Raw genomic sequence first — 144,179 nt, 5'->3', positions numbered from 1 at the left:
AAGGTAAAAATTAGAATATAGCACTCTTAATTAATTTCCAACAATATCAAAATTAACTTGAAGAAAAAGACGTTTTATTCGTAAACCGCTGGGATATAAGAAGCTGGGCAAAGTCATGATCGCAAATGCATGTCACATTAAAAAATTCTCTAAAAGCATTCACGATATTCCAGAATTATCTTGGCTTTAGCACTTCAGTTCACTGGAATAAAGTCTAATTCTCCAGGCCGAGATGTTTTTATTTCAATGTGGCAATTTAAGTTTTAATATTTGTAAACTGCTGTTGATAACCATATCCAAATACATTTAAACTGATGTCTTGAATGCACGCAGTTATACCGATGAAATCGAAAGTCATCTATTTTTCGAGAAATATATATATTCCCTTAGCTCCGGTTGGAGCATAGGCCATTAACCACTTCCAAAAAAAACACTTCCAACAAAAAACCACTTCCAAAAAAAAAAAAAAAAAAAAAAAAAAAAAAAAAAAAAATTAAGTGGTTAATTTTTCGAGAAATAGTCTCAAGTAAATGAAATAAAACAAATAGACAACCAAACAGCTATGAGATACTGGGAAAACAAAGAATTCATAGGTGCAGTTCCCTATAAATAACCAGGAACATGATGAGATAAGCAACTTTCACTTTCATGATCAAGCAATGGAAAGGTTGCTAATCTAAAATGAGCATATTCATTATACAACCGTTGTAAATGCCAATCTCCAAAACTCACCTAAGCAGCCATAAAACTGTGCCATATTATTCGCACATACATGAGTATGAAACCTTGGAAATCCAGTAAAACAATCTAATAAATGCATGCTTCGACTTGGTGAGATGTACTTTACATAAAGAACTGTTCTACAACTTCAGAGCTGAGATGAAAGAAGGAAACACAAGTATTCTTTAGCTGAAACTTTACTCCACTGAACTGTTGATTTCACAAGGAAACTGCCCAGCTAGTGCATTCCACCCAAGCAAGTCAGTCACGTGATAAGATAATCTTTAGCGCAAGACGGAAGTGTTCAATGTTCTAAAAATATGTCTCATTGTTACTTGTGGTAGTAAAAGTTTTGCCGAGAATTCCACAGATGGCCCTTTAAGTCATAAAAAGAAAGAGAAATATTCAGCGAAATACTGGAGTTTAAGCATTCCGTGACTCTCTGAGGACATGTTGAATATGCGTACCAAGGCACGGCCATAATAGCCAATTTCCGAATTACCCTTGGCCTCATTTTCAAAACGAGTACTGGTGCTCACAAGAATGGCAGAGCACCGGCCTCGTCCTGAAAAAGAGGCCAAGGGTAATTCGGAAATGGGCTATTGTCTAGACATAATTACCTCTAAGCTCTCTAGTTAGGAAACTAGTGTAATTTTGAACAACATTTTCCATTTCGGACAAGAGATAGAGTTTATCTCCGTCATCTGTTGCAGTATCTCAGAAAACCAATCAGACATTCCACAAAACATGCGCTAACGTCTACATCACATCAGATAAAGCACATCAAGTTGGGCGAAGTGAATGTAAGAGAACGAGAATCAGGCGATACACCCTTTTGTCTGAACATATGTCTGGTTAAAATTAAAGGGAAGCAAGAAAGAAAATACTGTAGCCCTTTGATAGTAATTTGATACAACAACAAGCCGTCTGCGATTTACTATGAAAGTTTGTTTGTTTGTTTGTTTTGTGTAGGTTCTTTTTAATTTTTTTTTCTTTTTAATACAAAAAGGAGAGGTCAACTTATTAGATAGATAGATAGTTTAGATAGTTTAGTTTATTAGAATATCGAACATGGCAGTCCGTAGACTGAATTGCGTTACAATTACTTAGAACTAGGAATAAATACAATTGAAATTATAATAAAACCACAAATGCGAAAAACTCTCTATATAAGAATATGTACAAACTAGTCTAAAACAAAATTTTATGTACACATACTTGGAATAAAAGTGTTTTTAAAAAGATTTGTATGTGTACGGGGCATGGCATAAGCCCTGAACTGTCTTAGATTATATCTGTGTTCTCTCTTAGGAGGTAAGACAGGCACGAGTTTGTGATCCGGGCATGACGTGATAGACTCGAAAAGCTTGCTACACAGAGCCACGCGTCTTGCGTGCAAGGTTACTAGGTCGAACCTGGCCAAACATTCGAAATATGACGCATAAGGACAAATGATGGAGAGCGCTCTCTTTTGCACTCGTTCAATGTCGTCACTAAGATACTGTGGGAGCGCGTGATGGAAAACTGGCGCACAGTACTCTAAAACAGATCTTATCACGGTGCAATAAAAATTTATAATGTCGCTCAGTGGAACGTTTGCGCGCTTTAGAAGAACAATAAAATAAAGGCGCTTGTTCGCTTTCTTAATGCACTCTGAAATATGTTCGTTCCATTTTAAATCTGAGCTAATAGTGACTCCGAGGACTTTTACACTGTTTGATACTGATAGTTCCTTGCCATTAATCACAATTGGTGGAAAATTGTGAGTGTTTCTTGTAAAGTCAATGTGCATCTCCTTGCATTTATCCTCGTTCAGTTTCATCCTATTTTCGATCGACCACGCCTCAACAGCGGAAACTGCGCTTTGTACATCACTGGTCAAACCTCGCGGTATCGTTTGGGCGATAGTTGTGTCGTCTACATACTTCCAAGTGACCGCGTCGACCTCAAGATCGTTGATCATTAATAAGAACAACCAGAGACCAAGCTTGGTCCCCTGTGGTACCCCGGCGGGGACTGAGCCCCACTCTGACCTGCAGTCTGATGACAACCTGACACGTTGTTTCCTGTCTGACAGAAATCCAGCACCCAGACGCGAACCCACCGTGGCATGTCCAAGGCTTTGATCTTTCTGGCCAGCAAATTGCGATCAATAAGATCAAAAGCCTTACGATAGTCGAAAAATACCACTCTAACAGCTGCCCCTGTGGCATCAGTGGCTTGTAACCAGTTATGTACCATGGAATTTATTGTTTCGCACTTTTGTACCATGGAAATTATTGTTTCGCACTTTTCAAACTTTTAGTTTGAAACAGCACAGAGTTCCTACCTCTTAAAGAAAAGCTAGTTTGGGGCTTGTAGTCAGATTTTTTTTGTTGTTGTTTACAGGTAAATGGGTCTATAACAAGGGGGAGGTTATAAGTAGGGGGGGCTTATCAGCCGCTATTTACACCCGGTAGGACATCTGCAGGATATTGATGATCACGCTCCGATTTAACGAGCAAACATTCGAGGCAATCATCCACCTTGGATTTATCAATCAATTCAAAAGAAAATTCTTTTCTCAGGTTCATTTCCATTGAAAATTTTGCTGATCTTCAACAAATGAAAATTTGGAAAAATTACTAATAACAGCAAAATGAGGTCTCAGCAATAAAACGAAAATCAATCATGCAGTTCTGCGACAAAGCAGCATCTGATCTCCCCAGCTTCGCTCTGCTTTTTCCTTCTGGAAGAATCTGAGGCCTCTTTAATAAAACGGCAAGTAAAGTGGCCGTTCTTTAATTGGGAATGTCAGTGTAGTTCTGTTCAAATGTGCGATCTTCAGTAACGATTTCGCCATTTCACCATTAATTAATTGATGAAGTACTCTTGACGTTGATATGTACACGGGTGTTATCAACATACAAAAGAAAACACCCAATCTTGATTTTTATTTTCTCCTTGTTAGTGAGGCACAGCTTTACCAAACTCTTCTGATTTAACGATGAAGTAGTGTTGACCTACCTGTGGATGACGAGTGTTATCAACATACAAAAGAAAACACCCACTTTTGAATTTTATTTTCTCCCTGTTAGAGAGGCACAGGCTTACTAATCTCTTCTGATCTAACTTGAACGTTTGTAAATCTGCTGGTTCCAACGGCAAACCTAACCAACTCATCACAAATCATCTAAACTCATGGAGATGTTCTCTTACATGTAACTCAACCAAAACCAGAGTTAAAAAGCTTTATTTCTACTTTTAGTAACTTAATTAGTAATTTGGTGTGTCTGTTTAGTTGATCTATATTTTGCAATTGACTACGCTTTAAAGTTAGTTGTATCCTATTAACAAAAACTGAACTGATTGATTGGTTCACCTTGACAACACTGAGGACTATGTAATTTACTTCATCCTTGGCGAGAAGGGTTTTGAAAATTGGTTCGCGGGATATCAAGGTCTTGACCAAATTTTAATACTTCGAGAAGCAAGCACATCAAAGCATTTCGTGAATATACAGGGAAAAAAAGCTAGAGGGTGTGGCCACCTTTTCCCTCGTCTCCTCAGACTCGCTAAACCAGCTCCTTGTTTAATCAAACAGGCTTTCAAGGAACGATGAATGGAACAAGCAGGCCACACCCAAAAAGTACCTGAAAGCATTTTACATTTCTTCCCCTGGCTTCGTAGCCATGGAGCTACCTCCGTCCACCTTTTAGAAATGAGGAATTCATGAAAACATCAACACGTACAGAAGTCAGATCAACAGTTAAGATTTCTCTGCCGAGGAGAGAAAAGTGCAAGGTTTTGTTGAAAAGGATTCCGAGCTCACTCCTAAGCACAACCTCAACGATGGGCTGAACTAGCTACTGGTCGAGGAAAAGCTTATTGTGTTAGGTCTCCATTTAACTTCATCTCTCTTGAGAGAGAGCAACACCTAACTTGTCCAAAATTCTAAGAATTTCTCAGATAGAAATAAAATGTTTTGACGACAATTTTAGAGGTATTCGCTTAATCCCTGGAATTTTCTATAAATTGGCGGCCTAACTGTTGAGTTGTCCGGCGTTCCCAATCCTGTCCCATGTTTTTCAATTTTAAATTACTTTTACACTTTTTTGTCTAAAGTACACACTTTTAATTTGACTTCAAAGTATTTCCTTAAAGGTCCTTTAACTTTAAGTTAATTTTCCATCCTTTGATGACCCACTCTATTTGCAGGTCTGGCTGACCTAGTTGGACTTTACGTAAAGGCCATTAACACCCTCCTGGAGTGATTCCCAATGTCCAGTCAGCCTATGACATAGTTATAGCTGATAACAACACACGCAGCCATGCATGTCTTGATGTTCATACGCGGATGGATGTTCACATCGGTAACATCTGTAGTGTAGCATTTGCGGCGACAACAAATCTAGATTCTCAAGTTTAAATGGGGCGTCGCTCCAAGACGCGGTCAACGAGGCGTTTGTGGACTATTTTACAGATCGAGATAACAAACCAAAGTTGGCCGTTTGTACGAGTCTTTACTCTTGAAAGGCAATCGACCACGGACCACACTCATCAATGAAAATCACAATCAATCTCACAATCAGTCAGTCTATGGATCGTAAGCTGAAACAACAATACAACGAGGTTCTGTCAATCTATGAAATTTCGTGTAATACATAATCAAAGAGTCGCGTATAGAAAGCTGTGCCCCAACGCCAATAACGAGATTCAAATGACAAAGAACAATACAAATAAAACAGTACAAAAGTTTCGAAACAAACTACAAGAATTTTGGTGGCTGGTTAACAGCCCATTGTTCTTATCTAAATTGTGGACGTTCACTTACATTTGGTACAATTTTGGCCTTTAAATCTTAAATCAATTGAGAATACGGCAATACAACGGAATATCTCTTCGTGCATTGTCACCCAACACTGAAAAAACTAGACCAGAAATGAACAAAGTTGCAAGGCTACTGATATAACGGTTCTGCTTGTGCCAAAGGTTAAGAAAACGAAAGGGCGAAAGTTTACCAAGACTGCTCAAAAACTTACGAAGAACTGATTAAAGGGACGCTAAACTCGCCTTTTTTATGCGCGTAGTGACGCTGAAAGGTCTGATTACAAAACCAATAGAGATACAGAAAAACAGATATACATCGTGTTGGGGGGTTAGCAACTCGCTTGACTTTTAACGGGAAGTACCAAGACTCTGGACTCTTCTCTTTTTATTGTTTCCTACTACAACGCTTCAGGTCTTTTCTTCTCCTACAACTACTTTTTAGCGAGGAGTTCCCACGTATTAAATACAAAAATCGCATACATGTCTGGGTTAGCTGACCGTGGGAGTTTCCATAGTGTATCCGTTGATTTGCAAAGGGGGAAATTGGGTGGCTCGCTCCGAAGTACTTGGCGAGCACCAAGGAACTAATCAAACGCCAAGGAACCAATCAAACGCCAATGATCGAGCTGCGCACGAGAATCGCGCGCACAAACAGGATCTTCGGTGTGGGTAAAACTCAGGGTCAGTTTTACCAACACAAACATGACCACCTATGAAATTAATTATTCTCAACCATAACAAGTGATTAAAATGTCTAGCACGGTAAGAAGGAAATCCGCGAACTGAGCCAAGTTCGAGCATACACTAAAAATAAAAAATCAAAACTATAAATCTAGCAAAACAACACGTAGGCGCAAAAGGCAAAGCGTAAGCAATGCATTTCGTAGACTCTAAAGCACTAAGCAGATTAGACTGTACTTGACCAAGCAATTGGTCAGTTAGAAGCTGAAACAATCGGACTATCCTCCATTACAACCGAGAGGTACCTGACCGAACCGGTTGTAAGGAGGTATTACTTAAATATGCCTCATTCAGCGCTTTAGAATAAAAAGAATTCACACGAACTTTGTCAAAATACGTCCATTGTTTTCGCAGCATCAGTTTGTGTGAATGTATGAGAGTTTCGATATTCCTAAGATAGAATTCTAACAAAACCAACTCTAATTACTCCACTGATATTTTCGTATCTTTGTGATACATTTAAAAAGCTGCTGAGTAAAAGGTCCGAAATCGAACGCGGGGAAAATTATAAGTTGTGCACAGGCATTTTCAGGCAAGAGAATAACATTGGTTATTTTTTCCTAGCGTCTCAAAACTTTCCTTAAGTTTTGCTAACGCCTGTTGTTACGCAATTTCTGATGACCAGTATATTTGAGCATATTTTGCACCAGATGGAGGCTGCAGCTTGTTCATTTCATGGAAGGACCTAACTTGGATTAGTAAGCAATGAATATATATAAATATTTGTACATAAAACCTTGAATGCCTAAAAATAACAGTTACAGCGCTTCCCAGCTTTCTATGATGGACTTAGTCAGGAAAAATCTTTAGTAATTCCAATTTTTTATGACCAAGTTAACTATAAAAACAGCCAAAACTGTTTAGTTACAGTTTGTGAACACACACGTAAAACATGGCTAGGTTAGGGTTAGGGTTAGGCTGTCTTACCTGAACTTTTTCTTGTAAATAGATGGAAATGCTGCAGAAAAAACAGGAGGAGGAAAAAAGACTCCGTGAATAGATGGAATCTGAAGCAGCGAGTCCAACGACAAGCGATGGAGAACATGGTAAAGGCGAGAATGATGCAAGCTGAAAAACAAAGACGAAATTTCATTTAAGAAAGCCAAACATGCAACTAACGACTTGCACTAATGTAGAAATCAAATAGAGGCATGGAGAAGACAGTGGAGAGATTGAGACAACAGCTGCTACTCAATCAGAGCCGACAACAGTAAGTTGAAAAGCCAGGATTCGTTGATAGAGCGCTGCACATGATACCAGTCTTGGGTGGGGTCGCTAGCACCCTATCGAAGAGTAGCGTCATGTACGTAAGGCCTCTCAAGTTATCCCTCATCAAGAATACTCATTCGATTTATCTATGGTTGCATAATATCCGTTTCCGGTTTGACGTAATTGGTGACAAATTAACCAGCTTAAAAATATGGAATCTCTTGTATGTCAATTCACATTTCGTTGATTTTAAAGATAAACTGAAAATTGTGTGTTGTTTATCATAACGATTGGACTGTAAAATAACTTGAAAGTCACCTAAAATAAAATAATTTGAAAAGACACTAATCGGGTCTTCTGATTATTTCTAGCAAGTGTACACAAATTCCCCTTTTGGGGGAATTGAGCTCGAAAACTAATAAGCCGTTGTAAACCCTATGTACGAGGGTGTGACAACTACTTTGAATATCACGCTTGCTTTAGTGGCGCTCGAGCGAAGAGAAAAGACGGACATAGGTAGAGAAGAGAGAGACTGCTTACAATCTTTTGATTTTCTCTCTCCTCTCTCTCTCTCTCTCTCTCTCTTACTCCTTTTTCTTTTCCTTTTTTTGCTTGTTTCTTCGCCTTAAAACTTGACAGACTTAGCGCCACAGCGGTAGAGAGGAATGGATGCTTATGCCAAGATTCAGTGACTCTTGGTGCCTGCTGATCGAATATTTCAGCGGAGGACAATTAAAGGGAGGACGGATGGCCTGTGGGAAGAGATACCAAAAGGTTGTTTACAGGCAAAACACAAAGCAAAAACCGAACAACAACAAAGCATCAGTAACAACATTTAAAAGTTGGGTTGGTGGAGCGCAAAAGGCGTATATATTCTACAATTCAGGCCGTCAATTTCAGCTATAAATTATAGGGAAACGAGGCAAAAGAAAACCACGAAAATTCACCGGCTTTTACTCGTACCATAGGGGTACCCGTGTCGAAGTATATTCTCTTGTATTCAAAATCCAGGTACAAATATTATTAGCGCGAAATGTGTTTAGCTGTAAAATAACGAACTCAATCAATTTGCTATCGCCGGGGCCCGAGCAACAAGGATAGACGTGGTACCTATTGTCTCTGTCAAACACTCTCACACCATCTAAACTTTCTTTAACAATTGAGACAATGTTATTTTATAAATCAATAAAAGTAAGAGTGCAATAATGAAAAAATTTATTAAAGTAGGCCGAGCTAAATTACTATTTACAAAACAAGCATTGAAGCATGTAACACCAAGTATCGACTTAAACATTTCTGATCGCGACCGATTTTCTAAAAATTTTCAGTTTCAAGCATCAACAATGTAAGGCTCAGAAACAAGCCTACTTGATTGAACATCGCTGCCTGTGAACAGATCTTAGCTCAATATATCATTCTTCCGCTCCGTCTCACAAATCCGTATTTCCTGTGAAGAGAAAATAATATTTGTCAGCTGGCGATCAAGCTTCTCCCAGGGTATCACAGTTAGTGGACACGATCGAAATAACGGAAACATGGAAAGCAGCGTGAGGTGTACACAGAATCCGTTTCACTGTCTGCCAAACTGAGTTTAAAAAATATCACTGCTCAGTATTATTTAATGGACAATTGCAAGACCAAGTCGAGACAGAGACTTACGAGATTCACTCAAGAAAAATTCATTATTTGCAATGTTGTTCTTTGATTTTTCAAAACAAAATAGTGTTTCCATTGAGACATAGGATACCAGGGGGCTCTAAGAGCAACTGACAGAATTACTCAACACGGGCAAATAATCCAAAGAAGAAAAGAATCCAACTGATAAATAAGTATAAGGAAACCATTTAAGTCCCAGTAAATTATAACACCGTGCCAATTTCGTTTAGGATGACAATCATCACACCTTCAAGTTTTGGTGAATTATTTCCTATCATCGGTACAAACCTTTAAGAGGTAAAAATATGACAATAGAATCAACGCGACTTTCACTTAAAAAAAAACCAATTCGGATTATAGAAAAGGAAAAAATCCCCTTTGTTTGCCCATTTATATTTTTTGTACGCTTCGTGATAGCAAAAGTGAATAAATGCCGGCTTGCAGCCATGTGATCCAAGAGAGTTTGAATAAAACCTACGTAAATGTACGCACGAGATGTTGGTAATTGATACTTTTTCTCTTTCCAGAGAAGACACAACATTAACAACAAAAGCGGTATTTCTGTCATCTCTTCGAGGTCCTGCTCCCAGAGCTAGTTAAGTAACCCGGCCTTTAACGTCCTCCTCATCAGCAAGAATCTTTCCTGCAAACTGTTCCTTTTGTTCCCAGCTATCGAGCCCGTTGATTTCAAACTGAGCATGACTTGACACTCTAAGCTCATCTTCTTTTACTGGTCGCGTTGTGATCATTACACAACAGTCTCTCAGCTGACTGCCTCTCCAAATCTGGTGAACTGGGGATGATTTTCCACCGCTGTACTCGTCACATCCTGGTTCTGAGGGACACATTCATACAAGTTAGACAAGTTATTGACTGACATCGACTGACATCTGATCATCAGCAGACAACAGTTCAGCGGTTTTCAACATGGTACCGAGAGGTCCGGAATATCACAAACGTCTCGCAACTTGATTAACAGTACAAGAACAAACTTTCTGAGGTTCTCCTTTTTGCCATCTGCCCAATCAACGGCCAGTTTTTGAGTGAAAGTAGACTTTCCTATTCCAGGTCTTCCATACACTAGAATTCGTCTACGGATGGGATGATGTTCGTCACTTCCAAATACTTCCCTGCAATCTTCCAGCGTTTCTTTCGTAACTCCATTATGTTTTCTGTGGTCTTGCAAAAGTGTTAACTGTATGTAAATGTCATTAATGTGTACCGTGTTTTCTGGGTCCCATGGTGTTATTTTCACCTGACACATGGTGTTGTAATACTCTCTCAGCTGATTCTGACACCATTTCAAAAAGTCCGCCGCAGAAACTGTTGGCAAAGAAAAAAAAAAAAAAAACAAAATAAAATGTGCTCATGTTTTTCTTCTTTCTTTGAAAACAACAACACCAAAAGCCTCTTCCAAGAACTGTGAATTCTCACTGATTAACCAATGGAAGGTAGTTTTTTTGCAAAAAGTTATTTTCTTTTTTAGCAAAATTGTGTCCATACAACAAGAAATTATCTTTAATCTTAATGCGTTTGGCCGCTGAACGTTCCTCCTCTGTTGGGTCCATCTCGCTTTGAAAAAAATCTGACGACAAAAGGTTACTTTAGCAAGGGGAGATAGAAAAAAAGGATCCTATAAAAGAAATTTTTTTTAACTCGTTACATGCGAGTAAGAGAGCGAGTAAGAGAGTAATAGATTGCCAGTGAGTTTGATTCAACAATCTCTGATAGCCCATGAAGTGTGACTACCTCGTTCATGACCCAGAAAATTAAACTTAGGTCAAATTAAAACAAACCAAAAATCAAACCAAAATTGAAGAACATAAAACAAACCAAAAAGTAGAAAATTAATTAATATTAAGCAAACTATACTGCAACTTCATGGCAGCTTTAACTAAAAGGGCACTCTAAGCCGCTTTCAAAGATCCAAGCCATATCAATAATTGTAACCTTATCATTAACTCTAAGTAGCTTTCTCCTAAAAGTGAAAATAAAATTATATTGTAACATTGTTTGAAAGACACAGCCAAAGTTGTTACATACATAAACAAAGACAAAAACACGCACCTCCATAGTGAGGCCAGTCTCCAAACACAAGGGAGTTACTCAACATGTTGGATACCACAGAAGTCGCCATAACACAGGCAAAAGTCTTCCATGAATTGTTTGTAGATCCACTGCCAGGAGCAAAATCACAGACTCCTTTTAAAACGAGCCACTCCATTTTCATCTCATGGGCTGCTGCCAACAGACCTGAGGAAGAAAATGAGATTAGAGACTGAATAAATGCAATGAGTAAGTAATTATCATGTAACGAGGTCCTACTCAGGAGGTAAGTGAGATATAAAAGCTGCTCTGTGTTTCACTAAAACAGCCCGACTGTCTTTCCTGTGTCATCAATGGGAGATTATTAAGGATATAGAGTTTTACTGTTTGGTAGAAATACAAAAGTGGTAGCAGTTTTCCGGAAGGATATAATCAAAGGGCTGCATGCCTTTTCGGTACAACGTGGTAAATAAAAGGGAAGAGTTTGGATCTTCTTTGTACAAACAAATTATTAAGTGCATGTACTTCCCCTTCCCTCAGAGCCAGTGGCTAAATAGTCCACCAGTCACAGGAGTCTCCCGCAGTTCAGTGGTAAAAGCATAAAAAAGAACATTAACTTGGCAGCACGAAAGCCAAATGGTTGCCCTTGAGGTTCATCAAAACAAATCCCATAAAAGTTGGGTTGTCGAGCAACCAGCCCAGCGAAAATCTCAAATTGACCGCCATTTCAACGCCGTTAGAATGCGCGTCCATCACAACTGTGCAGTCAAAAGTTCGTTACGACGCGGTCAGCCTGGACACTAGCAAAATTAGGCCCAACGGGTAGCCCCACGATATGAATGATTCAGTCAGAAATAAATACCAACCCACACGTGGAGTGAATATTTTGCTAAACGACTATTTTCAACCATTTTAGTTTTTCTCACCAGAAATTCATTCTGAGTGACTAAGACATTTGATGATTTTTGCGCAAAGGGGGAACCAGGGTAAAAGCCATTATATTCTTCATCATGACTCCCTTATGGCTGTTTGACCTAAACTTTTTCCTGTTTGGTAAAGAGATGAAAATACTGCGGGAGGAAACAAAGAGACTCCGTGAACAGATAGAAGCTGAAGCAGCGGTCCAACGAAAACAGATGGTGAACATGGTAAAGGCGAGAATGGTGTAAGTTGAAAAACTAAGACAAAATTTCATGCGAGAGCATCAAACCCTCAACCAACGACTTGCACAAATGCAGAAATCAAAGAAGACCGTGGAGAGCTTGAGACAATAGCTGCTACTCAATCAGAGCCGACAACAGCAAATTGAAAAGCCGAGATTCTTTGACAGAGCGCTGCAAATGACACCAGTCTCGGGCCTCAGTGTAAGGCCTCTGGAGTTGTTCCTTATCAAGAACATTGGTTCGATTTTTAGTGGTTGCATAATATCCGTGTCTAGATTAACGTAATTTGCAAAGAATTAACCACCTTAATGTTATATAATCCGTTTTATGTCAATGGACATGTTCTTGATTCCGTAGATAAACTGAAAACTGTGTGTTGTCCATAATACCAATTTGAAAAAAGACCTTAGTCGTTTCTCCTAATTATTAACTAGTACGCGCACATAAAATTCCCTTCCGGAGAAATTTAGCCCGAAACCTAACAGGCTATTTTAGACTCTGTGTACAAGGGATGTAATAAATGTTTGGGATATTCTTTAGTGGCGCAGGAGCGAAAAAAAAAGGGGTACAAAGGTCGAAAGGTTTTATTTTATTTATTAGCTTCGCCGACCGGCAAGGACACCGCAACAGCCTGCGCCAATTACTGTGGGCCCTATAGACCAACCATCCCACCCCAGGGGAGGGCATTCATCACACAGTAACCTCGTGTGTGGGAAATTAGCGTCTCCTACCCCCAACCCTGCAGGAGACGGGACCTCCATTTATTCGTCCCTATCCGAGAGACTTTTCAAAATCTTTTGACTGTCTCTTTCTTATTTGCCTTTTTTGTTTGTTTCCTCGCCTCAAAATTTGATAGAATTAAAAGCACAGCAGTAAAGAGGAAAAGATGCTAAGGTGACTCTTGATGCCTACTCATCGAAAAGTTCAGCGGAGGACAATTAAAGGGTGGATGGGCGGTTAGTGGAATGAAATGCCAAAAGGTTATTTAAAGGCAAAACACAAAGCAAATATCAAACAACAGCAAAACATCAAAAAGAACATTACAAAGGTCGGTCAGTTGGTCGAACGCAAAAGACGTATATATTCCACAGTTCAGACTGTCAGATTCTGCTGTAAATCAAAGGAAAATGATGCAAATATAAAGCCACGAAAATTAACCAGTCTTTCCTCACATCCTAAAGGTACCCATGTCGAGCAATAGTCTCTTGATTCAAAATCTGGGCACAAATATTCCTCAGCGCGCGATGCATTCAGCTGTATAAAAATTTCAAGAAATAGTTTTAATAAATGTGATTTAGGGTCCGAGCAATAAGGATAAAGGTCGTATCCATTGTCTTTGTCAAACACTCTCATATCAGCTGAACCTTCTTTGGCAATTAAGGCAATGTTTTTTAATAAATCAACAAAGTAAGAGTACACTGGTGAAAACATTTATCAAAATAAGCCAAGCTAAATTGCTACTTGCTAAAACAAGCATTTAAGCCTGTAAGACTGTGTAACGACTTTCACTCTTCTGATCACGAACGATTTTGCAACAATTTTCAGTTTCAAGCATCAACGACGTAAGGAATAAAAGGAAGCCTACTTGACTGCACAACGCTGCCTGTGAACTGATCTAAGCTCAAAAAAAATAATTCTCCCGCACTTTTCTCTTAAAGTCTGCTTTTCTTGTGAAGAAAATTTTTTTTTGTCAGCTGGCGATAAAGCTTGTGTCAGGGTATCAGTTATTGAGGAAGATCGAAATATTGGAAGAATGAAAATGGAGTCTGAGAAGGAGGTAGCTCTCTCTCCAATGTTTCAGCTCTCCCCATTTAGCCTGTCTACAAAAAGGGAGAGTCTAGTACCGACTACTCTACGCGATTTTCTTTCTTGGATCAATGCTCCGTTTTTCAAACTAATGACCTAAGAGATTCCTTTTGCGTTCTGATTGACCTGAAAAAACTCACAGTTAAGTTGAACAGTTAAAAAGCCAATCAGAAAGAAGAGTGACCAAATTATATTATATTGATTTGCTTGTCTCTCAGATTAAATCTTTGTTAGCTCGCTGCCACGACACACGACTTAAGAACAGCCACGTTATTCTAAATTACTACTCTGCTCATTACTCGCCAAATCAGTTGCCATGGAAACCTTTCTTTCCAAGTGCTCACTCAACATGATCATCATCACCATCGTCGTCATCATTATCTTCCTCCTCCTGTTCATCATCATCATCATCATCATCATCATAGTTCTTGTCATAGTCATCATCATCATCACCATCGTTATCCTCCTCCTTCTGCTCATTACCGTCAACGTCATCATTATCCTCGTCATCCTCATCCTCCTCATCATCATCATCATCTGGCTCGTTTCTGAATCTTTTTCCTTTTCTTTTCAGCTCAGCTTTTGTACTAAGTCGGTAGATGTACCTTTCCCCTGTATGTTCCAACTCCTATCACAAGAATAAAGGGCAACAATATCAACCACAGTACCAATAATGTGTAACACTCAACTTGCATTTTCATGCAAAATAAATTTTCAAAACACCTTGCTTTCCCCGCGTATATCGGAATGTGACCTTTCCGTCGCTGTGGTAAAAAACACCTGTTTCATCAACTATGTGTAACACTCAACTTACTTTTTCACACACAAGCTAATTATTCGACGCATTCAAATATATTTTTCCAAAAAGGGAGCAGTGAAAGAGAATATTCACTTTTGAATTCAAATAGCTACAAGCGACTAAAACTTTATTTCACAACAGGGGAAATGTTCTCAGATATAAATAACAAACAACATTGGTCCATGGCGATTAAAATAAGGCGATACTCAACAGACAAACAGACGATTAAATTAAATAATATATTTTCAAATGGAAAGAAAACTGTCTAACATCTTCTCAAATTGATATAAATCCGCATACAAAGTATTGGCTATCATTCCTTACCCGAGGAAAAATAAAAAAAAGAAAAATTTTTTAACCTTGCACGCTTACACGCGACGGGTTTTACTCCACATCATTTCTCCACTAGCAAAACTGTTTGTTTTGCACGAGATTATTTTAATCCCTGTCTAGTTACGTAACGTCCCTAGGTGCATATATCTATAAAATTAAACACGCGCTTCGAAACTTCAGAGGGGACGCTATTTCGTTCATAGTCCCTAGGTACGAACAGAGCAAGAATCGTAACACGAATACAAGGTTTACTTCGGGAAAGGAATACAGAATTGTAAGTACAATTAAAAGATATTTGCTGTTTGAATTAGTTCAGGGACATTACGGCAGAGTGCCTACAAACGATTGTAATTTGTCTGTTTCAGTTTGACTCTATATCCTTCTAGAGAGAAGGAGTGCAGAACTAAATTCTACATATTTCCCAAGCTGATGAGGTCTATTACAAGTTCAATACACTGTTACACGACTGAAACTTAGACAACTCTAGATATGCCTTTTTGATAATCCGGGGTTGTCTTTGTAATGTTTTTCTCAGCTTTACTAGAAGCATAGAGTTTTCCTTTCCCTTAAACCGTACTATTCTGACAAAACTCCATGTTTGAAGCAAATGCGAGACACCTAGTAAATAATAATGATAAAAAACAAAACGAATCAAAAACAACTTCAAGGTTCACACTTGTGCTCCGCTCAACTAACGCCTCCTAACCTATCATTTCATGTCACACCAGTTAATTGTCTGTTTTTTTTTTTGATATAAGAAGGATAATGCAGCATTTCCGTATTCCTCGAAGCAAACAAAAAACGCCCACACTCCACAGGAAAGGCTAGACGAGCAGCGAATAAGGTAGGCAGATGTTTTATTCTAGTGATCGTAATAAGAGTTTCACATCAAAAAGTTGTTTACGTTCAGCGATGTCACAGAAACATGGGAAGCAGCGTAAAGTGTACACAGAATCAACTCCACGTTGTGTGGTAAATTGAAGTTTAAAACTTATTTTGTTATGATTTACGGGAGACCAAGCAGAAACAAACATACGATAGCAAGTTTAACAACTTCATTATCAACAATGTTGTTCTTTAATTTTTCTTCAAAAGTGAGCTTATACGACGCGAGAGAGACCGATAGGCCCCGATTTCTGACCGAGTTACACAACACGAGCAGAGTAGCCAAAAGAGAAAAGAATCCAACTGATAAATAAGAATGAGGAAACCATTCAAGAGCTAGTAAATAATAACACAGTGCCGAGTTTGACTAATGGTCGCGTGTCGCGGGTCGCGCCTTTTAAAATGATTTGTTTTGCTTTTTAGTTGTTTATTGGCGGGGTTCTCAAATAAAAACCCAAATAAACACATCCCACAAAAACAACACAAGCCTAAAAACTTCAAAAATTAAACTCCGGATTACCCAAAGAAATTTTGTCAGTGAAAAATTCTCACAATTCCTTTTTCCTTGTTTCCCTATGTAAGGCGTAACTACAGAAGATTTCTCATTTAATATTACCTCAAAAAGAAAGGCCGATCAAATGAACTCACAAAGTTTATCAGAAAAAATTTCACCAAGCCTCGTTCCATTAGGAGAACTTCATGTACTATACTGGACACTACCAACGGAAAACATGTAGTATTCAAGTCTTGAAAGCTAAATTTGTTTCTTTCTTCATTCAATTTTCAAAATATTTTTCCACAAAACATATCCAAACAAGCAACGATGTAACGGAAACATGGAAAGCAGCGTGAGGTGTACACAGAATCCGTTTTACTGTCTGCCAAACTGAGGTTAAAAAATATCATTGCTCAGGATTATTTAATGGACGATTGCAAGACCAAGTTGAGACAGAGACTTACGAGATTCACTCAAGAAAAATTCATTATTTGCAATGTTTGTCTTTGATTTTTCAAAACAAAATAGTGTTATCATGGAGACCTAGGAGACCTGGAGGCTCTACCAGCAACTGACAGAATTACTCAACACGAGCAAATAATCCAAAGAAGAAAAGAATCCAACTGATAAATAAGTATAAGGAAACCATTCAAGTCCCAGTAAACTATAACACCGTACCAGTTTCGTTAAAGAAGACAATCATTACACCTTCAACTTTTGTAGAATTATTTCCTATCATCTGCACAAACCTTTAAGACGTGAAGATATGACAATAGAATCAACGCGACTTTCACTTAAAAAAACCAATTCGGATTTTAAAAAAGGAAAAAATCCCTTTTCTTTGCTCATTTATATTTTTTGGGGTTCACGCTCCCTGATAGCTAAAGCGAATAAATGCCCGCATAGAATGTAGGGAACAACTTCATCGAATTCAAAGCACGAATGGGTTGAACAATCCTTTCTCGTTGAATAATCAAACCCAAATAAAAGCATCCCACAATAATAACAGAAGCCAAACAATTTCAAAATTCAAAATTGATCCGAGGAGTTTGGTCAGACAAATATTCTCACAACTCGTCTATTTTTTTCTCTCTCAAGTAAGGCGTAACTACACAAGCAAAGCAAAGGTTAATCGAATGAACTCCCAAAGTTTTCAATTATTGTGTAATCAGGAAATATCAAGTCATTTGGAAGTCCCTAAATTTAATCTTCGTAATCTTTTTCTTCAAATCATCTTTGAACAAGCTACGCATGAGCCATAAAAGTAGTTAACGTGGGTTTGTTACGGTCTCCATCTACAACATCGGCTCCTAACGTCGCAAAATAGAAAAAGAAAATTCTGAAAACAGTGACTGTTCCTGAAGACTGTATTCTTTCTCACTAAAAATAATCTGATTAATTGAGTTCAAAGCAAGTTATTGGAAACATTATCAAGTGCTCTGCTGAAGAGCATCTAAACAAAAATTAGATGCATAACAACTGAGTGAAACAACAAAAAGGCACTTACATCGTAATCGGTCTTTATCCCAGTGTTTCTCTCATTTACTGCTGTATACAACTCTTCACATTCTGTCCTTGTCATCCGAACACCTTCCAGGTTCAGGAACGCCAGCTCAGGAACAATGCTGAGATGTTGGACCAGATCCCTGACCCCGCGGCCAAGTGGATTGGAATCTAGATCAAGAAATTCTAGCACTGGTACATACTTTAGAGCATGGGCCAGTGCTGATGCTTCATCTTCACCCATATTTGTATTCCTCAGGTACAGCTTAGTCAGATTGGGTACATTGTTCAGGCTCTTGGCCAGTTCAATAATCCCGTGACCCAGGGCATTGTTGCGTATATCCAGTTCTTCTAACTTGTTTAAGTACTTTAATGAGGCAGCCAGTGCCGCACATTCCTTTTCTCCCAGTTGTACATCCCACAATACTAATCTCGTCAACTGTGGCACGTGATGAAGATTCTCAGCCAAATGAGTCACACCGCTGTGTAAAGGGATGCAGGACAGGTCGAGCTCACGCAAATTTGGAGAATGCTGCAGAGAGTCAGAGGTAAAAGCTTGATTTTTTGCTGCTATATTGATGTTCATAAGTATTAAACTGTGGAGATTGTCAGTAAAATTAATTCCGTTAATCGCGCTCTCAATCAATTGATCAATGGCTTCCTCCTCCTCCTCCTCCTCCTCCGACTGCGATCGTCTGCTAATTTCAATTTTTCGAGGAGCTGGTAATAAAGGCAACAAGTTCTTCAACAGAACAGCATCCTCAACTGTGTGAACCCAAATGCGAACCCTTCTCACCAGCGACAAACAGTGGTTCTCAGTCAAAGCTACATCAATGTTGTTGTTTTCGTTATTTACTAAATTATTCAGAGGTGGCTGAGAAGAGCAAACCGGCGCTGATATCAGTTCAGGAAACAATTCAGAATGAAAAACATGTGTTATGTCAATTAGATAGACAAAGTTTCTCACTCCGGATTTTTTGAGGAAAAAGTTCCCAACGAATAAATCCGCGTACTTTTGTACATCTTTACTTTCTCCAGAAGACGTTAAAACGACCGCGTTTAAGTCTAACATTATTGGTAGAACATCATCAGGAAAAAGTTCAAACGACCGCCTCCCTAAAAAAAAATAGTTTGGGAAACTGCTGACAGATTTGAAGAAGTGTTCTACAGTAGCAGTAGACGTGTTTTTTTCCTTAAGTATCACAACATGGTTAACACATGAGAGAAATGCAGAATACACGGCTGTTCTGTCTGAGGCTGGACACAAAAACAAACAATCGACACAGAGTAGAATAAACTGTTGTTGTTCGTCAGACAAATCATCTTTAGAAGGCGTCTTAGTGAACTGGTAATTTGTGAGACCTTCTTTCTCTCCAACGTCATGTAGATGATCAAAAAGAATCCCGGCAGCTTTTAATGACAACTCACATGCGAATTTTAGCACTTCAGCCATCGTCCTTGATTTCTTAAACGTATCCATTCTTGACAGGCAGGTGACAGTTCCATTCTTCTTCACGGTCAGTTCTTCGACAACGAACCAGGCGGCGAGAAACTCCTGGACAGACTTATGAAGAAAATAAACGATCTTCTCACGGTTCAAAGCGGAACGTTTGGAAACTTGGAAAAAACCCACATGTATTAGCTTCTCGAAGAGATCACCATGCGCACATTTGCTGAAGTCAAAATGAAGACGGTCCTCCAAAACAGCATCATATGCAAGTTTTCCTATTTTGTAAAGTTCCTCTTGATATTCATCTGTGCTTTTACCTGTTGCGACGTCGTCTGCATCTTTTGTAGCCATGTGATCCAAGAGAGTCTGAATAAATTGTACGTAAATGTGCGCGCGAGATGTGGGTAACTGATGCTTTTTCTCTTTCCAGAGAAGACACAACATCAACAACAAAAGTGGTATTTCTGCCATCTCTTCGAGGTTCTGCTTCTCCAGGTAGTTAAGTAACCCTTCAACGTCCCCCTCATTAGGAAGAATCTTTCTTGCAAACTGTTTCTTTTGTTCCCTGCTATCGAACCCGTTTTTTACATGCGGTAGAATATTGTCGTCTGCTGGACAAAGCCTATATTGATTTGAATTTTCATTGTTTCTCTAGGAAAAATAGATACGAAGGTTTACAACAAGAAAATCGCAAGCGTCATAAGGAAGTAAGACATTTTGATCCGGTGTCAGTATCTGACAAACTTCACGGCTCAGCTCTCTTCGTTTCATTCCAATGTAATTATGTGACCTGCCAAAATAAATTCACCATTCCCTAATTTCTATGTTATGAGAATGTTACCTCATAAAAACCTTATCACTTACAATTACCTTAAAATGTATATTTAGTTAATTCATACAAGCAAGAACAGATCCTATTTTAGTTTTTTTTAACAGAAATTCATTCTGAGCGACTGAGACATTTGATAATGTTTGCACAAAGTGGGAACCAGAGTAAAAGCTTTTATGTTCTTCATCATGACTCTCTTATGGCTGTCTGACCTGTTTTTCCTGTTTGGTAAATGGATGGAAATGCTGCAAGCCAAACAGGAGGAGGAAACAAAGAGACTCCGTGGACAGATGGAATCTGAAGCAACGGTGGAGAATAGATGGAGAACGTGGTAAAGGCGAGAATGATACAAGCTGAAAAACAAAGACGAAATTTCATGCAAGAGAACCAAACACTCAACCAACGACTCGCACAAATGCAGAAATCTAATGAAGGCATGGAGAAGACAGTGGAGAGCTTGAGACAACAGGAATTATAACATAACCAAAGTAAAGCGCGCGCTCTGATTGGTCAATTTAGCCCCATTTGCCCATGGGTGCACGCTGCTGACGTGAGCAAATGCAAAGACTATTTTTCCGCGCGCGCTTGTTTTTTCTGGTCACGTAAGATTTGTTAAATAAAAGGGAACTCTTTAGCTACAATGTGTTAATATTATGTTATAAAACAAATGGTAAACACCACAGCGTACACTATTGAGTTATGGATGCACTTGGGAGGTTTGCTAAGCACTCAAGAAGCTAGAGTCGCTCTCGGCTATCGCCTCGAGCGACTCTTACGCTTCTTTCGTGCTTAGCAACCTCCCGCGTGCTCCCATAACTCAATAGTGTACGCTGTGGTGTTTACCATTTGTTAAGTTGAAAAGGCGGGATTCTTTGATAGAGCGCTGCAAATGTTACCAGTCTTGGGCGGGTTCGCTAGCACCCTCTCAGAGTGTAGTGTGATGTAAGGCTTCTAAGGATATTCCTTATCAAGAACATTGGTTCGATTTTCAAGTAGTTGCGTCATATCCGTTTTTATATTAATGTAAACTGCAAAGAATTAATCACCTTAGCTTAGTTAGTATATAATTTTTTTTTTTTTTTTATGTCAATGGACATGTTCTTGATTCCAAAGATAAACTGAAAATTGCCGTTGTGTTGTCCATAATACCAATTTGAAAAAAGACCCGAGTTGTTTCTTTGAATTATTAACTAGTTCACGCAAACAAAATTCCCATCCGGAGAAATTTAGCCCGAAACCCAACAGGTTATTGTAGACTCTGTGTTCAAGGGATGTGATAAATATTTGGGATATTCTTTAGTGGGGCAAGAGCGAAAAAAAAGGGGGAAAAAGGTCGAGAGGTGAGAGACTACGTACAATCTTTTGACTGTCTCTCTCTTTTTTTGGCTTTTTGTTTGTTTCTTCGCTTCAAAGCTTGATAAAATTAATACCACAGCAGTAAAGAGGAGAGGATGCTAAGGTGATCATGACTCTTAGTGCCACCTAATCGAATTGTTCAGCGTAGGAAAATTAAGGGGAGGACGGGATGCTTGTGGAATGAAATAACACAGAGTTGTTTACGGGCAAAAAACAAAGCAATAAACAAATAACAAAACATCAAAAGCAACATTAAAAAGGTCGGTCAGTTGGTCGAACGCAAAAGACGTATATATCCCACAGTTCAGGCCATCAGATTCTGCTAGAAATTAAAGGGAAATGATGCAAATATAAAACCACGAAAATTAACCAGCTTTTCCTCACACCATAAGGGTACCCATGTCGAGCAATAGTCTCTTGAGTTCAAAATCCGGACACTAATATTATTCAGCGCGAAATGCATTCAGCTGCAAAATAATCTCAATAAATAACTTCAATAAATGTGCTTTCGGGTCGGAGAAACAAGGGTAGAGGTCGTATCCATTGTCTTTATCAAACACTCTCATATCAGGTGAACCTTCTTCAGCAATTAAGACAAAGTTCTTTGATAAATCAACAAAAGTAAGAGTGCAATAGCGAAAACATTTATTAAAACAAGCCAAGCTAAATTGCTATTTACAAAAACAAGTATTTAAGCCTGTAACACTGTGTATCGACTTCAACTTTTCTGATCACGAACGATTTTTCAACAGTTTTCAGTTTCAAGCATCAACAATGTAAGGAATAAAAAGAAGCCTACTTGACTGTACAACGTTGCCTGTGAACTGATCTAAGCAACAACAAAAAATATTCTTCAGCTCCTGTCTCTCAAAGTCTGCCGCTTATCTTGTGAAGAAAAAATCATTTTTGTCAGTTGGCGATAAAGCTTGTGTCAGGGTATCAGTTATTAAAGTAGATCGAAATATTGGGAGAGTGAAAAATGGGGTCTGGGTAAGAAGGGGCAGCTCCCTTCAATGTTTCAGCTCTCCCCGTTTAGACCATCTCCAAAAAGGGAGAGTCTAGTACAGACTACTCAACTTTCTCTACTCGACTTTCTTTCTTTGCGCCAAAAGGTCATATGTAGGATCAATGCCGATCATTTTTCAAACTATTGACCTTCGAGATTCTTTTTGTGTTCTGATTGGCAAGAACACTAAATAAACTCGTAGCTAAGTTGAACAGTTAAAAAGCCAATCCGACCGAAGAGTGATCAAATTACATTACATTGACAGTCTCAATAGAGAGCATTGTATACACTGTATTCTGATTTGCTTCTCACGAAGATTTCAGATTAATTCTTTGTTACCTCGCTGCCACAACACACAACTTAAGAACAGGCAAGTTATTCTAAATTACTACTCTGCTCCTTACTCGCTAAATAAGTTGCCATAGAAACCTCTTATCCCGAGCGCTCATTCAACATGATTAACATCACCATCATCGCAATCATTATCCTCCTCCTCCTGCTCATCATCATCACCACCATAGTTATCGTCATATTCATCATCCTCATCGTCGTCATCCTCCTCCTTTTCCATCATCTTCAAAGTCATCGTCATCATCATGATCGTCATGATCATGATCATCACCATCTGGCTCTTTTCTGAATCTTATTCCTTCTTTTCTCAGCTCAGCTGTTGTAAGAAGTCGTATGGTGAAACTCTCCCCCGAATTTTCCACCTCCTATCACAAGAAAAAAATGTAATAATATCAACGACGGCACTGATTATGTGTAACAGTCAACTTGCATTTCACACAAGTTGATATATTTAAAGCGCCTTGCTTTCCGCCACGTTTATTGGAGTATCACGTTTCCTTTGCTATGGCTAGAAGAATCTGTTTCATTAACTATGTGTAACATTCAACTTACATTTTTGCACACAAGCTCATTATTTGACGCATTTAAATATATTCGTCCAAAATGCAAGCAGTAAATATTCACTTTTGAATTCAAATCGCTACAAGTGACCAAAACTATATCTAACAACAGGGGAAATGTTCTCAGATAATCCTTGGCGATTTAAAAAGGGGTGATGGTTTACAAATAAACACAAGAATAAAGTAAAACACTGTATATTTTTTAAAGGAAAGAAAACTGTCTGATATCTTCTGAATTGTTTCATTTCCGCATATAAAGTATTGGCTAATTTATTCCCTACCCGAGGGTAAATCAGTAATTGTATACTATTCCAACCTTTGACGCCTACACGTAATGGGTTTTACTCCAGATCATTTCTCCACAAACAAGTCTGCTACATAACTGAAAGTAAGACAGTTCTAAATATTTCTTTCTTATGATCCGGTGTTCTCGCTGTAACGTTTTTTTTAACTTACCCAGAAGCGAATAGTTTTCCTTTCGATGTACCCGTACTATTCTGACAAAACTGCATGTTTGAATAAAATGCGAGACACTCAAATAATAATGATAGAAAAAAACCAATTAAAAACAACTTAAAGGTTCACACTTGTGCTTAATTCGCTTAACCGACGCCTCCTAACCTATCCTCCTATTATTTCATACTACAGAAGTTTCTGGTTTTCTTAGTTTTGTGATTAGAAGAATAAAAAAGGCCTACACTTTACAGGAAAGACAAAACAGCAACGAATGAAGGTAGGTAGATCTTATTTCGGTGATGGCAATACGACTTACCCATCAAAAAGTTGTTTATGCTCAGCGATGGCACAGAAACATGGGAAGCTGCGTAAAATGTACACAGAACCAACTCCAAATGAAGTTAAAATATATATATATATATTATATTTTAGGATTTATGCCAGACCAAGCAGAGACAAATACATACGGTAGTAAGTTAAACAACTTCATTATCAACAACGTTGTTCTTTAGTTTTTCTTCCAAAATGAGCTTTCGTGACGCGGGAAACCGATGGCATTGCGATCACCTGACACTGTTACAAAACATGAGCAGTGAAAGAAAAAAGAAAAAAGAATCCAAGTGATAGATGAGAATGTTAAGGCTATTCCTCAACACGGGCGGTTTTTGTTGTAATCCGTTCCGTTCAGTTCCTCATTTTTTTGTATGCCATGTAGACCATAATCCTTCAGTAGTAATTTACCCGCTATCCTTTTTCGTACGTGGAGAAGCGATGTTAGGTACGTAAAACTTTTCCTTTTCTCTTGTTTACCGCCCTTCATCATGTGGTTTTTACGGCTCCCTGAGTCTCGTAATCTTTGATGAAAGGGCGACCGGATCGTTCTCTAAATATTGGTATTCTTCGCCGTCATTAATTCGTTGGTCGAAGCGTTATTCTGTTATTTTTCGACATCTTCGCCGCTTTATTTCTGCGACCCGGACAGATTTTAAGGAAACCATCCAACAGCGAGTAAATGATAATTTAGTCGTACAGTGCCAAGTTTGACTAGTGGTCGCGTGTGGCGTCTTTTTAAATGATTTGTTTTGCTTTTTGTTTGTTTTCAGTGGGGCAATCACAGTGCTTGACGCACAGCAAAGCTTCGATAATACTATAGAACTTTTAGCTAAAAAAGATGTTAATGTATAGTAGACCTCCAAAATGCTTTTTATCCTTGAATAGTTTGATAAATTTATACGCTGAGAGATACTGTGAAGGCGCTTTATTTTGTTTACGACGTGACAATTTTTCTATAATTTTGTATATCAGGATGGAAACAACAAGCCAAAGCGTTTGTCAGAGGTGACCCATCTGAAACGCTTTTTCTCAATATTTTTCCTCCTTTTTTCCACCTTCCCTTTTTGCAATACGAGTTAAAAGTTGCTTCTCTTCCCCCTTTTAAAAAAAGAAACTGAGAAAATATTACCCGTCGAATTTCGTGCACGCCTGTCTTCTTTCCTCCCGTAACATGTTGTTCCTTATTCTGTGCATGTGAGGGTTTACCCTTATATTTTGGTTTAAGACACTTTAAAGGTTTTGGAGCATGAGTTTTAGATTTTAGTTTTTCCTATAATCCCTACAAACCTTAAAGAAGTCAAGATATGACGATAGAATCAACATGACTTTCGCTTTTTAAAGATGCACTTGAATTTTAAAAAGGAAAAAGTCCATTTTGTTTTTTTACTTATATTTTTAATGGGTTAATGTTTCCTGAAAGCAAAAGCGAATAAATGCCAGCACAGATTATAGGGAACAACTTCATAAAATTCAAAGCATGTACGAGTTGAACAATTCTTTCTTGCAAATGATCAAACCCAAATAAAAGCATCCCACAATAACAACAGAAGCCGAACACTTTCAAAAATTCAAATTGAGCAGAGGAGTTTGGTCAGAGAAGAATTCTCACAATTCGTCTTTTTTTTCTCTCTCTTATGTAAGGCGTAACTACACAAGCAAAGCAAGGACCAATCGAATGAACTCCCAAAGTTTTTTTAAGTCATTGTGTATTCGAGAAATATCACGTAATTTCGAAATCACTTATTTTAATCTTCACCATTCTTTTTCTTCAAATCATCCTTAAACAAGCAACGTATGAGCCATAAAAGTACTTAACACGGGCTGGTTATGGTCTCCATCCACAATACTGGCTCCTGACGTCACAAAATAGAAAACAAGAAAATTCTGAAAATAGTGACTGTTCCTAAACACTTCGTTCTTTCCCATGAAAAATAATCTGATTAATTGAGTCCAAAGGAACTTACTGGAAACAGTATCGACTGCTGTGCTAAAGAGCATCTAAATGCAAATCAAATACAACTGCGTGAAACAACAAAAAGACACTTACATGGTAATCGGTGAACACCTTAATGTTTCTCTCATTTCCTGTTGTACACAACTCTTCACACTCTGTCCTTGTCATCTGAACACCTTTATCTAGGTTCAGGTAACTCAGCATTGGAACACTGCTGAGATATTGGACCAGATCTCTGACCCCTCGGCCAAGTGGATTGGACTTTAGAACAAGATACTCCAGCTCTGGTACATACTCTAGTGCGCGAGCCAGTGCTGATGCTTCATCTTCACCCATATTTGTATTCGACAGGTTCAGCTTAGTCAGATTGGGCACATTGTTCAGGCTCTTGGCCAGTTCAATAATCCCGTGACCCAGTGCATTGTGTCCTATATTCAGCTCTTCTAAATTGTTCAAGTACTCTGGTACATAATTAAGTGCATGAGTCAGTTCTGATGCTTCATCTTCACCCAAATCTGTATTCGACAGCACCAACTTAGTCAGATTGGGTACATAGTTCAGGTTCTTGATTAGTTCAATAATCCCGTGACCTAGTGCGTTGTCTGCTATATCCAGTGTTTGTAACTTAGTTAAGTACTGTAATGAGCCAGCTAATGCCACACATTCCTTTTCTCCCATTTGTACATCATTTAAACGTAATATAGTCAACTGTGGCACGTGATGAAGATTCTCAGCCAAATGACTCACACCACTGTGTAAAGGGTTGTTTGTCAAGTCGAGCTCACACAAATTTGGAGAATGGTACAGTGACTCGGCAATAAAAGAAGCACACTTTGCGGTTACATCGATTCGGAAAAGTATTAAGCGGTAGAGATTGTCAGTAAAATTAATTCTGTTAATTGTGCTCTCAATCAATTGACCTTCAAAGACAGTTTTCTCCTCATAACTGGCTATTGCGATTTCTCGAGGAAGTGTTAGTGAACGCAAAACGTTCCTACACAGAAGAACATCCTCAACTGTTTTAACCGAAATGTCAACCTTTCCCGCCAGTGACAAACAATGGTTCTCAGTCAAAGGCAGTGCAATGTTGTTGTTTTCATTATTTACCAAATTAACCACAGGTGGCCTAGAAGAGCAAACCGGCGCTGACAACAGTTCAGGAAGCAATCTGGAACAAAAAACCGTAGTTATTATTTCAGTCAGAAAGAAATAGTTTCTTCCCTCGGACTTTTTGAGGAAAAAGTCCGCCTCGATTAAATCCACGTACTTTTCTACAAATTTATTTTCTCCAGAGGACGTTAAAACGACCGCGTTCGAGTCAGAAATTATGGACAGAAGATCATGGGGAAAATCATCAAAGCGCCACCAGTCCAAAAAAAATAAGTAGTTTGGAAAACTGCTGATGGATTTGAAGAAGTGTTCTGCAGCAGCAGCAGAATAGTGTCTTTCCTCAAGTATCACAACATGGTTAACACATGAGAGAAATGCAGAATACACGGCTGTTCTGTCTGAGGCTGGACACAAAAAGAAACAATCGACACAGAGTAGAATAAAGTCGTATTGTTCTTCAGACAAATCATCGACAGAAGGCGTCTTAGTGAACTTGTAATTTGCGAGACCTTCTTTCTCACCGACATAATGTAGATGATCAAAAACAAGCCCGGCAGCTCCTGATGACAACTCACATACGAATTTTAGAACCTCAGCCATCTTCCTTGATTTCTCAAACGTATCCATTCTTGACAAGGAGGTGACAGTTTTATTCTTCTTCCCCGTCAGTTCTTCAACGATGAAACGGGCGGCGAGAAACTCCTGGACGGACTTATGAAGAAAATAGACGACCCTCTCACGGTTCAAAGCGGAAAATTTGCAAACTTGAAAAAAACCGACAGCAATTAGCTTCTCGAACAGATCACCATGCGCAAATTTGCTGAAGTTAAAATGAAGACGGTCCTCCAAAAGAGCATCATATGCAAGTTTTTCTATTTTGGAAAGTTCCTCTCGATATTCATCTATGCTTTTACCTGTTGCGACGATGACTGACTCTTTTGTAGCCATGTGATCCAAGAGAGTCTGAATAAATTCTACGTAAATGTACGCACGAGATGTGGGTAGCTGATGCTTTTTCTCTCTCCAGAGCAGACATAACATCAACAACAGAAGCGGTATTTCTGCCATCTTTTCGAGGTTCTGCTTCTCCAGGTAGTTAAGTAACCCTTCCACGTCCTCCTCATCATCAAGAATCTTTCTTGCAAACTGTTGCTTTTGTTCCCTGCTATTGAGCCCGTTGATTTCAAATTGAGCATGACTTGGCATTCTTAGCTCATCTTCATTCACTGGTCGCGTTGTGATCATTACACAACAGTCTCTCAGTTGACTGCCTCTCCAAATCTGGTGAACTGGGGATGACTTTCCACCGCTGTACTCGTCATATCCATCCAATATGAGCAGCACTTTCTCCTGGTTTTGACGGACATATTCATACAAGTTATTGAATGCTTTTGGGTCATCAGCAGACAACAGTTCAGCGGTTTTCAAGATAGTACAGAGGTCCGGAATATCACAAACGTCTCGCAACTTGATTAACAGTAGAAGAGAAAACTTTCTGAGGATTTTCTTTTTGCCATTTACCCAATCCATAGCGAGTTTTTGAGTGAAGGTAGACTTTCCTATTCCAGGTCTTCCATACACAAGAATTCGTCTACGGTTGGGATGATCTTCGTCACCTTCAAATACTTGGCTGCAATCTTCAAGCCTTGTTTTCGTAATCCTGTGAGGTTGTCTGTTGTCTTGTAAGAGTGTTAACTGTACGTAGATTTTGTTAATGTGTACCGTGTTGTCAGGGTCCCACGGAGTTATTTTTACCTGACACATGGTGCTGCTGTAAAACTCTCGCAGCTGATTCTGGCACCATTCCAGAAATTGCGTTACAGTAGAATCTGTGGACAGGAAGAAAACCCTGCTCAAACATTGCTATCTCTCACATTGAAGGAAACATAATCATTACAGGATTAGGGTCTTAGAATCTGTAGGCAAGAAAAATAGAAACAGCTTCCTAAATTTTTGGTAACTCTCAAATTGAAGAGAACATAATCATTCGTAGGCTGGGGTTTTTTCATCAGTTTTGGGGCTGCTTTTTTCCCGACTCTTAAGCAAAGCTACTCTTCAAATCCGTGATTAAATTGAATTATTCCTATTGTCATTAATCATATCATTCTATATTCCCCTTCATCTCAACTCCCCCCCCCCCCACCCCATTGATCTGGGCACTACCTTTTTATTTTTAGGTTCAACTTTCCACCTCCTCCCCCCCCCCCCCCCCCCCCTATCTGGTGTGGTCTTTCGATCCTCTCGTGAAAATGAGGAGCGAGGGCTCATTTCAAGAACAGCGGTGAATAATGCCCTATGGTGAGCCTACTGTTCCGGTACACGAGACTGAATAAATGCAAAATCTGATAAGGAAATTAACACTGTTTACATCTGTGGCAAGTGATATGATTTACTGTACAGCTTTATTTTTTTAGATAATTTAGGGAAAGCTTTGGATCTTATGGAAACTGTGCAATCCGTTGAGGCCTCCAGTCTGAAACTATAAATTATAAAAATTATAAACTAAAGTCCTTGCCATAAATACCTTCCAGCTTTGTACGCTTTTTGTCCTGGTCCAGTGAATCGCTTGATGACTTCCTCTTTCCACCTTATAAAAACAAGTAAAGTAATTAAACATGAGATACAGTTCAAATTAAATGTACAGTAATGTAGAAGGAAGCATGATCTTCATCAATTGTTGTCACCAATCTGCCAACAGAAAGTCAGCGAGTAACACGCCAACTTGAAAGCAGACATCATCAATGACAGCCTAAGAGTCAAAACTATTCTGTTTGGTGTGCATATAGTTTTCTAACCTCATATCTCAAGGGTCTTCTTTAGTATTCATGATAATTATGATTATAGTTTTCTAACCTCATATCTTAAGGGTCTTCTTTAGTATTCATGATATGATTATAGTTTTCTAACCTCATACCTTAAGGGTCTTCTTTAGTATTCATGATATGATTTTAGGTGTGTATGGCAATCACAAAATCACAATCACCTTTATGAGGCCATCCCCGAAACACAACAGCATCGCTTAAAATATTTGCAACAACTGAAGCAGCCATCACACTTGCAAAAGGTCTCCAGTTCTCTGATGTGCAGTCTCTGCTATCAGCAAAATCTGCAATTCCCTTTACTACCAGCCATTCAATCTGCTCATCAAATGCAGCAGCAAAAATACCTGAATTTATAAATGTAAAAGACATTGGTTAAACTCAAGAACAATTGCGTATATTATAAATGGTCTAACTCAACTGCACACTGCCCTGAGTATTCGTCTCTGAAAGATTATGGTTCACTTGGTGAATCAGTCAGGAGACACTCACTCTTCATTTATTGCTTTCTATATTCTGTCTTTATTCAACAATAAATTGCCTAGGAACCTGTATAATCAACTTACTTGATTACAAAACTTTAGCAAAACTCAGTAGTCATACGGTTGGCTGCCTGTAATAGCAGTAATTTTGGTAGATTAGTACTTTTTGCATTAGCACTAGAAAAAGCCAAGGGGAATTGTAGGATTTTAGCCTGTGACAAATTGAGCCATTTCAAAAGCATAATAAAGAAAGCTTGCCGTCTTCTTCATTGAATCACATAATCAGATGATTGAAGGTATAACAAGCAGGTTTAGAGAATCAAGTTTAATTGAATGACCAATTGCATCTTGTAACTTAAATATATTGCTTCAGCCTCAACTGTCCGCCATAAAAATGATGACTTTCTCTACTTTTGATTAAGATGTTATAGTGTTAGCCTTTTACTTATTTAGCTAGTCTTCTCATTTTAATAATGTGTAAACTAAATACACGACCCCTCAAGCTGTTAGCTTTAATTATTATCGTGTTTAAATAAAGGTCTTATCTATAAATATAGACGGTAAAACATTGCACATGGCTACTGGTATTACAGCAAAAACAGTTTTGCAGAATATTAATTTTATCTGACATGTAAAACAGAAAACCTGCCCCATCCCAAATATTTACGAGTACCCTGTTTCACAAGTAAAAAATTGATTCAACTTTGCTATAGTGACGATTCAAAGCTCGCACAAAACCAACAGCTATGAATCCAAAGAATCTCTGTGCAGCTGAAGCAAGACTAAACATGAGCTCACCTTCACCCTCCATTTCAATTGCAGTTGCCAGTGGATAGGACTTAGCCAGTTCGTCCCGTCGCCATTCAGCACTGATCAGCTCTGGACCACTCAAAAACTCTCCATCACAATGTACGTTGATGTCTAGAGCTTCTGGGTTTTTTAAAGGTGCCTTCCATCCATGGTCTGCACATTTGATCAGGTCAAGAAAATTTCTACTCACATAACTTCTCATGCCTGTTGATTGCTCTCCACAGCTTGTTACTATCTTGGATGCATAAGTTGTTAGTTTCGCAGAGACAACCACATCTCCTAACTTAGTCTTCTCAGGGTTTAAGCCACTGAAGGTACCAGCAGAAATGACAGCCTTGGGCCCTAGTACAGAGACAGCATTTTTCATGGTAATCAGGGAGCTTCCAGGACCAATGGAACCTCTGTGGCATCTCAATAAAGCAACTTTCAATTTCTGTCCACCACCATCACCTATCTCTCCAAAGTAAACATACCCCACACCATCAAACCAACATCTGAATGGATTTTTCAACAGCATGTAACAAGCTATGAACTCACAGTTCTTGGCTGTTAGTAACAAAATGTCCACAGGCAGATTCACATCCTTTGGATCCTTTAGCTCTACATGAATTTCCTTTAGTGATGGAAGATTGACTCTAACTTCAGGTGGAATATCTCCTTCATCACTAGATTCATCTCCAGCTTTGTGTGCAGCCTTTGCTATTTTCTGTGGTCTACTACCCCGCTCTTCTGCAAGGGTTTTGCTTAGTCTTCCTTTTGTTTTCTGTGTTGCCTTTGGCATTTCTGTCAGCTGATTTTCCCTCAATATAATTATTTCTCCTACAGCATAGAAAAATATGATTTCAATTTCTACAACACCCACATTCAAGGAAGTTAGAAAAAACATTATTGGACAATGAAAAGCTGCCAAAGTGAGATCATTAGGAATTCAAAACAAAATGAATTCTCAAGCTTAACTAATCAAAAAGTACAGTTACAGCCGTACCCCTAGTAATCGCCTACGAGATTTTGGTAGTCAATGGATCTGGCTCCCTGTTCACGAACTGTCAGAAAAATCCACTTTTGAAAACTGCTTTTCAAAAGTGTACAAAAGCAGTGAAGAATAACTGAGTAACAGGATAAAAGAAAAATACACAATGGTTTGGTTCCCTGTGTAGATTTTTGAAATTGAGATCTATTCTATGCTGTTACACAAGTTGTTGTGAACACAAGTCTATTCAGCGCAGTAGTAGAAATACGAAACTGCTCCCAAAGCCTGCTAATAACAAAGCAGAGCCTGCAACTAGTAATGATTTTGCCACACTAAATCTGCCCAGAAAATATGAGAAACTCAAGGAAAGTGATAGGTAATAAATGCTTAGAACCTGGCAACAGAAAGGTTAGTCCAATTCATAGAATTTGTAATACCAGTATATAAATCAAACTCTAATAACATAAGTTTATCAAGTTAAGAGCAACTTTTTTTCTAGACTGCATGAGAGGTGGCTCATCAATTGAAAAATTACTTTTTTGGAGTTCAGCCTGGTTTTTCCATGCAGAAATGAAAAGCCCAAGACTAATTATTATATCCTCAAAAACAACACTATTTCCACTCATCAGAAGTTTAACCTGAACCAATTCTGAGTTATACTGCATGGGGAAAATGATAATTGAAAATTTGCTAGGAAATGCAATAGATTATTTGGATTTTGAAATATTGGTGATTTTGAAAAGGGTTTCATGAGCTCAAAATTAAATAAAATGGTCCAGTTTTAGACTTAAGCCACACCTCAATCCCTCCTATACAAATTTATCAATTAATATGAGCTTGCTTTCTTTTGTGCTTTACATGAGCAAAGTTCATTTGCCTCTACTTCAGGCACTGATTTCCGCCATTTCACGGAGCCCTACTGACACCTGTTTCAGTATTCATGAATTTTCTAAGATAAGGAAGCAAGTTTGGGGAAAAAATCTTACCGACAACGTTTCTGAGTTCACCGTTAGGTATCTGTGGGTAAAATATAAAGCTTTTCAATTTTCCGCCCATGTCCCACATTTTTCAATTTTCACTCCGTCTTTTCAACCATTCGCTCTTATCTGGTTTTGTTATTATTCTCAAAATTGTCTATTGTACCTTTAGTTTACTCTAGCACAATGTCCCACTATTAACATTATTAACCTCTGTCAAACTAATACTGATTAACAATAGTGATACTGTCTATTGTTAATCAGTGTTAGTTTGACAGAGGATAATAATGTTAATAATTTACTTGTTCATTGATGTCAATACCTGTAAGATAACCACTCACTTTTCAAGTTGCTTCTCCTCGGAGATGATAACAGCAGTTGTATTAAACTCTCAGGTATTTGTTTTTGCTGAATTGAATCAATAATAACATCCACCAGATAAACCACTACTTACTTGATGTGTGGCTGATAATGTTCAAACCAATCTACTTGGCATGACTAATCTGGTAGACAGCATGAAATTTAGCCAGCTACTAGGAAAACAACTGTTCTATCCAAAAGAAACCTGTTCTTATTGTTAAGTCAGGTATCAAAACACCTGCAGCTAATGGAATGGAACTCAACTGGAATTCAGAATATTCTGGAACTCAGCTGAAAGGAAGCAAAACACATATGAATTAATTATGCTTTCATTCTGATTGGTTCTTACTTATGATGTGTTTTAGAACAAACACATTGATGATGTCATCAATAACCCTTGAATGCCTAAGAATGATCAGCAGCTATTTACTCCTTACAATAACACCCCTGGGTCACACATTAAGGTCAGGAGAATAAAGGAAATGATCACCAACTAGAAAAAGCTCTAAATTGTTCAACAAACTCTCCTTGTCACATTTTAAAAAATGTACACAGAACATTACGGAGTTAGGGTGTCAAGGGTTAACAGATTTTTGCTTTGTGATCATAAAAACCAAATAGATTCCATGTTGCCTTTGGTCTGTACAGTAATAGATCACAGAAGATGACAAAACACAGGAAGTATGTCAGTGACACATTCAGCTGCACCACTAACTTTTGTTCTCTTTGCATTTTGATGTCACCTGCAATCTATTACCAAACACACACAAGTCAACACAAAATTTATTTATTAACCCTTTACCAGTAGGCAAAAAACCTTATAATTTGGCCATACAAACCTTAAGCTCGCCTTGTTTATCGTTACATGAAGTATCCCTTACAATATTTGCGGTTTTGAGACACCATGGGTTCAGACTTTGGGGTCACGTGACCTAGATTATCCACTCGTGTTTGGATGCATTCAAATTGATTCATTTTCTCGCATTTATAAGTGTTTTTCGAGCCATTTTCCCTCCACAGAAGCCCTCAGGACAGCATCATTAAGCTGGAATGTGGGTAGAGGCAAGCCTCTGAAAGAAAACAGAGGTGAGAGCCTCTGAAAGAAAACAGAGGTGAGAGGTGGTTTCATGTAGACTGGACCGCCAAATTGCTTTCATGCAAGCTTGAAGAGTTCACTAGTGAAGTCGTGTCTCTGGCCCATCTGTGGATGGCTTCCAGGACCTACCAAGGCTTTTTGGGCCAGTTTTGAGTGGCAAAAGTCTCAATTGATGTGATATTTTGCCGGTAGGACTGGGTGGCCCGAAACAATTCTAATAATTTGTTAAAATAGAAATGTGAGGTGTTGCCTTCTCGAGTTGTGGTGAAATTTCCCTGAATTCTTTTCCGTCATAAACGAGGCAAAGGTTGTGTTTGCGACACTAACTTTTGTCAAAAGGAAGAACAAGGGCTAGCAAATAAAGTGAGAAGGCATTTTCCAGCTAAACAGCAAGATCTGGCCCTGAGGTGTGTTTTGATTGCAAACTTTTGATTTCTTGAGCAAGTTTTGATCTTAAAAGATTGACACTTTTTCAGTGTTGCTCTTGGAGCAGAATGCTGGAGTTTTGGGATTTGTTGTTATATGAACGGTTCACTGCAATGGAAATCGGGAATCATTGTGGGTGTTTTAGGCTGCAATAGGTGTCACATCAAACAGCCTTGCAATGTACACACATACATAATGTCGTCTCTTAATTTCAACAAGAAACAAATAACAATAGTAATAGTCGTAATTTCTACCATGTTTGCGTGGCTTGCTGGTAAAGGGTTAAGTAGATTAACCATTTATTTTACAGTTAACATGCGTGCACCATAAAAAAACTACAAGTGAGTTGTTCAGATATTAAGTTTAAATTGTAACTTTTTGTTTATTTGCTCCGCTCCTGAACACATGGATTTGCAGTTAAAACAGGCCCTCACTTCTGAGTCATTTGTCAAAAAATAAAAAGCTCCACTAGTGCCAATAAAGAAAATAACAGGTACTGTACATGATGAAAAAAGTTACAAACAAACTAACAATCCATTCAAATATAAAAATTTTGCAAACACAATTCCAACAGAAAAACAATTGGATGAATACAATTCATGGAGACAAGGAGCAAAATTGCAACTTGAGCTGGCTGACAATACCACTGAAAATTGAATGTTTGGAACTATAATGTTAGGGTTAGTAATGCTGGTAGGCAATCTACATGTATTTAACATTTTGGCAGTGTTCTTTATTACACTGTAGACCTTGATGGCTGTCCTTTGCAAAAAGACAATTCTCAACATGCTATTTTAAGCATATAACCACCATAAACTATATATCAGTGGAAAGGTAACCAAAATTAATGCACTATTTGTCTTTGCTTGATTAAATTGTAAACCACCTGGGGTGCAACAATACAAAATGGACAACCTTTCTTCAAGCAAATTAATCACAAATCAAATCCCACTGCACAAGTAAAACTTCTGCACAATTTGAATCCTGAGGGGTTGGTCTTCAAAACTTTCAAAATTCTTTCTGGTTGCGTTGCAAATTATCTGTCAAGTTTGCTGATCAAAATTTTACTGATACACATTATGCGACAGAGCCCATTGTGGGAGATCCATTTTGAAAAACAGAATTCCCCCACACCATCTTGTTGGTGGTTATTTTGGTTGGTATAGTTTACAGCAAAGTGTCCAGGTCTTTAAAACTTTTTTGTATTGCAAGTAAAGAGAACAAGTTTTTAATCACTGAGATTTAAAGGCAACCAAATTATTGCTTCATATGGCAACCGAATCACAATTCTTTAATTGACAGTTGGCACCTATATAAAAATGAATTCTACAACCTAGCTGAGTTAACAAGGAAATAAAAACAGAACCAGGAGAGCATTTCAAAGGAGGTCAAGTTAGTAACACGGAAGAAGCTTATAGGGATTGGAAAAGACAATGTTCTTTACAATACTCTGATGTCCACTAGTAAAATCTGAATTTTGTAGAAGTGGTAAAATGAAATAGAACAAATATTTCACAGGGGTTAGACGATGACAGAAGTGATTCAATTAAAAATTAATGCTCCCTTGCATTTGATGTAGAGTGAACTGAACAGGAGAAATTTTAACAAATATTGGGCAAAGCAAAGCTGTTTGCAGTGAAGCCATTGCCCAGCTCAGGGTTAAAGAGCAAATTGTAACTCCATGTAGAAGTCCTGGGGCAGTTCCAGGATTTAGTCGAGGGGGTTTCAGAGAATTGTTCCCCTTCTGAGCGGCCCAAGATTTTGAAAATTAGGTCTTCGGAAACATCATTTCCAGCGTTCTGAGGGAAAATTCGACCGAACAAGCCGAACCACCGCAGGATCCGCCCCAGAAGTCTCTCACCACTTTAAGATTCAAACCGAGTGCTCTACAGTGTCAAAGCAACTCTATTTAAAAATGCAACTACAGCAGTAAAAGGTAAAAATTAGAATAAAGCACTTTTAATTAATTGCCAACAATATCAAAATTAACTTGAAGAAAAAGACGATTCATTCGTAAACCGCTAGTGTAGGAAGCTAGGCAAAGTCTTGATCGCAAATGCATGTCACATTAAAAAATACTCTACAGCATTCACGATATTCCAGAATTGTCTTGGCTTTAGCCCCTCAGTTTACTGGAATAAAGACTAAATCTCCCGGCCGATATGGTTTTCAATGTAGTAATTCAAGTTTTCAATTTGCAAACTGTTGTTGACAACCATATCCAATACATTTACATTGATGTCTTGAATGCACGCAGTTATACCGATAAAATCGAAAGTCATCTATGTTTCAAGAAATAGTCTTAAGTAAATGAAATAAAACAAATAGACAACAAAACAATAATGAGATACTGGGAAAACAAAGAATTCATAGGTGCAGTTCCCTATAAACAACCAGGAACATGATGAGATAGGCGACTTTCACTTTCATAATCAAGCAACGCAAAGGTTGCTAATCTAAATTGAACATATTTATCATACAACTGTTGTAAATGCCAATCTCCAAAACTCACCTAAGCAGCCATAAAACTGTGCCACATTACTCAAGCATACATGAGTATGAAACCTTGGACATCCAGTAAAATAATCTAATAAATGCATGCTCGCTTAGGTTAGCAGACAACAACCTTACCTCCGTTTCCTCTCTACTCGACGACTGCAAATGTTGGTGTTTAATGAAACTGAGCTACAGCTGCTGTACAACTTCGACTTGGTGAGATGTACTTTACATAAAGAACTGTTTTACAAGTTCACAGCCGAGCTGAAAGGAGGAAACACAAGGATTCTTCAGCTGAAACTTCGCTCCATCGGCCTGTTGATTCACAAGGAAACTGCCTAGGTAAGGACATTCCACTCAGGCATGTCACTCACGTGATAAGATAATCTTTACCCCAAGACGGAAGTTGTGAATGTTCTAAAAATGTCTCACTGTTACTTGTGGCAGTAACAGTTCTGCCAAAAATTCCACAGATGACCCTTCAAGTCATAAAAAGAAAGAAAAACAGTCAACGAAACACTGGAGTTTACGCATTCCGTGACTCTCTGAGGACATGTTTTCAAAACGAGTTCCGGTACTCAACCTTTCATATGATTACAAGTTTTCATTCACATGCAAATAGATCCGTCATCTGTTGCAGTATCTCAGAAAAACAATCAGTCTGGACCACTGACGAGTCGACAACTTTAGAAGTTTACGGAAACGACCGTATATCGGATAATCAACGGTTTATTGATATAACTATTCGATCTGAAATCAACAAATTTCACAAGAGTTATTTGTGGTATTCACCTACGTTGAGATCCCTAACAAATAAATAAAGAATTACCGTAGAAAACTCAAACCAAACCTACTTCTGTGGCGGGTTTCCATAAACTATGAACTACTGAACTGAAACTGCGGCTTGAATTACCGAACTTGGTGAACTTAAACTCCTGTATCTGGTAAGCGGCTGATTCACATTTTTTCTAAACGTGCTATACCTAGACAGGAAACTAAAACCAATCAAAGTGTAAATTGTTCCTAAGTGTCAAGCAAAGTTTGCCTATTGTCCGTTAATAATTAATTCCGTTGAGGGAACACAGTCATTCCACAAAACATGCGCTAACGTCTATCACATTGGATAAAACACATCAAGTTGGGCGAACTGAAAGCAAGAGAACAGGAATCAAGCGATGCACCCTGTTGTCTGTACCTATGTATGGTTAAAATTAAACGGAAGCAAGAAAGAAAATACTGTCGCCCTTTGATAGTAATTTAATATAACAAGAAGCCGTGTGCGACTTATTATGAAATTTTGTTTGTTTTGTATAGGTTCTTTTTCATTTTTTTCCTTTTAATACAAAATGAAGAGGTCAACTTATTGTTTCGCACTTTTCAAACTTTTAGTTTGAAACAGCACAGAGTTCCTACCTCTTAAAGAAAAGCTAGTTTGGGGCTTGTAGTCAGATTTTTTTTGTTGTTATTTACAGGTAAATGGGTCCATAACAAGGGGGAGGTTATAAGTAGGGGGGGGCTTATCAGCCGCTATTCACACGCGGTAGGACATCTGCAGGATATTGATGATCACGCTCCGATTTAAAGAGCTCCCTTGTGCTCATTGTTATGCTGATGACACCCAGTTATATCTGAGTTTTAAACCTAATACTACATCTCAAGACCAAGCCTTGCAAGCAATGGAGAACTGTATTGGAAAGATCAGGAAGTGGATGATTCATGATAGACTGTTAATCAATGATAGCAAGACTGAACTGATTTTATTAGGCTCAAAACAACAATTATCTAAACTACAGCCAATCAGTATCTCCGTTGGCAACTCGGTAATTAATAATAGCTCCGAGGTAAAAAATCTAGGCTGTTGGTTGGATGCTAACCCAAGCATGTCTAAGCATATTACAAATATTTGCAAATCTGCATTCTTTTATCTTCATAACATTAGAAGCATTAAGAAATATTTACACGAAGACAGTCTCCATACTTTAGTTCATGCGTTTATAACGAATAGATTAGATTATTGTAACAGTCTTTTGTATGGTGCCTCAAAGGAACTGATAGCTAAAGTACAACGTGTACAGAATGCAGCCGCAAGATTGCTATTGAACGTTGGAAGGTACTCGCATATTACTCCTATTCTATATGAGTTACACTGGCTTCCAATCCAGGCTCGCATTAAATTTAAAATTCTTCTACTTACTTTTAAAGCGCTTCATAATTTACTTCCGTCATATATTAACAGCCTCATATCTATTAAATCAAAATCTTCTTATTGTCTTCGATCTAATGACGGTCTTTACTTAGAGCCCCCTAAGGGTAAGATGCTGAAGACATTTGGTGATCGATCTTTTCAGGCAGCAGCACCATACTTATGGAACAGACTTCCTCATGAAATTAAAATGATTAAGTGTTTGGATAAATTTAAAAAAGCTATTAAAACATTCTGTTTAATGAAGCTTTTTGTAATCATTAACTTACATATATTACATTAAAATAATCTATTCTTATGTATTTTTAGCTACCATCACTATTGTAAATTTTTATTTAGATATATAAGGTTTTTAATTTTTATTCAGTGTAAAGCACTATTGATCTGTACATGTAAATAGGGCTATACAACTAATTAAAATTTATTTATTTTATTTATTTATTTATTAAGAGCAAACATACGAGGCAATCATCCACCTTGGAGTTATTAATCAATTCAAAAGAAAATTCTTGTCTCAGGTTCATTTCCATTGAAAATTTTGCTAATCTTTAACCAATAAAAATTTGGAAAAATTACTAATAACAGCAAAATAAGGTCACAGCAATAAAACGAAAATCAATCATGCATTTCTGCGACAAAGCGGCATCTGATCTCCCCAGCTTCGCTCTGCTTTTTCCTTCTGGAAGAATCTGAGGCCTCTTTAATAAAACGGCAAGTCAAAGTGGCCGTTCTTTAATTGGGAATGTTAGTGTAGTTCTGTTTGCATGTGCGATCTTCAGTAACGATTTCGCCATTTCACCATTAATTAATTGATGAAGTAGTCTTGACCTTGACATGTACACGGGTGTTATCAACATACAAAAGAAAACATCCACTCTTGATTTTTATTTTCTCCTTGTTAGTGGGGCACAGGTTTACCAAACTCTTCTGATTTAACGATGAAGTAGTGTTGACCTACCTGTGGATGATTTTTCCGGTCACACGGGTGTTATCAACATACAAAGAAAACACCCACTCTTCAATTTTATTTTCTCCCTGTTAGTGAGGCACAGGTTTACCAAACTCTTCTGATCTAAAAATGGAGTAGTGTTCACCTAACTGTGGATGATGAGTGTTATCAACATACAAATGAAAACACCCACTTTTGAATTTTATTTTCTCCCTGTTAGTGAGGCACAGGTTTACCAAACTCTTCTGATCTAACAATGGAGTAGTGTTCACCTAACTGTGGATGATGAGTGTTATCAACATACAAATGAAAACACCTACTCTTGATTTTTATTTTCTCCTTGTTAGTGAGGCACAGGTTTACCAAACTCTTCTGATCTAACAATGGAGTAGTGTTGACCTAACTGTGGATGATGAGTGTTATCAACATACAAATGAAAACACCTACTCTTGATTTTTATTTTCTCCTTGTTAGTGAGGCACAGGTTTACCAAACTCTTCTGATCTAACAATGGAGTAGTGTTGACCTAACTGTGGATGACGAGTGTTATCAACATACAAATGAAAACACCCACTTTTTAATTTTATTTTCTCCCTGTTAGAGAGGCACAGACTTACTAAACTCTTCTGATCTAACTTGAACGTTGTAAATCTGCTGGTTCCAATGGCAAACCTAACCAACTCATCACAAATCGTCTAAACTCATGGAGATGTTCTCTTACATGTAACTCAACCAAAACCAGAGTAAAAAGCTTCATTTCCACTTTTAGTAATTTAATTAGTAACTTGGTATGTCTGTTTAGTTCATCTATATTTTGACTACGCTTTAAAGTTAGTTGTATCCTATTAACAAAAACTGAACTGATTGACTGGTTCACCTTGACAACACTGAGGACTTTGTAATTTGCTTCATCCTTGGCGAAAAGTGTTTTGAAAATTGGCTCGCGGGATATCAAGGTCTTGACTAAATTTTAATACTTCGAGAAGCAAGCACATCAAAGCATTTCGTGAATATACAGGAAAAAAAAAGCTAGAGGGTGCGGCCACCTTTTCCCTCGTCTCCTCAGACTCGCTGACTTATGATCTCTAAACCAGCTCCTTGTTTAATCAAACAGGCTTTCAAGGAACGATGAATGGAAAATGCAGGCCACACCCAAAAAGTAGCAGCATTTTGCGTTTCTTCCCCTAGCTTCGTAGCCATGAAACTACCTCCGTCCACCTTTTAGAAATGAGGAATTCATGAAAACATCAACACGTACAGAAGTCAGATCAACAGTTAAGGTTTCTCTGCCGAGGAGAGAAAAAGTGCAAGGTCTTGCTGAAAAGGATCCCGAGCTCACTCCTAAGCACAACCTCAACGATGGGTTGAACTAGTTACTGGTGGAGGAAAAGCTTATTGTGTAAGGTCTTTATTTAACTTCATCTCTCTTGAGAGGGCAACACCTAACTTGTCCAAAATTCTAAGAACTTTTCAGATAGAAAAAAAATGTTTTGACGAAAATTTTAGAGGTATTAGCTTAATCTCTGGAATTTTCTATAAAGTGGCGGCCTAACTCTTGAGTTGTCCGGCGTTCCCAATCCTGTCCCATGTTTTTCAATTTTAAATTACTTTTACACTTTTTTGTCTAAAGTACACACTTTCAATTTGACTTCAAAGTATTTCCTCAAAGGTCCTTTAACTTCATGTTAATTTTCCATCCTTTGATGACCCACTCTATTTGCAGGTCTGGCTGACCTAGTTGGACTTTACGTGAAGGCCATTAACACCCTCCTGGATCGAGTGATTCCCAATGTCCAGTCAGCCTATGACATAGTTATAGCTGATAACAACACACGCAGCCATGCATGTCTTGATGTTCATACGCGGATGGATCTTCACATCGGTAACATCTGTAGTGTAGCATTTGCGGCGACCACAAATCTAGATTCTCAAGTTTAAATGGGGCGTCGCTCCAAGACGCGGTCAACGAGGCGTTTGTTGACTATTTTACAGATCGAGATAACAAACCAAAGTTGACCGTTTGTACGAGTCTTTACTCTTGAAAGGCAATCGACCACGGACCACAATCATCGATGAAAATCACAATCAATCTCACAATCAATCAACCTATGGATCGTAAGCTGAAACAACAACACAACGAAGTTCTGTCAATCTATGAAATTTCGTTGAATACATAATCAAAGAATCGCGTATAAAAAGCTGTGTCCCAACGCCAATAACGAGATTCAAATGACAAAGAACAACACAAATAAAACAGTACAAAAGTTTCGAAACAAAATACAAGAATTTTGGTGGCTGGTTAACAGCCCATTGTTCTTATCTAAATTGTGGACGTTCACTTGCACTTGGTACAATTTTGGCCTTTAAATCTTAAATCAATTGAGAATACGGCAATACAACGGAATATCTCTTCGTGCATTGTCGCCCGACACTGAAAAAAACTAGACCAGAATTAAACAAAGTTTCCTGAGGTACTGATATAACGATTCTGCTTGTGCCAAAGGTTAAGAAAACGAAAGGGCGAAAGTTTACCAAGACTGCTCAAAAACTTACGAAGAACTGATTAAAGGGACGCTAACTGGCCTTTTTTATGCGCGTAGTGACGCTGAAAGGTCTGATTACAAAACTAATAGAGATACAGAAAAACAGATATACATCATGTTGGGGGGTTAGCAACTCGCTTGACTTTTAACGGGAAGTACCAAGACTCTGGACTCTTCTCTTTTTATTGTTTCCTACTACAACGCTTCAGGTCTTTTCTTCTCCTACAACTACTTTTTAGCGAGGAGTGCCCACATATTAAATACAAAAATCGTAGACATGTCTGGGTTAGCTGACCGTGGGAGTTTCCATAGTGTATGCGTTGTTTTGCAAAGGGGGAAATTGGGCGGCTCGCTCCGAAGTACTTGGCGAGCACCAAGGAACCGATCAAACGCCAATGATCGAGCTGCGCAGGAGAATCGCGCGCACAAACAGGAAATTCGGTGTGGGTAAAACTCAGGGTCAGTTTTACCAACCCAAACATCACCACGTATGAAACTAACTATTCTCAACCATAACAAGTGATTAAAATGTCTAGCACGGTAAGAAGGAAATCCGCGAACTGAGCCAAGTTCGAGCATACACTAAAAATAAGGGATCAAAACTATAAATCTAGCAAAACAACACGTAGGCGCAAAAAGCAAGGCGTAACAAAACAAAAGGCTAGAAAATTCTCAAAATAGCAACTTCCAATTTTATGTCACAACAATTCTAATAAGTAAGTATCTAAGATCATGCTGAGATTAGTGAACTAATCAAACAATCAATTTAAAAATGAGCCTTCAGGCTTGTGTCCCTAACATGTAGCAAGGCATTTCGTAGACTCTAAAGCACTAAGCAGATCAGAAACTGTACTTGACCAAGCAATTGGTCAGTTAGAGGCTGAAACAATCGGAATATCCTCCATTACAACCGACAGGTACCTGAACGAACCGGTTGTAAGGAGGTATTACTTAAATATGCCTCATTCAGCGCTTTAGAATAAAAAGAATTCAGACGAACTTTGTCAAAATACGTCCATTGTTTTCCCAGCATCAGTTTGTGTGAATGTATGAGAGTTTCGATATTCCTGAGATAGAATTCTAACAAAACCAACTCTAATTACTCCACTGATATTTTCGTATCTTTGTGATACATTTAAAAAGCTGCTGAGTAAAAGGTCCGAAATCGAACGCGATGAAAATTATAAGTTGTGCAAAGGCATTTTCAGGCAAGAGAATAACGTTGGTTATTTTTTCCTAGCGTCTCAAAACTTTCCCTAAGTTTTGCTAACGCCTGTTGTTACACAATTTCTGATGACCAATATATTTGAGCATATTTTACTCCAGATGGAGGCTGCAGCTTGTTCATTTCATGGAAGGACCTAATTCCGATTAGTAAGCGATAAATATATATAAATATTGGTACATAAAACCTTGAATGCCTACAAATAACAGTTACAGCGCTTCCCAGCTTTCTTTGATGCACTTAGTCAGGAAAAATCTTTAATAATTCCAATTTTTTAGGACCAAGTTAACTATAGAAACAGCTAAAACTGTTCAGTTACAGTTTGTGAACACACACGTAAAACATGGCTAGGTTAGGGTTAGGCTGTCTGACCTGACCTTTTTCTTGTAAATAGATGGAAATGCTGCGGGAAAAACAGGAGGAAGAAAAAAAAAAGACTCCGTGAATAGATGGAATCTGAAGCAGCGAGTCCAACAACAACAGATGCAAAACATGGTAAAGGCGAGAATGATGCAAGCTGAAAAACAAAGACGAAATTTCATTCAAGAAAACCAAGCATGTAACTAACGACTTGCACTGATGTAGAAATCAAATAGAGGCATGGAGAAGACAGTGGAGAGCTTGAGACAACAACTGGTACTCAATCAGAGCCAACAACAGTAAGTTGACAAGCCAGGATTCGTTGATAGAGCGCTGCACATGATACCAGTCTTGGGTGGGGTCGCTAGCACCCTATCGAAGAGTAGCATCATGAAAGGCCTCTAAAGTTATCCCTTATCAAGAATACTCATTCGATTTATCTATGGTTGCATAATATCCTTTTCCGGTTTGACGTAATTGGTGACAAATTAACCAGCTTAAAAATATGGAATCTCTTGTATGTCAATTAACATTTCGTTGATTTTAAAGATAAACTGAAAATCGTGTGTTGTTCATGATAACGATTGGACTGTAAAATTGCTTGAAAGTGACCTAAAATAAAATAATTTGAAAAGACACTAATCGGGTCTTCTGATTATTTCTAGCAAGTGTAAACAAACTCCCCTTTTGGGGGGAATTGAGCCCGAAAACTAATAAGCCATTGTAAACCCTATGTACGAGGGTGTGACAACTACTTTGAATATCACGCTTGCTTTAGTGGCGCTTGAGCGAAGAGAAAAGGGGGATAAAGGAAAACAAGACAGAGACTGCTTACAATCTTTTGATTTTCTCTCTCCTCTCTATCTCTCCTTTTTCTTTTCCTTTTTTTGCTTGTTTCTTCGCCTCAAAACTTGACAGACTTAGCGCCATAGCGGTACAGAGGAATGGATGCTAATGCCAAGAGTCAGTGACTCATGCTGCCTGCTGATCGAATATTTCAGCGTAGGACAATTAAAGGGAGGACGGGCGGCTTGTGGGAAGAGATACCAAAAGGTTGTTTACAGGCAAAACACAAAGCAAAAAACCACCAACAACAAAGCATCAGTAACAACATTTAAAAGGTGGGTTTGTGGAGCGCAAAAGGCGTATATATTCTACAATTCAGGCCGTCAAACTCAGCTATAAATTATAGGGAAACGAGGCAAAATAAAACCACGAGAATTCACCGGCTTTTACTCGTACCATAGGGGTACCCGTGTCGAAGTATATTCTCTTGAATTCAAAATCCAGCTACAAATATTATTCAGCGCGAAATGTGTTTAGCTGTAAAATAACTAATTCGATAAATTTGCTATCGCTGGGGCCTGAGCAACAAGGATAGACGTGGTACCTATTGTCTCTGTCAAACACTCTCACACCATCTAAACTTTCTTTAGCAATTGAGACAATGTTATTTAATAAATCAATAAAAGTAAGAGTACAATAATGAAAACATTTATTAAAGTAGGCCGAGGTAAATTACTATTTACAAAACAAGCATTGAAGCATGTAACACCGAGTATCGACTTGTACATTTCTGATCGCGACCGGTTTTCTAAAAATTTTCAGTTTCAAGCATCAACAATGTAAGGCTCTAAAACAAGCCTACTTGGTTGAACATCGCTGCCTGTGAACAGATCTAAGCTCAATATATCATTCTTCCGCTCCGTCTCACAAGTCCGTATTTCCTGTGAAGAGAAAATAATACTTGTCAGCTGGCGATCAAGCTTCTGCCAGAGTATCACAGTTAGTGGAGACGATCGAGATATTGGGTAAGTGATAAATGGAGTCTGGGAAGGAAGAGTAGCTCCCTCCAATGTTTCAGCTCTCCTGCTTTAGACCGTCTCCAAAGAAGGAGAGTCTGGTACAGACTACTCAACGCGACTTTCTTTCTTTGCGCCAAAAGGTCATAGTGTCGGAAAAGTGACGTCAGCCTTGTAACCTCGCAACGCGAAATCAAGGGTGGTCTTTAGGATATTGTGGGTTTGTAAAAGAGTAGGCTAAGATCGACGCGATACGAAGCGTGTGACGACTAGAATAAAGATAGGACAAGAAAACTACGCGAGTGACTAGTGTTGCTATACTGGGATTTCCAACAATAGGTAGGATGAATGCCAACCGTTTTTCAAACTAATGACCTGAGAGATTCGTTTAGCGTTCTGATTTGCCAGAACACTAGATAAAGTCACAGCTAAGTTGAACACTTAAAAAAGCCAGTCAGAAAGAAGAGTGACCAAATTACATTATCATGACAATCTCAATAGAGAATATTGTATACACTGCATTCTGATTTGCTTGTCATGCAGATTTCAGATTAAATCTTCGTTAGGTCGCTGCCACAACACACGACTTGAGAACAGCCAAATTATTCTAAATAATAATTACTACTCTGCTCGTATTCGATATATCAGTTCCCATAAAAACCTTTCTCCAAGCGCTCACTCAACACCATTATCATCATCGTCGTCGTCGTCATCATCATCCTCCTTCTCCTGCTCATCATCATCATCATCACCATAGTTATCGTCATCATCCTCATCGTCCTCCTCCTCATCATCGTCATCACCAGAGTTACCGTCAAAGTCATCGTCAAATTCATCATCATCATCATCATCATCACCTGGCTCTTTTCTGAACCTTATTCCTTTTTCTTTCAGCTCAACTGTTGTAAGACGTCGTGGGATGAACTTCCTCAATCCTGAAGATTCCCACACCTCTCACAAGAAAAAAAGGGAAAAAGGCAACAATATCAACCACAGCACCAATTATGTTTGTAACACTCAACTTGCATTTTCAAGCAAGACAAATAGTTGAAGTGCACTCAAACCCGAAAATTTTTTTTCGCTTAACGCAGTAAGCGTATTTTTTTAGAGTATTTCTGTGCAAAATTTTTTTTATTTCCTCAAATCTTCATTTTTCTGCGCCCGGTCAAAATACGGAAAATCGGCCGCCATCTTACCCCACGACCGAGTTTAAAAGGGAATGGCTCTAACGGGTAATGTGACGTCAGATCGATAACACGAAAGTCTGCATTTCACACGTTTTCGCTTGTTTGGGAAGGTTGTAGTCGATATTGTCCGAAAATATGCCGACTAAGTGTGTTGTAGAAGGATGTAGCAACGTGCGAAATTTGCAAGAGAGTATCGCGCTTCATACATTCCTCATACAACACACCTAGTCGGCATATTTCAACTCTAGATGTTCCTTTTTGATGATCCGGGATTCTCGTTGTGATGTTTTTCTCAGCTTTACTAAAAGCATAGAGTTTTCCTTTCAACGTAACCGTACTATTCTGACAAAACTCCGTGTTTGAAGTAACTGCGAGACACCTAGTAAATAATAATGATAAAAAACAAAACAAAACAAATCAAAACCAACTTCAGGTATCACACTTGTGCTCCGCTCAACTAACGCCTCCTAACTTATCATTTCATGCCACACAAGTTAATTGTCTGCTTTTTTCTTTTTTTTTTTAGATGAGAAGGATAATGCAGCATTTCAGTATTCCTCGAAGAAAATTAAAAATGCCCACTTTCCACAGAAAAGACAAGACGAGCAGCGAATAATTATAAGGTAGGCAGATCTTTTATTCTAGCGATGGTAGTAAGAGTTTCGCATCAAAAAGTTGTTTACGTTCAGCGATGTCATAGAAACATGGGAAGCAGCGTAAACCGTACACAGAATAAACTCCACGGTGTGTGGTAAATTGAAGTTTAACACTTAATATTTTGTTAGGATTTACGGGAGACCAAGCAGAAACAAACAAACGATAGTAAGTTTAACAACTTCATTATCAACAACGTTGTTCTTTAATTTTTCTTCAAAAATGAGCTTATTCGATGCAGGAGACCGATGGGCCCTGATTTCTGACAGAGTTACGAAACACGAGCAGAGTAGCCAAAAGAGAAAAGAATCCAACTGACAAATAAGAATAAGGAAACCATTCAAGAGCGAGTAAATAATAACACAGTGCCGAGTTTGACTGATGGCCGCGTGTCGCGGGTCGCGCCTTTTAAAATGATTTGTTTTGCTTTTTAGTTGTTTATTGGCGGGGTTCTCAAAAAAAAACCCAAATAAACACATCCCACAAAAACAACACAAGCCTACAAATTTCAAAAATTAAACTCCTGATTACCCAAAGAAATTTTGTCAGAGAAAAATTCTCAAAATTCATCTTTTCTTGTCTCCCTCATGTAAGGCGTAACTACAGAAGATTTCTCTTTCAATATTACGTTAAAAACAAAGGCCAATCAAATCAACTCACACAGTTTATCAAAAAATATCGCCAAGCCTCGTTCCATTAGGACAACTTCATGTACTATACTGGACACTACTGACAGAAAATATGTAGTATTCAAGTCTTGAAAGCTAAATTTGTTTCTTTCTTCATTCAACTTCTAAAATATTTTTCCGCAAACCATATCCAAACAAGCAACGATGTAACGGTAACATGGAAAGCAGCGTGAGGTGCACAAAGAATCCGTTTTACTGTCTGCCAAACTGAGGTTAAAAAATATCATTGCTCAGGATTATTTAATGGACGATTGCAAGACCAAGTTGAGACAGAGACTTACGAGATTCACTCAAGAAAAATTCACTATTTGCAATGTTGTTCTTTGATTTTTCATAACAGAATAGTGTTATCATGGAGACATAGGAGACCAGGAGGCTCTACGGGCAACTGACAGAATTACTCAACACCGGCAAATAACCCAAAGAAAAGAATCCAACTGATAAATAAGTATAAGGAAACCACTTAAGTCCCAGTAAATTATAACACCGTGCCAGTTTCGTTTAGGATGACAATCACTACACCTTCAACGTTTGGTGAATTATTTCCTATCATCGGTACAAACCTTTAAGACGTGAAGATATGACAATAGAATCAACGTGACTTTCACTTTAAAAAAAACGAATTCGGATTTTAAAAAAGGAAAAATCCCTTTTGTTTGTTCATTTATATTTTTTGAGGTTCACGCTCCTTGATAGCAAAAGTGAATATATGCCGGAACAGAATGTAGGGAACAACTTCATCGAATTCAAAGCATGTCTGGGTTGAACAATCCTTTCTCGTTAAATATAAACAAATAAAAACATCCCACAATAACAACAGAAGCTGAACAATTTCAAAATTCAAAACTGAGCAGAGGAGTTTGGTCAGAGAAAAATTCTCACAACTCGTCTTTTTTTCTCTCTCTCAAGTAAGGCGTAACTACACAGGCAAAGCAAAGGTCAATCGAATGAACTCCCAAAGTTTTCAATTATTGTGTAATCAGGAAATATCAAGTCATTTGGAAGTCACTAAATTTAATCTTCGTCATTTTTTTTTCTTGAAATCATCTTTGAACAAGCTACGCATTTCTCACAAAAAAGAATCTGATTAATTGAGTTCAAAGCAAATTATTGGAAACATAATCAAGTGGTCTGCTGAAGAGCATCTAAACGAAAATTAGATACATAACAACTGAGTGAAACAACAAAGTGGCACTTACATGGTAATCGGTGTCTAAATAAACGTTTCTCTCATTTACTGCTGTAGACAACTCTTCAAATTCTGTCTTTGTCATCTGAACACCTTTCAGGTACAGAATCGGCAGCTCAGGAACACTGCTGAGATGTTGGACCAGATCCCTGACCCCGCGGCCAAGTGGATTGTATGTTAGATTGAGATATCTCAGCAGTGGCACATACTTTAGTGCATGGGCCAGTGCTGATGCTTCATCTTCACCCATATTTGTATTCCTCAGGTCCAGCTCAGTCAGATTGGGTACATTGTTCAGGCTCTTGGCCAGTTCAATAACCCCGTGACCCAGGGCATTGTCGCGTATATCCAGTTCTTCTAACTTGTTTAGGTACTTTAATGAGGCAGCCAGTGCCGCACATTCCTTTTCTCCCATTTGTACACTCCCCAACACTAATTTCGTCAACTGTGGCACGTGATGAAGATTCTCAGCCAAATGACTCACACCTCTATGTAAAGGGATGAAGCACAGGTCGAGCTTACGCAAATTTGGAGAATGCTGCAGTGAGTCAGAGATAAAAGCTTTACACTTTGCTGCTGTATTGATGTCGAAAAATTGTAACTTGTGGAGATTGTCAGTAAAATTAATTCCGTTAATCGCGCTCTCAATCAATTGATCAAATGCTTCCTCCTCCTCCTCCCATAGAGTCCTTATTCTAATTTTTCGAGGAGCTGTTACTAAAGGCAACACGTTCTTCAACAGAACAGCATCCTCAACTGTTTCAATATCAAATTTAATCTTTGGCACCAGTGACAAACAGTGGTTCTCAGTCAAAGGCACATCAATGTTGTTGTTTTCGTTATTTACTAAATTATTCAGAGGTGGCTGAGAAGAGCAAACCAGCGCTAATATCAGTTCAGGAAGCAATTCAGAATGAAAATCCTCATCTGTTATGTCAATTAGATCGACAAAGTTTCTCCCTCCGGATTTTTTGAGGAAAGAGTTCCCAACGAGTAAATCCGCGTACTTTTGTACATCTTTACTTTCTCCAGAAGACGTTAAAACGACCGCGTTCAAGTCTAACATTATTGATAGAACATCATCGGGAAGATGTTGAATCAGCCGCCTCTGTAAAAAAAATAAATAGTTTGGGAAACTGCTGACAGATTTGAAGAAGTGTTCTACAGCAGCCGTAGACGTGTTTTTTCCCGTAAGTATCACAACATGGTTAACACATGAGAGAAATGCAGAATACACGGCTGTTCTGTCTGAGGCTGGACACAAAAACAAACAATCGACACAGAGTATAATAAACCGTTGTTGTTCTAAAGACAAATCATAATTAGAAGGTGCCTTAGTGAACTGGTAACTTGTGAGACCTTCTTTCTCTCCAACGTCGTGTAGATGATCAAAAAGAATCCCGGCAGCTTTTAATGACAACTCACATGCGAATTTTAGCACTTCAGCCATCTTCCTTGATTTCTCAAACGTATCCATTCTTGACAGGCAGGTGACAGTTTCATTCTTCTTCATCGTCAGTTCTTCAACAATGAATTGGGCGGCGAGAAACTCCTGGACAGACTTATGAAGAAAATAAACGATCTTCTCACGGTTCAAAGCGGAACTTTTGGAAACTTGGAAAAAACCCACATGTATTAGCTTCTCAAAGAGATCACCATGCGCACATTTGCTGAAGTTAAAATGAAGACGGTCCTCCAAAAGAGCATCATATGCAAGTTTTCCTATTTTGTAAAGTTCCTCTTGATATTCATCTATGCTTTTACCTGTTGCGACGTTGTCTGCATCTTTTGTAGTCATGTGATCCAAGAGAGTCTGAATAAATCCTACGTAAATGTGCGCACGAGATGTAGGTAACTGATGCTTTTTCTCTTTCCAGAGAAGACACAACATCAACAACAAAAGCGGTATTTCTGCCATCTCTTCGAGGTCCTGCTCTTCCAGGTAGTCAAGTAGCCCTTCAACGTCCTCCTCATCAGCAAGAATCTTTCTTGGAAACTGTTTCTTTTGTTCCCTGCTATCGAGCCCGTTCAGTTCAAACTGAGGATGACTTGGCATTCTAAGCTCATCCTCTTTCACTGGTCGCGTTGTGATCATTACCCAACAGTCTCTCAGTTGACCGCCTCTCCAAATCTGGTGAACTGGAGATGACTTTCCACGCTGTACTCGTCATATCCGTCCAAAATAAGCAGCACTTTCTCCTGGTTCTGACGAACATATTCATACAAGTTATTGACTGCCATCGGGTCATCAGCAGACAACAGTTCAGCGGTTTTCAACACGGCACAGAGGTCCGGAATATCACAAACATCTCGCAACTTGATTAACAGTAAAAGAGAAAACTTCCTGAGAATCTCCTTTCTGCCATCTGCCCAATCCACAGCTAGCTGCTGAGTGAAAGTAGACTTTCCTATTCCAGGTCTTCCATACACTAGAATTCGTCTCCGGATGGGATGATGTTCGTCACCTTCAAATACTTCACTGATGTCTCCCACCCTTTTTTTCGTCGCCCCGTCAGGTTTTCTGTGATCTTGTAATAACGTCAACTGTATGTAAATATCATTAATGTGTACCGTGTTGTCTGGGTCCCATGGTGTTATTTTCACTTGACACATTGTGCTGTAAAACTTTCGCAGCTGATTCTGGCACCATTCCAAAAATTGCATCGCAGAGGAATCTGTAGACAAAAAAAACAGCTTCCTAAATTTTTGGTAACTCTCAAATTGAAGAGAACATAATCATTTCTAGACTAGAGTTTTTCATCAGTTTAGAGGCTGCATTTTTATCAACTCTAATTTGTAACTTCAGTAAAACTTACTCTTGAAATCCGGGAGTAAGTAGAATGAATCATATTGTCCTCAGTCATATAATTCTATATTTCCCTTTATCTGGGCATTACGGTCCCCCCCTTTATCTGAGCATTTCCACCTTGTAAAAATAAGTACAGTAACTAAACATGTTGTCCATCAGTTAAAACATCTTTAAGAAAACAAAACCAAATAGAAAGAGTTTACATAGCCACACAGCGTTTGGGACCGACGGAACATGCCATCACAAGTGGTTTAAACTACCGATATTTGAACACTGAGTCCTAACCTTGACTGGAAAGCTCTATTATTAAATCAGTGTCGCTGTAGAGGTTATACAAATGCAGAACTGAGATGAATTTAACACGTGTGTGATTCTCCTTACCTCTGCCCGAAAAAATTCAACATTTTTAAATGCTGAATTTTAACTGCAGTCTGTTAAAACTTATAAAACTGCAGCCTATGCTATAATTGGGCTAAAAGACTCTTCATTTAAATATATACCTGCTATTTTGTCAGACGAGGCCTGTGACTGATGGGAAGACTGGGTACTAGAAGAGGATGGCTGTACCGGAGCGTCTTTGCTCGGTGCTGAAAGTTGTATGTCAGTTGAATTATCTTCAAGAAGAGAAAACCAAACAGACAGCAGTTAGACAGCCTCATGAGGTTAGAAAAAGAACATGGCACTACATTTAGTTCAAACCACCATGATTCTAAAACTGTGTCCTAACCTTGCTTGCTAAGCTATTTGCTCAGCGGCCCGAGAATATTGCCAACAAGCTCTTTTCTAATGTTCTTGCACCAAATCACAAGCTGCATAAGCTCCTGCTGCCCAGGAATGTATCTAGGATGGACTTAAGGAAAAAGTGCGCTTTTAATTTACCTGTGGTCCATATGAACTGGTGTCATGATAGTTTTATCTTTCATCATTTACGCACGCACGCTGACTCTATCTATGTTACCTAATTTTTAATATTTTAAAAGTATGTTACCATTTTTATATATTTCTTAAATTTGTAAATGAATACGTAATTCAACCTTCGGTTGCAATGTTTTTCAAATAAACTATCTATCTATCTATCTATCTATCTATCTATCTATCTATCTATCCAATGATATGATAGTGAGGACAAGCTGCTGTTGCCTCTCTTCTGCTGGATTACAGTTGTTAATCTCAACCAACTTCAAGCTAGGTGAAAGGAAGCCAATTGTGCATGCATGATCAAAAGAGAAATTAACAAGTCATATAAAATCAAGGCAGATGAGGATGAGTGCTGAAGAAATCAGGAGCACATTTGCAAAACAACAGAACTGCAAATGCCTCAGGAGAGTGATTTTAGAGTCCATGTTGAAGATCCCCATGAAACCAGCAAAGCAGTTGAATAGCAGCTAGCTGAAGCCCACCAGTAATAAAGCAGAGCCTTAGCTAGTGAAGAATGTGGCAAAGTCAACAGAACAGGAACAAAATCTGACACAAAGAAAGTGATGGGCAATAACTTCTACAAAGTTGGCAACAAAAATGCCTGCCAACTCCTAGATACATCACTTTGTGATGTCTAAATAGAACTTTCGATATCATTTTTTTTTAGTAATTAATTTTGGATTTGTTTTTAAATGTAAATTAAATTGTCTTTGCACCAAGTTGTGTCATTGTTTACCTTATTATACATGTACTAGTCATGTGAATACTTATTTCCAGAACTGTAGCATGTAATCATATGGAATGTTCTACACTCATCTGTTACCTGTCAGACAGGTGTGCGTGTATATTACTCCTACATATACTGCCTAAGAGGAGCTCAAATCAAGTAGTTGTGTTATCACTTGATAAGGTGCCAATAAAGCTGTGTTTTGGGCTGTGAGCAATGTACTACTACATATTGTTAATGATTACATGTTAAAACATTTTGGGAATGAGTTACAGGCAGAGTTGATTGGGTCCACTCCTTCAATACATGTACAAGTCATGCAGATTGATGTCGATAGATTAACACTCACCTTTCAAGTTGCTTGTCCTGTGAGATGATAACAGCAGTTGTAATTAACTCCCAGGTACTTGTTTTTTCTGAATTGAATCGATAAAACCATCCACCAGATAAACCACTACCCACTAGATTGTGTGGCTGATTGTGTTCACACCAATCTACTGGGTGGTGATTAATCTGGTGGACAGCAATGAAATTCAACCAGCTGTGGGAAAAGTAACTGTTTCGTCTGTACACCTAGGTGTCATAAAGCCTGTATCTGTTGGATTATGGTACTCAAATGGAACTCAGAATATTCTGGAACTTAGCTGTAAGGAGGCAAAACACATACATGTATGGATCAACATATCAACCTGAAGTGACTACAGTACACTGATAACTGCATGCACACAATTGAAAAAAAAAAAAAATGGTTTCAAGCCCTTCATCTGACAGGAGTGTTAAGTGTACTTGAATTTTAGATGCAAAATCAAAAAATAGGCTTTATGTCACAAACTAGAAATAGTGAGCAAGACAAGAACTCCACAACCAATAGAAAACATAACTTTAAAAAATTAGCATGGTGATGAGGATGCTCAAAACTTACTTAGTATTCGCAGCAATGTCTATACAGGATTGTCTCACAGTCTGGGTGTTTTTCAATGGATCTCTGTTTATAAAAGTTAATTACAACAAAAAATGATTGCCATTAGATGTGTATACAATTCAAATCCACCCACCTACGTACACTGTATAACTATGAAATATAAATAAATGAAATAATTCTATAAAGATAAAATGGACAAATACAGTATAAAGGAACAGGTTCAAGTATGCAACCAACAGAGTCACAGTGTGACTAATAATTTTTGTTTTAAACAACAACAAACATATGAAACATATGTGTGAACTGCGGTTATGAGACGTATATGAGCACGATCCTTCGCAGTAAAGCACTATTTGAACAATAGTGAAAATCAGACCTGAAAAAAATTTCAGGCCTGTACGGGATTCGAACCACTGACCTCTGCGATACTAGTGCAGCGCTCTACCAATTGAGCTAACAAGCCAACTGGGAGCAGGCCATCAAATTAATTCGACATAAACCCGTAGATGATAAATCAAACAACAACAAACATATGAAACATATGTGTGAACTGCAGTTATGAGACGTATATGAGCACGATCCTTACGTATATGACGTATATGAGCACGATCCAGGATCGTGCTCATATACGTCTCATAACCGTAGTTCACACATATGTTTCATATGTTTGTTGTTGTTTGATTTATCATCTACGGGTTTATGTCGAATTAATTTGATGGCCTGCTCCCAGTTGGCTTGTTAGCTCAATTGGTAGAGCGCTGCACTAGTATCGCAGAGGTCAGTGGTTCGAATCCCGTACAGGCCTGAAATTTTTTTCAGGTCTGATTTTCACTATTGCTCAAATAGTGCTTTACTGCGAAGGATCGTGCTCATATACATAAATTTTTGTTTTGTTTTCATAATTACCATCTTCCTCAATCATGTTTACAATAACAATATTTAATTAACTATCTAACTGTTAATGACTAGGTCTTGACTAAATAATGGTTAGTTCACAAAGCTTTAGATTAATTACAAGAAGTAAAATATTTTTCAACAATCACATGTTTACCTGCCTAATTACTAAAATATAATTACAATAAACAACAAATTGTGGGAGATCCATTTTTAAAACAGAGTTCCCGGCCTACATCATTTTGTTGGCTGGTATAACATCATGCTGGTTTACAGCAAAGTGTCAAGGTCTTAAAAACTTTTTTGCATTGCAAGTAAAGAGAACACTTTTTTAATCACTGAGATATACAAGCAACCAAATTATTGCTTCATATGGCAACTCAATCACAATTGTTTAACTGACACTTGGCAACTGTAAGTAAAAATGAATTCTACACCCTAGCTGAGTTAACAATGAAATAAAAACAGAACTAGGTGAGCATTTCAAAGTAGCTCAGATTAGTAACAAGAAGCTTGTAGGGATTGGAAAAGACACTGTTCTTTACTATAGTCTCAAGTCCACAAGTAAAATTTAAATTTATCCCACTGGGGCAAGTTAAAATAGAACAAACATCTCACAGGGGTTAGAGGGTGACAGAAATTAAATGATTCAATTAAAAATTAATGCTCTCTTCCATTTGATGTAGAGTAAAGCGAATAGGAGAAATTTTGACAAATATTGGGCAAAGCAAAGCTGTTTGTAGTGAAGCCATTGCTCAGCTCAGGGTTAAAGAGTAAACTGGAACTACAATATGTAGAAGACTCAATGACCATTTTAAGATTCAACCGAGTGCTCTACAGTGTCAGAGCAACTCTATTTAAAAAAGCACCTACAGCAGTGAAAGGTAAAAATTAGAATATAGCACTTTTAATTAATTACCAACAATATCAAAATTAACCTGAAGAAAAAGACGATTTATTCGTAAACCGCTGGGATATAAGAAGCTGGGCAAAGTCATGATCGCAAATGCATGTAACATTAAAAAATCCTCTAAACGCATTCACGATATTCCAGAATTATCTTGGCTTTAGCCCTTCAGTTCACTGGAATAAAGTCTAATTCTCCAGGCCGAGATGTTTTTCAATGTGGTAATTTAAGTTTTAATATTTGCAAACTGTTGTTGATAACCATATCCAATACATTTATTTAAATTGATGTCTTGAATGCACGCAGTAATATACCGATGAAATCGAAAGTCATCTATTTTTCAAGAAATAGTCTCAAGTAAATGAAATAAAACAAATAGACAACCAAACAACAATGAGATACTGTGAAAACAAAGAATTCATAGGTGCAGTTCCCTTTAGGCAACTTTCACATTCATGAAAAAGCAATGCAAAGATTGCTAATCTAAAATGAGCATATTTATGATACAGCCGTTGTAAATGCCAATCTCCAAAACTCACCTAAGCAGCCATAAAACTGTGCCATATTATTCGCACATACATGAGTATGAAACCTTGGACATCCAGTTAAACAATCTAACAAATGCATGCTCGCTTAGGTTAGCAGACAACAACCTTACCTCCGTTTCCTCTCTACTCGACGACTGCAAATGTTGGTGTTTAATGAAACTGAGCTACAGCTGCTGTACAACTTCGACTTGGTGAGATGTACTTTACATAAAGAACTGTTTTACAACTTCAGAGCTGAGATAAAAGAAGGAAACACAAGGATTCTTTAGCTGAAACTTCACTCCACCGGACTGTTGATTTCTCATGGAAACTGCCTAGCTTCCACTCAAGCAAGTCAGTCACGTGATAAGATAATCTTTACCGCAAGCCGGAAGTGTTAATGTTCTAAAAATATGTCTCATTGTTACTTGTGGTAGTAATTGTTTTGCTATAAATTCCGATGGCCCTTTAAGTCATAAAAAGAAAGAGAAATATTCAGTGAAATACTGATGTTTTAGCATTCCGTGACTCTCTGAGTACATGTTGAACATTGCGTGACAAATTATATGTACAGTACCTAGGCACGGCAAGACATAAAATTACTTCTAAGCTCTTCAGTTAGGAAACTAGTGCAATTTTGAACAACATTTTCCATTTCGGACCAGAGATAGAGTTCATCTCCGTCACCTGTTGCAGTATCTCAGAATACCAATCAGTTATTCCACAAAACATGCGCTAACGTCTACATCACATCGGATAAAACACATCAAGTTGGGCGAACTGAAAGCAAGAAGACGGGAATCAGGCGATACACCGTTTTGTCTGAACATAGGTCCGGTTAAAGTTCAAGCAATAAAGAAAATACTGTATCCCTTTGATAATAAGTTAAGACAACAAGAAGCCGTGTGCGATTTAGTATAAAAGTTTGTTTGTTTCTTTTTATAAACGCTTCCAACGTAAATGAGAGAAGAGCTCCAAAGAAGGAAGAATATTTCTCATTATTCATTCACAATTCAGTTGTATCTTACAAGAAATCAATCAATTACTTTTCATAAAAACCTCAGCTGGCCGCTCTGGCAGTCAGATACTCAATATCCTAGAAAAAATTTCTACAAACACTTCAAAAGTTGCCGCCACGACGCGCTACGGCTACAAGTGATTTGCACTTGTGGGACCTTGCAGTCGTGCAGCCTTAAAGGGGAAAGCCCTATATTTACAATGAAGCCCATCTTACTCACCAAAGCACAGCTTATCCCACGCTCGATATGCGAATACATGCAACCCGCAATCTCGTAACACAACAGGACTCGTATGAGATTGCATTAAGTGAATGAATGAATGAAAAACTTTATTTTAAGTGTCTATGTTTTTAGCTATAAGCTAATGGGGGACACTAAAAAATTTAAAAGTCACTTACATTTACATATGTAGATGATAGTTATTTACAGTAGATAATTAAAAAGATTATAAAGGTATTTAGTTAAGTTTTAAATTTCAACGAGAGTTGAAAGGTCGACTTTTCTTATGTTCTTCTTGAACGAATTTAGAGTTTCTATCGTTCTTAGGTGTCTTGGTAACTTCGACCAGATGAGAGGTCCCATATATTTAATAGAATTCCTACCAAATCTTACAGTTTCGAATCTTGGCAGTTCAAAGTCACTGTTCCGTTAATTATACTGAGTGTTCTTTATATTAAATAAGTCAGAAATATTTTCAGGTACGAGACTGTGCTTAACTTTAAACATCAAAGTGGCAATGTCATGTAGGCGCCGATTGTTCAACGTCGGTAGTTTGGCGCGACTTAGCAGGTCTTGATAGGACGCTGATCTAGTTTTGTACGCCGCCCTAAGTGCTCGCTCCTGAATCCGCTCAAGCTTTCTCCGATCCGATGCATTACAAAAGTGCCATACTAAATGACAGTAGGTTAGATGGGGAAGAATTGAGGACCTGTAAAGTAATAGTTTAGCATTACAGGGTATCAAGTTGCGTAGCCGCACTAGGACCCCTACTTTTTGACTGGCCCTAGAGCATAGATCACTGATATGACTAGTAAAACTCAATTTTTCATCTATTTGAACTCCTAAAAGCCGTATTTTCCCCACTCTCTTAATCGTATGACCATCAACAGAAAAATTTTGATTATCGTTGTCTTTGTCAATATTTCTCGGGTTGATCGTTAATAGCTGGAACTTTTCTGGGTTGGTTGAGAGATAGTTGTTCTTGTACCAGGATAGAGCTTTCTCTCCATGTATCTTGATACTTAGCGCGACAACGTCATGCTTCTTCCCCGTGACATACATCAGATGGTCGTCGGCATACATGCTCAAATTAGCATTATTTATATGAAATGACATATCATTTTGGAACAAATTCCACAGAAGGGGGCCAAAGGACGAGCCTTGCGGGCAGCCAAGCACCATTCTTTTCCAGTCACTTGTCACTCCTTTTATTTTCACTCTATTGAGCCTATTGTGAAAGTATGATCTAAGAAGGTTGAGAGAATTTTGTCCCATGCCATTGGCCTCGAGTTTCTTTACGATTAGAGAATGGCTAAGTTTCAACAACAATTTATCTTGCCTCGTTCTTACGCGCATGCATGTGGGTGTGTCTTTCTTTCCAGCATTGTAATGGCCACTTGCCAACCTGCAATCTCATAACACACCAGGACTCGCATGAAATTGCACTGGGATATGAAGTTTCGAAAATAACTTATCTTGCTTAGTTCGCGTGCGCATATGCGTGTCCTTTTGTTTTTTCTGACCTTGTTATGGCCATTTAAGCCGTTTTTATTCTCTTTTTTTTTTTCCTTTACGTATATTATAAATGAGGGAATTAATAACCAACCAAAAAATTTGGTAAAAAGACGACTGAAGAGAGGAACGGTACATGCATTTCTTTATTTACCTCCTGAAATATTCTGCTTTTAAATGAACCAATTTACCAACAGAAATCTTACATTTCTAATGGTTGCCAGCCTCAGTACCGGTAGTAGTCGTGTATCGAATTTGGCCCTGGGCTACCTGTGATTCCTGCTGGTAAATTCCTATGTATGCCGATATGATAACTTGATGTGACTGTTTAGTCGAAATTTCAAGGAATAATTCATAATTACTAGAGTTCATTGTTAACTAAAAAATATGTTTTATTTCATCTCGTGCGTGTAGGTCCCGCTTGTATCGATTGCAGGTCCATACAGGAAAGGAAAGTCGATATTCTGATTAAAACTTTTGATCAACCTGAGGTGTTCCCTCTCGGGCGTCATTTTGATCCGGAAACCGTTGGAATCTGGATGTGGATAGCACCACGAAAAATGCGGGTGAGTACGCATTAATCTGGTGACTGAAAAAGTTCATCCGTAGGTCGCAGTTTCATTACTGGCAAGTAACCTCAATCGCTCGATGTTCTCTGACAGCTGCGACTGTCTTTTGCTCATTTATTGACACGATTGCTAAATCCCAATTGGTAAAAGCATAGCAGGTTTTGAAAGCATTCAGAATTAGGGATCCAGGACAAATGTTTTGGTGAGTATTCTAGGTTTCTGTGGCAGTAGAGTGTTTGTGAATGTCTGAATTTGTGACTTATTAATGTCGAATAAAGAATTGAAAGTTCCCTGTAAAAAAGGCTGGGGCGGGGACAGTGAGGTATATTTTTCCCCGCTAGTGTATCCAAGAATTAAGCGCTATAAGAGGAAACTAAATGAAAGAAGCATTAATGTAACAAACATTTCTTCCATAAAATTTCGCATGGCTTGTCTTATAGAGACAATGCAGCAATATCAACGTCGTGCATGCTAAGAAAGTTTTGAAATCAGCGTTTTCTCCGCTTCTGACCACAATCAAGCTGCCCTGCTTTAAAAGTCATTCTAATAGTAGCGAGTAATTACTGCCATCGACAGCAGTTACAAGGATTCTATATTCAATTTAAATATATTTTGACTATTTTTGGCTTGACTAAAACAATGATAATCTCCATATTCACGTTACACACACCAAAGCTCACACAATTTGAAACTTTCTATTTGGGTCTCCAGGACTCTACTGGCAAAGAATGTATCGTGATCTTGTTAGTCTCTGAGGGAATTGATGCAGTGATGAGAGGAGGTGTGGATGACAATCAGATATTTACTCTCACTGTTTTGCTGGCCTCTGTGTTGATCTACAACTCAGCAGGGGTTCCCACTCAGACATGATCTCCATGGATTGGAGTATCCTTTAACAAGTACATCTATGGATGGGGAAATAAGCGGGGTGGGGTGGGGTGCAGCGAGCTCATGAGCTGGGAATACATCTACGTGTACTCCGGAGTTTGGTGAAACCCAGGGGCGATATTTAAACAGCTTTAGTGAACGTGGGGCGTTTTCAAAATTTCTTTTAGTTAGATGTTGAAGCCTATTCGTGAAAACTAGCTCCGATATATGCACTCCACAACCTCGACAAGAACGATCCGAGTTTTGAACACAAACCTTCTACTGAGCGCTTAATGGGAAGGAGTCCGCCTTATTTCTCGAGCACAGAATGGTAGCCGAGCTTACACCGGCAAAATTTTCCTGTTAAAACAAATCCTTGTATAGCTTCTTTAATAAGCAAAAGTGAAACAAGAACCTTAAAGGATTTTTTGCCCAAAAAAGATACTAAGCTGAACAAAGAAGAAAAAGAAAGCTACCGTGCGCGATAGATGAAACGAGAAAATTTCTTAACATTTCGCAGTTTTATCATGAAGTTGTCCCGACGAATAAGACTTCGCTCCGACGACGGCAGTGTGAGTGCGAGTGGTCCTCAAGACGACACAGAATTCTTCCACGAGACTTTTCCATTCTTTATCTGGCTGCTCAGGGATGTTACTCAGTCCATTCCACCCCACTGCAGAGACATTAAGGAGTACTTCCTTTCAAGGGTAAGGCAACTCATTTTGAAACATTGGACAGAAATGACAAAAGGATTATTCAAACGCTTCCCAAAAATATCTTCTACTACAAACTGAAAACAATGGAGTACTCTTTTTTAATGATTAAAGTTTGTTATATCAATGATATAACCGAGTCTTCGAGTAAATGGCTTTGTTTCTTGGATGTAAGGGTCATTTTTTAACTTTTTGGAGGTGTGATGGTTTCGGAATGGAATAGGCCGTTTGGATAAACTACTCTCATTATTTTATGAGCTTTTTGATTGTTGTAACTATGTATATATCTAATTACAAGTCGTCTAAACTCAAATATATTCTTGACTCAACCAAAACAAGAGACGAAAGCTTTCTTTATCCTCCATGGTAATTAATAAGTCTGCTAAGTTTCGTATATGAGAACGATCCTTCGCAGTAAAGCACTATTTGAGCAATAGTGAAAATCAGACCTGAAAAAAATTTCAGGCCTGTACGGGATTCGAACCACTGACCTCTGCGATACTAGTGCAGCGCTCTACCAATTGAGCTAACAAGCCAACTGGGAGCAGGCCATCAAATTAATTCGACATAAACCCGTAGATGATAAATCAAACAACAACAAACATATGAAACATATGTGTGAACTGCGGTTATGAGACGTATATGAGAACGATCCTTCGCAGTAAAGCACTATTTGAGCAATAGTGAAAATCGAGAAATAGTGAAAAATTTTCACTATTGCTCAAATAGTGCTTTACTGCGAAGGATCGTTCTCATATACGCCTCATAACCGCAGTTCACACATATGTTTCATATGTTTGTTGTTGTCTGCTAAGTTTATTTACAGTTTGACAACGCTCGAACCGCAGTCGTGTCCAATAAACGAACGAGACTGATTGAGTGGGTCACCTTGATCACACTGCTCCATCCCCGGCGAGGCGTATATAAAATTGGTTCGTAAACAGTTATAAATTTTTCGAGCAGCAAGCACATTTCAACTCTGCACACATACAGGAGAAATAAAAGAAGGCGTGGTAGCCTTTTTCCTTGTCCCCTTAGATTCGCAAAGTTTCCGTGACACAATACCAGACAATGAGGGACCGGTCCTTGTTTATCCCTTGGGGAGGGGAGGTGGGGAGGGGGGCAAAGGATTTTGGTTGTGTCGAACTAAAATTTACCTGATCCTCCCTAAGGCTGTTTAATATTCTACAGTCCCTCTTTTATACACTGATGATAAACATGATTCCCCACTCTGTTCCTCCCTTAAAACTGTCTTCCCTCAAAAATCCTTCCCTCCCACCCCAGGAGATATTGACTGGTTCCTTGTTACAACTGCTTTTAAATCCAACAAGGTTTTCAAGGATCAAAAAACTGGAACAGGCAGACCACACCGAACAAGTCGCTGAAAGCATTTTGCGTTTCTGCCCTGGCTTCAAAGCCTTCAAACTATCTCCACCATCTGTAGATGAAGAGGCCATGAAAAACATCAACAGAAACAGAAGTCAGATTAACAGTGAGTTCTTCTCTGAGAAAAAAAAGCTGCAGGTCTTGCTGAAGAGTACTTTAACTCCTAAGCGCAGCTTTAACGATGGAGAACTGGTGACTGGTCAAGATAAAGCTTATCGTTGGATCTTCTGTCAACTTCCATCTCCTGTTAGAGAGCAACACGTAACTTCTCATAGATTTATGTGTATTTTTCAAAAATTAACGGTTTTGAAGAAAATATTAGAGGGATAAACAAAATCTCTGGAATCTTAGGTTACGGCCTACTTCTTGAAATATCGTTCCCAATCCTAAGTTATGTTTTCATTTTTAGATTACTTTTTAAACCTTTTGTCTACAGTACACCGACAATTTTCCATCCCTCGGTAACCCACTCTATTTCCAGGTCTGGCTGCTTTGGTTGAACTTTATGTGAAGGCCATCAACACTCCCAGAGTGATTCCTAATATTCAGTCAGCCTGGGACACATTTGTAACTGATAAATGTTCTGAAGCAACGCACGCAGCCATGCATGTCTATAGCGCCATCATGCATTCAAAACTGTCCAATCAGATGCCTTGTGACTCCGAAGACATTCGTAAATATCATGAAACTGCACTTGACCAAGCAATCGGTCAGTTAGAAGTTATAACAATTGGAATATCCTCTGTTACAAGCGAGAAGTACCCAAACGAACTGATGGTAAGGAGTTTTTACATATTGCGTAAACATACCTCATTCAGTACTCTAAAAAATAAAGAATAAAATTCCCACAAAGTTTTGAAAAATTCGTCTATTGCTCTCCCCAGTCCCAACCTTTTTGTATGGATGAGTGAAATTTCGATAATAACGGGACAAACTTTTTAAAATTTTAGTAATAACAAGGCTAGAAGTTTTGGATCATGATGAAATATTTAAAACGGGAGAGTACGTACCTGGGCGGAATTCGAACGCGGAGAAATCAAGTTGTGCGAAGGCAGCTCCGACAATCTTGAATACGCAAAAATAACAGTAACTGTGCTTCCTAGCATTCTTTGCGGCCCTTAGCCGGGAAAATTTTCACTAAGTTCAATGTTTTTTATTAAGTTACTTGTAAGAACAGCCAATAACGGTTCAGTTATTGTTTGGAAACACACGTAAAAGAAAAACCAAGAACAGCCGGGAAAGTACAATAGATGTGAAAGGTCTTTTCTTGTTTTTATTGCTTAGTCGCTTCCTGAACGAGATTATTTCAAGTGGCAGACTGAAAATGATTAGTTCACTCGAGAGGCTTGCAACGCTCTCCTAAAGCAACTCAAAAAACAACACTTGGACCCAATCCTCGCTCAGCTTCACGGGAAGGAAGGCACCAAATTCATGTTCGACGACATCGTAGCAGGATACAAAAAAATTGAACAGGATTATAAGGATCGTGCCACCGGAGCTAAACAAATTTGTGCTGCTGTGTTCTTCGAATTCCATCCGGTGAAAATGCCTTTTATTTTAAATTAAAAGTTAGACCAGAAATGAGAAAAATGAATGAGTTTGAAGCCTCCTCATCTGTATCTTACATATTTTTTGACATTAATAATCTCACGGACAAAAGAAGATATGGATATCCATTGAATGCAGTTCCTTTAGTACAAGTACATTGCGATTCTCGTAGTAATCATTATGTAGTTTCAAGAAACTACAACAGCTGGTAGTTACTGTAAAGAAAACCAACAGACAAAGCAACGATTGTAAGTGAAAGTTGTACTTTTATCCCAGGAACTTATGACAGAAATGCAGCAATACTTAGGCGTGCTGAAACAATTAAAAGATTTCGACGAGAATTTTAGTCGAGAAATTGCAGCTACAGCTTATCAACAGCAAGAGAAGATAAAAGTTGAGGTACTGATGATACACCTTTAATCGACGTACTGATCATATTTATTTTTAGCGGATGTTAGTGAAATTTAAAATGAAGAATGGCAAATTGGAAATAGGGAAAAAAAGGGGAAAAAGGGAATGAGAAACTAAATGGGAATTTTTTTTAATGTTCTACAGCAAAATAAAGGAACGGAAAAATATATGGAATAATAGCGTTCCATTTCTCAAAAACCTCAATGAACTGAGATTTAAGAGAACATAGGCTGACCGCAGTTTATCCTTTCTTTGTGTTTTTTGAAAAAAAGCATGGAATATATATACCTTATTAAACGTTTTGTTGTGTAGTATCGCTGAGTAGTTTTACGAGTTGTGCCGTATTTTGACGAGCCCGTAGGGCGAGTCAAAATACTAATAACGAGTAAAAATACTCAGCGATACTACACAACAAAACGTCTAATAAGTTATTTATTATCCAACAGGCCAAACTGTTATTTCATTGCGGGCGAATTTCGCGGATATTTATTTCGGAGTGCGTGACAGAAGTATGCGAAGCGAAACGGAAGTTGTCGTGTTATCGTTTTGCTGTTTCTATTTTGTTCAACAAATGAAGAAATTTCCTGGTCGCCTAGCTGTTTTTCTTCGTTCGATTCATCTAATAAATTTGGATCTATATTTGCCAGCCATTCTGACTCTTCGTCGTCGGAAATATGATTCAAATTGTCCGGCAATTTTTTTTTTTCGTGACTACAATCTAATTCTTCGCTTGCGCGATGCGAGAAAACCTGTTTAACCGGTACTCTAGAGTACAAATAGCGCGTGATATTTGTACTGGTCTATGGCGTTATTTGTACTCAAAGAAGTGTAGCTAGATAATAAGATTCATTATTTTTACACGCAATAGAATATTATCATCTGCTGGACAAAGCCTATGTTGATTTGAATTTTCATCCATTTTTCTAGGAAGAATACCAGCGTTTGCAACAAGAAAATCGCCAGCGCCAGAAGGAAGTAAGACATTTTGAACCAGTGTCAGTATCTGAAAAACTACACACCTACCCCTCCCTTGATCAACGACAGTCAAATAATAACGACTTAGGGCTAATGTCTGTTAAGGGAGGGGTGGGTGCGCAGTTGCTGAGTCACTGACATTAATCCCACATCATGAATAATCTACCATCGTCAAATCTACCATTTGACGATTTCCAGTTTTCCAGATAACAAAAAGTGAACGAAGAGGACCATTGAATTCTATTGCTGAGTTATGCTGACTCCGACGGAAGAGCTGAATAGTCACACCTTTGTTCCAAGGAATAGAAACACACGAATTTCATGGCGATCAATTATAGCGAATAGTCCAAGGAAAGACGTAGAAAACTAAGCCTTTGGTAAAAGCGTGAGCAAAACTCACTCCAGGTTATTTGAGCAACTTCCATTTTGGTAGCAGAGAAGGTGATCACTCGAGGTACCCGAGGTGGCATCTTGTCTGAATGAGTCCTGGTGCTGGGGCCTTCCTCTCTGCCAGCTCCTTCTCTCTTCATTCTCTTTCCATTTTGTGATGTGCCAAAATAAATTCATCATTCCATAATTTCTATGTTATAGGAACATTACCTCATAAAAACCTTGTCATTTACAATTACCTTAAAATGTATCTTTAGTTGATTCACACCAGCAAGAATAGATCTTATGTTAGTTTTTCTCACCAGAAACTCATTCTGAGCGACTGAGACATTTGATGATTTTTTTGCACAAAGGGGGAACCAGGGTAGATATTCTCCATCATGACTCTCTTATGGCTGTCTGACCTCAACTTTTTCCTGTTTGGTAAATAGATGATTATACTGCGGTCAAAACAGGAGGAGGAAACAAAGAGACTCCGTGAACAGATGGAAGCTGAAGCAGCGGTTTAACGACAACAGATGGAGAACATGGTAAACGCGAGAATGATGCAAGCTGAAAAACAAAGACGAAATTTCATGCAAGAACACCAAACACTTAACGAACGACTTGCACAAATGCAGAAATCTAATGAGGGCATGGAGAAGACAGTGGAGAGCTTGAGACAACAGCTGCTACTCAATCAGAGCCGACGACAGCAAATTGAAAGGCCGGGATTCTTTAATCGAGCGCTGGAAATGATACCAGTCTTGGGTGGGGTCGCTAGCACCCTATCAAAGTATAGCGTCATGTAAGACCTCTACTGTGACTTGCAACGACTTAACTACCTTAAATTTATACAATCCGTTTTAATATCGATGGACATGTTCATGATTTCATAGATGAACTGAAAATTGTGTGTTTAACCATGATAGCAATTGGACTGCAAAACAACTTGAATGTGATCTAAAACAAAGTAATTTGAAAAGAAACTACTCGGGTCTTCTGATTATTTACGAACAAGCACAAATAAATTCCCCTTCAGGGGAATTGAGCCCGAAAACTAACAAGCCACTGTAGGCTTTTTGTACGAAAAATGTGATGAATGCTTAAGAGATCACGCTTGCTTTAGTGGCACGAGCGAAGAGATAAACGTGCAGAGGCCTAGCGCGAGAAGAGAGATAATACTAGACTTTCCCTCCCTCTCTTCTTTTTGACTTTTTTGCTTGTTTGCCTCAAAAATTGACCAAATTACATTACATTGACGATCTTAAAGGAGAGTATTGTATACGCTGTATTCTGATTTGCTTGTCAAGCAGATTTCAGATTGAATCTTCGGTACCTCGCTGATACAACTCACGACTTGAAAACAGCCAAGTTATTCTAAATTATTACTCCGCTTATTACCTTGCCAAATCAGTTGCCATCTGGCTCTTTGTTGAACCTTATTCCTCTTTTTTTCAGCTCAGCTTTTGTAAGAAGTAGCTTGATCCATCCTCCCCCCAAATATACAATTGCCTACTACAGGAAAAAATATGAATCATTGGCAAGATAAATACCTAAAGCAACTTACTTTCCCTAACGTACATCGTATTTCCTTTGATGTGGCGAAAAAACACCTGATTCATTAATTCTTTGTTTCACTCAACTTACCTTTTAATACACAAAATAAATATTTGACGCATTCAAAGATATTTGTCCATGTAGTGAGCAGTGAAAGAGAACAATCATTTTTCTTTTATGCAAATAGCTTCAAGTGACCAAAAACTTTATTTTACAACAAGGAAAATGTTCTCATTTACAAACAACAAACAACAACGGTTCTAGACGATTTAAACAAGGTGAAGGTTTACAAAAAAGCACACGAATTGAGTTAAATACTGTACACTTGAGCTTCGCTTAACTGATTCTTCCTAACCTATCCTCTTCTTATTTCAAGCTACAGTAGTTTCCAGTTTGCTTCGTTTTGAGATTAGAAGGAGGATTCCTTCATTTCCGTATTCCTTGAAGCTAAAACGAAGGTCCACAGGTCACAGGAAAGAAGAGACAGCAGCGATATAGATGGGCAGATCTTTTATTCCGGTGATGGCAATAACAATAACACATCAAAAAGTTGTTCATGCTCAGCGATGTCACAGACACATCGAAAGCAAAGTAAACAAACACATACGGTTGTAATTTTAACAACTTTACCATCCACAATGCTTCAGTCTAAATATATTTCGATTATCTTTGACTCGACTAAGAGATGATGATGTCTCTTTTTACGTTGCACACACCATAGCTCCAACAACTTGCAACTTTCTACTTCGGTTTTCGGGATTCCACTGGCAGGAAATGTGCTGCAATCTTGTTAGACTCAGAGAGAATTGATGCAGTGAAGGGAGGAGGTTTGGATGACAATCAGATATTTACTTTCACTGTTTTGTTGGCTTCTGTGTTGATCTACAACTCAGCAGGGGTTCCCAATAGATATGCTCTCAATGAATTGGAGTAGCCTTTAACAAGTACATCAGATTTTAGGGTTTGGGAGATAAGTGGAGTGGGAAGGGAGCTCATAAACTGGGGACTAGTTTATCTACGTGTACTTGAGTGCTTGTATTATTGAAATCCAGACACGTTATTTAAACCAATTCAATGCGTGCACTGTTTCTTCACACTAATTAGATACTGAGGCCTATTCGTGAAACATGCACTCTGAAACGTCGACACGAAGGATCCGATTTTTGTACACAAACCTTCCAATGAGCACTTGATAGAGGAGTCCGGCTTATTTCTCGAACACAGCGTGGTAGTTGAAATCTCCCGATAACACAAACCCTTGTCTACCTTCTCTAACACGCAACAGTGCAACAGGAACCCCTTGATATAAAGATTTTAGGCCCAAAAAGGATACTAAGCCAAGCGTAGAATAAAAATAGAAGCTATCGTGGGCGACTGATGAAACGAGAAATAAAAATTTCTTAACATTTCGCAGTTTTATCATGAAGTTGTCCCCGTAAATAAGACTTCGCTCAGCGTGAGCACAAGGACACAGAATTCTTCCACAAGACTTTCCCATTCTTTATCTGGCTTGTCAGGGATATTGCTCAGACGGTTCATTCCACCCGACTCTAGAGACGTTAATGAGTACTTACTCACAAAGATAAGGCAACTCATTTTGAAACGTTTGACAGAGTTGTCGAAAGAATAAATCAGACGCTCCCTAAAAAATATTATCTTTTCCAAACTGAAAACAATGTAAAACCCTTTGTTGCAGCCGCAGAAAATTAATCAATATATTGTTTTCCCGGACTGGACTGTTAGACTTTGTCCTATGAAAATAATACCCTAATGTTCGAGTAAATGGTTCTGTTCTTGGATATAAGGTTTATTGTTTAACTTTTAGGAGATGTCATGGAGTTGGAAATGGAATAAGCGGTTTGGATACAACACCCTTATTATTTTATGAGTTGTTAAATTGTTGTAAATAGGCATATATCTAACATGGTTTTATGCGACTCTGGTTTAAAGATTCAATGAATGTAATCAAAATAATAATAATAATAATAATAATAATGATAATTATAATAATAATAACGGTTTATTCACAGTACATCCACATAAAAAGGTGTGACTCTTCATCTGTGAAGGCCTACGATACTAATATTTATATTAAATGTACAATAGAAACGGAAAAAAAAATTATTGTAATAAAACCATACATGAATATAAATATGTGGAATCTAATGGTTGGTGGTTGGTCGTTTCTTTCTTTACAAGGAAGATAGAGCGCGCGCCTTTAAGAACGCCTTGCAGAGGCTGCAGTATTCTTTAAAATCTTTGCAATTCCTCATATTTGCTGGCAAATCATTAAAAAATCATTGCTGCTGAATGTTGAAAGGTGCTTTGTATAAATGGAACATAAAGCCTTAGAGGAACACTGGAACGGAGGTGCCTAATTGGGTGGAACGACTTGCAGATTTAAATGGAAGGGCCAGCTATCAGAATACAATGCTTTAAAAATAGTCTTTAGCAGCGAGTAGTCTCTTAGCTCCAGGATAGGTAGCAAGCCAAGATCCAAAATGGTAGATATACTGTTTACATAATTACAAGCGACGAAACTAGCGATAGCGAACTGGAGCCTTTGTAGTCTGGCTGAGAGGAACTTTGATAGTGGATAAAAAACAATATCACGGTAGCTTATTTTAGACAGAATTAATGTTTCTACCAAATGTTTCCGTAGTTTAAAATCAGTAACGTCACTTATTTTTCTTAAGGTTCTCAGAGTCGCATAACAAGGTTTAAGAATAGAACTGATATGAAATTCCCATTTAAGACTCGAGTCAATACGTACTCCTCGGAGTTTTGTAACATTTATACGTTCCAGTGGAGTATCAGAGATCTCTAATCCCAACTCCAGATTTCCGAGAGAATGTACATAAGCTATCTGTGGAGTTGAGATAAGAATGGCCTTGGTTTTCTTAGAATTTAGAGCGAGGTTAGAATTACAATTCATAGACCTAACGTTTCGACACTCCTGTCTAGTGCCTTCTGGTCGTTGTAACAAGATGCCCTTTTATATGCTCACTAATTAGCTGTCGTTTTTCTGTCGAGCTGTAAATAGGCGTCAGGTAGTAAGCCGCCATCATCAAAATTTAAAGGAGAGTGGCTGGAGTTGATATGCTAAAATGACTCGTGAAAAAAGCACATTACAGCCTCGTACGTATAAAGGAGAAAAAAGGCGTGGCAACCTTTACCCTTGTCCCTTCAGATTCGTTACGTTTTCGTGTCAAAACACCAACAATTAGGGACCATTCATTGTTTATTGCTTGAAGGGAGGGGGACAGAGGATTTTGGCTGTGTCACGGTACAATTTACCTAATCCCCCATAAGGCTCTGCAATAATTATTCTAATGACCCTTCCCCCCTCATTGACAGTTAATAAGCAGTCAGTTATCTACAGTCCCTCCTTTATACGCTGCTGATGATCATAACTAACCACTCTGTTCTTTTTAAAAACTTTCTTCCCTCCAAAACCCTCCTTTCCCACCCCAGAATATATGACTGGTCCCTTATTACATGTACAAGTGCCTTTTAATCCGACAAGGTTTTCAAGGATAGGGTATGGGACAGGCAGACCACACCCAACAAGTCGCTGAAAGCATTTTGAGTTTCTCCCATGGCTTCAATGCCTTCAAACTACCTCCGCTATCTGTAAATGAAGAGGTCATGAAAAACATCAAAAGTACTCTAACTCCTAAGCACAGCTTCAACGATCTAACGATGGAGAACTGGTGACTGGTGAAGGTAAAGCTTATTATTGGATTTTCTTTCAACTTCCATCTCCCGTTAAGGAGCAGCACGTAACTTTTCATAGATTTCTGTGTATTATTTAAAAATTAATAATTTTGAGGACAATATTTGAGGGATAAACTAAATCTATGGAATCTTAAATCACGGCCTAATTCTTGAATCATCCTTGCCAATCCTATGCCATGTTTTCAATTTTAGATCACTTTTTAGACCTTTTGTCTACAGTACACCGATGATTTTTCATCCCTCGATAACCCGCCCTATTTCCAGAACGGCTGCCTTTATTTGAACTTTACGTGAAGACAATCAACATTCCCGGGGTGATTTCTAATGTCCAGTTAGCGTGGGACACATGGCTGATAGATATTCTGAAGCAACGCACGCAGCCATGCATGTCTACAACGCCACCATGCATTCAATATTCTCGATTCTACTGCCTTGTGACTCCATAGACATTCGTTAATGTCATGAAACTGTACTTGGCCAAGCAATTTATCAGTTACAAGTTCAAACAATCGGAATATGCTCAGACGAAATTTCATGCGAGAGCACTAAACCCTTAACCAACGACATGCACAAATGCAGAAATCAAATGAAGTCATGGAGAAGACGGTGCAGAGCTTGAGAAAACAGCTGCTACTCAATCAGAGCCGACAACAGCAAGTTGAAAAGCTGGGATTCTTTGATAGAGCGCTGCAAATGACACCAGTCTCGGGCGTGTTCTCCAGGACCCTATCAAAGCGTAGCGTCATGTAAGGCCTCTAAAGTTGTTCCTTACCAAGAACATCGGTTCGATTTTTAGTGGTTGCATAATATCCGTCTCTAGATTGATGTAATTTGCAAAGAATTAACCACCTTAATGTTACATAATCCGTTTTATGTCAATGGACATGTTCTTGATTCCATAGATAAACTGAAAATTGTCTGTTGTCCATAATACCAATTTGAGAAGAGACCCTAGTCGTTTCTTCTAATTATTAACGAGTGCGCGCAAACAAAATTCCCTTCCGGAGAAATTTAGCCCGAAACCTAACAGGCTACTATAGACTCTGTGTACAAAGGATGTGATAATGTTTGGGTTATTCTTTAGTGGCGAACGAGCAAAAAAAAGGGAGTTAAAGGTCGAGAGGTGAAAGACTGTGTCCAATCTTTTGACTCTCTCTCTCTCTCTTTCTTTTGCCTTTTTTCTTTCTTTCTTCGCCTCAAAGCTTAAAAGAATTGATACCTCAGCAGTAAAGAGGACAGGATGCTAAGGTGATTCTTAGTGACTCCTGATCGAATAGTTCAGCTGGGAAAATTAAGGGGAGGACGGGCGGTTTGTGGAATGAACTAACACAGAGTTGTTTACGAGCAAAAAACAAAGAAACAAAGAAACAACAACAAAACATCAAAAACAACATTAAAAAGATCGGTCCGTTGGTCGAACGCAAAAGACGTATATATTCCATAGTTAAGGCCGTCAAGTTCTGCTATAAATTAAAGGGAAATGAAGCAAATATAAAACCATGAAAATTAACCAGGTTTTCCTCACACTCTAAGGGTAACCATGTCGAGCAATAGTCTCTTGAGTTCAAAATCCGGGCACTAATATTATTCAGGGCGAAATCCATTCAGCTGTAAAATAATTTCAATAAATGTGCTTTCGGTTCTGAGAAACAAGGATAGAGGTCGCATCTATTGTCTTTGTGAAAACTCTCACACGAGCTGAACCTTCTATAGCAATTGAGACAATGTTCTTTAATAAGTCAGTAAAAGTTAGAGTCCAATAGTGAAAACATTTATTAAAACAAGCCAAGCTAAATTGCTATTTACAAAAATAAGCAATTAAGCCTGGGATAAAAAGAAGCCTACTTGACTGCACAACGCTGCCTGAGAACTGATCTAAGCTAAAAACAATCATTCTTCCGCTCTTTTCTCTCAAAGTCTGATTACCTTCTGAAGTAAAATCATTTTCGTCAGCTGGCGACCAAGCTTGTGTCAGGGTATCAGTTAATGAAGAAGATCGAAATATTGGGAGAGTGAAAAATCGGTTCTGGGTAAGAAGGGTTAGCTCCCTCTAATGTTTCAGCTCTTCCAGTTTAGACCGTCTCCAAAACAAGAGAGTCTAGTACAGACCACTCTACGCGATTTTCTTTCTTCGCGCCAAAGGTCATATGTAGAATCAATCCTCCTTTTTTTCAAACTAATGACCTAACAGATCCTTTTTGCGTTCTGATTGACCTGAAAAAGCTCACAGCTAAGTTGAACAGTTAAAAAGCCAATCAGACAGAAGAGTGACCAAATTAAATTATATTGACTGTGTCAATAGAGGGCATTGTTTACACAGTATTCTGATTTGCTTGTCACGCAGATCTCAGATTAAATCTTTGTTAGCTCGCTGCCACGACACACAACTTAAGAACAGCCACGTTATTCTAAATTACTACTCTGCTAATTACTCGCCAAATCAGTAGCCATGGAAACCTTTTTTTCCAGACGCTCACTCAACATGATTATCATCACCTTCATCGTCGTCATTATCCTCCTCCTCCTGCTCATCATCATCATAGTTCTCGTCATAGTCATCATCCTTATCATCATGATCATCATCGTCATCCTCCTCCTCATTATCGTGAAAGTCAACATTAACCTCATCCTCATCATTCCCCATCATTCTCATCCATTATCACCATCATCCTCCTCATCAATCCTCATCCTCATCCTCATCATCTCATGCTGATAATTCCTTATCATCCTTATCATCTCATGCTGATAATTCCTTATCATCCTCATCATCTCATGCTGATAATTCCTCCTCATCCTAATCATCTCATCAATCCTGATACTCATCTCATCAGTCCTGATACCCATCTGCCGCCTGGTTAGCTCAATTGGGAGAGCGCCGGACTGCTGTGCGGGAGGTCGAGAGTTCAATACCGGCCGGACCAACACTCAGGGTCTTAAAATTAACTGAGAAGAATATGCTTCCTTTCTTTAACATCAAGAAATGGTTAGATATTCTAGTCTTCTCGGATAGGGACGAATAAATGGAGGTCCCGTCTCCTGCAGGGTTAGGGGTAGGAGACGTTAATTTCCCACGCACGAGATTACTGTGTGATGGATGTCCTCCCTGGGGTGGGTTGGGTGGGTAGTTACAGGGCCGTTCTGAAAACCACCTCTGTGAGAACGCACCCTGTCTAAAGATTATTATCTATCTATCTCATCAATCGTCATACTTCATCATCTCACTCATCATATCATCAATCCTCATACTCATCTCATCAATCCTCATACTCATCTCATCATCATCATCTTCATCATCCTTATCATCATCCTCATCATCATCCTCCTCATCGTCATCATCATTATCATCTGGCTCTTTTCTGAACCTTATTCCTTTTCTTTTCAGCTCAGCTTTTGTCCGAAGACGGCGGATGATCCTCCCCGTTGAATATTCCGACTTCTTACGTATATGTGCATGATCCTTCGCAGTAAAGCACTATTTGAGCAATAGTGAAAATCAGACCTGAAAAAAATTTCAGGCCTGTACGGGATTCGAACCACTGACCTCTGCGATACTAGTGCAGCGCTCTACCAATTGAGCTAACAAGCCAACTGGGAGCAGGCCATCAAATTAATTCGACATAAACCCGTAGATGATAAATCAAACAACAACAAACATATGAAACACATGTATGAACTGCGGTTATGAAACGTATATGAGCACTTTCTGGCACGCAACTACAAATCGCTCTAAACGACTTTGATAACCAAGTAATATTTGGGCACCAAGGTCACCATGACGATGACTGTCCACCAAGGCAATAGATTGACCAGCTAGTGGTAAGAAAAGAACGGTCTTTCGTTGGCTATAAGTATAGCTGCATTTCCGTGGAAGCCATCACACAGTGCTAATAACTGGCGCACTGGAGTTGTGGGAGCATGGTCATCACAAACTCGTCTAGCCAAGGGCGAATGTACGGACACACTCACACATTGTTCTGCGACAGTGGCTGCCTCTGAGGGTGAAAGAAAATGCTGAGGTAGGCTGTGTCGACAGCGGTCATAAAGGCGGTTTCCCACCCTGATTGATGCACAGAGTAACATAACCCACAGAGGAGATAGTTCACGCGTAGGTTGGAGATCGAGCCGCAGTTCATACATGTGTTTCATATGTTTGTTGTTGTTTGATTTATCATCTACGGGTTTATGTCGAATTAATTTGATGGCCTGCTCCCAGTTGGCTTGTTAGCTCAATTGGTAGAGCCCTGCACTAGTATCGCAGAGGTCAGTGGTTCGAATCCCGTACAGGCCTGAAATTTTTTTCAGGTCTGATTTTCACTATTGCTCAAATAGTGCTTTACTGCGAAGGATCATGCACATATACGTTTCATAACCGCAGTTCATACATGTGTTTCATATGTTTGTTGTTGTTTGATTCCGACTTCTATCACAAGAAAAAAGGCAACAATATCAACCACAGCACCTATTATGTGTAACACTAACCTTGCATTTTCATGCAAGATAAATATTTAAAACATCTTGCTTTCCCCCGCGAATATCGAAATATCCCCTTTCCATCGCTGTGGCAAAAATCACCTGTTTCATTAACTTTGTGTAACACCCAACTCACATTTCCACACACAAGCTAATAATTTGAAGCATTCAAATATATTTGTCTAAAAAGCGAGCAGTGAAAGAGAATATTCACTTTTGAATTCAAATAGCTACAAGCGACTAAAACTTTATTTCACAACAGGAAAAATGTTCTCAGATATAAATAACAAACAATGGTCCCTGTCAATTAAAATAAGGCGATCTTTACAGAAAAACAGATGATTAAATTAAATACTATATTTTTAAAGGGAAAGAAAACTGTCTAATATCTTCTCAAATTGATATAAATCCGCATTCAAAGTATTGGCTATCATTCCTTACCCGAGGAAAAATAAAAAAAATAATAATTTTTTAACCTTTCACGCTTACACGCGATGGGTTTCACTCCACATCATTTCTCCACATCATTTCTCCACTAGCAAAACTGTTTGTTTTGCACGAAATTATTTTAATCCCTGTCTAGTTACCTAACATCCCCAGGGGCATATCTCTACAAAAGAGAACACGCGCTTCGAAACTTCAGAGGGGGCGCTATTTCGTTAATAGTCTCTAGGTACCAACAGAGTTGAGCAAGAATCGTAACACGAATACAAGGGTCGGGAAGGAATACAGAATTGTAAGTACAATTAAAACATATTTGCTGTTTGAATTAGTCCAGGTACATTACGGCATAGTGCCTAAGAACGATTGTAATTTGTCTATTTCAGTTTAACTCTATATGGTTCAAGAGAAGGAGTGCAGAAATAAATTCTACATATTTCCCAAGCTGTTGAGGTCCATTACAAGTTCAATACACTGTTACAGGACTGAAAGTCAGACAACTCTAGATATTCCTTTTTGATGATCCGAGGTTCTCGTTGTAATGTTTTTCTCAGCTTTACTAGAAGCATAGAGTTTTCCTTTCAATGTAACCGTACTATTCTGACAAGACTCCATGTTTGAAGTAAATGCGAGACACCTAGAAAATAATAATGATAAAAAACAAAACAAAACAAATCAAAAACAACTTCAAGGTTCACACTTGTTCACAAGTGTCAACTGTATGTAAATGTCATTAATGTGTACCGTGTTTTCTGGGTCCCATGGTGTTATTTTCACCTGACACATGGTGTTGTAATACTCTCTCAGCTGATTCTGACACCATTTCAAAAAGTCCGCCGCAGAAACTGTTGGCAAAGAAAAAAAGACTAAACAAAATAAAATGTGCCTATGTTTTTCTTCTTTCTTTGAAAACAACAACACCACCAAAAGCCTCTTCCAAGAACTGCGAATTCTCACTGATTAACCAATGCAAGGCAGTTTTTTCGCAAAAAGCTATTTAATTTTTTTTAGCAAAAATTGTGTCCATACAACAAGAAATAACCTTCAATCTTAATACGTTTGGCCGCTGAACGTTCCTCCTCTGTTGGGTCCATCTCGCTTTGAAGAAAATCTGACGACAAAAAGTTACTTTAGCAAGGGGAGATAGAAAAAAAGGATCCTATGAAATAATTTCTTTTTTTACTCATTACATGTGATTAAAAGAGAGTAACATATTGCCAGTGAGTTTGATTCAACAATCTCTGATAGCCCATGAAGTGTGACTACCTCGTTCATGACCCAAAAAATTAAACTTAGGTCAAAATAAAACAAAGCAAAAAGTAAAAAATTAATTAATATTAAGCAAACTATATTGCAACTTCATAGCAGCTGTAACTAAAAGGGAACTCTAAGTCGCTTTCAAAGATTCAAGTCATATCAATAACTGTAACCATATCTCTAACTAGCTTTCTCCTAAAAGTGAAAATAAAATTATATTGTAACATTGTTTGAAAGACACAGCCAAAGTTGTTACATACATAAACAAAGACAAAAATACGCACCCGCCGTAGTGAGGCCAGTCTCTAAACACAAGGGAGTTACTCAACATGTTGGATACTACAGAAGCCGCCATAACACAGGCAAAAGTCTTCCATGAATTGTTTGTAGATCCACTGCCAGGAGCAAAAGCACAGACTCCGTTTAAAACGAGCCACTCCATTTTCATGTCATGGGCTGCTGCAAACAGACCTGAGGTATGAAGAAAATGAGATTAGAGACTGAATAAATGCAATGAGTAAGTAATTATCATGTAACGAGGTCCTACTCAGGAGGAGAGTGAGATATAAAAGCTGCTCTGTGTTTCACTAAAACAGCCCGACTGTCTTTCCTGTGTCATCAATGGGAGATTATTAAGGATATAGAGTTTTACTGTTTGGTAGAAATACAAAAGTGGTAGCAGTTTTCTGGAAGGATATAATCAAAGGGCTGCATGCCTTTTCGGTACAACATGGTAAATAAAAGGGAAGAGTTTAGATCTTCTTTGCAGAAACAAATTATGAAGTGCATGTACTTCCCCTTCCCTCAGAGCCAGTGGCTAAATAGTCCACCAGTCACAGGAGTCTCCCGCAGTTCAGTGGTAAAAGCATAAAAAACAACATTAACTTGGCAGCACGAAAGCCAAATGGTTGCCCTTGAAGTTCATCAAAACAAATCCCACAGAAGTTGGGTTGTCGAGCAACCAACCCAGCGAAAATCTCAAATTGACCGCCATTTCAACGCCGTTAGAATGCGCGTCCATCTCAACCTGTGCAGTCAAAAGTTCGTCACGACGCAGTCAGCCTGGACACTAGCAAAATTGAGCCAAACGGGTAGCCCCACGATATGAATGACTCAGTCAGAAATTAATACCAACCCACACGTGGAGTGAATATTTTGCTAAATGACTATTTCAACTATTTTAGTTTTTCTCACCAGAAATTCATTGTGAGTGACTGAGACATTTGATGATTTTTGCGCAAAGGGGGAACCAGGGTAAAAGCCATTATATTCTTCATCATGACTCCCTTATGGCTGTTTGACCTTAACTTTTTCCTGTTTGGTAAAGAGATGAAAATACTGTGGGCAAAACAGGAGGAAACAAAGAGACTCCGTGAACAGATAGAAGCTGAAGCAGCGGTCCAACGAAAACAGATGGAGAACATGGTAAAGGCGAGAATGGTGTAAGTTGAAAAACTAAGACAAAATTTCATGCGAGAGCACCAAACCCTCAACCACCGACTTGCACAAATGCAGAAATCAAAGAAGACCGTGGAGAGCTTGAGACAACAGCCGCTACTCAATCAGAGCCTACAACAGCAAATTGAAGAGCCGGGATTCTTTGACAGAGCGCTGCAAATGACACCAGTCTCGGGCGGGTTCTCTTGCACCCTATCAAAGTGTAGCGTCATGAAAGGCCTCTAAAGTTGTTCCTTATCAACAACAGTGGTTCGATTTTTAGTGGTTGCATAATATCAGTGTCTAGATTAACGTAATTTGCAAATTAACCACCTTAATGTTATATAATCCGTTTTATGTCAATTGACATGTTCTTGATTCCGTAGATAAACTGAAAACTGTGTGTTGTCCATAATACCAATTTGAAAAAAGACCTCCCCCTCCCCCCCCAGGGAGGGCATCCACCACACAGTAATCTCGTGTGTGGGAAATTAGCGTCTCCTACCCCCAACCCTGCAGGAGACGGGACCTCCATTTATGCGTCCCTATCCGAGAGACTTCTTACAATCTTTTGACTGTCTCTCTCTTATTTGCCTTTTTGTTTGTTTCCTCGCCTCAAAATTTGATAGAATTAAAAGCACAGCAGCAAAGAGGAGAGGATGCTAAGGTGACTCTTGATTCCTACTCATCGAAAAGTTCGGCGCACGACAATTGAAGGGTGGATGGGCGGTTAGTAGAATGAAATACCAAAAGGTTATTTAAAGGCAAAACACAAAGCAAAAAACAAACAACAGCAAAACATCAAAAAAAACATTACAAAGGTCGGTCAGTTGGTCGAACGCAAAAGACGTATATATTCCACAGTTCAGACCGTCAGATTCTGCTGTGAATTAAAGGGAAATGATGCAAATATAAAACCACGAAAATTAACCAGTCTTTCCTCACACCCTAGGGGTACCCATGTCGAGCAATAGTCTCTTGAATTCAAAATCTGGGCACAAATATTCCTCAGCGCGCGATGCATTCAGCTGTATAATAATTTCAAGAAATAATTTTAATTAAAGTGAATTAGGGTTCCGAGCAACAAGGATAAAGGTCGTATCCATTGTCTTTGTCAAACACTCTCATATCAGCTGAACCTTTCGCCATTAAGGCAATGTTTTTTAATAAATCAACAAAAGTAAGAGTACACTGGTGAAAACATTTATCAAAACAAGCCAAGCTAAATTGCTACTTGCTAAAACAAGCATTTAAGCCTGTAACACTGTGTAACGACTTTCACTCGTCTGATCACGAACGATTTTGCAACAATTTTCAGTTTCAAGCATCAACAATGTAAGGAATAAAAAGAAGCCTACTTGACTGCACAACGCTGCCTGTGAACTGATCTAAGCTCAAAAAAATAATTCTCCCGCTCTTTTCTCTTAAAGCCTGCTTTTCTTGTGAAGCAAAATAATTTTTGTCAGCTGGCGATAAAGCTTGTGTCAGGGTATCCGTTATTGAAGAAGATCGAAATATTGGAAGAATGAAAATGGAGTCTGAGAAGGAGAGGTAGCTCTCTCCAATGTTTCAGCTCTCCCCATTTAGACCGTCTACAAAAAGGGAGAGTCTCGTACAGACTACTCTACGCGATTTTCTTCCTAGGATCAATACTCCGTTTTTCAAACTAATGACCTAAGAGATTCCTTTTGCGTTCTGATTGACCTGAAAACTCACAGTTAAGTTGAACAGTTAAAAAGCAAATCAGACAGAAGAGTGACCAAATTATATTATATTGATTTGCTTGTCTCTCCGATTAAATCTTTGTTAGCTCGCTGCCACGACACACGACTTAAGAACAGCCACGTTATTCTAAATTACTACTCTGCTCATTACTCTCCAAATCAGTTGCCATGGAAACCTCTTTTCCAACCGCTCACTCTACATGATTATCATCATCATCATCATAGTTCTTGTCATAGTCATCATCATCATCATCATCGTTATCCTCCTCCCTCTGCTCATTACCGTCAACGTCATCATTATCCTCATTATCCTCATCCTCATCATCATCATCTGGCTCGTTTCTGAATCTTATTCCTTTTCTTTTCAGCTCAGCTTTTGTACGAAGTCGGTTGATCAACCTCTCCCCTGTGTATTCCAACTCCTATCACAAGAATAAAGGGCAACAATATCAACCACAGCACCAATAATGTGTAACACTCAACTTGCATTTTCATGCAAGAAAAATTTTCAAAACACCTTGCTTTCCCCCGCGTATATCGGAATGTGACCTTCCCACCGCTGTGGTAAAAAACACCTGTTTCATTACCTATGTTGTAACACTCAACTTACTTTTTCACACACAAGCTAATTATTCGACGCATTCAAATATATTTTTCCAAACAGGGAGCAGTGAAAGAGGATATTCACTCTTGAATTCAAATAGCTACAAGCGACTAAAGCTTTATTTCACAACAGGGGAAATGTTCTCAGATATAAATAACAAACAACAATGGTCCCTGGCGATCAAAATAAGGCGATACTTAACAGACAAACAGATGATTAAATTAAATAATATATTTTCAAAAGGAAAGAAAACTGTCTAACATCTTCTCAAATTGATATAAATCCGCATACAAAGTATTGGCTCTCATTCCTTACCCGAGCGGAAATAAAGAATTTAATAATTTTTTAACCTTTCACGCTTACACGCGACGGGTTTTACTCCACATCATCATTTCTCCACTAGCAAAACTGTTTGTTTTGCACGACATTAGTTTAATCCCTGTCTAGTTACGTAACATCCCTAGGTGCATATATCTATTAAATTAAACACGCGCTTCCAAACTTCAGAGGGTACGTTATTTCGTTCATAGTCTCTAGGTACGATCAGAGCAAGAATCGTAACACGAATACAAGGTTTACTTCGGGAAAGGAATACAGAATGGTATGTACAATTAAAAGATATTTGCTGTTTGAATTAGTTCAGGGACATTACGGCAGAGTGCCTACAAACGATTGTAATTTGTCTGTTTCAGTTTGACTCTATATCCTTCTAGAGAGAAGGAGTGCAGAAGTAAATTCTACATATTTCCCAAGCTGATGAGGTCTATTACAAGTTCAATACACTGTTACACGACTGAAAGTTAGACAACTCTAGATATTCCTTTTTGATAATGCGGGGTTGTCGTTGTAATGTTTTTCTCAGCTTTACTAGAGGCAAAGAGTATTCCTTTCCGTGAAACCGTACCATTCTGACAAAACTCCATGTTTGAAGCAAATGCGAGACACCTTGTAAATAATAATGATAAAAAACAAAACAAATCAAAAAAAACTTCAAGGTTCACACTTGTGCTCCGCTCAACTAACGCCTCCTAACCTATCATTTCATGCCACACAAGTTAATTGTCTGTTTTTTTTTTTTTTTATATAAGAAGAATAATGCAGCATTTCCGTATTCCTCGAAGCAAACAAAAAACGCCCACACTCCACAGGAAAGGCTAGATGAGCAGCGAATAAGGTAGGCAGATGTTTTATTCTAGTGATCGTAATAAGAGTTTCACATCAAAAAGTTGTTTACGTTCAGCGATGTCACAGAAACATGGGAGGCAGTGTAAAGTGTACACAGAATCAACTCCACGGTGTGTGGTAAATTGAAGTTTAAAACTTATTTTGTTATGATTTACGGGAGACCAAGCAGAAACAAACATACGATAGCAAGTTTAACAACTTCATTATCAACAATGTTGTCCTTTAATTTTTCTTCAAAAGTGAGCTTATACGACGCGAGAGAGACCGATAGGCCCCGATTTCTGAGAGAGTTACACAACACGAGCAGAGTAGCCAAAAGAGAAAAGAATCCAACTGATAAATAAGAATAAGGAAACCATTGAAGAGCGAGTAAATTATAACACAGGGCCGAGTTTGACTAATGGTCGCGTGTCGCGCCTTTTAAAATGATTTGTTTTGCTTTTTAGTTGTTTATTACCGAGGTTCTCAAATAAAAACCCAAATTCATTATTTCCAATGTTTGTCTTTGATTTTTCAAAACAAAATAGTGTTATCATGGAGACCTAGGAGACCAGGAGGCTCTACGAGCAACTGACCGAATTACTCAACACGAGCAAATAATCCAAAGAAGAAAAGAATCCAACTGATAAATAAGTATAGGGAAACCATTTAAGTCCCAGTAAATTATAACACCGTACCAGTTTCGTTAAAGAAGACAATCATTACACCTTCAACTTTTGTTGAATTATTTCCTATCATCGGCACAAACCTTTAAGACGTGAAGATATGACAATAGAATCAACGCGACTTTCACTTAAAAAAACCAATTCGGATTTTAAAAAAGGAAAAAATCCCTTTTCTTTGCTCATTTATATTGTTTGGGGTTCACGCTCCCTGATAGCAAAAGCGAATAAATGCCCGCATAGAATGTAGGGAACAACTTCATCGAATTCAAAGCACGTATGGGTTGAACAATCCTTTCTCGTTAAATAATCAAACCCAAATAAAAGCATCCCACAATAATAACAGAAGCCGAACAATTTCAAAATTCAAAATTGATCCGAGGAGCTTGGTCAGACAAATATTCTCACAACTCGTCTATTTTTTTCTCTCTCAAGTAAGGCGTAACTACACAAGCAAAGCAAAGGTCAATCGAATGAACTCCCAAAGTTTTTAATTATTGTGTAATCAGGAAATATCAAGTCATTTGGAAGTCCCTAAATTTAATCTTCGTAATTTTTTCCTTCAAATCATCTTTGAACAAGCTACGCATGAGCCATAAAAGTACTTAACGTGGGTTTGTTACGGTCTCCATCTACAACATCGGCTCCTAACGTCGCAAAATAGAAAAAGAAAATTCTGAAAACAGTGACTGTTCCTGAAGACTGTATTCTTTCTCACTAAAAATAATCTGATTAATTGAGTTCAAAGCAAGTTATTGGAAACATTATCAAGTGCTCTGCTGAAGAGCATCTAAACAAAAATTAGATGCATAACAACTGAGTGAAACAACAAAAAGGCACTTACATGGTAATCGGTGTTCACGTTTACTACTGTACACAACTCTTCACATTCTGTCCTTGTCATCTGAACACCGTGAAGGAACAGGAACTCCAGCTCAGGAACACTGCTGAGATGTTGGACCAGATCCCTGACCCCGCGGCCAAGTGGATTGGAAGATAGATAAAGAATTTGTAGCACTGGTACATACTTTAGAGCATGGGCCAGTGCTGATGCTTCATCTTCACCCATCTTTGTAATCGCCAGGTCCAGGTACTTCAGATTGGGTACATTGTTCAGGCTCTTGGCCAGTTCAATAATCCCGTGACCCAGGGCATTGTTGGGTATATTCAGTTTTTCTAACTTGTTTAAGTACTTTAATGAGGCAGCCAGTGCTGATGCTTCATCTTCACCCATATTTGTATTCTTCAGGTCCAGCTTAGTCAGATTGGGTACATTGTTCAGGTTCTTGGCCAGTTCAATAATCCCGTGACCCAGGGCATTGTTGTGTATATTCAGTTCTTCTAACTTGTTTAAGTACTTTAATGAGGCAGCCAGTGCAGCACATTCCTTTTCTCCCATTTGTACATTCCACAACAATAATCTCGTCAACTGTGGCACGTGATGAAGATTCTCAGCCAAATGAGTCACACCGCTGTGTAAAGGGTTGAAGGACAGGTCGAGCTCACGCAAATTTGGAGAATGCTGCAGTGAGTCAGAGATAAAAGCAGCACACTTTTCTGCTATATTGATGTCTATAAGTTTTAAACTGTGGAGATTGTCAGTAAAATTAATTCCGTTAATGCTCTCAATCAATTGATCTTTAAAGGCTTCCTCCTCCTCCTCTTCCTCCTCCGATCGTCTCCTTATTATAATTCTAATTTTTCGAGGAGCTGTTACTAAAGGCAACACGTTCTTCAACAGAACAGCTTCCTTAACTGTTTTAACACCAATGATAATCACTCTCACCAGTGACAAACAGTGGTTCTCAGTCAAAGGTACATCAATGTTGTTGTTTTCGTTATTTACTAAATTATTCAGAGGTGGCTGAGAAGAGCAAACCGGCGCTGATATCAGTTCAGAAAGCAATTCAGAGTGAAAATCCTCATCTGTTATGTAAATTAGATAGACAAAGTTTCTCCCTCCGGATTTTTTGAGGAAAAAGTTCCCAACGAATAAATCCGCGTACTTTTGTACATCTTTACTTTCTCCAGAAGACGTTAAAACGACCGCGTTCAAGTCTAACATTACTGATAGAACATCATCGCGAAAATGTTCAATCGGCAGCTTCTCGAAAAAAAATAAATTGTTTGGGAAACTGCTGACAGATTTGAAGAAGTGTTCTACAGCAGCAGTAGACGTGTGTTTTTGCTCAAGTTTCACAACATGGTTAACACATGAGAGAAATGCAGAGTACACGGCTGTTCTGTCTGAGGCTGGACACAAAAACAAACAATCGACACAGAGTACAATAAACTGTCGTTGTTCGTCAGACAAATCATCTTCAGAAGGTGTCTTGGTGAGCTGGTAATTTGTGAGACCTTCTTTCTCTCCAACGTCATGTAGATGATCAAAAAGAATCCCGGCAGCTTTTAATGACAACTCACATGCGAATTTTAGCACTTCAGCCATCTTCCTTGATTTCTCAAACGTATCCATTCCTGACAGGCAGGTGACAGTTCCATTCTTCTTCACGGTCAGTTCTTCGACAACGAACCTGGCGGCGAGAAACTCCTGGACAGACTTATGAAGAAAATAAACGATCTCCTCACGGTTCAAAGCGGAACGTTTGGAAACTTGGAAAAAACCCACACCTATTAGCTTCTCGAAGGGATCACCATGCCCACATTTGCTGAAGTCAAAATGAAGACGGTCCTCCAAAAGAGCATCATATGCAAGTTTTCCTATTTTGTAAAGTTCCTCTTGATATTCATCAATGCTTTTACGTGTTGCGACGTTGTCTGCATCTTTTGTAGCCATGTGATCCAAGAGAGTCTGAATAAATTGTACGTAAATGTGCGCACGAGACGTGGGTAACTGATGCTTTTTCTCTTTCCAGAGAAGACACAACATCAACAACAAAAGCGGTATTTCTGCCATCTCTTCGAGGTCCTGCTTCTTCAGGTAGTCAAGTAACCCTTCAACGTCCTCCTCATCAGCAAGAATCTTTCTTGCAAACTGTTTCTTTTGTTCCCTGCTATCGAGCCCGTTGATTTCAAACTGAGCATGACTTGGCACTCTAAGCTCATCCTCTTTCACTGGCCGCGTTGTGATCATTACACAACAGTCTCTCAGTTGACCGCCTCTCCAAATCTGGTGAACTGGAGATGACTTTCCACCGCTGTACTCGTCATATCCGTCCAAAATAAGCAGCACTTTCTCCTGGTTCTGACGAACATATTCATACAAGTTATTGACTGCCTTCGGGTCATCAGCAGACAACAGTTCAGCGGTTTTCAACATAGTACAGAGGTCCGGAATATCACAAACGTCTCGCAACTTGATTAAAAGTAAAAGAGAAAACTTTCTGAGGAACTCCTTTTTGCCATCTGCCCAATCTACAGCTAATTTTTGACTGAAAGTAGACTTTCCTATTCCAGATCTTCCATACACTAGAATTCGTCTACGGATGGGATGATGTTCGTCACCTTCAAATACTTCACTGATGTCTCCCACCCTTTTTTTCGTTGCCCCGTCAGGTTTTCTGTGATCTTGTAATAACGTCAACTGTATGTATATGTCATTAATGTGTACCGTGTTGTCTGGGTCCCATGGTGTTATTTTCACTTGACACATGGTGCTGTAAAACTTTCGCAGCTGGTTCTGGCACCATTCCAAACATTGCATCGCAGAGGAATCTGTAGACAAAAAAAACAGCTTCCTAAATTTTTGGTAACTCTCAAATTGAAGAGAACATAATCATTTCTAGACTAGAGTTTTTCATCAGTTTAGAGGCTGCATTTTTATCAACTCTAATTTGTAACTTCAGTAAAACTTACTCTTCAAATCCGGGAGTAAATAGAATGAATCATATTGTCGTTAGTCATATAATTCTATATTTCCCTTTATCTGGGCATTACGGTCCCCCCTTTACCTGAGCATTATCCCCCCTTCCCCCGCCCCCCCCCCCCCCGCGGTCTTTGATCCTCCTGTGAAAATGAGGAGTGTGAGCTCATTTCATGAACAGCGGCGGGTAATGTCCTATGGTGAGCCTACTGTTCCGGTACGCGAGACTGAACCAATGCAAAATCTAATAAGGAAAACACTGTTTTGATGTGTGACAAGTGAAAGAATTTACGGTACAACTTAATTTTTAGAAAAACAAATTAGGGAAACCCTTAAATCTTGTAGAAACTACGCAATCCTTGAAGCCTCCTGTCTGTAACTCAGAAGCTGAATGCAGATTCTAAAAGTTATAAACAGAAGTCCTATGCGATGAGTACCTTTCAGCTTTGAGCGCTTTTTGTCCTGGTTCAGTGACTCGATTGATGACTTCCTCTTTCCACCTGGCAAAAATTAAGTAAAGTAATTAAGCACGAAAGACAATTCAATTGTACATGTACAATTATGCAGAAGGCATGGAGGCAGAAAGCATGAATCAACCCAATTTTTTTACACAATCTGCCAAGAGGAGGTCAGCGAGAAACACGCCAACTTCGGAGCAGACACATATAGCATGAATGACAGGTTAAAGTCAAAAGTATTGTGTTCTGTGTGTATTACTTTAGTTATTTAGCTTCATATAAAATAGAATTATTAATATTGTCATTAGTCATATTATTCTACTTTTCTATTGATCTGAGCACTACACTGTTTTATTCTTTGACTCCATTTGCACCGCATTCTCCAGTATAGTCTGAGATTCTCCCGTGAAAATGAGGAGTGCGGGCTCATTTCACGAACAGGGCGGGTAATTCATCTGATGGTGAGCTTAATGTTCCGGTGCACGAAAATGAATTAATGCAAAATCGAATAAGGATTATACTGACTTTGATCTGTGTAAAGTAAAATGGTTCGCCGCAAAACTTTATCTTTACAAAACAAAATCATGGAAAACGATAAACCTTATAAAAACTGTGCAATCCTTGAATTCTGAAGTCCCTGCAATAAAAAAAGTACCTTTCAACTTTGAGCGCTTTTTGTCCTTGTCCATTGACCCGCTTGGTGACTTCCTCTTTCCACCTTGTAAAAATAAGCACTGTAACTAAACATGTTGTCCATCAGTTAAAATATCTTTAAGAAAACAAAACCAAATAGGAAGAGTTTACAAAGCCACATACCGTTTGGGACCGACGGAACATGCCATCACAAGTGGTTTAAACTACTGATATTTGAACACTGAGTCCTAACCTTGACTGGAAAGCTCTATTATTAAATCAGTGTCGCTGTAGAGGTTATACAAATGCAGAACTGGGAGGAAGTTAACACGTGTGTGGTTCTCTTTACCTCTACCCGAGAAATTCAACATTTTTAAATGCTGAATTTTAACTGCAGTCTGTCAAAACTTATAAAACTGCAGCCTATGCTATAATTGGGCTAAAAGACTCTTCATTCAAATATATACCTGCTATTTTGTCAGATGAGGCCTGTGACTGATGGGAAGACTGGGCACTAGAAGAGGATGGCTGTACCAGAACGTCTTTACTCGGTGCTGAAAGTTGTCTGTCAGTTGAATTATCTTCAAGAACAGAAAACCAAACAGACAGCAGTTAGACAGCCTCATGAGGTTAGGAAAAGAACATGGCACTACATTTAGTTCAAACCACCATGATTCTAAAACTGTGTCCTAACCTTGCTTGCTAAGCTATTTGCTCAAACAAATGTGGGTGGAAGATTTCTACAAATGCAAATCTTCGTAAGTGAGGAATTGGTGCCATGCGTTTAATCTCTTCTACCTCTTCCTAGAAATTCAACATTTTCCGTACACTAAGGAGAAGCACCATGCCGTAATTGGGCCAAAATTACTACTCTTGGAAGTCTTAACGGACATACTGTGAATTTGTAGACAAAGACAGTGGCTCAAGTGATGTTCGTAATATAGCACTTTACTGTCTTTATGTCATCAATGATAATTTGGTTTCATCAACTCAGTTGATAACGTAAAATACCCATCGTAAAGAGTTTCTAAAACTCACCTTTTGAGAGTTTGCCCTTAGTGTGACTGCACAGAGAAATGTGGATGGTGTGTGGTTTATATCATGGGGGTGCAGCAGGAGAGCTTACAACGCAGGACATTCTACATGTAAATGTCTACATCATTCTACAGTTGAATTATGGGGTCAGAGGTTTTCTTTCCCGGGGGACAAAATTTTTCAAAAAGTTTAAAAGCATTCCACCATCAATCTTGAGCAGATTCAAAGCCCGCACGGATAATAACCTGTGCGGATAACCCGCAAGGATAATAACCCGCACGGATAAAAATTTGCACGGATAATAACCCGCAAGGATAATAACTCGCACGGACAATAACCCGCACGGACAATAATCCGCACGGACAATAACCCGCACGGACAATAACCCGCATGAATAATAACCCGCACGGATAATAACCCGCACGGATAATAACCCGCACGGATAATAACCCGTATGAATAACTTAGAGCTGCTGTATGTTGAGTTGAGGTAATCGTCATTATTTAATTTGTCAGCTTTTGCTAACTCAACAGAACATCTATTAACAAAGCAAGTGGAATGCTGATAGTGCTCTAGGTCTGCCAGGTTGTTTTGTACTTTCTAAGTCACAGTATATTCTTTCATAATTGTAGCTTATATTCTTAGCTGAGTCTTTCACTAGGTTGTAACACATCATTAACATTTCATAATCAGAGAGTCCAGTGTAGAATGCAATGTCATCAGGATTATCTTTGTACTTCTCAATATTAAAAACTTCACTATTACTTGAAATAAAGTTCAAATGTTTGTTTTCTTTTGTTAACTGGTCACATTTATCTCTCAATTTTTTGTTTTCCTCTTTGAGTTTAGATACCTCATTCAATACCTCTTCCAATGATGCCAAATCTATGTCAGTTTGAGTGTGTTTAGAAAGATATTGATGTTGTTCTTCTCGAAAATTATTCAGTATTTCCTCAGGTTGAACTTCTCTCGTATAGTATGGATCCTCGTGCAGTGATTCAGTCGAGGTCGGTGTTGTTTGGGTTACAATGTTGGCATTGTTGTCAGAGTAACTGCTGTCAGTATCAGTAGTAGATACAACAACTGATGAGACTTTCCTTTTCTTTGGCACAAAGTCATGCTTAAAGATTTCTCTCCTTGATTTTCTCTCTTTTGTCCATGGAAATATTGTTGGCAGATGATTTCTGCTGAGTTTTTGGCCACCTTCGAAGTGTTCAGAACAGATTCTCGTTTGGGAAGAATCCAGCTTTAGCGATTCGTTTCTAAGCGATACTTTGTAGTATTTCCGAGCCTTTTCGCACTTGGGAATCCTGTAATATTCCAGATTTGGTTTGTTTCTAAAGTTGTTGGTACACTGGGGCACACAACAGTTAAAATGATGTGGCATTTTCCTTCAAAACAGCTTTGAATTAGTCTCTTTTGAACAGAATAAATTACAACACATGTATGTCAACATGTCTTCCTGTCCAGCCAATCAATCCATGCATGCTTTGCGATCGACATTCGATCCCAGGCCCTTTTTCGTTTTGTTACCGGCGAATTGCTGACAAACATGTAACATTTCTGATCCAAGAGCTGTTCTCATTGATCAGCTGTCATGGAAGTGTTAGGAATTTATTTATTAAATGTAAATTATTTTTTTTATTCTCTTAGGATCAGTGTAGTTCGTGATTATTTGTATCTGTTACGTAATTTTTATTCTTCACTTGTGTAAACTGTTGTGTAATTAACCTTTATTGTGTATATCAAATAGTTTTCTTCATTCTTTTCGGGCACCTTGCGTCCATGTGTATTTAAGGATTTGGGTGGTTTGGTACGGTGTGGTTTTTTTTTTGAGAGAAGGTCACCGGCGGTGAAGGTTTGAAAGTTACCAAGACTCGTTCGGATCAGAGCACGTTTTAATCACTGAAGAGTCATTCAGCAAAACCGTTCCTTTACACGACAAAAGATCCATTTGTCGGGGAGCACATGTGTGCCGAGAAGCTGACCGAAGAAATTAAAGCGCAGAACTTGAAGGAAAAGGAGAAGATTATCTTCTGTTAGACAGTAAGCCAGTGAAGACAACTGAGTCAAGAAAGATCTGAGCGAAGACTGAATTACGTGAGGTTGGAAACTTCTACGTTTAGCTGGGTTAAACGTGAGTTCGGTTTGTGAATTGTGAATTTGGTTTGTCAGTCGTTTGTTGGTGGAGCGTGGTGATTTGTGGACAAGAGAAGAACACGGACGCGGGCGTAAGGTGGGACCCAACCGAACTGAACTAAAAAAAAAAAAACCTTTTCTTTATCTTAATAGTAATAATCTTGTAAATAGTTTTAGTGTACTGTAGTTTAAGTTAGCGTATTCCTGTAAATTAATTAGATCATTGGACTATCGTTATTGTTAGTCGCTTTATTGTTGTAATTAGCATAATAAATATCTCTAGGCCTACGTTTAGTTGTATCGTGGCGTGTGTTCTCGGGCTCGTTTATGTTCTGTGTTTTGTTTGGGTTAGGGGGCACCCACCTTTGTGGCGCGGATTCGTCACATATTTTTGGTGTCAGGAGTGGGACCGCTCCTTAACAGTTTACATAAACAGCTCAACAGGAGACACGCAAGGTAATAGTATACGATTATTTAATATGGCTACTGCAGCGATCGGCTATGATTCCTGGGTCCTTAAAGATCTTAGAGCTGAGGCTATCAAACGAGGTATTCATTTTTCTCCTAAGGATGGTGTTAAGACTTTAGCGAGCAAACTCAGAACTTCAGATCGCATAGGTCAGAGTTTCGATGCACCAGAAGAAAACCTTGCGGAGGAAACTTTGGAGACTGGTCTTAGTTTTGAGCAGAGATTACAGTTACAAGAGCGTGAGCTGCAGATGTTAGAACTGCGGAAGAGAATTAGTCAGGAACACAGAGAAATGAGGGAGTTAGAAAGGGAGGTGGAGAGAGAAAGGCGTCAGGCTGAAAGGGAATTAGAGAGGGAGAGAAGGGAGTTTGAAACTCAAAAAGCCCAAGAAGAAGAAAGGCGTTTGGTACGAGAGGAGGAGAGACTCAGAAACCTTAGAGCTGAAAAGGAAGAATTTGCTATAAGGGAGTTTGAAAGGAAACAGGTAAGTGACAATGAGGTTAAAAGGCCCAAGTTTATCAAAATCAGGGAAATGAGGGAGAGTGAAGATATAGATGATTTTTTCCGGATTTTTGAAATGACTGCAAGGGCGCAATCCTTACCCGAGGGGGAATGGGTTGGTAATTTAGTACCCAAGCTCACTGAAAAGGCTAAGTCTATTTATTTAGAAATCCCAGACCCTGCATGCCAGGATTACCACGAGAGTAAGGCAAGCATTATTAAAGCCTACCAGTTAACCGCAGATCACTATAGATATAGGTTTCGAACCTCAGAGAAAAAGCCCGACGAGGACTTCGTCCAGTGGGGAAACAGAACCCGAAGGTATCTCAGCCGCTGGATAGCTGTTGCCGAGGCTACTGGTGATGCGGATAAGATAATTGAACAGGTATTGATGGAGCGACTTCTTGATGCGGTAAGTCCTGAGCTTAGAGCTTGGTTAAAGGAGCAAAAGCCCAAAACTGCTGAAGAACTTGGCAACCTTGCTAATTTACATGTTCAATCTAGGAAAGGGCCACTTGTTGATGGTAAGTATATGTCAACCGCTAGTTATGAGAAATTTGGGAAAAAGAAGAGGCCAGATGTTAAGGCGGATAACTTATTGTCTGAACAGAAACAAGACCAATACCATGTAAGACCCTCCAAACCATCCTCCCCTCCAGCCCGTAGAACCACGAGGCCGGAAATTAAATGTTACAGATGTGGTAAACCAGGTCACATGTCGTTCAACTGTGGAAAGGGCCGTGGGAAGCCTTCACAGGGATACCTCCTGTGTATGACACCCCTAACGTCAGAACAATCTCAGTTCCCTCCTTGCAATGTTAGAGGTAAAATAAACGGGAAAATTGCAGAAATGGTCATTGATTCTGGTTGTACTAGGACTCTAGTCCAGAAAAGATATGTAAACAATACAGCCTTCACAGGGGAGAATATCACAGTATTAACAGCTGCGGGAGAACGTCTTACAGTCCCACTTGCAAACGTTGAATTTGACAGCAAAGAAGGTAAACACGTAGAATTAGTAGGAGTGTTGGAGAGGCTACCCGTAGATTGCTTACTTGGCAGGTCGTCGTTTGGAAGAACACTGTCGAGACAAAATGTCTTGGACCAATGGGAGAGAAATGTTCTAGCTGATGACATTGGTGGAGATGAGGCCTTCGTGATGACTAGGAGACAGAAAGCATTACAAGAAGCCCAATTGAAAGCAGACGAGCTAATTGACAGGGAAAATTCACTCGCCGTCAAGAGTTTAGCGAAGAAAGAAATAAAGCCTGAAGCTCCAGAGGAAGGAGATTTGCAAAGGTTATTTGAGGGCATGGTACAGGAAGAGACAAGTAAGAAGAATCCTGAGAGTGATACTTTGATAATAGAACCTAGTAAAGTTAAACCTCCAGTAAACATCCTAGATAGAGACAGAAACCAGCTGATAGCGGATCAGAAGTCAGACGTGACTCTCGAGAAAGTACGCAAGGAATCATCCAAAATGGCACCACAAGAATCGGATGGGTACTTCTTCACTAACGACCTCCTGATGCACCGTAAATATCTTCCCGAAGAACATAATGGAACAAGGTTTGTTGATCGAATTGTAGTACCAGAATCCTATAGGAATGAAATCCTGCGTGTTGGTCACACAATCCCCTTGTCAGGTCATATGGGTAGCAAGAAGACAGTTGAACGCATAACCGCACATTTTTTCTGGCCTGGTCTAAGCTTTGATGTTCGCAAATATTGCGCAACTTGCCCGCAATGTCAGGTGGTAGCCAGGAAGCTGAAGTCAAAAAGGGCACCCTTGAGGCCTGTAGATATTGTTACTGAACCCTTTAAGAAAATTGCCATCGACATTGTAGGAGAATTACCCAGGACAACAACGGGTTACAGGTACATTTTAACAATCGTAGATTATGCTACACGATACCCAGAGGCCATTCCTTTACGGTCAACGAGCTCAAAGGCGGTCGCAGATGCATTGATTCAGTATTTCTCTAGGGTGGGTATCCCCGATAGGATAGTGTCTGACCAGGGCTCCAATTTCATGAGTAAGCTTATGGCCCAGCTGTATGAGCAATTAGGCATAACTAAGATTAAGACATCAGTGTACCACCCCCAGGCAAATGGGTTAGTGGAGCGTTTCAACGGCACTTTAAAGAGTATGCTGAGGAAGTTTGTTCGAGAGCAGGTTCAAACCTGGGACAAGTATCTCCCATACTTACTCTTTGCTTATAGAGAGATTCCTTGTGAGTCCACTGGTTACTCGCCCTTTGAATTACTTTATGGACATACGGTGAGAGGACCCCTCGCCGTTATCAAGGAGACTTGGTCGGAAGGATCATCTTTAGAAGACAATCTGATAACTCATGTTCTTGAGATCCGAAGAAGACTTGCAACGATGCAACAAGTTGTTCAAGAAAACTTGAAGCAAGCCCAAGGTAAGCAGAAACGGTTGTATGATATTCATAGTTCAAAACGACACTTAGAAGTTGGAGACAAAGCCTTAGTTTTGCTTCCCACCCCTGGGAGTAAATTAGAAATGAGATGGCAAGGACCCTTCAAAGTCACTAGAGCACTAGAGGACGGATTGAATTATGAGCTTGATACAGGCAAGATGTACAAACAGCATCGCACTTATCACATTAATTTGCTTAGCAAATGGCAGAGCCGTGATGAAATGGCTGCTTTAGTAATGGCGGAGTCCCCAGAGATGCCACTGCCGCACGAAAGCAACGTTTTCCCATTTGGTCACGATGAGACTTGTAAAGATGTAGTGATCTCTGATAATTTGACGGAAGATCAAAGACGACAGGTAAAAAACTTGCTACATGAGTATTCTGATGTATTTTCAGGAAAACCAAATTTAACCAATGTAGCGGTGCATAAAATCGACACGGGTGATTCCCCACCCATTAGGTGCGCCCCTTATAAGGTCCCTCAAAAACTTGAGGAGGAGGTTAACAAAGAGATTGAAAATATGCTGGAAATGGGCATAATACGCCATTCTACTAGTCCATGGGCGGCCCCTGTGGTCATTGTTCCCAAACCAGATGGTACAATTACGACTGTGTGTTGATTACAGAAAAATGAATTCTGTCACAAAGATGGACGCTTATCCTATTCCCTCCATGGAACGTATGATTGAGAAGATTGCCTCTGCTAAGTACATTAGTACAATTGATCTCACAAAAGGTTACTGGCAGATTCCCTTGGAGACCTCTACCATCGAAAAGTCCGCATTTATTACTACCAAAGGCTTGTATGAGTTCTTAGTTATGCCATTTGGTATGAAAACAGCTCCAGCATCCTTTCAGAGGATGATGTCTGAGAAAGTCTTGCAGGGGTTAGATTTTGCAGATGCCTACATTGATGATGTCGAGGTTGACACGTCAACATCTTTTCCCCAACACCTTTTTGAGCTCCAACAGGTTTTACAACGTTTACGAGAGTGCAAACTGAATGCTAGGCCGTCCAAATGTAAGATCGCGATGTCAACGGTCGATTTTGTTGGTCACAGAGTTGGAGGTGATAGAATTCAGCCCCGCACAGCTTTGGTTCAAGCCATTAAAGAATATCCCAGACCAGAAACTAAGAAGCAGGTAAGATCTTTTCTTGGCTTAATCGGGTATTATAGGAAATTTATCCCAAATTTTTCGGAACGGGCTGCTGTCCTTACCGACCTCACTAAGGGTAAAAATCTCTCTAAGGTTCAATGGAGTACTAATCATGAATCAGCTTTTCAGGATTTGAAAGTTGCAATGCAGACTCCCCCTGTTTTGAGGCCACCACACTGGAATGACGAGTTCATTTTGCAAGTAGATGCGTCAAATAGAGGTCTTGGGGCCATCTTAAGTCAGAAAGATCAGGACGGGGAGGAACACCCCATAGCATATGCTAGTAGAAAGTTACAGCCTAGAGAGGAAAAGTTGTGTACCACAGAAAAAGAATGTTTAGGAATTGTTTGGGCTGTAGAGCTATTTCGCTATTATTTATATGGCCGCACTTTTAAGCTGCAAACGGATCACAATCCCCTTGTGTGGTTAAATCAGGTTCGCGACAAGAGTAGGAAACTATTAAGGTGGAGCATTACCTTACAGGAGTACGACATAAAAATAGAACATAAGAGTGGTAAGCAAAATTGTAACGTAGATGCCCTTAGTAGGGCGTAAATACCTCATATTGCTCTACAGTATATTAATGTAATCTTTAATTAAGCACTATTTTTGTGTTTCCATGTCCCCAAAAAATAGCTATTTAAGGGGGGAGGTGTCATGGAAGTGTTAGGAATTTATTTATTAAATGTAAATTATTTTTTTTATTCTCTTAGGATCAGTGTAGTTCGTGATTATTTGTATCTGTTACGTAATTTTTATTCTTCACTTGTGTAAACTGTTGTGTAATTAACCTTTATTGTGTATATCAAATAGTTTTCTTCATTCTTTTCGGGCACCTTGCGTCCATGTGTATTTAAGGATTTGGGTGGTTTGGTACGGTGTGGTTTTTTTTTTGAGAGAAGGTCACCGGCGGTGAAGGTTTGAAAGTTACCAAGACTCGTTCGGATCAGAGCACGTTTTAATCACTGAAGAGTCATTCAGCAAAACCGTTCCTTTACACGACAAAAGATCCATTTGTCGGGGAGCACATGTGTGCCGAGAAGCTGGCCGAAGAAATTAAAGCGCAGAACTTGAAGGAAAAGGAGAAGATTATCTTCTGTTAGACAGTAAGCCAGTGAAGACAACTGAGTCAAGAAAGATCTGAGCGAAGACTGAATTACGTGAGGTTGGAAACTTCTACGTTTAGCTGGGTTAAACGTGAGTTCGGTTTGTGAATTGTGAATTTGGTTTGTCAGTCGTTTGTTGGTGGAGCGTGGTGATTTGTGGACAAGAGAAGAACACGGACGCGGGCGTAAGGTGGGACCCAACCGAACTGAACTAAAAAAAAAAAAACCTTTTCTTTATCTTAATAGTAATAATCTTGTAAATAGTTTTAGTGTACTGTAGTTTAAGTTAGCGTATTCCTGTAAATTAATTAGATCATTGGACTATCGTTATTGTTAGTCGCTTTATTGTTGTAATTAGCATAATAAATATCTCTAGGCCTACGTTTAGTTGTATTGTGGCGTGTGTTCTCGGGCTCGTTTATGTTCTGTGTTTTGTTTGGGTTAGGGGGCACCCACCTTTGTGGCGCGGATTCGTCACATCAGCACATGATGATAAATCATTAATCATGTTTCTAATTCAGTTTAGGTAGAGACTTTGGTGATTCAGTTCCAGCAAATTCATTTCAAACAAACTAAAAAGCATACAAGAACAGCTAGTAACGGCAGGCAAATAAACTGTAACTCTGAAATAAAGTAATGCTAATCTGTTTACCTTTGTAATGTGGCCAATCATCAAAAATGCTGCATTTATTTAGAATGCTGACAACAAGAGAAGCTGCTGTGACACTGGCGAATGTTTTCCAACTTTCTTTTTCTTCAGATCCATCTGCATAACCTGAAATACCCTTGACGACAACCCACTCCATTTTCAGATCATGTGCTGCACTGTAAACTCCTGAGACAAGAAATGACAAGCTTTCATAAATACAACAACAACTTTGCCCCAACATCTATTGCTTTTTACCTTTACTTTTGTTATCAAATATTTGTAGGAAACTGGAGACATATTTTGGAAAGTCACCCTGCATATATACTGGCTGCAGAGTTAGTCCCTCCAGCAAGAGCTTATCCCAGCTCCCATACCATTAGGGTATTAAAACTGTAACTCTTACTCTCTCTATATGTACATAAACCGCTAGTTAGTTCATCAGTATAGGCATCTCTACTCAGTCTGGGTGTAGAGACACATTGTGAGAGTAAAGCATCCCAGCCAAAACTATGACACGATGACTTCAGCCCAAGTCTTGACCCCAGACCTTTTGACATGAAGTCCAGCAAGTTGACAATCAAGTCAGTGCATCTCTCATCACCAGCAGGCAAATTTACCCTTCACAAATGATATTATTAAAGTATAAACTCTCTTTTCAATGATTAAAATATATCCCATTATCTCTGTCATTATACTGTCAGTAAGTTAATTCAAACAGAAAGAGATCTTACCCTCCCCTTCTGTTTCAATTGCAATTGCTCCAGGAAATGACTTCACAAGTTGGCCACTGCGCCTCTCAGCTTGTACAAGTTCAGAACCACTCAAAATCTCACCACGGTGGACTTCAACTTTTCTTTCTTTAGGATATTCTAGGGGTGGATTCCAACCAAAACCTGCACATTTAATGAGATCAGCAATGTCTTTGCTGACAGGAGTTGTGAAACCACAAAATTCTGGGCGATCCTTTGTAAACTTCTGATAGGAATAGGTTGTGAGCTTTTCTGATAGAACCACATCTCCCAGCTTTGTCGTTTCCTGATTCATACCACTACAGTGGCCCACAGAAAAGACAGCCTTTGGTCTCAGCTGAGTGACAGCATTTTTTACAACAGTCAAAGAACCACCAGGAGCTTTAGAACCCTCTGAGCATCTCACCAAAGCAACTTTCAGTTTAACATCTTGATCTTCACCAATGCTGCCAAAGTATACATGACCAAGCCCTTTAAAATAGCTTGTGAATGGATCAACAATGTAATAGTAGCAACTTAAGAACTCACAGTCCTTCACTGTTAACAACAGAATGTCAATTGGGAGTTCAACATCTTTCCAATCTTTAAAAGTCTGGGTGACTTCACCTATCTCTGGAAGATTAATATTGATTGTTGGTGGGTCACCGTAACTGTTCTTTGAACTACTCTCTTCAGTTCTCACAGTTACTGACATTGTCAATGAGCTTCTGGAAAAAAAAAGGGGAAATTGAATTATGTAATGTATCAAAAGGCAATGTAGTTTACCATATTAATTTTAAGCTTGATAACCTGTTCCCAGCATAAAATCTGGCCTCTTTCATCAGCTTCCAATTAATGCAACTGTAAAAGTTCATTCATTTCTGAAGTCACTTGAAGGATTCCAATAGTAAATCAAAGTACCAAAACTTTGCTTTTGAGCTATAGTCATTTTGATAATCTCCCATCAAGACTTGGAAAGTGATAGGTTCAAGCAAGAGAAACTTGATGAAGACCCAAGTAATCTAACAATGTAACACATCTCATTTTGCAAATAAATAAGGCTCAAATTGCCTTCTGAAATATCAAGTGCACAGAACTCACTCAAAAGCATTTTGATAGACTCATTGAAGGACTGGAGAGAGTGACACCAAAAGCTTACAACTTTTTGGAAAAAAGCTGGTGGTGCTGATGAAGAAGGTTTAAAAAATAATGAAAGAATGAACAAAATTGCCAAAAGTAAGTGAACAGGAAAAAAAGACAAACAAGGACAAGGTCATCTTTAAGAAGCAGAAGCTCAATACGGCAGACACATTCTGACTTCTGAGGTACCCTTACTGGCTATCAAATCTGGCCAAGGTCAAGCCTATTACCCAGTTGTCATTATGCCACCTAGTGAAACTCACATTCTAAGATTGCTTGGAATGATCAACTATCTGGGCAACTTTGTCTTGGATAGTTTTTTCTGATATGTTAGAATCTCCAAGGAGCCTTCAACCAATTAAGCTCACTTAATTGACAAATCCATGAAGAAAGCTTTCACAAATACAGCAAGATGATTTCTGAGCCACCACTACTCTGCTGGGTAGATGAAAAGGAAAAAATTGAAAAGCACCTGTAGCCTGGGTGCAGTTTTACTTCAAGCTGGTAGACTGTGGCTTTGCAAAGTTGAACAATGACTCAGACAGAGCAGAGATAGATACAGATAGAGAATAGGTGCCTTGTATCAGTGTTTGGTTGCACAAGATTTTACCTCTATCTGAGTATCTCCTCCATACATAAGAAAAGATTACTGCCATTACAGACAACAAACATAAATAAGAGATAACCTTAAGCAAAAGTATTATAATAGTGCACCCACTCCAAAAGTACCACTTCAGTCTCTTTTACAGAATAGAACTCAGATGTTCTTCAATCAATCAATCAATCAAGTTTATTGTCTTTATGTGAGGCATGGTTACCCGATTGCCTGAGCCAGAGGCTCATGTATAAAACGGAAGACTATAAAAACTATGTACAAATAATGCTATAAAGATGAGGATAAAAAGATCAGTTAAAGTTAAATTGAATGGCATTGCATAGTGGTAAGAAGGGAAATATGAGAAATACATGTGCAAATAAACAATAATAACTACAGACAAGAGTTGTACTGACAGCTGGGTCCTAATGTGCTGAAATCAAAAGCCTTGAGCTTACAAATGAACTCACTAATCTTATTTGATTTTTTATATCAGTACCCCTACTTCTTAAGTTATATCTACTTTTGGAAATTGGGAAGAAGTTTCTTAAGTACTCTAGACCATTGGAGTTCCTGCACTTGTACAATAAAATAAGAGAACTATTATAGCATCTTTGTTCAAGAGACTGCATATCACTCAAGGATAAGATAGTATCATAATCAAGATTGCTGCCTAGATTTAGTAAAGTTTTAAGTGCATATTTGCTGACTGACTCTAGTTTAGAGCTTAAAGTTTTATTCATTCCAATAAGTAGTGGACTGAGTTATTCCAAGTGAGGAAGCAGGTAGGCCTTGTAAAGTGTTAGAGACACGCTGTGAGGCATCAGTCTTTTGAGTCATCTTAGAGCATCGATCTTGGCATAGACTTTCTTAAGCATGTCGGATATGTGCTCACTGTAAGTCAGTCTGTTATCAATAGTCACCCCAAGAATTTGAAGTGAGTTTGACATGCAATTCCACCTTAGAGTCACCAATAAAGAGTTCAGGGACATAAAAGTGACTACCAAGTACCATACCTTGAGTTTAAATACTGTTAACAATCAGATAATTTTGAGAAAACCAGGTGACCACGATGTCAAGGTCCAGGTTTAGCCAGGTTTCAAGGGGTCTTGATGTCATAATTAGATGCATAAGTTGTAGTATCATCAGCATAATTAGACACAGAGAAGAGATTTGTCTGGCAAAGTTTAGGTAATTGAGAAAAAATTTTAAAAAACAAGGGACCAAATGGACTACCTTCAGGTACGCTGCATTTGATTGGACGCCATTCAGAGAATAACTTTATGCCATGAAACTTGACCCTTTGTTGACGATCAGTCCAGTATGATTGAAAGAAGGCAATAGCATCGTAATTCAGACCATAGGCCTGCAGTTTAGCCAATAGTAGATTGTGACATATCAAATCAAATGCTTTAGAAAGGTAAATGGCAATAGTTCCGGTTACATGTACTTTCTTAGAGTCAAGAGCCAGTCTCCAATCATCCACAATCTTAAGCAGAGAAGTGCAACAAGAATGGCCTCTCAAGAACCTGGACACATTCAGAGAGAACTTAGAATTGAAAGCATCATAAAGTTGGTTGTACATAATCAGTGATACCCCCTAGAACAGAAAATCTGGCGGGGTGGGGGGGGTGCAAATCAAAAAGGCCCCTGTGGGCGTATGGATATTTTCTGGAACCACATATTCACCCTTTAAACCCTAAGAGTGATCAGCATTTAACTTCATATGTACATGAGCATTGATGTCAATAGATTAACACTCACCTTTCGAGTTGCTTCTCCTCTGAGATGATAACAGCAGTTGAATTAAACTCTCAGGTACTTGTTTTCCTCTGAATTGAATCAATAATACCATCCACCAGATAAACCACTACTCAGTAGATTGTGTGGCTGATTGTGTTCACACCAATCTACTGGGTGGTGATTAATCTGCTGGACAGCAATGAAATTCAACCAGCTGTGGGAAAAGGAACTGTTTCGTCTGTACACCTAGGTGTCATAAAGCCTGTAGCTGTTGGATTATGGTACTCAAATGGAACTCAGAATATTCTGGAACTTAGCTGTAATGAGGCAAAACACATATGGATCAACATATCAATCTGAAGTGACTACAGTACACATAAATGCACACATAATTGAAGAGAAAATGGTTTTAAGCTCTTCATCTGACAGGAGTTTTAAGTGTACTTGGATTTGGGATGCAAAATCAAAAACAGGCTTCTACCTCAGTTGCCACAAACTAGAAATAGTGAGCAAAACAAAAATTCTAAAATCAATAGAAAACATAACTTAAAAAAATTAAAACAGTGATGAGGATGTTCAAAACTTACTCAATATTCACAGCAATGTCCATACAGGGTTGTCTCTCACAGTCTGGGTGTTTTTCAATGGATCTCTGTTTATAAAAGTTAATTACAACAAAAAATGATTACCATTTAGATGTGTATCCATTAAATTCACCCACCTACATACACTGTATAACTATGAAATATATATCAGAAAATAATTCTATAAAGATAAAATGGAAAAATACAGTAAGGAACAGGTTCAAGCATGCAACCAGCAGAATCACAGTGTGACTAAAAATTTCTTTTTTTTTGTTTTTAGAATTACCATCTTCCTCAATCATGTTTACAATTTAACAATATTTAATTAACTAGCTAATTGCTACTGGCTAGGTTTTGACTAAATAATGGTTAGTTTGCAAAGCTGTAGATTAATTACAAGAGATAAAATTATTTTTAACAATCACATGATTGTTTACATGCACAACTACTAAAGTATATTAATAAACTAAAAATTAAAAAACTAACTTTAATTATGGATGCAGTTCACAAAGGTACATAAATAATTAAGATAACTTATTGTACCAAATGAAGCTTTAAGTTATCAAATTCAAATTGTTGTCAAAAAGATTTACTTTCTCAAACATTCTTTAAAGTAACATATTGTTTAATAGGCCATTTTACTGTTGTGTACTTAGTTACCAAGCCGTTGATTTGGAGTGAGGCTGAAGGTGACCTTGTCATGATGGAGACCTGTATCTAGTTAGAATGATAACAAAGTGATTTAGATTTAAAAGGCAGCAAGGTTTGTATCATAACAAGGTCACCCTTGGCAACCAAACACACAACTGTAAAATGGACTATTCAATTTTGTACATAATTCATTCTTGTTAGATTTAAAGGAAATATGCTTTTCAGTTTGATGTTTAGTTAACAAAGTTACTTAAAGTGGTTCAAATACAGTTTTGTTTCTTTCTACTGACAAGTTCACAAGTATGATGTTCCTTACTATTAAGTTTAATTAATATTTTGTCATAGACTCCATTCCAAAAACAGATTGGAAAAAAAAAAAACTCATAAAAAAATACAAAATATCATTTCTGTGGTCTGATAACAGAAGAAGTAGTCGGGGTTAGAAAAATAGCCTACCTGTATTTCTTAAAGTAATTCCTTTGTTTATATAATAGAGTTTTTAAATACTTTGTTCCAAAGGAGCATACATATAATTGGGATTCACTTGCAGCCTTCAGTGCCACCAGGATGCCTCCAAAGCTTGCTTTTGTTTGAAATAAAATTCTTCTCTGTCCTTAGCCTGTTTACTTGGTCTTTCTCATATTTCTTAGCCTGTGCAGCCAGGCTCTTTTAGGTGAGGGGAGGGGTGGGGGGAAGGGAGAGCCTGCACCAGCCCTATTGTTTTCGCATTTACCGCCCAAATTTTTCAACCAATCATACTCGCCGAAAATCAACCATTCAGTTTGCATGTTCACTGCCAGTTTCCTGTCAAAACAAACTCGCGCCTCTCATGGTGGACACAGATAGTTCTTTTACTAGAGCAAAGAAAGGCAAAACACCATCTTCAAACCAATCACACGAATTTTGTAGACTTTGTAAGAAGAGTCTTTGAATTTTGTATGGTGATCGTGTAACCCATACATCCTACAGTAATATTTTTAGAGCACCAAATGATCCGTCCAAGAAACCGCTGTCAGAATCTCTCAAAAGCATTGGAATTATTGTCGAAAATGAAGAAAACTGCTCACAAGTAGTCTGTGGGACTTGCGGAAGAAAATTGCCAGGTCTTTATGAATCATTTACCAGTGTTCACCATTCTTAAGTCAAAAGGAGTTGTCGTCAGCTCAGTTATACAAGGCCAAGAGAAAAGTCGAGGATGTAGTGACACCATCGAGATCAAGTCCTGCAAATTGCAAGACACGCAGAGAACTATCACCAGGAAAATCTAAGTCAAGAAAGGAACTTTTCTCAACAAGCAAAGAGAACAATTTACTAACAGAAAAAGATTCATTTGAAGAGGCGCGAAGAAAGCAAGCAATTGAAAATGTGGCTCTTTCGAAGTTAAACATAGACAATCTGGACACGTCGCATGGATCTGTGATCAAGGTTGTGACTGCATATCCTTCAGGAAATGTAACTGTTGGAAGTAATTTTACTGATGTAGAAAAATCAATATTGTCAAATATCTGCTAAATCGTTGCTCCACTTCTTGTAGTTTTACATCAGAAAGCTCACTCTTGTCTGTCATTTTGAATAAGAGTTGTGATTCAAGACGGGATATTGATTGACAGGTGATCGACCAATAAAAATCACCCAATTTTTTTTCGACCAATAGGAATTTCCTGCACTGAAACTAAGTGGCAAATAAATGTGAAAACAATAGGGCCAGTGCATGGTCTCCCTTCCCTCCTCTTTCCCCCTCCCCACCCCTAAAAGGGCCTGGCTATGCAGGCTATATTTTTCTTTTGTAAAAAAAATTAATAACAGTCACAACATTTGAAATTTTCCAGATCAAGGATAACCTTGAAGTTGGGTGTATTAGAATGCAGTTTTAAATGGACTGATTGCATGCCTTAGACCTGTCCATACTAAAAAAATCACTCTTCATTCCTGCATCACTGACAACATCAAAAGACTCCATATTTGAAAGGTCATGATAAAAGCACATCAGTGGTGTATCTAATATTTCTATCAAAGAAGGTTTTTTTAATAAAATCACTTTTACTCTCATTAAGTATTTCTTTGTTGTTCCACAGAATATGGGTGTATAAATTGTTGGGGTCCTCAACTTCTCTTTAGTTTGACCACCATTTTAATAGTCATAAGAAAAGGATTGGTTAAATTGGTATTAGGTTAATATCAACAGTAACCTCCCCCCTTCCTTCAAATTGCTTCCATACAACCAGACAGTAAATGGCAACAAGTAATGTCCTTAAAGTACTTTTAGGCAGAACCCAATTACTGCACTGCTTCATTTGGCAATGCTTGATTCATAACATTAACACCCAAGTGATTAAAAAACTAGTTCTACACTGAGTTTACAATGGAATGAAAACAGAACAGGGAGCTCAGATTAGTCACAAGACACTTATTGGCATGAGAAATGACATGGTACCCTAAAATAAACTGACAAACTTCCAAGTCCATAAGTAATAATAAAGTCATAAATGTGGTAAATTGAAAATAAATACCATATAGGGTATAAAGCCTGATAAGAAAGATTCAATCACAAATTAATGCTCCCTTGTATACTTTGATGTAGAATGAACAAGACATTTGAACAATTAGTGAGTGAAGAAAAATTGTTTAGAGTGAAGCCACAGAGCTCAGAGTTTGAGAATGCATCCGGAACGAGACATAGAAGTCTCTCACCATGTAAGGATTCAAACTTTGTACTCTTCAGCATCATTACAATGATATTTGAAACAACAACCAGCAAATCTAATATATCAAAATCAACCATCAGTGAAAGACGATTCAATCAACTGTAATCGGTGCTAAGGTGAATGACAGCTAAGAACCCCTAAAGGATGATTCAATCAACGACAGTCAATGACAATTAAGAATGCAAAAGCTGTTAGTTATGCATAAAAAAACCTCCAAGGTACTCGTATCAGAGAGTAAGATCCCTGAAGTAATTCATTATCACCTGCATTAGCTTTAACATGTCACTCTACTAGATGAAACTCATCGTTAAGGCTCAGATTCTTTTAATCCTGCTAACTTTAAGCTTTCATTTTTCGATAAGAATATCCTTTACGTTAAATTGATGTGTTCGCATGCAGTAACCAATAAATTCAAAGTTAATTGATTTTAAAGAAACAGTCTCAAATATAATTTAGGGAACAAACCAAACGAAAAAACAAATAACAATGAGATACTGGGTAAACTATTAATTTTTACTTACTTATTTACTCAAATTCAATTACACAGATAATCAAAACAAAAACAAGGAGTTAAATATAATTATGTGACCTCTCATGGAAAAACGTACACTAACGACTTTGAAACGCACGGCTACCGAACGGGTAACAAACGGGGGAACTCACCCGTTCGAACGGATGCTATCGAACAGCTTAACGGGTTATCAAATATTCCGAACGGCTTGTGTAAATTTTCGAACGGGTTACCTAAACTACTGAATGGCTTTTCAAAATTTTCGAACGGGTCACGCAAACGACCGAACGGCTTGTGAAAATTATAGAACGGGTTACACAAACAACCGAGCAGCTTGTCAAAATTATCAAACAGGTCACGCGAACGACTCAATGGCTTGCGAAAATTTTGGAACGGGTTGACATAGACAGATGAACGGGTTTACGATTAATTTCGAATGGCTCGTGAAAAACAATTGCTGTAAAGGCCGAACAGATAGGTTATCAATCCTAACGAATGGGCAGATACGGTCTAATTCGGATTTTGTTGCTTCGAACGGATACTCAACTGTTTTGATGCTATAAAATTGCCTGACTAAGTATTCAAGCTTGTTAAACAGAGACTTAGTTCAGCGTCTTTAAAAAAACTCGAATAACCCATGATGGTCAAATTTTGGTCATAATTATATCTTTGCTGTGTCGAGTGTTTATTGCCGCTTTATTGCGCACAAACGTGACTGTAACTTTTTTGTAGCAGCTTTGCATGTTGCCAAATAATTTATTGTTCCCTTCATGTTCGTGTAAAACATCAGCCCGTTCGAACGGCTTGATCATCCGTTTGTCGAAAACAAAAGACATTCGAACCGCTTGGTCAACCGTTCGTTGAAAAACATCAGTCCGTTCGAACGACTTGGATCATTTTCTGTCAAACGACTTGTAACATCGGTTTGGAAGGTTCATGCTAGTAACGCCACCCGTTTACTGAAAATAAATTGTTGCGTTCGAGCGGCGTCAGTCATCTGTCACGTGCTAACATTTACAAGATTTGTCCAACTTCATTCGCTCGAATTTTGCCGTTAAACACCGCGCGAACACAAGCAATAACATCTTTCCCAATCGATAAACACTAACTTTCCGTATACCCCGCATTCTCCCTAAACAGTATTCGTCTTTATATGAGACCTTGAGTCGAGCGTAAAAGAAAAAGGCTTTTTCGCCGTCGACGCAAGATTACTCGTTATTTGACAAAAAGTCAACACCGAAGACAAATGTATGTAAACAATGCATTTCAAAAGATGTCTTATGAACACTTAGACTTTTGCTGTTTGTGTGTTAATTGATACTACAAACCAAATCTTTCCTGCCATCGACTCTTTCGCTTGTCAATAGTACCGCTCAGAAACAATTGAATGTTAGGTGATAGAAAATTCTATTGATATTTTAATTCATGACTTGTGACCTACTTAAATCTTTGGTCAAAGACACGCTTCCATGTGAGAACGGCAAGACAATAAAACTTCACATACCCACTGAAAAGCGTCTACGGAAAGTTAGTGTTTATCAATTACGAAACATGTTATTGCTTGTGTACGCGCGGTGTTTAAAGGCAAAATTCGAGCGAATGAAGTTGGACAAATCTTGTAAACATTAGCACGTGACAGATGACTGATGCCGCTTGAACGTAAGAATTTATTTTCAGTAAAAGGGTGGTGTTACTAGTATGAACCTTCCAAACCGATGTTACAAGTCGTTCAACGGAAAATAGTCCAAGTTGTTCCAACGGACTGATGTTTTTCAATGAGCGGATGACCAAGCCGTTCGTATGTCTTGTTTTCGACAACAGCACTGGATGACCAAGCCGTTCGAACGGGCTGATGTTTGTCACAAACGGATGACCAAGCCATTCAAACCGGCTGATGTTTTTCACGAACGGATGACCAAGCCGTTCGAACGGGCTGATGTTTTTCACGAACGGATGAGCAGGTCGTTCGAACGGGCTGATGTTTCCGACAAACGGGTGAACAAGCCGTTCAAACGGGCTGATGATTTCGACGAACGGATGACCGAAGCCGTTCAGATGGATACAAAAATTAATTTTTTCTAAACGGCTGACAAACGGCTTGTAAACGGAAAGCCGTTTGAAAACGGAAAGCCGTAAGTGTACGTTTTTCCGTGGGAGGTCACATATATACAAGTATAAAAAAGAGATATCTGAGTAATTAGGCCAGTTTATACATACCCTGCTGGCAGAGGCGTTTATTTGTTAACTTCCCCTACGGTCCACGTAAAAATAAAGTCCTCTGCGCTCGGCCTGTTAAATCTTCTTCAAGCATGCGCCTGGGAATTATCCAAGTTTGTGGATAATCTGATTTGCAAAACCAGTCAGAACCTGTTTTAAACACGTTTTTATGCGCATGCATCCTATTTAGCTATAATAGCAAGACCAAGTATGAGCCCACAATCAGCCGAGTACTACCGGGAACTAATTTGTTTCTAAGCAACAGGTCGCGCATGCTCGAAGAAGATTTAACAGGCCGAGCGCAGAGGACTTTATTTTTACGTGGACCGTAGGGGAAGTTAACAAATAAACGCCTCTGCCAGCAGGGTAGGTTACACAGAATTCTAGATTCCTTATTTTGAATAAACTGCCTGTGACAAAATACAAAAAAAAATGAAAAACTAACATAGACAAATAGCAACAACAAGTAATCAAAAACTATAAAAATGTATCCTCACTTAAGTTAAATATACTGATATAAAACTGATTCACTTTCTTACTAAACAATGATACTCGATCAATTGTCCTAATAGCTACAGGCAGGCCATTCCATAAATTCACAATGCGATTAAAAAATGAGAATTTAAAACATCGGTTCTAAAACGACCCTTGGCAAGTATGGCTTCTGTATTCCTCATATCGTACTTCTATGATTTGAAGCTAACATATAATAGGACGTCAAAATCAATGTGCCCCTTCAGACATTCAAAAAAGAAACATAAATCTAAAAAAACCGTTCGTACCAGGAATAGCGATCTAATTTGAGTATGCAAATTATGGCATATAGATTGCAACACTTTCCCTCGAAATAAACAAGAACATGATGAGATAGCCAGTTCACTTTCATGATCAAGCAAAGGGAGCTAATTTGAACATAAACAATTGTTGTTAACAGCGATCTACGAAACTCAGTCTAGAAGCTAATTAACTGTGCCATTTAACATTTTCTCAAGCATATATGATTAAGAAATCTTGGACATCCAGTAAAACCATCTAATCAATGCATGCTCAGTCAAGTTGGCAGACAATATTACATACCTTTCTTTCCACTTTACTCGACGATTGCAGATGCTCGTTTATTGAAACTCAGCAACGGCCGTTGTGCAACTGAAATTTGGATAGATGAACTTTACATGAGGAACTGTTTTACAAGTTCCCAGCCAAGGTGAAAGAACGAAATGCAAGGATTCTTTAGCTAAATCTTCACGCCATCGACTATTTCATCCCACGAGGGAACTATAGTTGATAGAGTCACGTGATGCAGGATCCTCGCAGTAGAGAGCGCTATTCTTCGTTCTCAGCCACGTGACCAAATTTTGTTACGTAAGTCGCGACCGCCATGCTGGTGAGCATCTGTTAAAGTAATTATGGCTTCGGTAGACGCGCCTTCGAGCGAAAGTGTTCCTTTTTCGGAGAATTATGGCAGTCTTACCGGTTCTGCTTAGGCCAGATATCGAGTAAAAGTTCTTACCTGTCGATTTGATCCATACACGTTAAAAAAATCGGAGTGTAGCGAGGATTTAGTGGATTATCCTAGCGTGGAATATCCCGACATTGTGAATTATCTGGTACTCCAGACCTCGTGGATAACTGGGCAGCAAATGAAGCGTATAAGTCATGTGTGGGACTTAGAACAGAGCCTGATGGAGAACGGATTTGCCCTTCATGTGCACCATAAAATTTATGTGCAAAAATTTTGGAATTGCTGGTAGAAAGAAATGTTGTTGTTGATGATGTCAAAAGTTATTCAGTTCTTGCATTTATCTGTTAGGATACCTTTTGATTACAACAGGAACATTTTTTTAGCTACCTATACAAAAAATGTTAACCCCTTTATTAGCCACTTTAGGCATTTCATCGTTGGTTGAATGTTTTATTAATATTAGGAACCACCATAATTATTAATAACTACACAAATTTAACTCAATTTCCGTTGACTGTAAGGTATGGATTAGGCCTAAAAGTTATTTTTCTTAACTTAGAAACTCCTTGAAGAGAAAATTGTTGCTGAATTAAACATCATATTTTCTCAATGATATCTGATAAAATATTGATACTCCCACAAAGGGTCTAAATGCTCTAATTAAAAGGCACAGACACCCTGATATATTAGTAAGCGCACAGCATGTTACCGCAATTTTGTCTATTGGAGCCAAGTCATCACCTTGCCGAACTGTCACCAGCTGAATAGGGAGTATTTCTTGCAATATAGTGTACTTTCTGTGGACAAGACCAATCACCCTTTCCACGTGGATTCGGACATTAGCAATTTTTCTGGTTTGTTCCACTTCCTCTGCAGACAACTGTTTCTTACCTCTAGTAAATGCTGGTATATGAAGGTGAGCTTGATAAAGACCAACAAGGTCAGCAATATCAAAGCCCCTGTCAGCAAGTACAATGTCCCCAGGTAAAAGCTTTCTCAACAAACCAGACTTTTCTGTGAGATATTTGTCACTCACCCTCCCACCCCATGCCTTTGAAATGAATGAGATAACACCTTGTGGTGTTACACCAATAAGAAACTTTGTAGTATTGTGATTTCACAGGCGGGCATCTGTCTGCAAGGCCCAAAGGGCCTTGCCTTCTTGGGGGGTCCGGGGGCATGTTCCCTCTTAAATTTTTGAAATTCTACAGTTGCAGAGATGCATTTTCCACCATTTTGAAGCACAAACTAACATCCCAAAGTTACCAGCTCTTTTTAAATTAGGATTTGATGCATCAGTCAACAGACAAATTAGTAGATTTGCTTTTGCAACATTTGGTTGCATGGTAAGGTCACTAGAAGCTGTTTTAGTAACATGTATTTCATTATTTGCCGAGTTCTCGGAAGGCGTTGTTTCTGTGCAGCTATCATTTGCTGGGATCTCAGAAGACATGGTTTCTGTGCAAATATAGAGTGGAATATAAGCGTAAACGATTGTTAAGTTGTTCTTTTCAGAGGGTAAGATTTCAATAAAAGTATGAAAAACGAAAAGGTGTTGGTGTTAGATTTCTTCTTTAATCTAATCTTACTAAGATGGATCTGCTAACAAACACACGGGGTTAAAGAGTTCTTTTCTTTACAGTTGCCGTGAACGAAAGATTTCTGTTACCACACGAGTAGAGTTTTTGCATTCCACCAGACACAGACGAACATTTTGTCAGAAGGAAAGTTGGCAGCTTCTACAACAAATTGACTTTCAGTTCCCGTCACTCGAAGAAGATTCAAATTTCAAAAGTAAATCAGAAAAGAATGGAGCTTTTGGGACAATTTTCAATCACCATAGGAGCAGCATGTCTTTCTGAATATAACTCAAACTTTCATTTAGTGCGAACCGGTTGTACCATTTGCTAAATGATATTAGATCTATTGTTTTCCCACGTTCTCGTTGCCGTCGCCGTCGTGGTTTGCTTATATTTGTGAAGGGCAAAGATATGCCTAGTCTCCCTCGCAGCCGTTTTTAATCTCGTCACGCAACGCTCCTCCCCACTCATCAGGCAGATTTAAATCTGCCTGATGAGTGCTTAACGCACGAAACTCAGAGTTGCAGCGAACCATGTGTGTTTCCTTCTAGTCACTTAATGTTATATAAGTTTAAATATATATGTTTTAGAAGATACATTAGGAAAACATAGGAAAGTAACTTTTATTTTTTTCTTATGGTTGAGATGTTAAAAGCAGCCGGGCAATGTCGTCTTCACAGCCGGTGCATTTGCCCGATGCCCGGCCCTTAATGAAACCCCTGCTAGTCTTCTTGGATAGGGACGAATAAATGGAGGTCCTGTCTCCTGCTAGTCTCCTTCGCAGCCGCTCGGGCCGGAGTCACGCAACGCTCCCCGTCCCCACGCGGCTGCTTGAAACCGACATACATTCCTTTCTCTTTGTGTTGCGCTTTTGTTTGGCCGGACCAATGAAATAGTTGTCATTGTATACGCTGCACCAATCACACGAGAGGTCGTGTTTTCTTTCGCGGGAAAACCCTTGCGGCATACAACGTGCTATGGAAGAGACGCCTAAGAAGATCGTGCAAAGCAATAATAAGTGTTTTATTTGTTCATCTGTCCCTACCTGTAAAAATAAGATCTATATATTTGGTAAAACGTCCACTGATTTAGCTGGACTAATTCGATCGTCGCTGGAATTTGACGTAAATAAATACCACGAGGACAGTAATTTGTTTGTTTGCCGACGGTGTTTTCAGCAGTTAACTAAATACGAAAGAGCAGCGAAAAAACTGCGAGAAATCAAACAGGAACTGCTGTCTGCTTTTAGAAATAGAGAGCAACTGAGGGAAAAAAGACTTGGACGCAATGAAAACAGAGACGATCCGGAGACGATCAACAGTGGAGATGTGCGAGTGAGTGCTGCAAAAAGTCTTCGGTTCTCTAAGGAAACTTCACATGTTTATTCCGATCCTGCCGCTTGTACTTCTTATGCTACACCGCTAGCTCAGTCCACTCCTGCTCCATCAAGCAGACAAGCATTCCTCTTTACCGGAATTTCACCCATTCAAACCAAGAATAATGCTTTTTCTGACAGTCAGGGTGATGTTCATGGCGATCCTTGCAACGTGTCCACGGGCTTCCATTTGTCAAAACCTGGATGCTCTGATAGCACCATTGTTAAGTTACATGTACATTATCCGAGTAAAAACTTGAACAAAACCCTAGTTGGCTCCCACCAGACTCTTGGTAAGGCATTAGCTCACGGAGTCCCTTCCCAAATCGCTAAGGCTGTCATGAATTGCCCAACAGTGCGAATTCATGTCGTTTCAAGTGTAATAAAAGCTGTATCAAAGGAAGTATCAGGGTTATGCGGCAAGAGCAGGCCGTCATTGCTTAGAAAAACAAGCAAGGAAGATTTGCAGAATTTTCATCTTCAAAAGTTGTGCGAAGAATGGCAAGAAAGAGCTCCAATATTTTACGCGTTCCTGTTGAACAGTGCCAGCCGACCAAAGCCGGCAAACCGTAAAAGCACTTGGTTTGGAAGTGTTGCACTTGCAGGATCGATACTCTTGAAACAAAGAAATCGTGAAATGAACGCAACTGCTGCTGTGATGGGGATTTTGCTGAAGAGCAAAGCTGCTGAGGTAAATTTGATCCCATAACGTCTATACTGTTTTTATCGGGCTGAATCGAAGTGGGTCAGTGGAATCAGAAGGAAGGGGAAGATGATATCTTTTTAGAAAATTTAAATACACATGGTTTTCAGTGTAAAATTATGTAAAAAATTGTGTTTTAATTGTATCCTTGGTTCATAGTGTTTTTTGGTTTTAAACTGATAACAAAGGAAACCATAAAGATAAAATTGGAAAACAACATGAACTATTAATATCTCTGTTTTCCAATATTGTTAGATACTTTCTTACAATGTTTGTAAACACAGCACCAAATACACTGTACAAGCCAAAACAGTTTCATCTCACGAGGATAAAGTTATTTTTAAAACATTAATTTAGTCTTGCCCCTTGTGTACAGTGAATGGTTGTGTTAACAAACACTCAGTGTGCTTAGGTCATTATTAATAATATTGTTATTGGCACAATTGATTGCCTTAATTGAACTTAACAAGTTCAAACTTTATGTGGCAGTATTTTGGCCTACCTGCAAATAGCCACAGCTACATGTAATCTAGGTGGCAAGAGCAAAAAGATCTTATTTCTACACTTACATGCACTTGATATTCTTCTATAATAGGCTACTATTTCCAGGTTCAACAAGCTCAAACTTACTAATTCCAACTCAAGCATACTTAGTAAGCTTGATGAACTGGGGAAGGATCACGATGCAGATCTAATCACTACCAGAGACCAGATTTCAGAAGAAAATACCACCCTAATGAGAGTAAAGGAGAGGATTTCAACAATTAAGGAAAACCTTGGAATGGCTGTAATCACCTCACCTGCATTGCTGGCTGCCACACGGGAGGAGCATGAATTGAAAAAGTCTTTTCATCCTGGATTTGTCATATCCTTTGACAACCTTGACTTTCAGGTTAAGAGGAGGAATATGACTAAGGATAACCAGAATCAAGACTACCACTGGGTCAACCACCAAATGGTGGAAAACCGAGTTTCTGGCAACTCCCTTGATGTCAGAAAACCTGATCCTGAAGATATTGTAAATATCCCAAACACCAGGTTTCTTCCCAATTTGTACAATCAGCATAATCAACGTTTGGACTACATAATTTTGACATCAAGAATTTTAGTATCATACTTCGAAGTCTTGAAGCCACTGCAGGATGCCTGCATATTCCACATACCACATATATACACTAGGGAGATGTCTCAGAAGTCCAAAAAGGTATGCATTTCATCATTAAATGTTAATTCTTAGGAGTAAAGTAAACTTGGGAATTGTGGGGTCATTACTTTTGAAGTTCTATAAACTTTCATAAAATAATACTAATAGTATCACTGAAATGATCTTATTGCATAAATTAACCCATTTGCTGGCTGGAAAATATAAACCTATTGTTTGTAATTTCATGCCTCTCAGTTCAAAGTGAATGCTTAATGTCTGTTGGAATGTTTTCTATTAAATACAGTTCCTAAGAAAGTGTACGCTGTTAACTTTCTCTCTAAAATATTGTATTTCCAACTGATGTTTGTTTCTCCCAACAGGTTCCCCTTGGACTTATATTCAAGGATGAGAATGTTAATAAGGACATGCTGGAAATTTTGCAAATGTTCCACACCTATCTCCCCAACTCTAGTGATGCAGCCATTGGAGTGGATGGACAGCTGTTTTCAGGTGACCAGTTGACTGTGGAGAGAGCTGTTAATGTAATAGCTTCAGAGGCAAATGGACTAACACCACAGGATCGCTTGGATGGGATTCACTTGCAACTTGGGGATTGGCATGCCTCAGTGAAATTGCTAAGTGTAAGTGTCCATATTGGTGTACTTGAATTACAGTCAAGTCCATTTAAAACACAATGGAGGGCCAATTATTATGATCTGGTATGCACGTCAGCAGATATGCTTCACTTCTCATTTTTTACTTACCAAATTGATGAGGGAATATACACCATAAAGGTGAACTTCTGAAATTCAGAGCTATTTGTAAATGAAGAAGCAAATATCCAGATAACTTTTGCTGAACTCTCAGAAAAAGATAATTCCCCAACAACTATTGTTTAAAGCCATGTTTTGTTCATCTTACCTAAATCTTTTATCCAACATCTGGGGTGCTTAGCTCAAAAGCTACATGTATAGTCCTCTTAATTCACCTCTCACTTTCTTTTTTTTTTTTTTACTTAAGGAAATACTCTGTAGACTTCATTTTATCTTAAAGTGTGAATAAAATGAAGTGAACTGAACTATGGCTAAGACTGTAATAGCATGTCTTGACCATGGACAGCATTATTATTTATTTAGGTTATTTGTTTTGTTGTTTTTAGTTGATCTATTCAAGATTCTATAGTGGCTCTTCAGCTGTTGACCAGTGTACCATGTTTGCGGACCGTACAGTGATAAACAGGAGGAATGTTTGCAGTGATGTCAAGTCAGCATACAGGGCAGACAGGGATTTCCTATCAACAGTGTTGAAGTCCAGGGTTATTGCTGCTGCCATGAATGTGTTAGGACTTGAGAACAAAACAGGGAAACCATCCAAGTTTGTTCTTCCTCCCAATATTGAAAACCTCCAGGAATCGAAGAAACTCAAACTGCTGCACGAGCTTGCAGCCAAGGTGGTTGATGGTTTCATTTTTCAAGACAGTAGTCATTTGGTGGACCGCATCCTGACTGCTGAAGAAAAACAGCAGGTGTTGCAACAGCAAGAGCTGACAGATGATGACAAGTTTCCATGTAGGTTTCCTGGATGTAATGCGAAATACAAATACAAGAAGAGGAGGAATACTCATGAACTTTCTCATGATCCACCATTTGTTGCTGAGGAACCTTCTGTTGAGCTTACCACTGCTATCCCTACACCATCCTTAGACAAACAACACAATGTTGATGATGTCTACAGTTATAACTGTGCTCTCATGACTGATGCCATGTTATTTTTCAATTTCCTTGACGCCATAAAGGAAGGTGACGGTGCACGAGTCATGCGGCAGTATAAATACTTTCTTCTCTACTGTAGAGCTGACGAATCAAGAAGCACCAAATATGCACTTGAGATTTTGTACCAGTTCTTCTTAGTTCATGCCTTGTTGTCAAAGAGGGACAGGGAGAGGTTTATTTGGAACCGATTTGTGAACAATCATGGTGTGAAAGGGGGAAATATCCCCCTTGACGAAGACATGGAACTCAGTAACAATTTTGTTAAGCAAGGGATAAGAAATTTGGGGCCTAATTTGACAGAGTCTGCAATTTCGCGAGTGTGCAAAGCAGAGAATGCAACACGCACCATTTTAGACAAACTTGATGGCAGTTTGAACAGACAAACCCACTCAGGCAAGCATCCAGAAGGTTCACCAGATAAAGACATAGAAGAACTTGTCAACAGGGCAGTTGACCTGGATGTTTTCACAGAAACTGATGGGCGACACTACCAAACGTTCAATGACTTTAAGAGGGACAGACTTGAAGACCTGGATCTATCAAGTCTGTATAAATGGATCAACAAGCACAAAAGGAATATCCAATTGGGCTCACGTGCTAGATGAATTATTTTATTGAGGAATCTTTCTTTCAAAGCCCAATCCTTTCCCCAAGGTATTCCCCAAAGTAGCAGTTTCATGGCTTTGACTTTAGATCAGTAATAATATACACTTAATGTATGGTTCCTGGGGAAACAGTTTCTGTTTTCCCGAGTCCTCTGTCTTGGGAAACATCAGAACTAAAGGGAAAACAAACTAACTAGTTTCCCAAGGGACCATACATTAACTGCTGGCTACCTCAACGTTTTCCAAAGTCACTTAGGGCTTCATTCCACTCACCCCTTCAATTAATAATATTCGATAAGATAGTAGTCCACGCCAGTCCAAGCGGCTGCGAAAGGAGACTAATAAGATCAAGATTTTATTGAAAAAAACAATATATTAGAATGAAGAACACATGATTACTAACATTTTATAAAATTGCAAAATGCAAAGGATCTAATTTGATACAGATCCTAAATTTAGATGTTCCAGTTTCATAGACCCTGGCTTTAGACCAGCAATGGAAATCCACAACTGTGTGTGGGTGAAAATATGAATTTCTAGTGTGTGTTACCAGTAGGTGCTTGATTAACTTCAACTAAAGTGAAAATGAATGACATAATTGGATTGGCCAGAACACAAGGCCACATAATTGTTATCATCTATATGACAATACTAAGTAAAATCCTCTATTAGAATCTCTTACAAAAAAAAAAACAAACAATATTCTACAATGTTGTAAAAAATCTTTTATTTTGGGGATACGGTGGAGAGGTTTAGGGTACTGGAACAATCCAATAATTTACTAATCTTGAATAGGGTCAATTAAATGTCCACTTAATATTAATTACTTATTAATAATACATCATAACACACCAGATGTTCCAGCAAAAGCTGTAAGCAAATCATTGTCATCATCAACAATGTCTACATCAGATGAATCATTGGGTTGATTGCCAAGGAAAGAACTTGTATCCATCTGGGAAAGTGAAATGTTGTCCATGACCATTTCAAACAGTTCATCATCAAGTAAAATATCACTCCATTTGTCAAGTTGATCCTCACTAAAAACAACATTGTCGTCATCATCATCATCATCACCATTGACATCATAAGCATCATTGCTGTTGAGATTTGTGTCATGAAAAGTTTCACTAATTACTCGGACAATCTCTAGTGCATGCCTTTTATGCCAGATTTCCACTGTTCTGTAAACATCAGACATTTCAAATATGTGCTCCAGGTTATCAAGAACCTGTGAAATTTGAAGATCTCCAAATCCTAGCATAAATTGAATGTTGGTCAATGTCCTGAGATTTGCTTTTGCAGCCATGCCTACAAGATCAACCAAGAGTGACTTGTGATACTTTATCAGGCAACTTTTTACATGCTCCCTCTGTAGTGGTTGAATATCTCTTGTCCTGCCTGAACTTGTGCTACTCTTTGCATCTACAGACACAGGATATTGAAGTGAAGTTTTGCATTCTGGCAAACTGCAGTCACAGTTATTAGCGCAATTATCACAGCAGAGATGTTTCAGTAGAGGCCTCTCATTATCATTGTCAAAGTGTTCCAGAATTGCTTTTCTTCGACAATCAGTTAATTTAATAAACAACTTAATGTCTCCCTCCACGTGATTCAAAAGCATGCCATTATACAACAAAAATGAGCTACTCTGATGGCCATCATGCCCAGCTCTCCCAGTTTCTTGAACAAAGGCTTCAATATTCTTTGATGGCCCATAATGGATGATCCTGTGAACAGCTTTGCAATTGACTCCCATGCCAAATGCTATAGTCGCAACTAAGACCCTTATGATCCCATCCTCGTGCTGGAAGGAGATCAAAATGTTTTTCTTGTTTGAGGCAGGGGTGCATGAATGCAACATCTCTACTAAGGGCAATTTTTGACCAGTGCTTGTCTTCTCAATGAAAAGGTCTTTCCCTAATAGTCCTCTTAGCATTCCATAGATAATCCCACACTGTTTTATGGTCTGACAGTAGATTATGGTCCTGTCACACTTATCTTTTAATTTCCTGATGTCTTCTACAAGCCACTCAAAGAATAATTCAAGGTCACAATCTTTGTTCATCTTTGTAACTGAATAGGTAAGATTTACCTTGTTTGGACTTTCTTTAATGTCAAATGGATTCTGCATTAGGAGAACTTTTTTGATGGTGTCTTCAGTTAGCTTTGTTGCTGTTGCAGTTAATGCAACCATTGGGGTATTTGGAGCAAGGGACCGCAACTCATACAGCTTTCCATAGCAATGACGAAATGCAGCCATCTTATTGCTTTGGGATGTCCCCCTGTATAAGAAAAACCAATAACCATCAAAAATTTAAACTGCAGCAAAACAATGAAAAGGATGGTATTTGATCAATTTGCATTGCAAAGCAAGATTAAAATTTTATAAGTGGAGTGCTAAGCAGAAACTTTAAGCATATATATATATATACAGACTCCACTTACCACTGCCTTATTACGTGGGCTTCATCGATGGCCAAAGCACATAATTTTTTGGAATACACAGAATTTCCAAGCATTGTTCTCCACCGTTCGTTTTGAATCCAAGCTTCTGGGGAGCCAAAGACAACAGAAGTCTTTCCCTTTTCTATCAAAGTCGCCTCTTCTTCAGTGTAAGAGCTAATGTTCGCCGCTGTAACTCCCTTGCCTCTCAAATATTCCACTTGATCATCCACTAGAGTGAGCAAAGGCGACACAACAACACAAATGTGGCCTAGCTGACTTGATACGTGGTCGATGACTAACGGAAAAGCTTGAAAAATCAGAGATTTTCCGAAGCCAGTCGGCAAATTAACGAAAATATCCTTTTTCCTTTCAATTAACTTCGATATTGCTAATTGCTGATGCGAATTTAAAGCCTGTATGCCGAATTTTGACGCTACAAGATTGAAAGCTTCTTCGAGATCCGCCATTATCTGATACATAAAAGGAGCCAGGTGATTGGTTGAAATTTAACGCGCGAACATTCGCAAGAAAATGAAAGCCAAACATTGATTGGTTCATTTCCGAGAAAGGAATGTATGTCGGTTTGAAGCAGCCGCGTGGGGACGGGGAGCGTTGCATGACTCCGGCCCGAGCGGCTGCGAAGGAGACTAGTCTCCTGCAGGGTTGGCGGGTAGGAGACGTTAATTTCCCACACACGAGATTACTATGTGATGGATGTCCTCCCCTAGGTGGGATGGGTGGGATGGGTGGGTTTACTGGGCGCACAGTAACTGGCCCAAGCTGTTGCGGTATCCCTGCCTGTCGGCAAATCTAATAAATTAAATCTATTTGAGAACAAACCCATAGATGATGTCACCGATTAAACCCTTTAACCCCTAAGAAGGATCAGCAGCTTTTTTCTCCTTACAATAACACCCCTGGGTCACACATTAAGGTCAGGAGAATCAAGGAAATGATCAACAACTAGAAAAAGCTCTAAATTGTTCAACAAACTCTCCTTGTCACACCTTAAAAATGTAAACAGAACAGTATGGAGTTACGGTGTTAATGGTTAACAGATTTTTGCTTTGTGGTAAAAAAAACCAAATAGATTCCATTTGCCTTGGGTCTGTACAGTGATAGATCACAGAAGATGACAAAACATGGGAAGTATGTCAGTAACACACTTGGCTGCACCACTAATTTTTGTTCTTTTTGCATTTTGATGTCACCTGCGATCTATTACCAAACAGACACAACGCAACACAAAATTTATTTATTATGCAGATTAACCATTGTTTTATTTAACGGTTAAATATGCATACACCATAAAAGAATAACAAGTGAGTTGTTCAGATAGTAAGTTTAAATTGTAACTTTTTGTTTTTTCGCTCCTGAACATATGGATTTGCAACTAAAACAGGCTCTCACTTCTGAGTCATTTGTCAAAACAAAAGCTCCACTATATAGTGCCAATCAAAAATACTACAGTAACTGTACATGATTAAAAACCTTACTAACAAATACACTTTATATTTAACAAGATACATTTACACGAACAATCCATTCAAATATAAAAATTTTGCAAACAAAATTCCAAAAGAAAAACATAGATTTATACAATTTATGGAGACAAGGAGAATTATTACAACCTGACCTGGCTGACAATGCCACTGAAAATTGAATGTTTGCAACTATAATCTAAGGGTTAGTAAATTAATGCTAGCAGGCAATCTACATGCATCAAACATTTTTGCAGTGTTCTTTTTTAAGGATACTAAAGACCTTCAAGGGTTTCCTCTGTAAAAAAAATTCTCAACATGCTATTTAAAAATATAACCAACATAAACTATAATCATATCAGTGGAAAGGTTACCAAATGCACCATTTGGCAAAAATTATTTTGTTTTAGCTTCATAAATTATAATAATTGTAAACTAACTGGGGTGCAACAATCTGAAATGGATGATGGTTCTTTGAGCAAATTAATCACACTATTATAAAATCTCACTGCACAACTTCCACACAATTTGAATCCGGTTGCCTTGCAATTTACTTGTCAAGTTTACTGATCAAAACTATACTGATACACATTATGTGACAGAGCCCATTGTGGGAGATCTATTTTGAAAAACCGAATCCACCCACACCATTTAATGTTGGCTGGTATAACATCATGCTGGTTTACAGCGAAGTGTCAGCAGGGTCTTAAAAACTTTTTTGCATTGCAAGTAAAAATTGAGGACACTTTTTTAATCACTGAGATTTACTGGCAACCAAATTATTGCTTCATCTGGCAACTCAATCACAATTGTTTAATTGACACTTGGCACCTGTAAGTAAAAATGAATTCTACACCCTAGCTGAGTTAACAATGAAATAAAAACAGAACCAGGTGAGCATTTCAAAGTAGCTCAGATTAGTAACAAGAAGCTTGTAGGGATTGGAAAAGACACTGTTCTTTACTATAGTCTCAAGTCCACAAGTAAAATTTAAATTTATCCCACTGGGGCAAGTTAAAATAGAACAAAGATCTCACAGGGGTTAGAGGGTGACAGAAATTAAAAGTCTTAAACCGAGTGCTCTTCAGTGTCAGAGCAACTATATTTCAAAAAGCAACTACAGCAGTAAAAGGTAAAAATTAGAATATAGCACTCTTAATAATTGCCAACAATATCAAAATTAAATTGAAGAAAAAGACGATTTATTCGTAAACCGCTGGGATATAGGAAGCTGGGCAAAGTCATGATCGCAAATGCATGTCACATTAAAAAATCCTCTGAAAGCATTCACGATATTCCAGAATTATCTTGGCTTTAGCCATTCAGTTCACTGGAATAAAGTCTAATTCTCCAGGCCGAGATGTTTTTCAATGTGGTAATTTAAGTTTTAATATTTGCAAACTGTTGTTGATAATCATATCCAAATACATTTAAATTGATGTCTTGAATGCACGCAGTTATACCGATGAAATCGAAAGTCATCTATTTTTCAAAAAAATAGTCTCAAGTAAATGAAATATAACAAATAGACAAACAAACAGCAATGAGATACTGGGAAAACAAAGAATTCATAGGTGCAGTTCCCTATAAATAACCAGGAACATGATGAGATAGGCAACTTTCACTTTCATGATCAAGCAATGCAAAGGTTGCTAATCTAAAATGAGCATATTTATTATACAACTGTTGTAAATGCCAATCTCCAAAACTCACCTAAGCAGCCATAAAACTGTGGCATATTATTCGCACATACATGAGTATGAAACCTTAGACATCCACTAAACAATCTAATAAATGCATGCTCGCTTAGGTTACCAGACAACAACCTTACCTACGTTTCCTCTCTACTCGACGACTGCAAATGTTGGTGTTTAATGAAACTGAGCTACAGCTGCTGTACAACTTCGACTTGGTGAGATGCACTTTACATACAGAACTGTTTTTACAACTTCAGAGCTGAGATGAAAGAAGGAAACACAATGATTCTTTAGGTGAAACTTCACTCCACCGGACTGTTGATTTCACAAGGAAACTGCCAAGCTAGTGCATTCCACTCAAGCAAGTCAGTCACGTGATAAGATAATCTTTAGCGCAAGATGGAAGTGTTGAATGTTCTAAAAATGTCTCATTGTTACTTGTGGTAGTAACAGTTTTGCCGAAAATTCCACAGATGGTCCTTTAAGTCATAAAAAGATAGAGAAATATTCAGCGAAATACTGGAGTTTAAGCATTCCGTGACCCTCTGAGGACATGTTGAATATGCGTACCAAGGCACGGCCATAATAGCCAATTTCCGAATTACCCTTGGCCTCATTTTCAAAACGAGTCTTGGTGATCATCCTTTCATATGATTATAAGTATTCATTCACATGCAAATTAAACTCATTTTCACAAGAATGGCAGAGCACCAGGCCTCGTCCTGAAAAAGAGGCCATGGGTAATTCGGAAATGGGCTATTATCTAGACATAATTACCTCTAACCTCTCTAGTTAGGAAACTAGTGTAATTTTGAACAACATTTTCCATTTCGGACAAGAGATAGAGTTCATCTCCGTCATCTGTTGCAGTATCTCAGAAAACCAATCAGTTATTCCACAAAACATGCGCGAACGTCTACATCACATTGGATAAAGCACATCAAGTTGGGCGAACTGAATGCAAGAGAACGGGAATCAGGCGATACACCCTTTTGTGTAAACATATGTCTGGTTAAAATTAAAGGGAAGCAAGAAAGAAAATACTGTAGCCCTTTGATAGTAATTTAATACAACAAGAAGCCGTCTGCGATTTACTGTAAAAGTTTGTTTGTTTGTTTTGTGTAGGTTCTTTTTAATGTTTTTTTCTTTTTAATACAAAATGAAGAGGTCAACTTATTGTTTCACACTTTTCAAACTTTTCGTTTGAAACAGCACAGAGTTCCTACCTCTTAAAGAAAAGCTAGTTTGGGGCTTGTAGTCAGATTTTTGTTGTTGTTGTTTACAGGTAAATGGGTCTATAACAAAGGGGAGGTTATAAGTAGGGGGGGCTTATCAGCCGCTATTTACACGCGGTAGGACATCTGCAGGATATTGATGATCACGCTCCGATTTAACGAGCAAACATTCGAGGCAATCATCCACCTTGCAGTTATCAATCAATTCAAAAGAAAATTCTTGTCTCAGGTTCATTTCCATTGAAAATTTTGCTGATCTTTAACAAATAAAAATTTGGAAAAATTACTAATAACAGCAAAATAAGGTAACAGCAATAAAACGAAAATCAATCATGCATTTCTGCGACAAAGCAGCATCTGATCTCCCCAGCTTCGCTCTGCTGTTTCCTTCTGGAAGAATCTGAGGCCTCTTTAATAAAACGGCAAGTCGAGTGGCCGTTCTTTAATTGGGAATGCTTGTGTAGTTCTGTTCACATGTGCGATCTTCAGTAACGATTTCGCCATTTCACCATTAATTAATTGATGAAGTAGTCTTGACCTTGACATGTACACGGGTGTTATCAACATACAAAAGAAACACCCACTCTTGAATTTTATTTTCTTCCTGTTAGTGAGGCACAGGTTTACCAAACTCTTCTGATTTAACGATGAAGTAGTGTTGACCTACCTGTGGATGACGAGTGTTGTCAACATACAAAAGAAAACACCCACTTTTGAATTTTATTTTCTCCCTGTTAGAGAGGCACAGGCTTACTAAACTCTTCTGATCTAACTTGAACGTTTGTGAATCTGCTGGTTCCAATGGCAAACCTAACCAACTCATCAAAAATCGTCTAAACTCATGGAGATGTTCTCTTTACATGTAACTCAACCAAAACCATAGTAAAAAGCTTTATTTCCACTTTTAGTAATTTAATTAGTAATTTGGTATGTCTGTTTAGTTCATCTATATTTTGACTACGCTTTAAAGTTAGTTGTATCCTATCAACAAAAACTGAACTGACTGACTGGTTCACCTTGACAACACTGAGGACTTTGTAATTTGCTTCATCCTTGGCGAGAAGTGTTTTGAAAAGTGGTTCGCGGGATATCAAGGTCTTCACTAAATTTTAATACTTCGAGAAGCAAGCACATCAAAGCATTTCGTGAATATACAGGGAAAAAAAAGCTAGAGGGTGTGGCCACCTTTTCCTTCGTCTCCTCAGACTCGCTGAGTTATGATCTCTAAACCAGCTCCTTGCTTAATCAAACAGGTTTTCAAGGAACGATGAATGGAAAATGCAGGCCACGCCCAAAAAGTAGCTGAAAGCATTTTGCGTTTCTTCCCCTGTTTCTTCCCCTGCCTTCGTAGCCATGAAACTACCTCCGTCCACCTTTTAGAAATGAGGAATTCATGAAAACATCAACACGTACAGAAGTCAGGTCAACAGTTAAGGTTTCTCTGCCGAGGAGAGAAAAGTGCAAGGTCTTGTTGAAAAGGATCCCGAGCTCACTCCTAAGTACAACCTTAACGATGGGCTGAACTAGTTACTGGTGGAGGAAAAGCTTATTGTGTTAGGTCTCCATTTAACTTCATCTCTCCTTAGAGAGCAACACCTAACTTGTCCAAAATTCTAAGAATTTTTCAGATAGAAATAAAATGTTTTGACGACAATTTTAGAGGTATTAGCTTAATCCCTGGAATTTTATATAAAGTGGCGGCCTAACTCTTGAGTTGTCCGGCGTTCCCAATCCTGTCCCATGTTTTTCAATTTTAAATTACTTTTACACTTTTTTGTCTAAAGTACACACTTTCAATTTGACCTCAAAGTATTTCCTCAAAGGTCCTTTAACTTTAAGTGAATTTTCCATCCTTCGATGACCCACTCTATTTGCAGGTCTGGCTGACCTAGTTGGACTTAACGTGAAGGCCATTAACACCCTCCTGGAGTGATTCCCAATGTCCAGTCAGCCTATGACATAGTTATAGCTGATAACAACACACGCAGCCATGCATGTCTTGATGTTCATACCCGGATGGATGTTCACATCGGTAACATCTGTAGTGTAGCATTTGCGGCGACCACAAATCTAGATTCTCAAGTTTAAATGGGGCGTCGCTCCAAGACGCGGTCAACGAGGCGCTTGTGGACTATTTTACAGATCGAGATAACAAACCAAAGTTGACCGTTTGTACGAGTCTTTACTCTTGAAAGGCAATCGACCACGGACTACAATCATCGATGAAAATCACAATCAATCTCAAAATCAATCAATCTATAGATCGTAAGCTGAAACGACAATACAACGAAGTTCTGTCAATCCATGAAATTTCGTGGAATACAGAATCAAAGAATCGCGTATAAAAAGCTGTGTCCCAACGCCAATAGCGAGATTCAAATGACAAAGAACAATACAAATAAAACAGTACAAAAGTTTCGAAACAAAATACAAGAATTTTGGTGGCTGGTTAACAGCTCATTGTTCTTATCTAAATTGTGGACGTTCACTTGCATTTGGTACAGTTTTGACCTTTAAAACTTAAATCAATTTAGAATACGGCAATACAACGAAATATCTCTTCGTGCATTGTCGCCCAACACTGAAAAAAACTAGACCAGAAATGAACAAAGTTGCAAAGGTACTGATATAACGGTTCTGCTTGTGCCAAAGGTTAAGAAAACGAAAGGGCGAAAGTTTACCAAGACTGCTCAAAAACTTACGAAGAACTGATTAAAGGGACGCTAAACTCGCCTTTCTTATGCGCCTACTGACGCTGAAAGGTCTGATTACAAAACCAATAGGGATACAGAAAAACAGATATACATCGTGTTGGGGGGTTAGCAACTCGCTTGACTTTTAACGGGAAGCCAAGACTCTGGACTCTTCTCTTTTTATTGTTTCCTACTACAACGCTTCAGGTCTTTTCTTCTCCTACAACTACTTTTTAGCGAGGAGTGCCCACGTATTAAATACAAAAATCGCAGACATGTCTGGGTTAGCTGACCGTGGGACTTTCCATAGTGTATCCGTTGTTTTGCAAAGAGGGAAATTGGTTGGCTTCCTCCGAAGTACTTGGCGAGCACCAAGGAACCAATCAAACGCCAATGATCGAGCTGCGCACGAGAATCGCGCGCACAAACAGGATCTTCGGTGTGGGTAAAACTCAGGGTCAGTTTTACCAACCCAATCATGACCACCTATGAAACAAATTATTCTCAACCATAACAAGCGATTAAAATGTCTAGCACGGTAAGAAGGAAATCTGCGAACTGAGCCAAGTTCGAGCATATACTAAAAATAAAAGATCAAAACTATAAATCTAGCAAAACAACACGTGGGCGCAAAAGGCAAGGCTTAACAAAACAAAAGGCTTAACTAGAAAATTCTCAGAATAACAACTTCCAATTTTATCTCGCAACAATTGTAATTAGTAAGTATCTAAGATCATGCTGAAATTAGTGAACTGTTCAAAAATCAATTTAAAAATGAGCCTTCTGGTTTGTGTCCTTAACATGTAGCAAGGTATTTCGTAGACTCTAAAGCACTAAGCAGATTGGACAATTGGTCAGTTAGAGGCTAAATCAATCGGAATATCCTCCATTACAACCGAGAGGTACCTGAACGAACCGTTTGTAAGGAGGTATCAAAATACGTCCATTGTTTTCCCAGCATCAGTTTGTGTGAATGTATGAGAGTTTCGATATTCCTGGGATAGAATTCTAACAAAACCAACTCTAATTACTCCACTGATATTTGCGTATCTTTGTGATACATTTAAAAAGCTGCTGAGTAAAAGGTCCGAAATGGAACGCGGTGAAAATTATAAGTTTTGCAAAGGCATTTTCAGGCAAGAGAATAACATTGGTTATTTTTTCCTAGCGTCTCAAAACTTTCCTTCAGTTTTGCTAACGCCTGTTGTTACACAATTTCTGATGACCAATATATTTTAGCATATTTTGCACCAGATGGAGGCTGCAGCTTGTTCATTTCATGGAAGGACCTAACTTGGATTAGTAAGCGATAAATGTATATAAACTATTTTTACATAAAACCTTGAATGCCTAAAAATAACAGTTACAGCACTTCCCAGCTTTCTTTGATGGACTTAGTCAGGAAAAATCTTTAATAATTCCAATTTTTTATGACCAAGAATAATCGAATAACTTAATTCACGAAGATCTGGTTTGACTGTACAAAAAGAGGAACGTAAACAAACGAAGTGAAACGAAAATACTACAGTGACAACATACTTACAAGATTAGTGGACTCGAAGGAAAACGTAAAGAAACACTCGTGAGAAAAGTATTCGAACATCTAATCCGAATTTTGACCTCTCCAAGTCTCGCCTAGTACGAGTACATGGCCCATCCCATAATATTAACGATGTAAATGACGTAATTTTACCAGTCCCGCGCGGACTGAACACGGAAAACGACTGTGGCGGATGCAGGGGGAGGGTCCGGGGGCTCCGGACCCCCCTAACAGACCTGACGCCTACAACTTTAAAATTGAAATTCTTACATCGACAGGATCGTATATCACTTTTTAACTGGCTGATCTTTTTAATGACTCCAAGTAAACAGTAAGCGGCCAAGGAATTATAACGTGCAACCGCGACTGGTGGGTGGGGGTGTGGGGGGTGCGAGGGAGAAGTAATTTGCCTCAAAAGAGTCCAACAGTCCTTTCTGAACCAAAGTTTGGACCCCCCCCCCAATCAAAAATTACTGGATCCGCCCCTGGAAATACACACTTGTTGAACGTTTTGTAACTTATATACATGAGTACGAAACCTTGGACATCCAATAAAACAATCTAATAAGTGGGTCTCGATGGGGTTAAGCGTGTGGCGTGAAACGTCCAAAAAAATTAACCGTGTGACGTGAAAAAGGGAAAAAATTAACCGTGTGTCGTGAATTATTTTTGTCCAGATAACCGTGTTGTTTGTAGCTTTTCCGAAGCTCTAAACAATTATTTGTTATATGTGGTCTAATTGGTATAATTAGTTTGTTTTTCAGACAGAAAAAACATTTATTCGATATATAGACAAAATCACCACAGGTATCCCAAAAGAACACGAAATAACAATGCACATTGTGTATGACGTAATTTTTTTAAGATAAGCACATGGCTGGTGGATTTTAATACTTTCGACCGGGATGATCAGCCAAAACTGTTCAGTTAAAGTTCAGAGCCGAGATGAGAGAAGGAAACACAAGGATTCTTTAGCTGAAACTTCACTCCATGGCTACAACATTCCACTCAAGCATATCAGTCACGTGATAAGATAACATTTACCGCAAAACGGAAGTGTTGAATGTTCTAAAAATATGTCTCACTGTTACTCGTAATAGTTTTGCTGAAAATTCACAGATGACCCCTAAAGTTTTAAAAATAAAGAGAAATACTCAGCGAAATACTGATGTAAAAGTATTCCGTGACTTTCTGAGGTCACGTTGAATATTGCGTGACAAATTATGTACCCAGTCACGGCCATAATTGTTTAGGCATAACTACTTATTAGCTCTCCAATTAAGAAACAAGTGTAATTTTGAACGACAGTTTCAATTTCGGACCAGAGATAGAGTTCATCTCCGTCTTCTGTTGCAGTATCTCAGAAGACCAATAAGTTATTCCACAAAACATGCACTAACGTCTACATTACATTGGATAAAACACATCAAGTTGGGCGAACTGAAAGCAAGAGAAGGGGAATCAGGCGATACACCCTGTTGTCTGAACATATGTCCGGTTAAAGTTCAACGGAGAGAAAATGCTGTAGCCCTTTGATAATAATTTAATACCACAGGAAGCTGTGTGCGATTTACTATAAAAGTTTGTTTGCTTGTTTGTTTGTTTGTTTGTTTTTTGTAGATTGTTTTTAATTTTTTCTTAATACTAAAAAGAAGAGATAAACTTATTGTTTCGCACTGACTTTTCAAAATTTTAGTTTGAAATAGCACAGAGTTCCTATCTCTTGAAGAAAAGCCAGAGTGGAGATTGTAGTCCGACCTTTTTTTTTGTTGTTTACAGGTAAATGGGTTTATGACGAGGGGGGGGGGGGGCTTATAAGTAGGGGGGGGCTTATCAGCCGCAATTAACGGTATGGCATAAGCAAGGTATTGATGATCACGCTCCGATTAAACAAGCAAATATTCGAGGCAATCACCCACCTTGGATCAATCCATCAACTCAGAAGGAAAATCTTGTCTCAGGATTACTTCCATTGAAAATCTCGCTGGTGTTTAACATGTAAAAATTGGAAAAATTACCAATAACAGCGAAATAAAGTTACAGCAATGAAACGAAAATCAGTTAAGGACTTCTGCGACAAAGCAGCATCTGACCTCCCCTGGCTCTGCTGTTTCCTTCTGGAAGAATCTGAGGCCTCTTCTATAAAACGGCAAGTCAAGTAGCAGTTCTCAGCCAATGCTTTGAATTCAGAATGTTAGTGCAGTTCTGGACACACGTGCAATCTTTAACGATTTCACCATTTCACCATTTCACTATTAATCGATGAAGTAGTCTTGACTTTCCTGTGGATGATTTTGCCGGTTGCACGAGTGTTATCAACATACAAAAGAAAACACTCACTCTTGACTTTTATTTCCTCCTTGTTAGTGAGGCACAGGTTTACCAAACTCTTCTGATCTAACTTGAACTTTAGTAAATCTGCTGGTCCTGATGGCAAGCCTAACCATCTCATCAAATCTTCCAAACTTATGGAGATGTTTCTTACCTGTAACTCAACTAAAACTTGAGTCAAAAGCATTATTTCCTCTTTTAGTAATTTGGTATGTCTGTTTAGTTTATCTATATTTCCCCTGACTACGCTTTAAAGTTAGTTGTATCCTATTAACAAAAAGAACTGATTGACTGGTTCATTTTGACAACACTGATGACTTTGTAATTTGCTTCATTCTCGGCGAGAAGGGTTTTGAAAATTGGTTCGGGATATCAAGGTCTCAACCAAGTTTTAATACTTCGCGAAGCAAGCACATTAAAGCACTTCGTGAATATACAGGAAAAAAGAGGGTGTGGCCACCTTTTCCCTGGTCTCCTCAAACTCGCTAAGTTATGGTCTCCAAAAAGTAGCTAAAAAAGCATCTTGCGTTTCTTCCCTGGCTTTGTAGCCATGAAACTACCTCCATCTTCTGGAAATGTAGAATTCACGAAAACATCGACACGTGCAGAAGTCAGATCAACAGTTAAATTTTCTCTGCCGAGGAAAGAAAAGTGAAAGGTCTTGCTGAAAAAGAATCCCGAGCTCACTCTTAAGCCCAGCCTCAACGATCGGGGAACTAGTCACTGGTGAAGGAAAAGCTTGTTATATTAGATCTCCGTTTAACTTTCATCTCCCTTGAGAGAGCGACACCTAACTTATTCAAAATTTTAAAGTATTTTTCAGATGGAAATAAAGTGTTTTGAAGACAATTTTAGAGGTATTAGCTTAATCCCTGGAATTTTATATAAAGTGGCGGCCTAACTCTTGAATTATCGTTCCCAGTCTTGTGCCATCTTTTTCAATTTTAAGTTACTTTTACACTTTTTTTGTCTATAGTGCACACTTTTAAATTGACTTAAAAGTATTTCCTCAAAAGTCTTTAAACTTGAAGTTCATTTTCCATCCTTCGATAACTCACTTTATTTTCAGGTCTGGCTGCCATAGTTGAACTTTACGTGAAGGCCATTTAACAACCCCCCTGGAGTGATTCCGAATGTCCAGTCAGCCTGGGACATAATTGTAGCAGCCATGCATCTCTTGATGTTCATATGCGGATGGATGTTCACATCGGTAACATCAGTAGTGTAGTGTTTGCGGCGACCACAAATCTAGATTCTCAAGTTTAAACGGGGCGTCGCTCCAAGACGCGGTCAACGATGCGTTTGTGGACTATTCTACAGATGGAGATAACAAACCAAAGTTGACCGTTTGTACGAGTCTTTATTCTTGAAAGGAAATCGACCACGGTCCCCAATCATCGATGACTGATCACAATCAATCTCACTATCAATCAATCTATGGATCGTAAGCTGAAACAATCTATGAAATTTCGTGGAATACACAATCCAAGAATCGCATATAAAAAGCTGTGCCCCAACGCTAATAACGAGATTCAAATGACAAAGAACAACACAAATAAAACAGTGCAAACGTTTCGAAACAAAATACAAGAATTTTGGTGGCTGGTTAACAGCCCATTGTTCTTATCTAAATTGTGGCCGTTCACATGTATTTGGTACAATTTTGGCCTTTAAATCTTAAATCAATTGAGAATACCGCAATACAACGGAATATCTCTTCGTGCATTGTCGCCCAACACTGAAAAAACTAGGCCAGAATTAAACAAAGTTGCAAAGATACTGATATAACAGTTCTGCTTGTGCCAGCGCTTTAGAATAAAAAGAATTCTGACGAACTTTGTCAAAATACGTCCATTGTTTTCCCAGCATCAGTTTGTGTGAATGTATGAGAGTTTCGATATTTCTGAGATAGAATTCTAACACAACCAACTCTAATCACTCCACTGATATTTTCGTATCTTTGTGATACATTTAAAAAGCTGCTGAGTAAAAGGTCCGAAATCGAACGCGGTGAAAGTTATAAGTTGTGCAAAGGCATTTTCAGGCAAGAGAATAACATTGGTTATTTTTTCCTAGCGTCTCAAAACTTTCCTTAAAGTTTGCTAACGCCTGTTGTTACACAATTTCTGAGGACCAATATATTTGAGCATATTTTGCACCAGATGGAGGCTGCAGCTTGTTCATTTCATGGAAGGATCTAACTTGGATTAGTAAGCGATAAATATATATAACTATTTGTACATAAAACCTTGAATGCCTAAAACTAACAGTTACAGCGCTTCCTAACTTTCTTTGATTGACTTAGTCGGGAAAAATCTTTAATAATTCCAATTTTTTATGACCAAGTTAACTATAGAAACAGCCAAAACTGTTCAGTTACAGTTTGTGAACACACACGTAAAACATGGCTAGGTTAGGGTTAGGGTTAGGCTGTCTGACCTGAACTTTTTCTTGTAAATAGATGGAAATGCTGCAGCAGAAACAGGAGGAGGAAAAAAAGACTCCGTGAATAGATGGAATCTGACGCAGCGAGTCCAACGACAAGCGATGGAGAACATAGTAAAGGCGAAAATGATGCAAGCTGAAAAACAAAGACGAAATTTCATTCAAGAAAACCAAACATGCAAGTAACGACTTGCACTAATGTAGAAATCAAATAGAGGCATGGAGAAGACAGTGGAGACCTTGAGACAACAGCTGCTACTCAATCAGAGCCGAGAACAGTAAGATGAAAAGCCAGGATTCGTTGATAGAGCGCTGTACATGATACCAGTCTTGGGTGGGGTCGCTAGCACCGTATCGAAGAGTAGTGTCCTGTAAGGCCTCTCAAGTTATCCCTTATCAAGAATACTCATTCGATTTATCTATGGTTACATAATATCCGTTTCCGGTTTGACGTAATTGGTGACAAATTAACCACCTAAAAAATATGGAGTCCCTTGTATGTCAATTGATATTCCATTGATTTCAAAGATAAACTGAAAATAGTGTGTTGTTCATGATAACGATTGGACTGTAAAATAACTTGAAAGTCACCTAAAATAAAATAATTTGAAAAGACACTAATCGGGTCTTCTGATTATTTCTAGCAAGTGCACACAAATTCCCCTTTTGGGGGAATTAAGCCCGAAACCTAACAAGCCATTGTAAACCCTATGTACGAGGGTGTGACAACTACTTTGAATATCACGCTTGCTTTAGCGGCGCTCGAGCGAAGAGAAAAGGGAGATAAAAGAAGAGAAGACAGAGACTGCTTACACTCTTGATTTTCTCTCTCCTCTCTCTCTCTCTCTCACTCCTTTTTCTTTTCCTTTTTTTGCTTGTTTCTTCGCCTCAAAACTTGACAGACTTAGCGCCACAGCGGTACAGAGGAATGGATGCTAATGCCAAGAGTCAGTGACTCTTGATGCCTGCTGATCGAATATTTCAGCGTAGGACAATTAAAGGACGGGCGGCTTCTGGGAAGAGATACCAAAACGTTGTTTACAGGAAAAACACAAAGCAAAAACCGAACAACAACAAAGCATCAGTAACAACATTTATAACATAACCAAAGTAAAGCGCGCGCTCTGATTGGTCAATTTAGCGCCCCCCATTTGCCCATGGGTGTACGCTGCTGACGTGAGCAAATGCAAAGACTATTTTTACGCGCGCGCTTGTCTTTTCTGGTCGCGTAAGATTTGTTAAATAAAAGGGAACTCTTTAGCTACAATGTATCAATGTTATGTTATAAAACAAATGGTAAACACCACAGCGTACACTATTGAGTTATGGATGCACGCGGGAGGTTGCTAAGCACTCAAGAACCTAGAGTCGCTCTCGGCTATCGCCTCGAGCGACTCTTACGCTTCTCTCGTGCTTAGCAACCTCCCGCGTGCATCCATAACTCAATAGTGTACGCTGTGGTGTTTACCATTTGTTAATTAAAAGGTGGGTTGGGGGAGCGCAAAATGCGTATATATTCTACAATTCAGGCCGTCAAATTCAGCAATAAATTATAGGGAAACTAGGCAAAATAAAACCACGATAATTCACCGGCTTTTACTCGTACCATAGGGGTACCCGTGTCGAAGTATATTCTCTTGAATTCAAAATCCAGGTACAATATTATTCAGCGCGAAATGTGTTTGACTGTAAAATAACTAATTCAATAAATTTGCTATCGCCGGGGCCCGAGCAACAAGGATAGACGTGGTACCTATTGTCTCTGTCAAACACTCTCACACCATCTAAACTTTCTTTACCAATTGAAACAATGTTATTTAATAAATCAATAAAAGTAAGAGTACAATAATAAAAACATTTATTAAGGTAGGCCGAGCTAAATTACTATTTACAAAACAAGCATTGAAGCATGTAACACCAAGTATCGACTTAAACATTTCTGATCGCGACCGATTTTCTAAAAATTTTTATTTTCAAGCATCAACAATGTAAGGCTTAAAAACAAGCCTACTTGATTGAACATCGCTGCCTGTGAACAGATCTAAGCTCAATATATCATTCTTCCGCTCCGTCTCACAAGTCCGTATTTCCTGTGAAGAGAAAATAATATTTGTCAGCTGGCGATCAAGCTTCTGCCAGGGTATCACAGTTAGTGGAGACGATCGAAATATTGGGTAAGTGATAAATGGAGTCTGGGAAGGAAGAGTAGCTCCCTCCAATGTTTCAGCTCTCCTGCTTTAGACCGTCTCCAAAGAAGGAGAGTCTGGTACAGACTACTCAACGCGACTTTCTTTGCGCCAAAAGGTCATAGGTAGGATCAATGCTGACCGTTTTTCAAACTAAGACCTGAGAGATTCGTTTAGCGTCCTGATTTTCCAGAACACTGGATAAAGTCACAGCTAAGTTGAACACTTAAAAAAGCCAGTCAGAAAGAAGAGTGACCAAATTACATTATCATGACAATCTCAATAGAGAATATTGTATATACTGCATTCTGATTTGCTTGTCACGCAGATTTCAGATTAAATCTTCGTTAGCTCGCTGCCACAACACACGTCTTGAGAACAGCCAAATTATTCTAAATAATAATTACTACTCTGCTCGTATTCGATATATCAGTTCCCATAGAAACCTTTTTCCAAGCGCTCACTCAACACCATTATCATCACCATCATCGTCGTCGTCATCATCATCCTCCTTCTGTTGCTCATCATCATCAACATCACCATAGTTATCGTCATCATCCTCATCGTCCTCCTCCTCATCATCGTCATCACCACAGTTATCATCAAAGTCATCGTCAAATTCATCATCATCATCATCATCATCATGATCATGATCATTATCATCATCATCATCATCATCATCATTATCATCATCATCATCATCATCTTCATCATCACCTGGCTCTTTTCTGAACCTTATTCCTTTTTCTTTCAGCTCAACTGTTGTAAGAAGTCGGTAGATCTGTTGAGATTCCCACACCTATCACAAGAAAAAAGGGAAAAAGGCAACAATATCAACCACAGCACCAATTATATTTGTAACACTCAACCTGCATTTTCAAGCAAGACAAATAGTTAAAGTGCACCTAAACCCAAAACATTTTTTTCGCTTAACGAAGTAAGCGTATTTTTTAGAGTATTTCAGTGCAAAAATTTTTTTATTTCCTCAAATCTTCATTTTTCTGCACCCGGTCAAAATACGGAAAATCGGCCGCCATCTTGCCCCACGACTGAGTTTAAAGAGGAATGGCTCTAGCGGGTAATGTGACGTCAAATCGAGAACACGAAACACGCTTTTTTAGGAAGGTTGTAGTCGATATTGTCCGAAAATATGCCGACTGTGTTGTAGAAGGATGTAGCAAAGTGCGCAATTTGCAAGAGAGTATCGCGCTTCATACGTTCCTCATACAACAGACCTAGTCAGCATATTTCAACTCTAGATATTCCTTTTTGATGATCCGGGGTTCTCGTTGTAATGTTTTTCTCAGCTTTACTAGAAGCATAGAGTTTTCCTTTCAATGCAACCGCACTATTCTGACAAAACTCCGTGTTTGAAGTAAATGCGAGACACCTAGTAAATAACAATGATAAAAAACAAAACAAAAAAAATCAAAAACAACTTCAAGGTTCACACTTGTGCTCCGCTCAACTAACGCCTCCTAACCTATCATTTCATGCCACACAAGTTAATTGTCTGCTTTGTTCTTTTTTTTTTAGATGAGAAGGATAATACAGCATTTCCGTATTCCTCGAAGAAAATAAAAACGCCCATACTCCACAGGAAAGACAAGACAAGCAACGAATAATTATAAGGTAGGCAGATCTTTTATTCTAGTGATGGTAGTAAGAGTTTCACATCAAAAAGTTGTTTACGTTCAGCGATGTCACAGAAACGTGGGAGGCAGTCGAAAGTGTACACAGAATCAACTCCACAGTGTGTGGTAAATTGAAGTTTAAAACTTATTTTGTTAGGATTTACGGGAGACCAAACAGAAACATATATACGATGGCAAGTTTAACAACTTCATTATCAACAATGTTGTTCTTTAATTTTTCTTCAAAAATAAGCTTATTCGACGCAGGAGATCGATAGGCCCTGATTTCTGACAGAGTTACAAAACATGAGCAGAGTAGCCAAAAGAGAAAAGAATCCAACTGACAAAGAAGAATAAGGAAACCATTCAAGAGCGAGTAAATTATAACACAGTGCCGAGTTTGACTAATGGTCGCGTGTCGCGGGTCACGCCTTTTAAAATGGTTTGTTTTGTCTTTTAGTTGTTTATTGGCGGGGTTCTCAAATAAAAACCCAAATAAACACGTCCCAAAAAAACAACACAAGCCTAAAAATTTAAAAAATTAAAATCCTAATTACCCAAATAAACTTTGTCAGAGAAAACGTCTCACAATTCATCTTTTCTTCTCTCCCTCATGTAAGGCGTAACTACAGAAGATTTCTCTTTCAATATTACGTCAAAAACAAAGGCCAATCAAATCAACTCGCACAGTTTATTAAAAAATATCACCAAGCATCGTTCCATTAGGACAACTTCATGTACTATACTGGACACTACTGAAAGAAAACATATAGTATTCAAGTCTTGATAGCTAAATTTGTTTCTTTCTTTATTCAATTTCGAAAATATTTTTCCGCAAACCATATCCAAACAAGCAACGATGTAACGGAAACATGGAAAGCAGCGTGAGGTGTACACAGAATCCGTTTCACTGTCTGCCAAACTGAGCTTAAAAAATATCATCGTTCAGGATTATTTAATGGACGATTGCAAGACTAAGTTGACACAGAGACTTACGAGATTCACTCAAAACAAATTCATTAATTGCAATGTTGTTCTTTGATTTATCAAAACAAAATAGTGTTATCATGGAGACGTAGGAGACCAGGGGACTCTACGAGCAACTGACAGAATTACTCAACACGGGCAAATAATCCATAGAAGAAAAGAATCCAACTGATAAATAAGTATAAGGAAACCATTAAAGTCCCAGTAAATTATAACACCGTGCCAGTTTCGTTTAGGATGACAATCATTACACCTTCAACTTTTGGTGAATTATTTCCTATCATCGGTACAAACCTTTAAGACGTGAAGATATGACAATAGAATCAACGCGACTTTCACTTAAAAAAAAAAAACGAATTCGGATTTTAAAAAAGGAAAATTCCCTTTTGTTTGCTCATTTATATTTTTTGGGGTTCACGCTCCCTGATAGCAAAAGCGAATAAATGCCGGCACAGAATGTAGGGAACAACTTCATCGAATTCAAAGCACGTATGGGTTGAACAATCCTTTCTCGTTAAATAATCAAACGCAATTAAAAGCATCCCACAATAATAACAGTAGCCGAACAATTTCAAAATTCAAAATTGAGCAGAGGAGTTTGGTCAGAAAGAAAATTGGCACAACTCATCTTTTTTTTTCTCTCTCAAGTAAGGCGTAACTACGCAAGCAAAGCAAAGGTCAATCGAATGAACTCCCAAAGTTTTTAATTATTGTGTAATCAGGAAATGTCAAGTCAGTTGGAAGTCCCTAAAATTAATCTTCGTCATTGTTTTCTTCAAGTCATCTTTAAACAAGCTACGCATGAGCCATAAAAGTACTTAACGTGGGTTTGTTACGGTCTCCGTCTACAACATTGGCTCCTAACGTCGCAAAATAGAAAAAGAAAATTCTGAAAACAGTGACTGTTCCTGAAGACAGTATTCTTTCTCACGAGAAATAATCTGATTAATTGAGTTCAAAGCAAGTTATTGGAAACATTATCAAGTGCTCTGCTGAAGAGCATCTAAACAAAAATTAGATGCATAACAACTGAGTGAAACAACAAAAAGGCACTTACATGGTAATCGGTTCTCAAAACAATGATTGTTCCATTTGCTTTAGCTGTATGCAACTCTTCACATTCTGTCCTTGTCATCTGAACACCTTTCAGGTACAGGATTCGCAGCTTAGGAACACTGCTGAGATGTTGGACCAGATCCCTGACCCCGCGGCCAAGCGGATTGGAATCTAGATCAAGACATTTGAGTACTGGTACATACTTTAGTGCATGGGCCAGTGCTGATGCTTCATCTTCACCCATATTTGTATTCGTCAGGTCCAGGTCAGTCAGATTGGGTACATTGTTCAGGTTCTTGGCCAGTTCAATAATCCCGTGACCCAGGGCATTGTTGCGTATATCCAGTTCTTCTAACTTGTTTAAGTACTTTAATGAGGCAGCCAGTGCTGATGCTTCATCTTCACCCATATTTGTATTGCTCAGGTCCAGCTTAGTCAGATTGGGTACATTGTTCAGGTTCTTGGCCAGTTCAATAATCCCGTAACCCAGGGCATTGTCGTGTATATTCAGTTTTTCTAACTTGTTTAAGTACTTTAATGAGGCAGCCAGTGCCGCACATTCCTTTTCTCCCATTTGTACACTCTCCAACACTAATTCCGTCAACTGTGGCACGTGATGAAGATTCTCAGCCAAATGACTCACACCACTGTGTAAAAGGATGCAGGACAGGTTGAGCTCACGCAAATTTGGAGAATGCTGCAGTGAGTCAGAGATAAAAGCAGCACACTCTCCTGCATTATTGGTGTCGATAAGTTTTAAACTGTAGAGATTGTCAGTAAAATTAATTCCGTTAATCGCGCTCTCAATCAATTCATCAAAGGCTTCCTCCTCCTCCTCCTCCTCCACCTGTCTCCATATTCTGATTGTAATTTTTCGAGGAGCTGTTACTAAAGGCATCACGTTCTCCAACAGAGCAGCATCCTCAACTGTGCAAACCCAAATGTCAACCTCTCTCACCAGTGACAAACAGTGGTTCTCAGTCAAAGGCAAATCAATGTTGTTGTTTTCATTATTTACCACATTATCCACAGGTGGCTGAGAAGAGCAAACCGGCGCTGATAACAGTTCAGAAAGCAATTCAGAATGAAAATCCTCATCTGTTATGTCAGTTAGATAGACAAAGTTTCTCCCTCCGGATTGTTTGAGGAAAGAGTTCCCAACAAATATTTTCGCGTACTTTTGTACATCTTTACTTTCTCCAGAAGACGTTAAAACGACCGCGTTCAAGTCTAACATTATTGGTAGAACATCATCGGGAAAATGTTCAAACGGCCGCCTCTCTAAAAATAAATAGTTTGGGAAACTGCTGACAGATTTGAAGATGTGTTCTACAGCAGCAGTATACATGTCTATGTCCTCAAGTATCACAACATGGTTAACACATGAGAGAAATGCAGAATACACGGCTGTTCTGTCTGAGGCTGGACAAAAAAACAAACAATCGACACAGAAACCAATAAACAGTACTTGTTCGAGAGACAAATCATCTTCAGAAGGTGTCTTGGTGAACTGGTAATTTGTGAGACCTTCTTTCTCTCCAACGTCATGTAGATGATCAAAAAGAATCCCGGCAGCTTTTAATGACAACTCACATGCGAATTTTAGCACTTCAGCCATCTTCCTTGATTTCTCAAACGTATCCATTCTTGACAGGCAGGTGACAGTTTCATTCTTCTTCACAGTCAGTTCTTCAACAATGAACTGGGCGGCGAGAAACTCCTGGACAGACTTATGAAGAAAATAAACGATCTTCTCACGGTTCAAAGCGGAACGTTTGGAAACTTGGAAAAAACCCACATCTATTAGCTTCTCAAATAGATCGCCATGCGCACTCTTGCTGAAGTTAAAATAAAGACGGTCCTCCAAAAGAGCATCATATGCAAGTTTTCCTATTTTGTAAAGTTCCTCTTGATATTCATCTATGCTTTTACCTGTTGCGACGTTGTCTGCATCTTTTGTAGCCATGTGATCCAAGAGAGTCTGAATAAATTGTACGTAAATGTGCGCACGAGACGTGGGTAACTGATGCTTTTTCTCTTTCCAGAGAAGACACAACATCAACAACAAAAGCGGTATTTCTGCCATCTCTTCAAGGTCCTGCTCTTCCAGGTAGTCAAGTAACCCTTCAACGTCCCCCTTATCAGCAAGAATCTTTCTTGCAAACTGTTCCTTTTGTTCCCTGCTATCGAGCCCGTTGATTTCAAACTGAGCATGACTTGGCATTCTGAGCTCATCCTCTTTTACTGGTCGTGTTGTGATCATGACACAACAGTCTCTCAGTTGACTGCCTCTCCAAATCTGGTGAACTGGAGATGACTTTCCACCGCTGTACTCGTCATATCCGTCCAAAATAAGCAGCACTTTCTCCTGGTTCTGACGGACATATTCATACAAGTTATTGACTGCCATCGGGTCATCAGCAGACAACAGTTCAGCGGTTTTCAACATGGCACAGAGGTCCGGAATATCACAAACATCTCGCAACTTGATTACCAGTAAAAGAGAAAACTTTCTGAGGATCTCCTTTTTCCCACCTGCCCAATCCACAGCTAGCTTCTGAGTGAAAGTAGACTTTCCTATTCCAGGTCTTCCATACACTACAATTCGTCTCCGGATGGGATGATGTTCGTCACCTTCAAATACTTCACTGATGTCTCCCACCCTATTTTTCGTTGCCCCGTCAGGTTTTCTGTGATCTTGTAATAACGTCAACTGTATGTAAATATCATTAATGTGTACCGTGTTGTCTGGGTCCCATGGTGTTATTTTCACTTGACACATGGTTTTGTAAAACGCCCTTAACTGATTCTGGCACCATTCCAAAAATTTCATTGCAGACGAGTCTGTCGACAGAAAAGAAATCGGCTTAACAAAAGTTTCATACCTTCCACATCGGAGGGAAAACTTACTTTGATAAAGCTACTCTTTAATTCTGAGGGTAAACATTCACACCTTCACTCTCGATCTGCCCAATACGGTGTATCTTACTTAGAGGGGTGGGGGGGGGGGAGGTGGCTCCATTTGCAGCCTTTTCTCGGGTACGGTCTTTGATCCCCTCACAGAGAGGAGGAGCGCGGGCTCAGTTTACAAAAAGCGGCTGATAATCTAGGCTATGGTTGGTTCCGCTACACAAACATCTCAGAAAGAAAAAAAAATTAATGAATAAATGGGGTAAGTTTCTAAAGAAAACGTAGAGCTGCGTTGGTGGGGGTAACAAGGTAATCTGGTTTTAAAAACTGAGTTGACAATTTAAATTGGGCATCCCAAAAAGTTTAAAAGCAGACGTTTTGGGCTCTGAAGAAGGGCTAACGCTGAAAACGTCAGCTTTTTAACTCTT

The 144,179-nt window shown here is 38.7% G+C and overlaps 8 protein-coding genes, 2 long non-coding RNA genes and 1 pseudogene across 24 annotated transcripts in view; 3 read left to right on the top strand and 8 right to left on the bottom strand.

Annotated features, from left to right (window-relative positions):
• Positions 1 to 13,709: 13,709 nt before the first annotated feature.
• On the bottom strand, positions 13,710 to 22,202 carry LOC148735965 (uncharacterized). Its single transcript, XM_088753018.1, has 3 exons — positions 22,188 to 22,202; positions 18,171 to 20,267; positions 13,710 to 14,778 (listed from the first exon to the last, which is right to left on the bottom strand). Exons 1-3 carry the CDS (start codon positions 22,200 to 22,202, stop codon positions 14,491 to 14,493), a joined length of 2,400 nt encoding a protein of 799 aa, XP_088609144.1. The 3' UTR covers positions 13,710 to 14,490.
• A 221-nt stretch (positions 22,203 to 22,423) lies between these two features.
• LOC148735964 (NLR family CARD domain-containing protein 4-like) lies at positions 22,424 to 38,388 on the bottom strand (annotated as a pseudogene). The gene is made up of 8 exons (XR_015998878.1): positions 38,143 to 38,388; positions 34,829 to 35,059; positions 33,971 to 34,280; positions 31,671 to 32,501; positions 30,555 to 30,737; positions 30,096 to 30,158; positions 26,555 to 29,400; positions 22,424 to 23,523 (listed from the first exon to the last, which is right to left on the bottom strand). The product of XR_015998878.1 is annotated as an NLR family CARD domain-containing protein 4-like (transcript).
• An 8,338-nt stretch (positions 38,389 to 46,726) lies between these two features.
• Positions 46,727 to 52,922, bottom strand: LOC148735963 (uncharacterized). Of its 2 annotated transcripts, XM_088751835.1 has the most exons (3): positions 50,819 to 52,922; positions 47,751 to 48,040; positions 46,727 to 47,014 (listed from the first exon to the last, which is right to left on the bottom strand). In XM_088751835.1, exons 1-2 carry the CDS (start codon positions 52,901 to 52,903, stop codon positions 47,765 to 47,767), a joined length of 2,361 nt encoding a protein of 786 aa, XP_088607961.1. In that variant the 5' UTR covers positions 52,904 to 52,922; the 3' UTR covers positions 46,727 to 47,014; positions 47,751 to 47,764. The 2 variants fall into 2 exon arrangements, with proteins under 2 accessions (XP_088607961.1, XP_088607962.1); XM_088751836.1 differs by lacking the exon at positions 47,751 to 48,040 and having other exon boundaries at positions 50,819 to 52,910.
• LOC148735956 (NACHT, LRR and PYD domains-containing protein 12-like) lies at positions 52,918 to 130,339 on the bottom strand. The gene is made up of 6 exons (XM_088751841.1): positions 130,206 to 130,339; positions 56,185 to 56,247; positions 55,612 to 55,906; positions 54,345 to 54,467; positions 54,118 to 54,231; positions 52,918 to 53,483 (listed from the first exon to the last, which is right to left on the bottom strand). The coding sequence occupies exon 6, from the start codon at positions 53,470 to 53,472 to the stop codon at positions 52,918 to 52,920; it is 555 nt and encodes a 184-aa protein (XP_088607967.1). The 5' UTR covers positions 53,473 to 53,483; positions 54,118 to 54,231; positions 54,345 to 54,467; positions 55,612 to 55,906; positions 56,185 to 56,247; positions 130,206 to 130,339.
• Positions 78,100 to 81,390, bottom strand: LOC148735962 (uncharacterized). The gene is made up of 2 exons (XR_015998344.1): positions 79,352 to 81,390; positions 78,100 to 79,154 (listed from the first exon to the last, which is right to left on the bottom strand). It is a non-coding gene; the product is annotated as an uncharacterized LOC148735962 (long non-coding RNA).
• On the bottom strand, positions 82,138 to 111,682 carry LOC148735960 (NLR family CARD domain-containing protein 4-like). 5 transcript variants are annotated; one of them, XM_088751831.1, is made up of 11 exons: positions 111,545 to 111,663; positions 105,044 to 106,256; positions 104,387 to 104,451; positions 103,821 to 104,116; positions 100,325 to 101,049; positions 99,597 to 99,779; positions 90,560 to 90,673; positions 90,115 to 90,177; positions 89,439 to 89,501; positions 86,023 to 88,853; positions 82,138 to 83,149 (listed from the first exon to the last, which is right to left on the bottom strand). In XM_088751831.1, the coding sequence occupies exons 5-11, from the start codon at positions 101,034 to 101,036 to the stop codon at positions 82,919 to 82,921; spliced, it is 4,197 nt and encodes a 1,398-aa protein (XP_088607957.1). In that variant the 5' UTR covers positions 101,037 to 101,049; positions 103,821 to 104,116; positions 104,387 to 104,451; positions 105,044 to 106,256; positions 111,545 to 111,663; the 3' UTR covers positions 82,138 to 82,918. The 5 variants fall into 5 exon arrangements, with proteins under 5 accessions (XP_088607957.1, XP_088607955.1, XP_088607958.1 ...); XM_088751829.1 differs by lacking the exon at positions 105,044 to 106,256 and having other exon boundaries at positions 111,545 to 111,682; XM_088751832.1 differs by lacking the exon at positions 105,044 to 106,256 and having other exon boundaries at positions 100,325 to 101,046; positions 111,545 to 111,682.
• Positions 93,175 to 99,325, top strand: LOC148735961 (uncharacterized). 5 transcript variants are annotated; one of them, XR_015998343.1, is made up of 4 exons: positions 93,176 to 95,805; positions 96,460 to 96,662; positions 96,880 to 97,036; positions 97,742 to 99,325. XR_015998343.1 is itself a non-coding variant. In XM_088751838.1 (3 exons), the coding sequence occupies exons 2-3, from the start codon at positions 93,986 to 93,988 to the stop codon at positions 97,298 to 97,300; spliced, it is 2,661 nt and encodes an 886-aa protein (XP_088607964.1). In that variant the 5' UTR covers positions 93,176 to 93,722; positions 93,836 to 93,985; the 3' UTR covers positions 97,301 to 99,325. The 5 variants fall into 5 exon arrangements, 3 of the variants coding, with proteins under 3 accessions (XP_088607963.1, XP_088607964.1, XP_088607965.1); XR_015998342.1 differs by having other exon boundaries at positions 93,175 to 95,805; positions 96,460 to 97,823; positions 97,968 to 99,325; XM_088751838.1 differs by having other exon boundaries at positions 93,176 to 93,722; positions 93,836 to 95,805; positions 96,460 to 99,325.
• On the top strand, positions 110,748 to 112,542 carry LOC148735959 (uncharacterized). Its single transcript, XR_015998345.1, has 2 exons — positions 110,748 to 110,833; positions 111,575 to 112,542. It is a non-coding gene; the product is annotated as an uncharacterized LOC148735959 (long non-coding RNA).
• Positions 114,357 to 119,931, top strand: LOC148735958 (uncharacterized). The gene is made up of 4 exons (XM_088751834.1): positions 114,357 to 115,575; positions 116,183 to 116,791; positions 117,112 to 117,372; positions 117,891 to 119,931. The coding sequence occupies exons 1-4, from the start codon at positions 114,487 to 114,489 to the stop codon at positions 119,106 to 119,108; spliced, it is 3,177 nt and encodes a 1,058-aa protein (XP_088607960.1). The 5' UTR covers positions 114,357 to 114,486; the 3' UTR covers positions 119,109 to 119,931.
• LOC148735957 (bifunctional 3'-5' exonuclease/ATP-dependent helicase WRN-like) lies at positions 119,443 to 122,183 on the bottom strand. Its single transcript, XM_088751840.1, has 2 exons — positions 121,557 to 122,183; positions 119,443 to 121,393 (listed from the first exon to the last, which is right to left on the bottom strand). Exons 1-2 carry the CDS (start codon positions 122,033 to 122,035, stop codon positions 119,950 to 119,952), a joined length of 1,923 nt encoding a protein of 640 aa, XP_088607966.1. The 5' UTR covers positions 122,036 to 122,183; the 3' UTR covers positions 119,443 to 119,949.
• Positions 130,340 to 136,819: 6,480 nt separating the features above from the next.
• LOC148735954 (NLR family CARD domain-containing protein 4-like) overlaps positions 136,820 to 144,179 on the bottom strand; it is a 36,305-nt gene continuing 28,945 nt past the window's right edge. For 4 of the 5 annotated variants that reach the window (XM_088753497.1, XM_088753500.1, XM_088753498.1 and 1 more), the window contains 3 exons: positions 140,843 to 143,685; positions 137,611 to 137,963; positions 136,820 to 137,068 (listed from right to left, as the gene is read on the bottom strand). In XM_088753497.1, the coding sequence (XP_088609623.1) occupies positions 137,625 to 137,963; positions 140,843 to 143,685 (3,182 nt within the window). In that variant the 3' untranslated portion in view covers positions 136,820 to 137,068; positions 137,611 to 137,624. The remainder of the gene's footprint in view (positions 137,069 to 137,610; positions 137,964 to 140,842; positions 143,686 to 144,179) is intronic. The other variant, XM_088753501.1, reaches the window with a different exon arrangement.

The sequence above is a fragment of the Stylophora pistillata genome, chromosome 3 (assembly GCF_964205215.1).
Source record: "Stylophora pistillata chromosome 3, jaStyPist1.2, whole genome shotgun sequence".
Classification (NCBI taxonomy): Eukaryota; Metazoa; Cnidaria; class Anthozoa; order Scleractinia; family Pocilloporidae; genus Stylophora; species Stylophora pistillata.
Note: the sequence above shows the minus strand (reverse complement) of the source record. Positions and strands in the feature narration are given on the sequence as shown.

Coding starts and splice junctions, on each gene's coding strand:
- LOC148735960 (XM_088751829.1), bottom strand. CDS start 101,036: ATGTCAGTAACTGTGAGAACTGAAGAGAGTAGTTCAAAGAACAGTTAC. Junction 89,502..90,114: donor AAAGCGCTCAAAGTTGAAAG/GTACTTTTTTTA, acceptor AATTTTTGCCAG/GTGGAAAGAGGAAGTCATCA. Junction 83,150..86,022: donor ACGTGAACACCGATTACCAT/GTAAGTGCCTTT, acceptor TTCTTGTGATAG/GAGTTGGAATACACAGGGGA.
- LOC148735961 (XM_088751837.1), top strand. CDS start 93,746: ATGGCTACTGCAGCGATCGGCTATGATTCCTGGGTCCTTAAAGATCTT. Junction 95,806..96,459: donor GAAGAACATAATGGAACAAG/GTTTGTTGATCG, acceptor CTTTGCTTATAG/AGAGATTCCTTGTGAGTCCA.
- LOC148735963 (XM_088751835.1), bottom strand. CDS start 52,903: ATGATCACAACGCGACCAGTGAAAGAGGATGAGCTTAGAATGCCAAGT. Junction 48,041..50,818: donor ATTTAGACACCGATTACCAT/GTAAGTGCCACT, acceptor TTCTTGTGAGAG/GTGTGGGAATCTTCAGGATT.
- LOC148735956 (XM_088751841.1), bottom strand. CDS start 53,472: ATGCAATTTTTGGAATGGTGCCAGAATCAGCTGCGAAAGTTTTACAGC.
- LOC148735957 (XM_088751840.1), bottom strand. CDS start 122,035: ATGTATCAGATAATGGCGGATCTCGAAGAAGCTTTCAATCTTGTAGCG. Junction 121,394..121,556: donor GCCCACGTAATAAGGCAGTG/GTAAGTGGAGTC, acceptor TTTCTTATACAG/GGGGACATCCCAAAGCAATA.
- LOC148735958 (XM_088751834.1), top strand. CDS start 114,487: ATGGAAGAGACGCCTAAGAAGATCGTGCAAAGCAATAATAAGTGTTTT. Junction 115,576..116,182: donor TGAAGAGCAAAGCTGCTGAG/GTAAATTTGATC, acceptor CTTCTATAATAG/GCTACTATTTCCAGGTTCAA. Junction 117,373..117,890: donor CCTCAGTGAAATTGCTAAGT/GTAAGTGTCCAT, acceptor TGTTGTTTTTAG/TTGATCTATTCAAGATTCTA.
- LOC148735965 (XM_088753018.1), bottom strand. Junction 14,779..18,170: donor GGATAAAGACCGATTACGAT/GTAAGTGCCTTT, acceptor TTCTTGTGATAG/GAGTTGGAACATACAGGGGA.